The sequence below is a fragment of the Dermacentor andersoni genome, chromosome 5 (assembly GCF_023375885.2).
Source record: "Dermacentor andersoni chromosome 5, qqDerAnde1_hic_scaffold, whole genome shotgun sequence".
Classification (NCBI taxonomy): Eukaryota; Metazoa; Arthropoda; class Arachnida; order Ixodida; family Ixodidae; genus Dermacentor; species Dermacentor andersoni.
Window position 1 is genome coordinate 112,389,124 of NC_092818.1, and position 127,589 is coordinate 112,516,712.

General features: G+C 47.0%; 4 protein-coding genes and 1 long non-coding RNA gene across 6 annotated transcripts in view; 1 reads left to right on the top strand and 4 right to left on the bottom strand.

Annotated features, from left to right (window-relative positions):
* LOC140218401 (uncharacterized) overlaps positions 1-4,823 on the bottom strand; it is a 47,272-nt gene extending 42,449 nt beyond the window's left edge. Inside the window, exons 1-2 of the mRNA XM_072288118.1 lie at positions 4,168-4,823; positions 2,392-2,574 (exon numbers count right to left, since the gene is read on the bottom strand). Of these exons, the coding sequence (XP_072144219.1) occupies positions 2,392-2,574; positions 4,168-4,222 (238 nt within the window). The 5' untranslated portion in view covers positions 4,223-4,823. The remainder of the gene's footprint in view (positions 1-2,391; positions 2,575-4,167) is intronic.
* The window catches only part of LOC140218506 (uncharacterized), a 276,906-nt gene extending 260,790 nt beyond the window's left edge, over positions 1-16,116 (top strand). Inside the window, exon 3 of the long non-coding RNA XR_011894786.1 lies at positions 15,658-16,116. This is a non-coding gene — a long non-coding RNA (uncharacterized lncRNA). The remainder of the gene's footprint in view (positions 1-15,657) is intronic.
* Positions 16,117-16,297: 181 nt separating this feature from the next.
* Positions 16,298-36,864, bottom strand: LOC126531053 (sarcoplasmic calcium-binding proteins I, III, and IV-like). Of its 2 annotated transcripts, none has more exons than XM_050178433.2 (7): positions 36,757-36,864; positions 28,510-28,873; positions 25,994-26,046; positions 20,812-20,949; positions 17,912-18,023; positions 17,445-17,542; positions 16,298-16,691 (listed from the first exon to the last, which is right to left on the bottom strand). In XM_050178433.2, exons 2-7 carry the CDS (start codon positions 28,604-28,606, stop codon positions 16,572-16,574), a joined length of 618 nt encoding a protein of 205 aa, XP_050034390.1. In that variant the 5' UTR covers positions 28,607-28,873; positions 36,757-36,864; the 3' UTR covers positions 16,298-16,571. The 2 variants fall into 2 exon arrangements, with proteins under 2 accessions (XP_050034390.1, XP_050034391.1); XM_050178434.3 differs by lacking the exon at positions 36,757-36,864 and adding an exon at positions 31,529-31,678.
* A 26,473-nt stretch (positions 36,865-63,337) lies between these two features.
* LOC126532045 (phospholipid-transporting ATPase ABCA3-like) lies at positions 63,338-76,270 on the bottom strand. Its single transcript, XM_055070942.1, has 5 exons — positions 76,189-76,270; positions 74,247-74,441; positions 70,295-70,416; positions 67,955-68,128; positions 63,338-64,087 (listed from the first exon to the last, which is right to left on the bottom strand). Exons 2-5 carry the CDS (start codon positions 74,394-74,396, stop codon positions 63,679-63,681), a joined length of 855 nt encoding a protein of 284 aa, XP_054926917.1. The 5' UTR covers positions 74,397-74,441; positions 76,189-76,270; the 3' UTR covers positions 63,338-63,678.
* A 3,268-nt stretch (positions 76,271-79,538) lies between these two features.
* On the bottom strand, positions 79,539-109,550 carry LOC126532046 (phospholipid-transporting ATPase ABCA3-like). Its single transcript, XM_072288347.1, has 18 exons — positions 109,545-109,550; positions 105,850-106,092; positions 104,770-105,057; positions 104,093-104,324; positions 103,157-103,345; positions 100,238-100,419; positions 99,128-99,250; positions 98,558-98,672; positions 97,815-97,969; positions 97,175-97,330; positions 94,784-95,254; positions 90,937-91,113; positions 89,030-89,365; positions 86,982-87,179; positions 84,816-85,122; positions 83,402-83,527; positions 81,255-81,512; positions 79,539-79,768 (listed from the first exon to the last, which is right to left on the bottom strand). Exons 1-18 carry the CDS (start codon positions 109,548-109,550, stop codon positions 79,539-79,541), a joined length of 3,792 nt encoding a protein of 1,263 aa, XP_072144448.1.
* Between the last annotated feature and the right edge of the window lie 18,039 nt (positions 109,551-127,589).

The window sequence follows — 127,589 nt, forward strand, 5'->3', positions numbered from 1 at the left end:
GTCATTAGAGCGAAATCACAATCCTGAATGTCAACTTGACCCGTTTTCGTCGAGTTCAGGTAAACCCCTTGTGTGAGCGCTTTGCGATGCCGTACGTGAGGAGAAAGTGTTTATTATGATTGCTTTACCTGATTTGTCGTTATACATAACTCTCTTAGTGGTGCAGAAGTTGCTGTGTTCCACTTAATACGTTTGCCGAGTACTGAAACATACACATTTACTGCGCTTATTAGAATTATTTTTTTTTAACCGTAGGTGTTAGTCCAGAAGCTTTGTCCTTGTGAGCTAACTACGGGCAAGCCTCAACTTTAGAGTAATAGTTGGAAGTCGGGCTTGCTGGGCACATATGGAGGCTTAGGCTCTTCTGGGATGTGCAGTACCATCTCAGGAAATATCCCCATTCTATATGATTTCACTGACGGATAAACGTGTCTTCCAGATATGGTGTATTACTAAACCTGCTCTGCGTCAAATGGATCTACTTTATACTCGCTTAAGTAACCCCGATGGCGTCGACAGAGTTTCCCTTACCTCCTCGTCCATCCTTTTGTGTTGCTGTTAAAATCCACCGTTTGTCTGCACAACACATTACAGGGCTGTCCTAGCTCTGGTTGTTCCTTTTAGCCTTAACAAGAACAACTAGCGGCGTTTGTTTCCTAGTCTTACTACTGCATGGACTCGTTAGAAAGGAGATCAATCACTGTGTTAAAATAAAATAACGTTCCGGCATCTATATGGATTTCTTGTTCATAAAAAAAAAGTCGCAGTTTCGGCCGAAAGGCAAAGCATCGCTTTCGACAGCGAAGTAGTAGACAGTTATACGAAGTAAGGATGGTAGCTTTATCGGCCGTGTAAACTTGGACACATTCGCTTACTCATTGAAGTAACAAGCATGGTGTCAGCACCCACAGGCAAACATGAACACATCACACTCGATGACCGCGGACACTCACTGTCAAAACGCTGCCGTGAGCAAGCGCGGGAGCAGCAGCGAGTGAAGTCACCTTTGTGCCTTCAACACAAACAGCGGGGAGAAAACAGCACGCGCAAAGCAAAGGTATGAGCCGTCTGCAGATCGCTTTCAAGATACGGCGCGCGTGACCGCGCGCCGCCGCGCTAAGTGCACAGTTGCTGGCGGAGTTGAAGCTGCCCCCCTCCCCTCCCTCCGGCGCTGCTTCCCCACTTTCCTCCGTTTCGCGCGCGAGATTGAGCCGCGATCGTCAGTTACCCTTGACTCCGGTCGCGAAAGACGCTGCCGGAGACTAACGCCGCCCCCTCCCTCCCGGTCATCCCCCCACGGCCTTTCACGCGACGGATGAGGGCGCGTTTGCTCTCCGCCTTTCTCCCTCGCGCGCGCCGGATTGAGCCGTGACCGTTGGCTCACCTCGAGTGCTTTCACTCGCAAATACAGCATACGGCGCGCGACGACGGTCTTATCGCCGTTGGACTTTATGCGGAACATCACGGCGACGGCGACAACAAAAATCTGCCTGGAGTCTCTATTGCAATAACATAATGGCGGCTGAAGAAGACAGTTCTTAAAAACAGTAAGTGATGAGGCATTCTTTAGAGTGACCCAGGAAAGATTCCAGATGCCAGTCTTTTCGTATCGAATATACTTGCAGTGTATTCAGACTATATTAGTCTAGAATCCCACGACACTATTCAGCTGAGCTCCATTTAGTCTTCTTTCATTGTCACAAAAGTAGAGATATCTGTTTATGATGTGAAGTCGGGGGCATTACACTCGGATGATTTGCGTGATTACTTTCTTTCTTTATAGCGACACTTTAGTACATTGCATTCAAGTGAAAAATGTCCTTTTTTATGCATACGCGTGATGTGTAATGTTTGTTGTGTATAGAGCCTTCTGTGTATATGTAATGTCAGTGCTACTGCCATGTAAGGGACCCTGGGCCTCCGTCAAGCTGCTGCGACAGCTTTTTGCCCAGGTGACCCTCTAGTTCCTTTTCATTCTGGTACATAAAATTGATTGATTAATTGATTGGCTGATTGATTTATTGGATTGATTGATTGAAATACGGAGCCTTGCACTTCATCGGGTTCTCGCCGACATATGTAACCTATTACTTAGGTGACTGCAAACTTCTACTGAATCTGTTTGTCGTGGTGCGCTCGATGAATGCGCGTTCTGAAGCTGTAACGTACTTTGACCAAATCCATCGCATTATCAAGAAAAGCTCAGGCTTTGAACCACAGAGGGAGCGGTCCGATTGACGCCCATGCAAACAAAATGTCACAAGGCAGCCTTACGGCACTGAAGAGTCATTTACACATGAAATTGTTTCTTCCGCGTGACAAAGGGCTGATGACATTTAGAGTATGATGGCTGGAGTGGTTCCTGGGGCTCTTCAAACATATAGTTTCAACCGCAGGCGCGGATGCATTCCTCGTACGAGACGAATCGGTTTTCGTTTCCCTGGCATCCACCGTAGACGAACGAGCGGCATGTTCCGGAAGAGCTGTCGTAGTAGAACGATGGGAAGTAGGCGAGGCAGAGACCCGTACGAGGGGGAAGGTAGCACAGGTTTGGTTTGCCTTGTGCACTGGCGTCTGGAAGAAGGGTAGAAAAGAAAGAAAGACTTGGTTACCATGACATTTTGTCGTTGTTTTGCTGCGTGACGGCAAGACGGGAGTGATCAACTATAGTCGGAACACGGAATGTCAACGGCTGGAGTGAACGTTTCGTCAAGGGGACTTGGGTTTTGTCAGCGTAAGAAGAGAAAGTTTTCGTGAGAGTCATATCCCATCACGAAGAGAGGCGCCCTTATCGAAAGTTTGGCTCCAGCTGTAGACATACCTAGTTCAGCCATTACTGACTACTTCGAGTCCCCATATTCCTGTGAAAACATGTCTGGAAACATGGCAGGCTATTTAAAGCCAGGTATTCCTAAGGCTAGTCGCAAACATCTCAGAGCCCGTTTCATGGCGCCATCGAAATGTAACGTTGTTTGGCTATTCATTTGTGCAATGTTTAATGGAAGAAAAATACCACTTTCTGAAGGAAAAGCTTCATGCCCTACATATCGAAGTACTGAAGTGATCTCGACTTCCTCGCGCCTCAGTGCAGATTATGCGCAACGACTTTGACGTTTCTGGCTCACTAAACTGTTTCAGCAATTGTCAATAGCTGAAAGCACTTGTAGGAGCACTTGCAGCCGATGACTCTAGCGATAGAACAATCTATATCTCAAATTTTTGTCCCTAGTCAGCTGTCCAAAGTGTGCTCTGTTCCAGCATCTACAGCAGATGCTCATACGCTGCTCTGCTTAGAAACGAGAACTACACGACACAGCATTCTAAGAGCAACCGTCCTACAAGTTAATCAAACTGAGAAATATATGCGCTGCGTTATAGATGGTAACTTCTATTACAACGAAGCTGTTAAGGGCACGTTCCCCACTATCGTGTTCGCGTGTGAAAAAAAAAAAATTCCTGATGATAGTGCAATGCCGGGCTGACCCACGGCGGTGGTGCAGTTCTTCATTAAGGATCCCACATACACAGCTTCTCTGGTCATCCTACTTCACAGCGTGGAAGGGCACTGAGTTCTTTATCTAGATTTTTACATCAGAAGGACCTGCAGACTTTCGTTCAGTTACCTTCACGCCTCGCTGCGACTTCTTTGTTGAAGAAATCAAGGGATAAATACTATTAAATAGTAATTATTCCTACAGAGAGACGATCCAGATTGATTGTTCTGTATAATTTTTAAGCCTTATGTCATCTCCCTGTTGCGTCGACTATACCGACGTCTTCATGTTGGCCGCACAATCCTCTAGCAGTAATAGTACAGGTAAAGGATGCATAATATAGCTTGGTGATATTTAGCCACCACTTGACAGGATCTTTTTACTCAGGATAACAAGGCACCACGAAATTAACCGTTTGCGTGACATTCTTTACTGAGAGAAAGAGAAAAAAAAAAGAAAGGCAAGACACGAACAAATCGCATACTGGACTCATCTTCGTACGAAGGCACCGCAGAGTATAAAGAAAAGGGAAAAAAATAGAGTATACTTAAAACAACTAAAACGGAGATTACTTCACCAGGAAATAATACGACGCAGGATTGAAGCATAACCAGCACATAGCAAATACACTCTGTGTATTGTAACCGTAATTGATTTCAAAAGCACAGCTCACCCTGGAAGAATATGGCCAGAAGAAGCACGGCCGCCAAAGCAGACACTCGAAGCATCGTTGACACGTGAGATTTCCGCGCGGTCGTCCTTGAAGAGATTCACTCCAGGCTGGGCGGCGCCGTTTAAATATATTTGGCGACCTCCATCCTGCCGAGCAACGCCGCTCGGGGTTCCGGTTTCCTCAGGACGCCACGGCGCACGTGTCGGAGGGTGCGCAGGCGTCGCTGTCCGCGCTCTGGCGGCTCTGCGTGGTGTTACGCACGGGGCAGGAAATGTGTCCGCAAAAGGAAAGAGATTGCCTGTTCATTGGGGTTACGTATACGTGGGCCCGATACTAGAAGAGCGTTAGAATGGGTAGTTGGGCGTGTATTCTAATACACCTGGTGGATCTCGTAGGGCGCAGAGAAGGAAATAAGCGATGTGTAAAAGCAATAAAAGTACATCCCGAAACTTTCAGAAAAAAAAAAAAGACGGGTTGTGTCCACATCGCCCGACGTCTTGGCCAAATTACGAGTTGAAAATCTGTTCAGCGTTGTCGCCACCTCTGTAGTTTGAAGGAATTGCAAGCGCGTAGGTGTCACTATTCTGGCACGTATCGCTTCGAGCTCCACGCTCGTACTTGAGCCCAAGCCAACATTCGGCGCGCCCGAGCGTGTCAGCGGCGCGGGCAATGGTTCAGCCCGCGCTTTCGCCTTTGTAAACACTCTCTTTCAAGGCAAATATTTTCTTGGTGGCGGGCGATGTTCCGCCTCCTTCTGGCACGCCCCCCGCATCATTCTTGCTCGTCGGCCCTCGTCACGCTTCGTGGAAGCGCGAGCCATACATGTCCAGCGACGAGGGGAAATACCGGGTTGGTACTTTTGCGCCCCGCTAAATTTAGACTACTTGAGATTTGCTTTTCTACTCGCTTGAAGTATAGCCGCCAGTGGTGAATCGTACTCCTCCGCGCTGTGCAATTGCGTGCAATCATTATTAGAGGAAAATCAAACGCAGTAATCTTTCTTTCTTTCTTTTATTGGGATCATGACTTGCCATAAGGCATAATGTATGGTGTGTACTATATGCGTAGTGTAATACCTGCGTTGGGTAGGAATTCAACCAGTGTTCCGTGGTATCTGTTGTGGGGTACGAAGCGATCATAGCTGGTCGTGGCATTGTAATGTGGGCCAGCTTGCAGTATAGAAGACGGGAACGTTCAACTCACACGCCGGAACAGGTTCATGCTAAAAAGTATGCGCTTGTTTCAGTCAATGGATGGGGACAGTATGGACATGTTGCACCCAGTGGAAGAATGCGGCCAGTTCCATGCAGACATGGTAGCTAATGTAAGGACCATCCTGGCACGAAGCCTCCTAGGCCCAACTTCCTCCTTTATAGTTAGGTGTAAACAACAGCTTTTAGGAGCATGACACCAGACACAGCAGAAAAACCACAGCGTGCCGTCCTGTGGTTATCTTGCTGTGTCCTGTGTCGCGCTGTTTAAAGCTGTTGCTTACAAGATGTACCAACCAGTCCAAGTGAACACGCTCTTAGCCTACTTGGGTCACGGGTGACGGGAGGGGGGGGGGGGAGGGGGGAGGTTGACAGACATATAGTGGGTAAACAGCGTTTGTGTCCCGCCGGACGAAATTTTATGGGCGAGGAGAGGAGGTGAGGAGCGGAGGGGACGGGGGAGATTGACGGAAGACCTTGAAGTAGGAGGTATGTGTGCCTACTGGTCAGCAGCAATGTTTGGAAGGTTCGAAGCATCACCTTGAATCTTTTTTAACTTGACAAATGTTCCTATATTGCAATTCAAGGTGTGTATCGTCTCACAGATATCGCCTTGCGAACGTTCTTGAATTTTTTTGATGACCGCTAAGGAGTCAGTGAAAGTATTCAAGTGTCTGAGTGTAGGCAGCCTAGAGGTAGCATCCTGCATAGCGTCGTGGTTGGCTTGAAGTTTCGTTAATAAAACACTGACTTCCACAGATATGTAACGCTCGTAAGCCGTGATAAAATCATGCGTAGGGCTAAGAAAAACCGCAACCATTCCACTCTGTGAATTTGCGCTACCAGTGGAGCTGTAAAAAAGGCAACTCACACCACTGAGTGCAAAAGGTTACCTATATAGAGGCTTTTCCCTTCAGGGTCCGTAGAATACTCTGCGAAGACGCACAATCGCTACTAATAGCGGCTAAGCCTGTCGAGGTGTCCAAATTGAAACGCGCCAAGCGTTTCAATATGCTGGCTGCCCCGCAATAAATTCATAAGGGTGGTCTACCGGGCTTGTCGATGCGTACGTCCGAGGCATGCTCTCTGCCTCCGGACACGGACGCATTCGAATGCAAGTGTCGAGCTCTGCAAGGGTGGATTCAGCGGCCACGTCTGGCCGTAGTAACGGGTATTCTGACGCCCCCCTCACCCCCGGGTTATCGACCTGTACTCCCGATTTTGCCATCAGGTGAAATTATGAACGAGTGTTTGTTGTTACACTGTGACGTAGCCGGGAGACCATACCGCCTCGAATATTTCCGCGGTCAGCTGCAAGAGCTCGGTTTACTGAAAGACGTGACCAGTATAGGGCCCTTCCAAATGACGCATGTGTGGCTGATCGAGCTACGAACGCCAGAGGTAAAGGAAGTGCTGGTTAACACGGGTGGCCTGGAGGTGAAGGGGCGTGATTGCGTCATCATTGACCCTGTACAGCTAGACGTCACAGTCAAGGTGCACTAGGTTCCATTGCGCGTTACCGAGGAAGCATTGAAGAGAAGGCTTTCGGTTACTATGGCAAAGTGTAAAAAGTACGAAAAGGGGCTTGGAAGGTGAGAGGTTTCGAGCAAGCCGAGTCCACCACGCCTATTGCGCGGGTGATGCTCCGACAAGGCTTAACACCGGACGCGCTGCCCCATTTGTTCAAGATTTTTGGTGGCTCAGTGCTCGTCGTCTAACCCAGGGAGCTCCAATTTGCTTTTGTTGTCGACGCAAAGGGCACGTTAGATGAAACTGCAATGTACCAAGGTGTTCTCACTGCCAGGAATTCGACCATGAAGCACAAAATTGCGTGCGTACATGTGCGAGAGTTGCTGCCAGCAGGCAACCTGATGACGTGGGTCTCGAATTGACGGAGGAGGAGGTAACGGAGAAGCTGACAGCGTCTTTGGAAACGCAGGTTGAACAGGTTGGAAGCGACGCGAAAAAAGAAAATGGACAGCATGACATGAAAGCAGAGACAAAGAAGGATGAATGAAGACGAGAAGACACCGCCTGTACCCGAAGAAGTGGATTATGTGTGTGACGCCTTGAACGTGGAGATGGACGCAGAGCCAGAGACTACATATGAGACGCCGGATGAAAAGGCCACTAAGGAGCCGGCCACACCTCCCAAGCGGCACCGAAGTGATGCTGCAGATGAAGAGACCCCAGCGAACAATCTTCAACGATTGGAGCCGCAGCGGATGGCTATCCGGTCGTGACCCGGGTCAAGAAAGGAAAGTACGCCCCAACGCAAAGGTTAGCTCGCTCACCCGAGAAGGGTAGGCGACGCAGTGACCAACGCGAACAACGTCTCGGGTGCCCGTTCAACCTGTGTTCCGAGAAGGACGCTCGGTTTGTGAAAGTTGTTAATTGATGGGGCCCTCACCGGTGTATTACTCTTGCCGCCAATGTCGTCTTCGTTTTTTCGCTGTGCAATAAAGAACTACAAAGCATAACTCCCTTCGGCTTCGCTTCTCGAATGCACCCCCGCGTGTTCTGTTCCTTTCTTCTTTCCGCTTTCTGGAGAAAATGGAAGGAATAGCGTCCGGCTTTAGCCGCTGCCTTATTGGTGAAATGCTCGTCTGATAGTCACTGTCCCCGAAGTGTCCGGAGGACAAAGTGTCTGCTCGCGACGAGTGACCAGCACGAATTCGTATCCTTCGAAGCGTCGGCTCTGCCGGAAAGGTACGACACGGCTTGCCTCTCCCGACAATACTTTTCCCCCACTCTTGCGCGCAGCAGCGTAGAGTCATTCTCCTCCGCTGTGCCAGGTGCTTCACCCATCACATTACATAGCAGCACACAACACAAACGGCGATTTTTAAGGCTTGTGCGCATGCTGCGGTTGCGAAAAGAAGTATGCGGTCGCGAGCAACTGCGCATTTGAGACGTCGTTCGCTGCAGTCCGGCGCCGTCCATGCGGGTGGAGAGACGCGGGCGATGGCTGGCTCGCCGGTATCCGGCACAGACAACGCCCCAAGAACGTCGCTTCTTCTATAGTTTACGGCATTTTGTGAAAAATGCATGAAATTTATTTTTTTCCGCTAGTCTATGCCTAAAAACAAAGTTGTGCCAACCAATTTCAGCACCCAATCTTTTAGGCTAAAAATCTCGGCCGCAAATGTTCGCTATCTCTTTAAAAAAGGTTCGGGCATAGTGGGAGAAACAGTTACAAGTTGTCAGCGTGGACGATTCGTGCTGTGCAATTTTGTATATTGCAACATGAAATTTCGGATATTATGTGTGTACGCACCAACAGAAGTGAATGACTGGCTAAGCTTCTTTCAAGAAGTATCGCAGTACATGAAAACAGACAGATGTTTGATAGTGTTAGGAGATTTCAATTGTGTTTTGAACTCGGACGATCGTTGCAGTGACGGATACTGGGCTGATAGGAGCGTTGTGTTCCACAGGGAGGCCATTGGAAGAGCTCTGTTGGAGGTCATTGAAAATTACGCGAATGGACGCAATAATCCGCATTATAGTCATTTTTAAGGCAATAATCATGCAAGGTTAGACAGAGCCTATGTTTCGCCAGAAATTGCCACACTGTGGGATGATAACCTCATTATTTAGTAGCGTTCACAATGGTGAAAAAAGGTCACCCTAAAACTTGAATCAAAGTGGGAAACATGAAAATTAAACGCGAAACTCTTAAAGGAAGATCAATTTCTAAAAAAAGTGTACGTATAGAAATCGCTGTTACTGTGAAATAGTTACCGTGAAAGAGGATGGGGTAAGAACTGGGAGAGGTTTAAAGAAGCCGCAAAAATGAACGCCATAGAGCAAGCGTATATATATGGAAATACGTTTTAAAGAGCGCCAGGAAGAAAATAACAGAAAAAAGAAATGCTGCAATAATTGGTGGATGCTGAAATCGCAACGCGAGACACCTTTATGGAAGAAATAAGAGAAACAAAAAATAAAATTGAGGCTATAGCCAAGGAAATATGCCGTGGCGCACTTGTTCGCGCACGAACGGAAAAGATCGTGCTTGATGAAATGCCAAGAAAGCGTGCTTTGGGAACTGGGAAAAAAGTATGCGAGGAGAAACGAAATGTTTGAGATTGAATACAAAGGGAAATATCTAGAGATGCAGAAGAAATTAATTACACCTTTAAGGAATATTACAGAGAACTCCTGTAGTGTAGAATACCCAGCAAGCCTGGCTACTAGGGCCATTTTCTTACCACTCTATTTAGGTTAGACGCCAAAGAAAAAAAAAAGATTATCAGTAGATATGACAGCAAGGGAAATTGAAATGACCATTAAAGACCTTAAGCCTGAAAAATCGCGTGGATGGGACGGCTTAACTGCAGCTTTTTACAAGGCCGCCTGCTCGCAGGTAGCCATCGTATTACAACGTGTTTTAGGGAGGCGTATCAAGCAGGTCGTCTGCCACCGTATTTTAAAAGCAAGTATGAAGTCTTAATACCAAAAAGGCGATGGCCCGAATAAATTTAACAAAGTCACGGGCTACAGGCTTAGCACGCTGACAAACGTAGATTATAAAGTTTTAATGAAGATATTTGCGCGGAGACTACAAGGGACTATTTGTGCTTTAGTAGGACCACATCAGGCCTGCGGGATAAGAAGTAGGTCTACATTTACTAATATCCGCGTGACTCACAGCATACTTGAATATAGTGACTCAGATTTTACGAAAGTCACCATGTTACAAATTGATTTAGAAAAGGCATTCGACAGAGTGTGTCACACTCTCCTGTTTTCAATTCCTGATTACGTAGGAGCTGGATCATTGATAACCGAGGGAGTTAAAATGGCATATAAAAATTAGAAGAACGTTTAAGCTTCGCCTTTATGAGTGGAACGCGATGTCATTCAAAGATCCCTGACTGCTTCTCACGCTTCCCGGCAGTTGAAGCGTATGCAACCGTAATGTTTACCAGGAAATGCTGGCGGCGAACGCTATATGGAGAGTGTTCGAACTGCTATTACAAATATGCGTGAGTTTTGCCACATGACAAGCAGTAATATAAACCTGATTAAGTGTGTCGTTTTGTGCCAAGGCCGGTGGCTAACAACAGCGCGTGTTTTTGGAGGCATGCAGTGAACACTAACGCCTAGGATTTATCTTGATGTACCGTTAGCCACTCAGCGGGACACCAAAGATTTATGGAATGGAAAAGTGCATGAATTGAAAGCTGAAGTGATATGTGAAAGATACGTGGGCGGGCGTGACCTCTGAGTATACGCACGTGCGGCCATTTGCAGAATCCTGTTGGTAAGCAAGCTGCGGTATCTCATTCAAGTCCAGAGCTGTCCCCGATCAAATTTTCAGAAATTCCATAAAGCATTCGCTATGTTTGTGTGGCCGTCGAATTATGAAGGAAGAAGCAGTAACAACTTGTTTCGCAAGTTAGGTCAGGGGGGCTTGTCATTACCAATCTTATTCTTAAAGAAACTGGTTTCTAGATTTTTGTTCTTGCGAGACACGACAAGTCCTTTCTTGCGAGCAGCTGTTCAAGTCCGATTCAGCAATGTTTTACCTAACTTAGTTGTCTACGCAACGAATACGCAACGAATTAAGTTCTACGTGAAGTGGTCGTGGCATTCAGATTTTTCGCCACAACTTTTCTATGGAATATTTGGCTACTCTGACATCTAAGCGGATAATCTCGGATATATTAGACCTTATTTTCCCAGAACCATTGTATCGATTATTGTACCGCGAAGGCCAGAGGAAACGTGCTAAAACGTGTGGAACGAATGTTTGTACCAGGCGGAGTGAAATCATTGTTGTTTAAATTACATAGGAATGCCTTGCCTGTATATACACGGCTATATGAAGAAGCGGCATAGTTACCGTGGTGTATGAACTGTTTATTTTGCAAGAAATCAGAATCTATAGACAACGTGTTTCTAGACTGTCGGAGTGCAATCTTATTCTGGAATATTATGCAAAGAACTACAAAAAGAATTACCGTTAACACCACCGGGTATTCGTTACTTTGCTACAGGGAAAGACAGTATACCTGATGACGTTCATCTTCCTTGGCCTTCACAGCATCTGGAGGAACCGCATGGCTGTAAGAAGTTCTGTTATAAATTCGAGACTAGTAAACTCTTACTCTACCGAAAATGTGAGAAAACTGCGTGAAGTGTTTCAGAAATTAGGTTATGACGATGCACTGTTGTTATTGATGGATGCTGTTGTCAAAATTAAAGTTTTGTCATCTCAACCGCAAGCTCAAATCGCAGCGCTGGGAAAGGGAGCATTGCTAGCTGATAGCAGCAATTTGTATTGATGTACTTGCCGAATACCTAGAAATTTTGTTTTAAATGCGGCAGTGGCGTAATGGTTTTAATGTCGGGCTTCTGTGCTAGAGGTCCTGTGTTCGAATCCTGCCGGTGGATGATTTTAATCATGTTTATTTAATTATTTCTTACAGAGTACTTTATTGAAAATCACGGATTTCACCAAGTCGAGGAGACGTTTAAAGTGAGAAGGATGAAGTTTAGGAAAATCCGTGTACTTCTCATAATTCCCGTGCATGCTGTATTTTCTGATAGGTTCATCTGTGACACACTGTACCTGTACCTGATGTATGTTTCTACCTATGTTATTTTGTATTTTTTTCTACGTGTTACGTCACGATTTCTTCGTACGCGCCCCCTCCCCTCTTTCTAAATTTTTTAATGAGTATATAGGCATTTGTTCCTGAGCATCTCTGAAATGTTACAGCGCTGTGCTTCCGTTAACGGGAACGCTCCTGTGTTAGCCTCATGTTAGCCTTGCAGTACTGATAAATACTTAAGGCAAGTCACCTCTGCAAGCTGGCACATTAACATGATCTGTCGTAGTGACCATTCGTAGCAATGAAAAAAAAAAAAAACTCGTAAGCGAGACATTCTGCTTCCCAAAAGTGGCTGAACAAGAAATCCACTGCTGGAAGCCAAGCCATACAAAATCCTGACCAAGACAATTCCCCTTGCCGTAACATTAGCTCGACCAGGCTCGACTGAAGATTCTCTTGCTCGGCCACTTTTGATCACTTTAAACTTTCGTCTTCCTGTGAACCCTTGTTTTGATAGCCTCTATAAAGTAGCAGATATACAGAGATGCTTATCGCAGCTCTACGTGAAAGAAATGATACTTTGCTGTCGGCAATGTCGTTATTTTTTATTACATTTGTATGATACCAAAACAAATCTTGAAACTTGAAGTCTAGTCTCGGTTTACAACATTTCTGACTGTGCCACTTAGGCGTTACACGAGGTGTTTATAACGAAAATTATTTGTCAAGCGTTTTTGCAGATGGTTTGCTGTACACAAGCGCACGGGTGAATAGCCTCGACGTTTTGTCACGAAAGAAACTGATGAATTTTTTTTTGCATTCGCCCGAAAGCAATCACAATAAAGAAAAAAAAGGGAAGCGCTTGCTGTTCAGTATTGCCTTGCCGTGTGACACAGGCAACGCTAAAACCACACAAACCCGCTTTCAGCGAGCAAACTGTGCAGCTCTTTCATTTATAATATGTCGCTCAATCATTAGGTTCGCGGAAGTGTTGCTTGCAGGTCTCGGCTTGCAGGTTTGTAGAGCCTGCTTATGAACTCAGGCCCTGATTATTTTTCTTCTTATTTTCGCCCGACCTTTTTACGCACAGAAATGAGGGAGCACAGATACCGAGAATCCACCGCAGCTGTCGTTGATTAATGTTTGTGAAAGCCTGCTAAATCCGGGCTTATGGTTCGTAGGCGTACGAAGGTAAACGGGCGCCTGCCGACGCAACGGGAACTGCATTAATCACCGCCACGAAGGACGCGGGAGCCGCTTTCGTCGTGAGCCGCAGTCCTCGTGTTTAAAAAAAAAGAAAAGAATAATCAACTCAGAGAGGCAAGAAATCTCGTTAATTTCGACCCACCTCGCGCATGTGCATCAACGGCTTTTTGGTGGCCAATGCTTCAGAAGGGGCCTTTTGAATGATGTGGTGCAGTACTCAATATCCAAGCTGCATGGTTGTAAACGAGTAGGCATAGTACACCACCGATTATAGTGTACCCGATCACTCAATTTGTAGTTCAAAGTCATGTTTCAGCGCTGTTTCTTCTTTTCTTTATTAAGCAGATCTTTCGGCCCGATTTCCCATCTCTGCATCTACCTAATGTTTATCGGTAGTCATTTCTTGGCGCCCTACTGAACGGCACTAAAGGTCTGAATACTAAATTGCAGCTCACGGTAAGTAGAATCGGTAATGTGCAGGCCAAAAGAACTGACCACAACAGTTCACAGTCCTCTAAATTTCCAGCGGCCGCTTAGACCAGGTAACTTTTGAAAACTTGGTCCCATCTATGAACCTTTCCTTCAGAGGATATTTACGTCAGCCCAGTAGAGACAGTCAATATATTTTTTTCTGCATGGACGGAATGTGACTGCGGCGTCGCCACATCTCCCTGACGTCATGCATTACAGTCTGCCTCTAACAGGACGTGAAGGAATTATATACTGTATTGGCACTATCGGCTGGTCGCGCACAAATAGTTTGGATACAGCTTTTAAGCTTTACGCCATGAGTAAACTGATTTCAACTTCGAGAATAAAGCTTCATTATACGTGCTGGAGCAATAATGAATCTCGTATAACGAAACTTAGCTGCTGCTCGCACTACCATGGTAGCAAAGTCGTAGCGCTGGCCACAGTTGCGTTGTCCAAGTTCGACCACAAATATTCGCACTTGGATTGAACAGCGCCGAACACACCAACTTACCTATGCGTAATATTCATAGCGGCTTGAGAGCGCGATTCGCCTTTCCCTGGTTTCATTGCTCACTGTAAGACCAAAGTTCAGCTCGACTAGCAAATGGTGCAAAAGCTGTTTTTCGTTAGCCAAAACAGATGTTTCCGTACCCTTGAACAGCAGATTTCTAACCTTTATATGTTAAAAGCAATCGGACTAGTGAAAAAACAAAACAAAGAAACAAAGAAACAAATGAGTAAGCGAGGAATCAAGAGAAGCGAAAAAAAAGCAAGAAAAATAGACGTTACCTTTTTAAAGCATGTCATCCTGTTTTGAACGGCGTCTGCACCTCGGCTCTCAGTGCTATGAATGCTGCTCGTTTGCACAACAGCGTGCTATTTACAAATGGCAATAAACTAGACAGCGTGGTAATTTGCTGCGCAACTCGCACTGAGAAAAGGACGTACATCGCTAGCATTCGGCGGCCAAGCGCTTCCATCCATCTCCCCGTAAGCGCACGCTCCATTGCCGGAAGTTTCAAAAAATGACCACGCAAAAAAAAAAAATGAATTCTTTGTACCTCACAACGGACACGTCGAAATTTGAGTAGGTCGCACGACCGGCTCTCATTGTAACTGAGCCGACTCTCGCCGTGCGCGCCGCTAATGCCTTCGCAGCACGCGAACATTGGTGGTGACGGATCAGACCCCGTCGGTGGCACTGGTTCCGCTGCCGAAAGAACGCAGTTCGTGTTTCTACACTCTGGGCGCACTTGTGCCAACAGCTTTGGACAGGGTCTTCTCAGCCTGAGCCCGCGCGTTTCGTGTTGTAGTACGGGGTGGCACATCAAGTATCCCCCTGTTAAGAAGTGCCCGAAGTACCCGCGATGCTGCGCTCGGCTGCCTTGGTTGTCTTGCTCGTGCTTGCGGCTGGAATAGCTCGTGAGTCGTACTGGCATTGTTTACTCGATACGCGCTCGCGATTCTCCTTCGCTAGTGTAAACAACGTGTCCCCAGTACTTGAGCGTAATTTGCTTTTACGAGCCTTTTTGCTATTTGTACAGGCCTCGCTGACCGGCCGTGCGCTAAATGATTCGCTGCGCAGAAAAACGCAATGTTTGCTCTGCATGGACCACTTGCGCGTGGCATCGAACGAAATGTAGTATCACGTAATGGCACATGTAATCGAATCTTAGAGTGGTAGTTGTGCTATTTGATATTATGCATGTTATCCTGCGCAGTTTTGAGAGCTTTTGTAAAATTTCAAAACACATGTGGTAAGCTACCACTGAATGAGCAACGCTTGCTGCTGATATTTTGAATATCTCTTTGTGCTCTTACGCTGCAGGCCCTTATGGGTTCTGGGGCGTATTTATGTGGCTGATGATTCATGTTTACTTATACACGTTACGCTTTGTGTGACAGCGTAAACTTTGCTCATTTGACATAATATCAAATCGGCAGTCTCGACTAGCACGTGTCGGTGTTATTTTTTCCCGCACTTGTTTATCTATGCGAGAATCACACGCTCCCTTACCCTGGTCCTTCCTTTGCAGTCACCGGCGCCCAAAGGAGGCGAAGGCTCTGCTCTCTGCCCCCCAGTTCGGGAAACTGCTACGAACATTATGCGCTCTACTTCTACGACAGTTTGTTCGGCAGGTGCCGAAGATTTGTGTACGGAGGGTGTGGTGGAAACGCGAACAGATTTCGAACACTGCGCGAGTGCATGCGCGTATGCGAGGAGGCTGGCACACAAAACGACAAGGTGTAGTCGTATTCCATCTCCGGGACGATCGCGACGGCGTCTTTCAAATGCACAACCTAATTATGTTTGCAAGGATTAAAAAGCACTAGGGCAACTTCTGACAGCTGCTACGGAGTGTATACTTTTATACATTGGTGCGTGGTGTAGTTGTCAGTTTTTCAGGGTGCCAAGTGGCTCCTTGTAAGTTTAAGGCGCGCTGCTTATGCTACTTTTACAACTTTTTACAACCGGATACGAGTGCTCATTAAAATACCCACTCAATTCAACAATACCAGCCAAAGTTCGGCAGTGACATATAGCCTCCCTTCCAACACATACTGCATAAGAATATATTACATGTTTCAGCATTTAAATGTGTTGTCCCTTCTGTTTTTCGCAAAGTCCCTAGTGCGACTTATTATTTATAATAAAGGAGTAAGGCACAAGCAACGTCAATTCAGCCATATATAGGGCCTTTAAAACATTTATTTTCTTATAAAACACGGAAACGTCGGTTTTCTGCGGCGTAGGGTGGTAGACCACAACACGTCCGGTGGTAGACGAGATGATAAATACATTGATCCACCTGAATGTGCACGAAGTTTGCGCACGGCGAGCGAGAAGAATAATACTGTCGCTGTCCAGGGTTACGTTCGACGACGCAACCTCGGCGGCATTCGAAGGCACCACATCGGCGTGCGAGTGGACACTGAGCTGTAACTAGAGTCAATGGCGAAAATCGAGCCTTCCTGTGATGAAGTTACCGAGCGCGCACTCATCTTCCGAAGTCAGGTACTCTTCAGCAAGCTCGCAGAAGTAGTTGTAGTCCAACTTCCTTGTGTCGTTCTAAAGAATGGGAGGAAAAGTTGCAGAAACGTGAGAAGGGGAGGGGGGGGGGGGTCTGTTCGCGCTGCAAGTGATGAGAAATGAAAGAGCAAATATTGGAATCCATCTGCACTACAGCGCGAAGTTAAAGAGGGAACCCAGATGGAAATCCATATGGAAATCTATGTCAGTTTCTTATGCAGATTCATGCTGCGGTGCAGGTGGATGACAATTTTTTTCCGTTCGTAGAAGGTTATCCACCATGCGATTTCTGCAGAATTCGTTAGCCCTAGCAAGTGGTCAATGACTGATGCACAAGAAAATTGAACCAACATGGTCTATTGTTTTTTTTATCATTACACAACCATACCAAGCAGCACAAGAACGGCATGTGCGATTATAGTCAAAGATAACCATTCGGTAAGTGTAACTATAGCGTGCGGCACGTACTTGCAGTAAACATTAAGCTACCAAAACATGTTTTGTTATGCAAGCCCAATAACATGCTAGTACCCGTATATGGTGCAGACATGTTCAGAGTTGAATCATTAACATGTATCACGTGTGCGCGTATCTTTTCTGCTCGCAAGCGATATTGTATACAGAAAATAGCTATATATTTCATATAATGTTCAAGGAATATGATCTGGAAGAAAAATATTCTGAGAACTCGTTGGCTGTAGCAATTCCTTCCAGTATTTACCTTACAATAAATGTGATACGGTTTTATTAGCGAAGCACGAAGAAGCGTATGTTTAAAGAGAAAGAACGAACCTCAGTCATAATTAGATAACATTGTCTGGACTGCCTCTGAGGTATACCAAAGTCCTCCAGTACATAGCTAAATTCGTCGCAGTCTATTACGCCATCCCCTGCAAGAGAACATAATGAAATAAATTAGGATATTAGTGGATATATCTCCTTCTCTAACAGACACAAAAAAACAAACAAACAAGTTAACACAGACACGACTGTAGCCTTGGTGTGGCACATTATGTAAACGAGCTGAGCACGTATTCTTCGATTCTTCGGCTGCACGCTAAGGCAACCTCAGGTCAGACTCCAGTTCATGGAAATCTCGTTCGAATTTTTTTTAGGTAGTGGTAGAAGACAAGGCAAGGCAAGGGGCTCAGAGTAAGGTCCCAAGCTCGCTTGCAGCGCTCTTTTCAAAGCCTTAATGTATAAACCAGAGGACTTCAATGCAAACATTGATGGACAGTTGAAAACAGAGTGACGCTCACCTGTCCTGTCGTACATGTTGAAACGGAACCACAGGTACGCGACAAGCCATTTTGGTGCACCTTCCTCCTGGTCCTGGCTTTCTAGCTTTGTGCGTCGTTCCCAAAGTTGTATCTGGAAGGGGAGACAGGCAGATCCTAGCCGTGAAGACGAGTGCTGCTTTAATATACTCGCGAACTTGCCATTAGCTCGTGACGGAAGAGTCACGGCTGCAGTTATTGCAGCTATTAAAAAAAAGTGTTTTGAGGTGCAGAATAGTTAATTTTTGTACTGTAGCACTTATCAGGGCAAAATTAAAGAACTTTATTCGTGACGTTTTCCGTGAAGTAGGAGTTCGGTCTTAAAGTGAAGTAAGTATCTTAGACATTGTACAAAGGGTGTCCACATACAATACCTATAATCCTTCTAATTAAAAGAAATTATCTGTACAAAAGAATTGCGAACGAAGAACGCGATGAAAATTCGCCTCTTGATGAAGAGAGAAATAACAAAAAGCGTTTTGTAACAACTGGCAACAAGAATGAAAATCGGCTATTGAAATGGCATGAAACGTGAGACTGGAACTAAATATTTCCACAGAATTGCCTGTCTTGTTGGGAAATTGATTCGGACTTTCAGACTGACCCCCAGCACCGGTCATTCCAGGCGAGCAGCATCACAACAGCCGTCTTACCCTTTCACTCCCCTCCTCCCCCCCTTCCGGTCTGAGAAGTGTCTCCCCACCTTCCGCACTCTCCCCTCCTTTTTTTACAAAAGACTCTTTTAAAGCTGCACACCGCCACCCCCGAAGAATAACCCCTGAAGAAGGAGCCGAATGGGCTCCGAAATGTCGGGCTAATAAAATTCACTTATTTGATTGGAGGGAGTCTGAAAGTCCTAACGTGAGATGGATATTAAGAAATGAGAACGAAAAAGTGAACGAGTGTTGGGCATTAAACGCATTACTGGAGCCATAACTAGTATAACGCCAGAAATTGTGAGAAACTTGATTATATTTTCGAAGAGAAAAAGCGAACTCGCTCGCTTAGTCAATTTACGTAGGCAAGTTTGTTATGCGCAACTAAGGCTTTTTTCATATTTCGTTATCGATGAAGTTATATTTTTTGCTGTTACCTTAACTGTACGCTGATTTAAGGCGTCGTATGTTACACGTTGGAGAACTTGCCCTTGCGCACGTGGCTGAAATCGCTGCGTAGACCGTATTTCTATATCTAGTCCAGCCGTGACCTAAGCGTACAATGTTCAGTAAAATAAGAGTCAGCACGCATTTACTTGGGCTTTTCTGGAAGTTCTTTAAAATATGTAACACGTTCTTCGGTGTGAGTGCTTCGAAGCTGTTTACTGCATTAAGCGAGAGGCTACTCCAAATAAAGATCATTGCGAAGACGCACTGCGGGCGCTTCAAACTGAGATTAGCCTTGTGAGATGTGCATAACCTTACTGGGCCCTAATGATTTCGCGACATAAATTGATCAGGAGGGTGATACGGATACTTTGCATAAAACAACCTCCTGTGTCATTTTTTTGGGAGAAAACTGCCTTCAATATTGTTTCTTTATGTCGGCGCACATGAATCGCAAGGAATCGGGCGAAATTGTTGGTAGCCGGTGTCGGTCTGCCTGATCCAGGACTCTACAACCAGGACGACCATACATGTCCGCTGCAAGCTTGCCGTTTGTCTTTCGCCGTCCGTCTAACATGCCCGTATTTTAAAAATACTAAAAAAATGTTAACTTTGTAGAGGACAAGTTTATGGCTCTGTCCCTCAGCCTTTTTAACAGGTATACACGTACAATTGTGCAAGTTGCACGTTATAGAAAGTTGAAAACAAACAAAGCTAACATATCACTCTACAGTTTACTCGTATATCTGAACTCAGCATGTAAACGTTGAAAAATAAAAGATAAAAATTACAGGAACCGCTGTTGTTTGACATGAAGCATAGAATGTCACTGTTTCTGAATTTCATGTACGAGAAATGTGACCTACGTTATTCGGCCATAACAGTACACATGGAATTATACTAGTAAAATTATTAACATTCGTCAACATGGCAAGCTGTGAGAGATCGTTCGCAGCTGTCAGAACATTTTAGGTAGGCGCCCTTTCCGTGTACAAAAAGGTGCTTGAACTCCGGTCATGCCGCAACAAATAGAGGTTGGCTCCTAAAGGTCTACGGGATTTTCTCGCGGACAGTTTCGTCAGTTTCTTGTGAAAAGCGGTTTATGTGCATTTCTAGTTTTCTTGTTCCCATAACTTACTTGCTCGTGCTTCTTTTGGTATTGTAATGTTACACTTTTTTTTGTTGTCTCTAGATTCTCCACAATGTACGAACTTGCTTTGTTTAATGTATTCTTGTTTCGTATAGACTGTTTACAGTACTGTTCTTTCGTTACCTTTCTTTCTTTTTTTTTGTTGTTTTTCTTAGCTAAGATTTTGGGATAGCTGGCACTTTCTGTGGTCGATTTTTCATATTTCACCGCTAATGAAGGAAAAGAATAGTAGTCCTCAAGATCGCACGCGTTTTCGTGCCAGTGTTAACTCACCCTTAAAGTCACGGTACTACATGTGTTCCGCTAAATACATCAATAAATATGTCTATACTCTCTCTCTCTCTCTCTCTCTCTCTATATATATATATATATATATATATATATATATATTTGAAACAAGGCTTCCTGAAAACTGTATGTGACGAGCAGTAGTAGTAGAACAAGGAATGTCACTTTAGGCTAACGTTTCGACAAGGTGACTTGTCTTCGTCAGGGCGATGACAATTTTTTTCAACGTAGGTTTCTTCGTACATATGTGCGTGTATGTATATATCGGTTCAACGATTTCCTCAATTCTGATGACTCGTTTTATAGCTCAGGAGCGGTTATGTTTGGTTAGCCTAGCCTACCCATTCTTCAGAGGTGATCCTTTCGTCTGAGTCGCAGTCAGCATCTTGTCTAAGCAGCGTCCATATCTCGTCGAAGAGCTCCTTTGTCTTGTCGAACTTTGGACATCCCTCCTTCCAGCCATTCAACCTGCAGATATGCTTCGAATAAAAAAAGATATACACGCCGGTTAGAGAGGAGTAGCACATCATTTGATCCATGCAAGACGACTTTCTTGGATAATGCGTCTTGGTTTCAGAAGAAAATATTAATGGAATTTTGTCTACTAATGTCACTTGAAACTTTTTAATCACTTGAAACTCTAGAACCTAGAGCGCAAATGCATGAATACACACAGCTGGTAACATAAGGGGAAGTCAGCAATATTTAAGGTTAGGTCCATTCTGCACACTAAGATTAACTGAGGTAAAGTACATGTCTCCTGTAGGGCAACGACTTCTCTATGTTGAAGCACAGGCTGACCGCACTTTACGTAATGTCATTTATATGTGCACTTAAAATTATCGGCATAACGTTTTTCTAATAGAACGAGCCAGGGTCTCGAAGTCTCAAACGCGTTACGCTATTGTATACCCACGTTCTACGCTCAATTTAGATTTTCAGGGCCCTCCATTGATATTGCCTCAGAAGCGTCTGGTCATTTAATTGACAAGCAATTTAATGTTATTCGGAAAGCCGGGTGCTACGCATGGCGTTCCGGTTTATTCGTAAATACTTCCAAAAAATATCTAGTTTCTATTTGGCTTAATTGGGGGATCCAAGTGTTGCTGGGACGTGCTGCCCGTGTCGAGAATACTAATGGTATTTGGAAAGTGACAAACTAAGGATTTATCTTATTTTTATGCGATAAATCGTTGTTATAGAGCCTGTTGAGACGTTTGTATGTATGCCGCGAAGTCTACATTTGTGCGACCGGAAACAACGTATCCCGTTTGAGTTATGCTTAATGTACCGGTTGTCCCATGTAACTTGATCCAAACCTTAAATACATACAAATGCGACGTAGTTGGACAGAACCAAGGTAATGTTGTTTGCTCGCGCTTGGAGATACTCAGATGATTTCTTGCATTCGGCCTAATTACATAATTAGTATAAATTAATCAATGAAGTTGTCAAGTACTATGGTTACCTGAAAACTGCCAATGAAAACATGAAAAACTTGCGATACAGCTTTCTATTGTTCCATACGTGCTACATAAAAGTGTTTTTCCAAGCGTGAACGAAGCCCGCAAATAGACGAAAAGTTGGCGCGTGACTGGCTGCTCGAGGCCCTCTGAGTGTATTCGCGTGCTTCTTTCATGCTCGGAAACACACGCACTGAGGCACAGAAAGCCGTATCGGGAGTGCTTCATGTTGCTACACAATTTTATGATTGGCGCTTTTCATCTAACTATAATATTTGAGCAGTCGGCTAACTAATGAAGTCTGATTATGTAATAAGGCGGAATGGAAAACAAACAACAACAATCAAGAGCCATTCCAATCTGTGAGGGGACCAGCAAAGCTGCTTAGCGCACGACACAGAGGTGACACATAATTTTGAACAAAGGTACAAACATATTTATTGTCCTAATCTGTGGTCATCGCGACAATATGGGTACGCACACACATTCGCGTACCACCTATGTTATTAAATGTATCCGTCACGTAAACACAGTGACTCATGCCCCCATAAACGCGGCCTCATCATTACGAGGACAGAAGTGAAAATTTATGCTGGAATGATGAGCGTCAAGGGAGCCAGCTGTGGAATAAGACGACGGCGACGAACGCACGAGCAGTGGCACGAGCGCGTTCCCGCGCTTGGCGCCGAGAAATTTTTTTACAGCGATGCTGTTTATGGCTAGGATGTGGAAAAGAAATGTGACCGCGAGATGTTGACAAAAACAAATCTTCATGTGGGCCGATCCTTGTGATAGTACAGAAAGGGTCCAAACTCAATCGCACATACCCCTCCGGGCTCGGGGACCTGTGACGCGCCCTTGAACTAGCCTTGTCACACGTGGGACCCACGTGTCGAAACGTCAGGGTATACGTATAAAGTAAAAAAAAAGAAAAGTAAAGTAGTAAGGAATAGAAAAATGAAAATAAAGAGAATAAAAAAATAGCAAATAAAATAAAAATTACAATAAAAGGAAAGAAAGAACGAAGTTATGCGGTTGACAAAAACAATGCGCCGGAGCGATGAACGTTGTTGACCAAACGCTAGTCTATGACGACGCTTATCGAAACGTCAGTGTATATGTGTAAAAAAAAAAATTACGAGTAAGAAATAAAAAAAAGATAGAATACGGAAATAAAATGATAACCTTATAAAAAATAAAAAATAAATAATAATAATAATGATAATAAAATAAACAAGTCGAAACAAACAACGAAGTTATGTGTTTGTGCCTATATTCAGCCAATATAGCATAAACTGTTTTTAACAGGAGTAATCTAGTAAATATAGTATAGTAAAGTAAATATAGTACAAATATAGTAAATATAGCATAATCTAATTTTAACAGGAGGTCCCGATACAGTCTGACTATAGGACCTCCTTATGTATACTACGCACATGTAATCGGTATTTTTACTAATAAATAAATTATGAATTATGAATCTCCATATAGAGCTTAATATAGCTATTGAGCAATACAGCTTCGCTGGTCTTCCATCTTCACATAGTGGAAGGGCTCTGAATTTTTTAACAGCACTTTTTGTAAAAAGTTGTATTAAACACGTTTCCAAAAAGATCTGTTCTTACTCTTGTGCCTAAGATTTCTTTGGGTCCCAGCTGTGACAAGGGTAGTTCAAGATAGTGTTACAGGTCACCAAGCCCACAGGGGTATGTGCCATTGTGTTTGGACCATTTTTGCACTATCACCTTGGCCCAGATAATGATAGTTTTTGCCCACAAATGGACAAATACCCTAGGCATATACAGCTTCGCTGTAAAAAAAAAAGTAATCTGTATCTCCAAGCGACGGCAAACGTTACCAAGGTTCTGTCCAGCTACATGGCATTTGCGCATCTTTAAATCTTGCTTCAAGTCACGTGGGACGCCCTATATGCGTAGTCAGTCGATGCTAAGAAGGCATCGTTTCAATATTTAATTAACGTAAATGACAATTTATCGTTTCATGGTGTTATGCATTTCTCTGTTGTAGATTGAAGTTTCACTTGCAAGCAACCACATGCGAATGTCATATAGATGGACACTCCATGCTAGGAGGTGTTTTTCGAGGCCCTTTCTATGAGTAATATACGTACAAATCGAAATAGCGGCCGTTTCAGATTATTCTACTTGTAAAATCTCTTTTATGCAAATCTTTTAAGAGTATCGCAGCTACAAGAACAGAATCAGCAGCAATTGCCCTTTAGCGTTACTTCCAGTCAAGAACATGTTAGATCAGGCTTGCCAAGACTGTGAGCACGAACGTATGACGTTGATTGGATGCATCAATTTCAACGTAATGAACCTCGAGTTACTGTGCTGCAATACCAAATGCTTTGTGATCCATTTTTTGAACAGTTCACGCACAATTGAGGGGACATTTCGTACAGGAAACCATGCTCACATAATTAATATTACACGTTCAGGAAATGACGGAACATGGGCTTGACGGGCGCAGATAAGTACGAAAACTTACCGGAAACCTTCACAGCGCAACATATAAAAGTGACGTATTTAGGTCGAAGCAAATGATTTTAGAACGTCAACCTATGAAACATTGCATTGCATTTTGACCTACTTCAACCTACACTCTCTTCATATGCCCTATCACGTTGAAAGAGCATATAAATTACTCTGCCGGAGGGATACATTTCTACAGCTGCTGCTACTCCATCGGTGCCTGGCGCTTATGTGCGGGCGAATATCTTGTGCGCCTATTACTTCTTTTCTCTTTCGGTTGTCATTTTTGTAAAGTTGAATTCTGTTTCACCTGTTTTACAAGGTATTGAAGTAGAAGATGCTTGGTCTAAAAGAAGAGTCCGTGTCATAGTTTCGGGAATTAGGTTCAAGTGGAGTTCGAAAGCATTCGCGGTCATTTCCATCTGAATATAATGGGAAGGTAGTTCCATAGGCAATGAATGTAAATAATAATAAAAAAAGCCAGTTGTATATCGTTTGAAAAATTACTTGAATTCATGAAAGCATGTCTGCCAGAATTCACAAAGCCACATGAACACCGAGACTTCATGCGTAGTTGATAGCAGCCTTACTCAGAGAACGTGACAGACGGTATAAGAACCAACGCGTCTGCCAATCCTGCGTCATGTTGCGGGAAGCCAATAGTGCGCAACACACTGCAAGCTGTTTCCGACTTACACAAGTGGGTGGGGAAATCGTGGCGCACTTTTTTAGGAGTAAAACATTCGGGTAACCAAGTAAGAACGCTGCCTCTTCCTATTCTAGGACACAGTTCAGTAGGTTAAGTCTCGCTCAACCTATTTGAGGTGCAGCTTTTTTGTCTGAGGCCCTTTCCCATTGTCAGACATTGTTAGAAATGAAGGATTTACGCTGTTAACTTTCCGAGCCCGTGCTAGGAGGAATGCTTGCTTCAAACATTGTCCCCGAGATCGGGCAGCGCGCGAAGACGGCATGCGCGACCCGATCTCAGAAGCCATGCTTCAGGTCAGGCAAAAAGTGCTAATATGAAGAGACGCTGGCTTATAAGAGTATTTATTCTCTCGCGACTGGCTCGCCAGTTGCCTGTGTTATCATTTTGTTTTCTCCCGCGCGCGTCGGCTTGTGCGAAAGCTCTAGGCTGTGATCTTATTATTCTCACCGGAGAAGTCCATTTACGAACAATAAGTAAAACATACAAACAAACGAGAGAGTTGATCTTTAGAAGTACTTGGCCTTTGATGGAGAGGACACCAAAGAACAATAAAGATGCTCTGCAAGTTATTCTAACGTCTTGAGAGTATGTGCCATTGTACCTGTTACGGAAGGTTGGTTCTCACTGGCGCAAGAGCTGTTTTTGAGTTCTTGGAAAACAAAGTGTTGTTAACTCCGGTAACACAAAAAAGTCGTCGTATAGTTTATGTGGTGCATCTTAAAGACCTTGTACATCACCCCAACTCGTACTGTGACAGAGGGGCCAGAGCAATGCTCTTGTTTTGAACTTCTCTCATTTTAAAGTAATATAGGCACTTGTATAAAGGAAATCATACAGGTTATAAGTTATGACGTACCAGCCTGGCTTGGTTGAAATCGTCGATGGTTATGACGCCGTCTTTGTTAAGGTCTGAAAAGAAGACAGTTTGCCCGCACATTATACGAGAACGACGACTTGCACGCTCTCAGTTTTGAACTAACCGGTAGAACTAAGCCCAGAGGAACATGCCCAAGACATTACAATTACATTACAGTGCAGGCAATTCTAATGTGCTTAACTGAAGCTCTCTTTCTGCGAACGAGCGAAACGGTTTTTGACGGAAATTTTTTATCTGCATGACGTTGATTCCTTGAATATATCAGAACACTTAGATGTTCGGAAGGAACAGCGCAAAAAACTGGACAAGCGAGATGCAAAGCCACACGCACTGTGCGCTGTGCGTGTGTGTTAGCAAACAGCGCGATAGGCGGGACTCGTTTGTCTCGTCTTTCGCACGATTCCCTAGAAAAAAAAAATATGTTGCCGCATACGTACACAACTAGCTCGAATTCCAAACGTTCCAGCATAGCACGCTTCCAATGTACAAGTTATCAACAGTGGTCGAACGAGCAATGTCTCAAATTGGAGCGTACGATTCGACAAGGGAACTAGTGTAAGACAAGTTATCTTGTCAAAATGCTGGCTCGAATGTGAGACGTCCCTTGTTCGACCACCGTTATTCACTTCAAGTCTCCACCTCCCTGAGAACGTCTGTATTGTTCGAAGTTGTATTTTGTGTGGCTACATTTCGACACACTAATTTATCACGTCCGCAACGGCACGTTGTATTATCGGCAAGCCTAGCGAAGTATATTCTCGGCGCGTCTTGGAATAAATAATGCGACATTCTTCGCATACAAATGATGGAATAGGGACGTGCGCAATAACCCGATTGTTGCGCACTTTCGGCGTTCCTTTTTCCAAAGTTATGGCATGACAGTTGTCACAAGGATTTTTTTTTTTGCGTAGTCTGGTCGAATATCTCGCCGGAAGTCGCTGTAGCTGAGAGCGCGCAAGCTGCATATGACCTATAGGCACTGAACCAGCGTCAGTGGCAGCTCGGTAAGAAATTAACAGACAATAACAGACAAGAACGAAAGTTGCCAATAGGAGCTTTTTTTTTGTTTGTTTGTCGTTTGCGTCTTCGTGTATAAGCGACATGGCGCAATAAGGTACGATTCCTGTCCCAAAAGCAAGTGACCCGCCGTGGCTCTTTTGTCAATGAATCAGACCGAATTTTAGGCGAGCTCCTACTGCCGGAGGGAAGGGACATTTGTTAAAAAAAAAAAAAAAGAACTGGCAACGGTCGCGTATATCTTTCTTCAATGTAGTGATCTCGGTTTCACGGAGATAATAATTTCCTGTTATGGGGTGCACAAGGCAAACAAAACGAAAGCCTATAGACGGAAACAAGATATTATACATGGATGGTGCGCCGAAAGATACGAGTTTTGACACGTGACAGTCGCATGCTACTGCAAAGTCTGAGCGAATCATGAGATGACAAGCACCTTGGCTACACGAAATAACAATGCAAAGCCTCAAATATGCGCAAAACAACATCCATGTTACAACCATGAACACTGCCCACCTGCACTCAAATTAGAATGGTAACTACATGAGACGCACGATTTTTCAATTGGGAGAAACGTCAAGTCAAGAAAATATGCGTGTCTAGCGAGCATATTCTACAAAATTTGGACCCGCGAGTGTTTCACTCAACAACTCACACCTTCCTTCACACTATGGTGCTTGGAAATACACGGCGTCTTTATTGGTACTACTCGCTAACGTTTCTTCACCAGTTATGGTTGCTCAGTGGCTATGGTGTTGGGCTGCTGAGCACGAGGTCGCGAGGTCAAATCCCGGCCACGGCGGCCGCATTTCGATGGGGCGAAATGCTAAAACACCCATGTACTTAGAATTAGGTGCACGTTGAAGAACCCCAGGTGGTCGAAATCTCCGGAGTCCTCCACTACGGCGTGCCTCATAATCAGGAAGTGGTTTTGGCACGTAAAATCCCATAAATAATTAATTGAATTAACGTTGCTTCAATCAATCAACCTTATGCAAGTGCGCAGAACGAGCCTTGTTGTTTCTGTATTGACATATTATCGAATGCACCAGCCCAGTAAATGAAAAAATATACTTTGTGCTATATATATTTACGAAGTGAACGACAAAAAGAAAAAGAAAAGGAACAACACAAAGCTGAGTAGCACGGCTTTAGTTTAAAGCAAGCAGGTGTATACAACTGACACATATAGCCTTGGAACACAATAAACTAAACGAAACAAATAGAATGCCTAATAGGAGTGAACTTTACTACTATTAAATATTCTCATTGAAGGTATTGACTGTTAAGGCGTGTAGAGTTTATGAACTTTGGACAAGATTAGTGATTCTGATATCGACACGTCGAAGATATATTTACGCTCAAATTTGTTACTTTGTGGTTAGCACCGATCGCTGGCTACTAAAACAGTCCGGTGCAGAAAATCATGGGTTGGTGAACGTAGTGGATATATAAAGAAAGAAAAGCAACGTTCTTACCGTAGAAAGTGTTGAACTCGCAGAGGAGCTTCTTGCGTCGAAAACATGACACCTTGGGCTGCTTTGAACCGTGAACTTTTTGGAGGACTTGACCCATCGCAAGCTCCTCGTCGCACAGCTTGGCTCACACAGCAAGAGAAGCTGCCAGCTCCAACCGTTAGCGCACCGCGGCTGTCATACGGGCACCCGGCGGGCCGAACGGGCGTCGGCCACACTTTAGCGAGCCGCGAAAACTGCGACGACCAGTCGTGCGACGCTGAATTCCCGGTCAACGCAGGCGTCGCTGTCCGTCTGCTGCGAAGCTCGCCCGCAAGCCGCCTCGCTCACGACGCGTGGCGTGTCATGGCGGCAGGACGTAGCAGCGCTGCAATGGAATGTCAGGTGCGTCTGTAGTGCTTGGTGTTTGTCTCCCCTCCTTCGCTGTTGTGTTTCGTCAAGCTAGCGCTACTTAAGACCACGCTTAAGGTCAAAAGGGGGCGACTGAAGGTATTTTTACGCGAAAGGACTTTCGGGGGCTCATCTCACAAGTGCGAGATTCCAGACGGACACAAAGCGAGAATGGGAATCGCGGTTGGTTGATGCCGGTAATTGACGCAGCGAAACGCGGTGGCATATAGGAAACTTGCGCGTCTCGAACATACGCAGGTTTTGTGTCTCCGCGCATGTAGGCGTGTTCAGTGTCCCGTCATGCATCGCAGCTGCGAGTTAGCCTTTATCGATCGGTCAAACACTCCTGGCAGTTTGCCAAGACCAGCAGAAATGGCAAGCGTGTTTAGAAGGGGCAAAAAAAAGAAGGTTGACTGGCCGCAGCGTCTTCGCGAATGAGATACGAAAGAGAGAGCGGGAACTTACGAAAAGATGTGCAGAACTGTGTAGTGCAGAATGTGTGCGTGCTGTGTATAGGGCGGTGATGGCTAGAAAAAGTGTGACCTGCAGAAATTCACAAAGCATAAATAACTGTCGCCATTTAGAGCGCCTTTTCAATTCTTCACGGAGACTCACTTAGAAATCAAGCGTACGTACACGCCGTACTTAGTGAAAGGGGTTGCATGGTTTGTACAAATGTGTCTTTTCATAGACATTATTTTTTCCAGGCAACGTTTGATAATATTGCGCCAGTCATGGTGCATGCAGAAGTAGGAGGCGTGATCACTATCATTTGCGCGCTAGTTGGCTGGAGCAATGTTTTTTTTTTTTTTTTTGCAGTAGGTGATGACGTCACGGACGACTTCTCGGGTGCTTTTGTCACCGGCTTGTGCATATCGTTGCATTGGTAAGTAGATGCCACCAAGTGTTTTGGCTTTCATTCAGACCAATCAGCGACTTAAACGTCGAAAATGTTATGCAGGTGACCGAACTCGACTTTTATGACGCGTTTTAGCGCTGAACAAGGTGTCCTGCTTCTCTTATAATCGGTGACTACCACATGTATGCCTGGACTATGTCTTCAGGGAACACGTGACAGCACGTGATGCACAAGCAACGGTGTGCCACGATGCGGCCGGCCTTTCAAAACTTGCAGTTTCAGTTCTTCGACAGCGTTTTACGAAGTAGGAAAGACATCTGTGGAAGCATAATGTCCTTATATCTGCACCCGACACGTTGTGTTACACCATGTCGTAGTTTGCAGCTTGCTCCTACAGCTGTTTTCCATGTTTAAATCCTACAGGACGCGGCGCATTTTTTTTAAATGCATGAATGTATTAAAAGAAGTGCCAAAGAAGATTGGCGAGGTGTTTGACACTACTTGTCCTTGAGATGCCGTGGTAACCGCATGCGTTGAGCTGATCTAATCGAAAGCCAGAAATTTGCGGAGCTGCTAACCAGAATTGTGGCCTAGGCTAACGTAGTCTAACCTGATACCACTGCCCGCATTTTCGGTTCTGACGTTACCTTCCTCAGTGATTGGAGGCTATGAGCAGCACTTATGAGCTATGGTCGTAATAACGAAGGTTTTTGTTCGCAGTAATTGCGTATACTTCGCTGTACTACAATTTATCGGCATTCTTACGAATTTGTGCATGAATCTTGTTTTGAACTTGTGTTCAAGAAATTAATTAAACGCTGTATGAGGGTCAAATGGTCAGCGATAGCTAAATGATTGAGAAGCACTTTAAAGCCCGGGGGTACTAATATTCGGATTGCAATGGCATAGGCACCTCCACATGCCTTATTTAGATTTATATATGTTTACATTTGTAGTAAGCAATAATCATGGCACAACGAGGCAATCACATCACTACTTGCAGTAATATAAGGACTGTGAGATCCACCCTAACCCGTAAGTCAAGCTCACGAGGCTTTCTGTTCGCCGAAAAGGAAGTCTCAGTGGGGGACCACCTAATCTTGTGATTGCGATAGTGGGCTTTGTCATGCGCGCCTTTCCGCCTACTGTAAAAACCAATTAATTTGCAATTATCCTATGACTTGACCCTGGGGCTGTCACGACACCGAAAGTAGCACAGTCACGTGGCGGCATCTACGCGCGCTGAGTGTAGTGCTGTTCGTGTTCACATAGTCAAAGGCATGGTTGGATGAGCAGTAAAATGGTTAATTAAACTAGCTTGTATGACTGTATTTACGGTCTATGTAGTTTAATACTGGTCGCCAGTGAGGCTGGAGTGCCGTGGCCGCGACTTCCTCAATGTCGTGTTTCAGTATGGTTCAGACTGAGAGTGTATAATTATTTTCTCTAGCTGGCTGAGGCCAATAGAATCCGAAAGAATGAAAAAGACAGCAACAAAGTTGTTGCACATAGAAAAAAAGAATAAAAATAAAAAGCTAGAAGAAGGGGATGCGAGCAGAGCATAAACAATCAATGTAGCGTCCTGAAGTATATAGCAAATAAATGAATGCAGAAGAAAGAAAAAAGCGTTATCGGTAAGCGCCACTCGGATGAAAACAGAGGAAAAGGCGTGGAATCATGACAGGAAACAACGGAGACGTCCGCTTGCATACGCCGCTATAGCGCGTGCCCAACGCAGCTGAGGCTGCGTGAAACAACCGAACTAGCACTTACAGTTGCGGCCAGCAGCAAAAGGGAGCGCAGGACCAGCGAGCATCCACCTGCGGCTCTTCGAAAATTGGGGCACTAGCGGTGCGGCCACGGACCCTACACAGTCACCCTGCTCTCAGCCGAGGGTCTCGGGGCCTCAGCGTGGTGACAGGCTGAGTGACGGCGCCGCTCACAGATGAACGGTCGGCCGCGAACGAATGGGCGGAGAAAGGCAGACGTCGAGTGCGCAAGCGGAAACGGGCTCTATTATTCTTTATTTTTTTTTCTTTTTTGCTTGGGCGGCGATTGCTCTTTTTGGCTGAGGCGTCACGCGGCACTTGTGCCGTTCACGGAGCTACGATAAGGCATTCTCGGCGTTCGTTAGCGCAGAATGTATACGCCAGCAGGGCTGCCTTTCCCACTGCGACGTGGGCAGGATGGAGAAGCTGGAAGTTTTTCAGATTTAAGCCCAAGTCAAAGAATCCACGAATGAGCCAAACAAATCCACGCCCAGTGAGCGAGCGAGCGAACGAACGAACGAACAACTGAATGAACGCTTCAATCAATCAATCAATCAATCAATCAATCAATCAATCAATCAATCAATCAATCAATCAATCAATCAATCAATCAATCAATCAATCAATCAATCAATCAATCAATCAATCAATCAAGCGGCTGCTGTCCGTGAAGCGTGCATGATAATTCAAGGGCAGGGGTGGGCCGATTTACCTCAACCTTACGTACGTATTTCGGCCGTAACCCGATAGTGCTGCCGGGCTGTACAATTTCCGTGCGGAAATCGTGGCAGAAGGAGGTTTCAACTGACAACCACAGGGCAGTCGTGGCTCTGGGCTGACCATATTAATCGCAGGACGTAAAATAGATGTGCGCTCCAGCACCACAGAGAAATTACTGTCGAAGTGCCGCACGAACTTGCTTTAATTATTGGGAACGCCTCGAGAAACGCGAATAACGCACTGTAGATAGTACTATAGTCCTGTATTAGCTATGGCAAACAATGTTGCATCAGCGTCTCAAATAATCGATAAGTGGACCAGCAAGGCTAACGCTGAGAATCGCTCGAGGCAATAAGTGATATATGTGTGTCGATTCAAGGCGCCTTTCACGTGTTTCCAATGGCGATGCTCTGGCAACAACACACAAAAAGGAAAGAGAGAGCAAACAGGACACAACTATAGCGCTCATACTAAGGTGCATATGCGTTGTACGCGTGTGTGTAGGCGGACGCACGTAGTCGTTTTTCCGCACGCAACAACGCACGCAGACGTTCACTATTGTCATCGTGCATTGCCACGTCGCTCACTGCCTGTCACTGCACAAATATTATTTTAGTGCCGTGCTAGTCGGTGCTAAGATTACGTCATAGACGGATGGTTGCCTAACACCAAACAGGTTCGAAAGACCGCGTCGCTGATAGCACGTTTTGGTCATGAATTACTCTTGAAAAATGCTACAGGAAATTTTTTGCCGCAACCATAGATGTAACTGCCGCATTTCTAAATCGACTGCTGCAGTAACATAAAAAATTTTACACTAAAATCTGTTATGAGCTCTTGCCTCGTTCGAATGTGTGCACACATGCAACTCACTCCAGTGCTCATGATTGTGCCTATCAGAGGTTCATCAAATGTTATACTTAAGAGTTGCGTGCTGCTTGTGTCCTTTGAATAAGGGATGGTATCTACGAAACATGCGCATGCTAAACGGGAGACGTAGGCGAAGAATTTATCTGCAGCGTGAATTGCCAGTACGGGTCACTCAACCTGGCTAATCATAGCACAGTTATTGGAGATATTGCTCAAATATGTGATGCTACACAAGCCCCATAGGCCATACGAGTTCACTATTGTAAGCTATGCAGAGGTACAAATGTAACAGATAAAAAGACGGAGAAATATTACGTCTGGTAGCCGAGGTATGCAGCATGTCAACACACACACACACACACACACACACACACACACACACACACACACACACACACACACACACACACACACACACACACACACACACACACACACACACACACACACACACACACACACACACACACACACACACACACACACACACACACACACACACACACACACACACACACACACACACACACACACACACACACACACACACACACACACACACACACACACACACACACACACACACACACACACACGCGCGCGCGCGCGCGCGTAGAGAGAGAGAGAGAGAGACTGTGGACATTTTCGTCTGCGCTTCTCCTTTAGAGGCCAATATCGCATTGGAAAATTATTTGTTAAACATGTACGAACACAGCAATGTGACCATTTGACATTTATTGCCACCATTTGACGCTTGCGTTTACTTCACACAACTAGAGCTATTCGAGCAATATTGTCCCTTTACAACTTCTAGAGCTGCCATCCTTTTTCACATGGTGTGCAATAGTTAACAGAAAGCTTGCATTGTTAGGGTCTTCAATAAAGCAGTTTTAATGCAGATGTGTCAATTTGAAATGTTCGTCAAGTATGCAGCAGCAAGTTCCTACTTTTACTCGTACTGTGTATTTTTATTCTATGTATGTTTGTTTGAGCCAGCCCATCATTGTTTTGTACTGTTAGCTTGAGCAAGGAGTAGCGGACACCATCCACGATGCCATTCTTTCTTACGCGCACACGTAACAAATATTAAAAAAAAATGGCGCTTAGTCAGCAGAGGCTCTAAAACAGATGCTAGTGCTAAAAATCAGGATAGGTCACCCGGATCTCGGAGGCGTGTAAATCAATCACTGACGCTGACATACGAGCTAGCAAACACCGCTGAAGCACTTCGCTGTGCAATGCCTATGCACTCCGCGCAACACTGCGTGTCACTGCGCGTGATGAAGTCTTGTTGTGTTGCCCCTATTGTGCTTTATATAGCAGAGGGTCAGTTCACATCGTTTTATCGATGGCATACTTGCAAAAGCGAAATCACAATGGCCTCAGGCATGAGGCATCAGAAGCTTCAAAGCAATAACCAAATGCACGAAACAAATGCTGCCCGCCTCCATGGGCTCCTGCTATTATTTTTCCTAACCTCGAAAGTTCTGCATAAAAAAACACGATCGACAACACTTATGCTTCGTGTACTTGATATAGGATAAACCGTGTCAATGTCGTACAGCTAGCGTATTAGTGCAGATGGATCCCACGTTCATCTTCATCTGCAAAGAGCGAAATGTTTTGAAGTCGTTGCTCCGCACAACTTTTAATAACGTGCGTTGGTGAGCAATGCATTATTAGTGTGGGTAGATACAAGTAAACTTGTGACCATGTCTGATTTGTTAAATATCTACAATTCAGTAATCAATGTTACTAAATTTAGTTACATTAGATGAAGCCAGACAATCTTTTTGGAATGTAGACTAAGTATTAATACTACGAATAGTTGCAGTTGTGAGGTATCTGTAAAAAAAGAAGAAAGAAGAACAGGCAGTGTACTGGCGTTCTACATAGTTTTGCCCCACTGTGGCACAGCGCAATATTTGCGGGGAAAGAATACGTGGAAAGTCATTGAATGTTTCCTTAGGTTTTGGGCGGGATATCTTTTAATCTTGGGGTGGGATAGCTCTAAACTACATTTCAAAACTTACATGTGATCACGCGCAGTTCTTCTGGAGTCAGGGCTCGAATACGCGAAGTGGTTAATACGCTAACGTAACTCCGAAGAACAAGTGCAGGCTAATAGCAACATTGGACATAGTAGCGAATGAAGTCAGTCAATTATAAACGCTTCAAACACACACACACACACACACTCACACACACACACACACACACACACACACACACACACACACACACACACACACACACACACACACACGCACACACACACGCGCACACACACACACACACACACACGCACGCACACACACACACACACACACACACACACACACACACACACACACACACACACACACACACGCACGCACGCACGCACACGCGCACGCGCACGCGCGCACACACACACACACACACACACACACACACACGCACACACGCACACACACACGCACACACACACGCACACACGCGCACACACACACACACACACACGCACACACACACACACACACACACACACACGCACGCACGCACACAAACTTTTGAACTCGTCTCTTGTTACTAAACATCCTGACGAGAAAATTTATAGACATCCAAGCGCATTGCGTCTTTCAGCCATCACACTCTTTGAAGAACGTGCTGTCAACTCTATTACACCAGACGCTGGCGTAACGCGCCTAAATATAAAGAAACGGAGCGTGACTAAGGTAGTGTTACACAACATCGTCACGCGAGAGTGGGCGGTGCTTGGTTCCGAACAGCAGGGAAGCACCTCTGCAGCGAGTTTCACGCGTTTCCCGGATAATTCGTTGCCAAACTACATTTCAAAGTCAGGCTTAGTTTTATTAAAAGCGTCTTCTCTGCATTGTAACATTCGTGTCGCCCCAGTCGTGAAAATATTTGAGTGGATATCGGTTGTTAGATTTATGAAGCTCAGCGTTAGGCTTAGCGACAATGTAAGTTACCGCATCGAGAACCTGCCGCTGGGCGTAATCAACTTATATACATGCGGCGCATTCTGGAGTGAGAACGTCTTGCCCTTACTATACTAATGTATATATATATATATATATATATATATATATATTATTTGCGAAACTAGAAAACTTGACATCTCATTTTTTTTGCTTTCTGTCGTTGCTTCCAATGGGGACCGAATTCAAAGCGTTCAACGATAGTGCACGGAGCAAGCTTCGGTGCGGACACAATAATATAATAAATGCTTCAATAATAATTTACAAACGTGCTACAACTGAACTCCACACACCTGGCTCTCTACCGTTTTCTGGAAGCCGTGATCAATTGGCACCCCTGCACTACAGAAAATAGATTAAAATTTTTCGCCATCGACATTTGAACAGCGCTAACTAAACGTTTAGCTGTAGAGGACTACACATCGTACGGCTTCCTTCGAAGCAGACGCCTCCGGCCGATTCCTCGGACAACAACACCTCGGACGCGGGTTCCGGATACGGCAACCTCGATTACGAGGGAAAATCGACCGGCAAGCTTAGTCCACGTATGCAAATTGGCGCGTCGCGCGCTAAGCGGAGCGCGTGCCCCGCCGCTCGCCGGGCTTACACACACGCTCAGGTAAATGCGCACTCACAAACGCACGAAATGCACACTCACCTGGGAGGCGCGCAGTGAAACTGGAGCGCCCTGGAACAATCTGCGTCGCGAGGAAAGCGAATTTTCTTCTCGCCCCGTCGGGACGCCTTGTCAGTTGCTGGGAGGGGGGGGGGGGGGGGGGGGCTGCGCTGCTTGTTGGAACGCGCGGGGTCGAGCAGCGGGCTCTCGTGCAGGTGCGACGCAGGTGGCCTCTATTTCCAGTTGGCTGCTGCCGACGCGCGGCTTGATTTACGAAGACGCCGCATTCAAGGCGACTCGCCGAACTCTGTGCGGCTTAGAACGAGCGACGCACCCGCTCTCCGAGCCGACAAAACCGCGGCTGCAGGCCAAGGAGAACGAAGAAGAGGACAGGAAATGAGGGGATTTGTGCCGGGGGCCAATTTCTCTCGGTCGAAGTCTCTAGCCTCCTCTCTAACTAATGGCATTAACAATAGGCAGTACACATTAATCGGCAGGTATTGTTGTCGATGTCAGGTGGCAACCGTGGGAGCTGGCCAGGAATTGCATCGAACAAATGGAATATAAATATAAGAAGAGAAGAAAGCAAAGAAACCCGGGCGTGGGTAGGTCGATGCTGTAGCAGCAGTGGAACTTTGTTCGGCACAGTATTTTTCTTCTGTTGTAAGTGCCTATCTAAAAATTACCGGAAAGACTAAATTTGGGAATACAAGATTTAGGTGCCTAAGCCGTGGCCAATATTTTCTTTTTCTGTTCTTATTTACTGCGGTCGGCTGCCTTGTTCTTCAATATTAACCTCGTGTTTTTTCTAGTTGCATTGCCTTATCTTTTTTAATGACTTATCAAATTTTGTTTCACGTTTGCTACTATTTATTATGAATTTTGATTTAGCACGCTATCGGTGGTTCGCATCACATTTAAAAATATTGTCTTTGTTTACGCGGCAGTTAAATAAGGGTGGCTGATTTCGCGACAAGAATACATAGATAATCACGGGGGCTGTAAAAGACCATGCGAAGTTTAAGCGCTATCACTGCAAGTCTACGTTGCGGTCACACCGTGAGACGCTGCCAGGCACAGCTAGTTATCGCTCACGTATACAGAATACACGTCTGCAATGGTGGTCCCCTCAGTGGATGTGACAATCTGTGACTTAGAACGAGGTAGTGGGTCCGATTACCGGTCGCAACAGCTGCACACTAAGTACAGGTCGCGATGTTTGTTGTGGTCGCCTCAAAACTACAGGCCGCAAATAAAGTGGTCCTGAAACACCCCTGGGCCTTCGTGAAAAAATCATGAGCCATTCCACTCTGCGAAGGTGGTTGACCGGCAAAGCTGTTTAGCACACGACACGGAGGCGACACATAATTTTGAACAAAGGTACGAACTCATTTATTGTCTTGATGGTTGGTCATCATTACGAAAGGTACGCACACTCATTTATTGTTTTGACCGGTGGCCATTATTTCGCTCGCAAGTGCAATCCATTCTTTGATGATGTAAATCGATGCACATACGCCGCTGGGTGGTCGGTTGGGCCTTATCGGTGTGGCATCGCAAGGGATATGTCTGCAACACTGAACGCATAAACCGCTCCTTTTTCGGTATCGACACATCCACATTGAAATCAAGCACAACGACAACAGAGGTAGACATCTCAGTCAAGTGTTGCAGCCATGCGTCACCTTTGTCTCAAACGCTCTCTTTTCAAGAGAGGCCTGCTTTTCACTCTCTTCTGGGCGATTTGTTTAGTAATACGGCAGATTCCCATTCAGGACTGCTATTTACCAGTAGCTGACATCAATCAAGCAGGGTGTTTGGTTTGGATCAGTGCCCTTCCTACTGTTACTGTGTACATTTATTGACGCAGTTCAACAGGCTGAAGTAAGCGAAAAATCTGCTTTCGAATTTCGATTATAATCATGCATTTCCGTGAGAAGCTGACTGTCGTCTGCTCACGCTCGTCCGCGGCCGTCCGCGTAGTATTTAAACTTTGGCCACTCGGCTTATCGGTGTCCATGCTATCGGGTCTCGCTAATTTCGACAAGTTTTGAACACTCAAATTCGCCTGGCGCAAGCGCTAGCAATGGCGGCCTCACTCCCGCCTAACGAGACCGAGGAAGACATCGTTTGTCGGAACGCAACCCAGAACATTCTCGTCGTGTCCACGCCGACCGAGAAGAACGCGAACGCATACGCCGGAGTTCACAAGCTTCACCTAAGAGAAGGCGCATACAATGTGGCCGCATACATTGTGGCGCCGGACAACACGTGCAAGGGGGTAATCAGACGAGTGGATCCCGAAATCAACGAGGCCGAGTTTCAGGCAATGATCGTGAACCAAAGAAATCCCAAGGCCTTGGAAGCCAAGCGGATCAAAAACACCTCAACGGTGGTAGTGCTTTTCAATGGCATGAAAGTACCGAACTAGGTCATGTGTGGCGTAAGCCTAATACGCTGCACGCTATACAGGCGGCAGAACGACGTGTGCTACGGGTGCGGTGACTTGGGTCACAGAGTCGACGTCTGTCCAAATCCTGACAAGAAGAGGTGCCGCGGCTGCAGAGCCAACGACCCGGCTGAAGACCACCAGTGCTCGCCCAAGTGTGCCCTCTGCGGGGGCCAACACCCGACGGCGGACAGCAAGTGCAAGCAACGATACCAAATCCCTTACGTCGTGCGGTGCAGGAGGCGCCGACGCAGAAATGCGAAGAAATCGCAGCTGCAAACCCAGCCGCAACAGCTGGAGAGTATATCACGCGATTCCAGCGTGGCAAGCGCCCCCAGAGGGGGACGTTCGACAACGCCGACACTGCAACAGCGCAGCCGATCGAGAGGCCGTTCCCGCTCGAGGGGGCGCTCCCGCTCCCAAGTGCGCATTCAAGAGGGGCCGGCCTGGGCGGACCGGGCCAAGCCAAAGCCGCAGCCGAAATCACAATCAAAGGTAACGTAGGTAGCATTGCCAAAGCATAACAAGGAAGGCCCTAGAATAGCTCAGCTAGCGGAAGAAAACGCGCGCCTCAAGGCGGAGATTCAGCAAATGAGGGCGGATTTCGAATCGTTTCGCAAACAAGGTTCCACTCCCCAGCTAGTCGAACAGCAGCAGCAGCAGGTGCCGCACAGTACACCGACCCCGCAAGGGGTGCAGTCGGTTCGCTCAGTCAAACGCAGGGCCCCTCCCCTGACGGAGGAGGGAAACCCGGCGGAACCAGAGTCCAGTAGGGTCCTATTGGGAATTAAGCAGTCGATTAGCTCTTTTCAGCTAATGGTCCAGCAACTAGCGGAAAGCATGGTAGCGCTCGCGGCAAGAGTGACGCGTATCGAAGCACACATGGCGCCTGCAGGTGCTAAACAAATCCAAGGCATCAATCATGGCGAACAACTCAACTAGAGAGCTGGTGTTGTGGCAGTGGAATTGCGCTAGCTTCAAGAAGCGCAAGGCTCCGCTGCTACAGTTCGTTGCCTCACAGGCGGACAAACCGCACGTCACAATCTTACAAGAAACTTTGGGTAGCGAGGCGACCCTGCCCGGCTGCCGGGTCGCCTCGTCGAAATTCGAACAGGGTAAGCGCGGAGTGGCGACCCTCGTCGCGAACAAATGCTCTTTCCAGGAACGAGATTTGAAATTAAGCAACGCGAAAACGGAGGTAACCGTGATCGAAATCATACCGAACAGTTGGCTGAAAAGCAGCGTATTCGTAGTGAACGTGTACAGCCCGCCCTCTAACCACAGACAGTCGTTCACATCGATAATAACGAAGGCGGCCTCAATGGCCAGGGGGGCCCCGCTAATAGTGGCAGGAGATTTTAACGCGCCCCACGGAGCCTGGGGTTACGCATGGCCAATGCCTAAGGGAGAGCGGCTATTGGAGGCAGTCACTACGTGCTCGCTAGAGCTGGTGACGGACCCCCGCTATTCGACTCGACTAGGCACGTCGGTGGCGCGGGACACGACGCCCGACCTGACTTCCGTCAAGAACGTGCGAGGGGCCGAGTGGCGCAACCTGCACGAGAACCTCGGCAGCGACCACTACATACTGGCGGTCACGATCCCCATCAGGGCGGCACCATTGAGAGAATTTAAGGTCACCGACTGGGACGCCTTCCGCAAAATAAGGAAAGAAGACACAAGCGAATACGCGGATCTAGACAGTCTCTTTAGAAGGCTCAAAGAGGACGTTAGCACCGCGACGAGGGTTGTCCAAACTGAACTGAACATGGAAAGGATGGACGCGAGACTGGCGCACCTATTAGAGACAAAGCATTCCATCACGGCCAGGTGGAAAACGCAAAGACTAAATCGCAGACTGCGAAAGAAAGTAGCGGCACTAAACCGGGAAATCGAAGCGCACTCGATCGAGCTTTCCAAGCAACAGTGGAACGAGGTGTGCGCATCGGTAGACGGACAAATGAGAACCGGGCGCAAATGGAACCTCCTAAAGCAACTGTTAGACGACAGGCAATCCAAAGGCAATCAGAGATTGGCAATCGATAGGATCTTACAAAAGCAAAAGGAGCAGGGCAAAATGGAAAGCGAGTTCCTAAAGGAGCTGGCGGAGACTTATCTCCCACTGGGCCCGTCAGGCGACGGCGACTATCCACAATACGCCGGGGCAGAGGTCGAAGAACTCGACGCGCCCTTCACGGAATCAGAAATTTGGGATGCCTTACAAGGCCTCAACGGACGCTCCGCTACGGGCCCGGACGGGGTCTCGAACAAACTGTTGAGGAACCTAGACGGAAAGTCGGTCGAGAAGCTCACCGAAGAAATCAACAGAGCGTGGGAAACGGGACGAGTACCAGAGGTCTGGAAAGAGGCCTCAGTCATACTAATACCGAAACCCGGTAAACCACTTGCGGCGGAGAACATGCGGCCAATATCGCTAACCTCGTGCGTAGGCAAGACGGCCGAACATGCCATACATAACCAAGTGTCGCGGTACATAGAGAGAGAGGGCCTCTTCCCACATAACATGGTGGGCTTCACGCCGGGCCTCTCCACACAGGACGTAATGTTACTACTCAAGAAGTATATAATTGACGGCATGACCAGATACACACACCTGGACCTAACGAAAGCGTTCGACACGGTCAAACACAGATTTCTAATGGAAACGATCTCGGTAATGGGGCTCGGCCAGAAATTCCACTCCTACATAGGCTCCTTCCTCAGAGACAGGAAAGCCACGATCAAAATAGGACAGGCCACGTCCGATTGGTACACGCTGGGCGCGAGGTGTACCCCGCAAGGGCGGTGCTCTCCCCCCTATTATTCAATCTGGCAATGAAAGGGCTCTCGGACCGGCTGACGAGAGCGACCAACGTCAATCACGCCCTGTACGCAGACGACATTACGGTGTGGTGCCCGGGAGGGTCCGACGCAGAAGTCGAGCGGGCTCTTCAAGAGGCGCTGGACACAACGGAAGAGTACCTGAAGGAAACGGGACTCTGTCTGTCACCCAGCAAATCGGAACTGTTGCTGTACAGGCGCTCGAAACAAGGCATGAGGAATTTGACGCCGATCGATCAAATACCGATCAAATTACACACGAGTGCCGGCCAGCCGATTCCCAGAGTGGACACTATAAGAATCCCGGGGCTGCTAATTGAGGCTAAAGGCGGTAACATGCAAACTGTCATGAAACTCACGTCCAAAACGGAGAACGTGCTCCGGCTGATCCTCAGGGTGACGAACCGCAGGGGAGGTCTCAGTGAGAGCAATCTCATCAGACTTTACCACGCCTTCCTCATGAGTCACGTCAATTACGTAGCCTCAGCGCTAAAATGGACCAAGAGAGACGCGGCCAAGATAGAAACACTGATGCGCAAGAGCATCAAAAGGGTGCTAGGTATTCCGATCACTACAAGCACGGAGCGGCTCGATCGGTTAGCGGTCCAAAATTCACTATCAGAAATCATCGAAGCGCAGACCAAGGCACAGGTCGTGCGGCTGTCGACCACCAGGGCCGGCAGACGCATCCTAGAAGAAGCAGGGATAAATGCAGAGGCAGAGTGCAACGCACGCAAGGTTGCGCTCAGCGCGGCGGTCAGGGGCACTTTCAAGGTAGAACCACTTCCGAGAAACGTCCACCCGCAATTCAACGAGGGGCGCCGAAAGGCGAGGGCCCGAGCCCTGCTGAAATCGACCGCCAACTGCCCGGGACTGGCGGCCCAGTACGGGCGCAGCGACCGGTATACGCGGCCGTCTCGATACGCTGGGATGGTACGATAATTAACGCAGCATTGTCAAGGGGGTAACGTACGAAGTGGTCGGACAGGTGGAAATAGCCATGGCAATGAGGGACTCCGAACGTCCTTACGTCTACACAGATTCGCGATCGGCGGCCAGAGCATTCACCTCGGGCTCGATATCGCGGGAAGCGGCGGCCGTCCTCGGCAGCGAGGGAGCCGCGGGTCATCACATCGTCAAATGGTTTCCAGCCCACATGGGGGCCGACGTGCACCCCGAATTTCCCAACGCCAACGAGCTGGCGCTCGGACGCGCGCGAGGACTCACGCAGCGCGGCCATCGTGGCGAGCGAAGTGGCAGGGAGGGAGGGGAGCACCGAGACCCGCTGGTCACCTTCAACGAAATAACAACGCACTATCAGCTGTCGAGCAGGACCTTCTCGTTCCCCCATGCTAGACTCACTAGACCACAGTCATCGATATTCAGAATGCTTCAGACAGGGTCGTTCCCCTCGAGAGGCAGACTGAGCCGTTATTCACCAGAAGTAGAGCCGCAATGTCCGGATTGTGGCGAATCGTACTGCTCGCTAGCGCACATGCTCTGGCAATGCTCCACGTTAAGCGGCACCGTGTTCACTAAAGAAGACTGGTGGACGCCCTGCGAAGCGACGACCACCAGACCCAGCTCCGGGCCGTCCAGAGGGCTCACGAAAGGGCGGAGGCTCACGGGCTTCCCGTCCCAACGTGGGTGCGGCCCGCGACCCCTGCCGACCACTAAACCAAGAGTGGGTGGGGAGGGGTTCCTCAGGACTCAATAAAGTTATTTCCTCCTCCTCCTTGAACACTCAACTAGCCTATAACCACGCGGAACTTTCGGTCAGACTACACGCACGCTTGCCAGCGCGCGCTTACTCCTGGCCGCTTCTGGTTAGACGCCTTGGCAGACTTCGCTTCGTACTGATAGCGCTTCAAAATGCGCGAGTCTTATGTGTGCTATCTGTTGGTCAAGCTGGTGCAGGGGAAAGCAAGTCCACACCACAGAGCCCGGCCAGACTGGAGCATATGAGCGCGAGCGGTCAATCAAGCCCTGTCCTGCACGAAACACTGCGCATATGCCCTACAGTTGCATGTAGCTGCGGTCTGCTTCGTGATGTAGATGCCGCGGCCGCCGCAAGGTGCCGCGACGAGTCCGCTGACTGAGCGAACGGCGGCTCGCTGAGGACAAGCGCGTTTGGCGCGTCACAGCTAGGCGTCACGATCGGAAGTAATGGCGTCTACGCGACCATCCAAAATCATATTTGAACTGAGAGCCACGGTGACGTTCGGTAGGCAGAGTGTTGTGAGCCCACCCCGCTCCGCCGTAGCCTTCGCAGCGCAAATCAAGACGTACACTGTCACGTCAGGGAACTTCAGCGAAGAGAGAGCTGCGCTTTAGAAGCCGAACTTCATTGAAGTTGAAGTTTCTTCCTTTCTTCTGAGTAAAGACAGAGGACACAAAGCAAATGGTTGTCGCCTTGCTAGCTATCCACGCCCTATATGAAGCTTTGGGTTGAAAGTATAACGACCGCCATCTTGCATGTAGTTAACATTCTCCCACCAGGTGACGCCACTCAGTTATGAATAGCGTAGCGTCATACAATGACCGCACGAGGATGCCAAATATCGAATGAAATAAAAAGTTGCAAAATCGTAGAAGATTACATATTTTGTGAGGTTTCTAAATGGTAAAAAAAAAACAATTTGCCATCTCCGGAGTACAGTAAAATCATGAAAATAACATACTGCGTGAACAGCATAAGAAGAAAGTTGTTAAAGACAAAGAACAAAACAGTTCACCGTACTGTGACTTCGGAGTTACTGAAATACAAGGCTAACGATATGCTGAGTTTCTGGTCTCTATACTGAAATTTGTGATTCAGATGAAGGGATTTAGTGCCAGAGGCGCTAAATAAATTTTTTTTTTGTTTCCCGTAATTGTTCCACAAGCTGCAAAACTGGCACAGTGATGGATGAACAGTCCGGAGATCCGCTGACTGTGGCGTCACCTATATACGGACAACAAAACAAAATATACAGATCGTACTTTTTGAGCGAAACAGCAAGATAGGGATCTCGGCACGCATAGTCAGCAAATTGCAGAAAGTAATATTTTCAATCAGCAGAAATTGCACAAAACAGCGCTAAGCGGAATAAGCAAAAGAACAGCGCTATGCAGACAAGTGCGCAAATTTATTGCTGCAGTACCTGCATCCAGCAGGGATACGCGCGTTTATTTGTCTCCTCTTGCTGTTATTTTTGTACATAAGCTTCGCGGCAAGCCAACTGAATCAAAAAGAAAAAGAATTAACACTTCCTGAAAAGAACCCCGTGCGTATAGGAGAGGAGCTTTTTCTCAGATAGTTACGGTACGTATAGTTACAGGTGTGGCAAAAAACAAGAGAAAAAGGAAAAATGACTAAAAAGAGCAGATATCACTCAGGCGAGGAAAAAAAACAACTCCCATAGAACAATGCAGAATGTAGAATTAAACTGAATGGAAAATAGAAGACAATTCCGTTGTTCTTTTTCATGGGAAAACTACTGGTGATATGCACATGTGCCAATGTAAGACAGGTAGAAAGGTATCAGTGCGGTGTCGTTTGCGAGCCCAAGGTATGCCACCAGAGGATGACGTTAAACTTCCCTTCAACAATGTGCTTCGAAGGACAATCGGGCTACTCACTTTAGGGACAATCATGCGAAGGAAATAAAAGGGAAATGCGTTTCGTGCACCCGCGAAGCGCGACATAACGAGTGAGGTGGGGCAAAAGCACGAACAACGACAACAATTCGTGTGCATTCACCTCGCCCCGCTTAGACGCGGACCATACACCGTCGAGTTCTCCGGCATTGCAGACACAGGTACCAGAAAGGCCGTTGCGCACCCTGGCGTCGTAAAGTGCGCGGGTCATTACAACCAATTAGATCACTCAGCAATGTGGTAGAAAAAAAAATGCAGGCGATCCTAATCTTTGGCTTAGGTGTCTCTTAGTGGCACTCGCACCTCGGCGATGGTGTGCTTTAGATTAACTTTAGGCGAACGCAACACACGAACCGAACTCGGAGGCAACTGTTTCCCATTAATTAGCCGGCTAAGTAGCTTGCCCCTTTCTTGTACGTCACGCTGCTGGTGACGTCATTACTTCCACTTTCTACTTCCGGGTTTCCAGGAATTTCGCCGACGTCGTGGTCACGTGGCGATTCTCTAAAGTCTACGATTCTGTGCTTTGGTGTGCGGTAATAAGTGATTTATAATTGATTCTAATTATTCCAGACACTTCAGTAGCTCAAGTTGTAACCGAACTTATGCTCGGATATATCTATAGACCGTTTTTTCATGGGCGCCACCATATTGCTACACAGTGGCGCCATCTATGGGCAGTCGGCATGCTAGCTTGCGCGAGCTCTCCGTTTTGCATGGCAGATATACGTTCGGCGATAGTCTCTGGTGTTTGTTTTCGCGCTCGCGCGGTCTATTTAGCATGACGTGCGTCTTCTACGCGCTAAACGATTCTGTGAGACGTACTCAAGTGGTTTGAGTCGGTATGGTCGGACTTTCTGCTGGTGTTGAGGCGAACGGAGCACGCCGCGCGATATGTGCGCGCGTATATTTGAGCCTACAATCAGCCTCAGAGGTCAATTGTGTATTTCTGAATGTTCCATTCACTACTGTGACCTTAATGCAGTATTATCCTCTAGTTCTAAGCTGCGGTTTGGGAAAAATGAAACATACGCGACAATCGCAACAGCGTGGGTACCGTTCTGCTACGATAGCAGCTGTGCTGTTATACTTTGACAAGCGTTCAAACTGTTCGCTGCAGGGTACATTGCGTGACTACTTGGTTCCATGGATGAGGTTTCCACCCATGAATAAAATAGTTTTCGCTAGTAATAGCAGCATACCTTACAGTCTAAATTAAGTTCGTCCAAGAAAGCGACCATTTACGAACTGCGCGAGCGTCCTAAGCAGTTGTAGGTGCTGGATTACAGATATCTTTGTTCGATATATAGCGCATGGTCCAAGCATACGGCATCAGCGGTTATATATCTATAAACGTTATGCGGCGTGACTATGCGAGGTCGTATTGCAGCGTTAGCCCATTTTCTCTTGCTTTTTCGAGAAAGAAAACGATAACCAAATTTTTTTTTCGGTTGTGTCAATGCCGTTCTCTACGACGCACTCGCACGTATTACGGAAATTTTGTCCTCAAAAATAGCCATCGCATTCTTTTTACGCGATCACTCTCATTATGGCAGTATACAGGCCAAAAAGGCAATGCCGAAACGCACAGCTTGTAGATGTATCGTGCTGGTTCACCAAACGCATGCAGTGATCGTTGTGTTGAGCAGCGCCATCGGCCTCATGCAGGAAGGCTAGCGTAGACATATAGTAATTTTAAGCCTACTAGACTTTAAATGCTTGAGAGCAATGCCGGTGTATCCCAAATATTTGATAGCGCCTGCCGCTTAGATGTTTCAGGTTGCCTTAGGTTGGCCGTGCACGAGCATGCGCTCTTATTTTTTATGTTTTACTCCCTACGCCAAGCGATCAGACAGTGAGCCGATTTACCATTTAATGCTGGTAATACAGAGACACCGGTTTTCCTTGTTGGATTAAAACCGATATAAGAAAATAGTTCGCAACACATGCACACAACGTGACTGATAATGCGCGTACACCGCGGCTGATTATGCACGTCACATTTTTGCGCCTATACTGTATTTACCGATGCATCGAAAGCCTTCCCTGACGACCTTGTATGAACGGACATGGCGTAAATTTCACAAAGCGCGTTCTAAAACATCTCGAAATCGTTCCGCAGCACGCGACAGCAATACTTTCAAGGAGCGCTGCGCCGGATCGCACGAGCCAGAGAGGAGGAAAGGGTCGCCGCGCGCCCTATCCTCCTCGGCCGATGAAAAGATCTATAATGAAACTCATGAATTTTGTATTGTACAGTTCTTTTTCTATTTTTTCTTATTTATTTTGAATTTCTTCCCCGGTCATCTTAGTTATTTCTACTTAATTAGAATTGTTCCAGACACTTCATTAACTGAAATTGTAGTTAAACTTATCCTATAATATATCTGTAATAAAACTAATAAATGTTGTACTGTTCGATTCTTCTACAATTTTTTTCTGGTTTATCTTGAATTTCGTCCCCCATCGTCTCAGTAATTTCCGATTAATTCTTATTATTCCACACATTTCAGTACGTCATCTCTAACTAAACTTCTGATATATCTACGAGGAAAGGTGAAAGCTTGTACTGGTACTATTCTATTTCTATTTTTTTGTTCAAATTTATTTTGAATTTCCTCCGCGGTCGTCTCAGGAGGTGAACCGGAAGGGCTGCCTAAGAAACAAGAGTGTTACTCGATGCTCGCGCCATTAATAATACATACACTAACAGTGTTACATCATATAACCCAGTAATGTCACCTTAACGCATACCTCTACAGCGTGAATTTTGGAGCTCAAGGAATACAGCAAAAAAAAAAAAAAAAAAAACAGCTTAATTATTTTTTGCTCTTTACAACAATAAATTAATCTTTAGGTAACAAGTTTACGGAGAACACGCTGCAATGCTTTCCGCAGAAATATAGCCTTCTCACACATTGAGAGTGCGACTTTAATAAAAATAGTTCATCGCACAAACTTTTGCACAACAACTTGCGGTAAAGGAGTCTAGCCAGTCTCCAAAAAGCGCACGACAAAACTTCCTGCTAACCAGTCCGCTCAACTGTAAAGAAGAAAAAAAAAGAACAGAATGTGATGCAGTTTCATCACAGAATGTACCATCATCATCACAGAATGTGATGGTACGATCGTTTGTATTCACCTATTTACAGTGCCACGTTTCGCCATAGTTCGAGGGTCAAAATTGACGCAAGAAACGTCCATGCATAGACATTCTCGTCTTCGAGCATCGAGCCAGCCGGAGCCGCGCGACGACATAGAGGCGACCGCAAAGGACACACCTGAGTCGGCGTTTCGGTGCGGATGTCCAAGCTTTCACCCAAGTTGCTTCGTTCCAGCACTTGCTCGCCTTGCGGTGATGCTTACAGTCACGATGCTTGAGGAGGGTAGAAACACTTGTTGAACAGGTTCGGGCCAGCCGTGACGTTGCTCATCTTGCAGTCGAAAGCGTCCTCAAACTCTCGCATGCTCATCACGGCGGGGTCGATGAGCTCCATCTCCGTGACAGGTTTGCCCAGAAGCACAACTTGGGCGAAGTGCTGCTCCCTGATGCTGGTGCACAGTGTTCGCACGGCCGAGATGAAAAAAAGCTGCTCCGGTGTCATGTGCGCGACGCCCTGGAGCGTCTCATCGTCTTTGCCGTCGACAAAGATCTGGTACGCCTCGTACGCCACCCGGAGCGCGAAGACGTCCGTGACGATGCTCGCACAGTCGGGGTTTGTGTTCGGGTCCAGTCCTTTCTTGAGGTGATCCAGCAGACACTGAGTCTTGTCCTTGAAAGTGGTCTTTTGCTTATCATCCTTTAAGATTCCTTCGGGCGTGTGAAACATCTCGTTGATGAAGTCCCGTGCGACCATGGTTCCGAGACCTCCGAAGGTGAGACCCCAGGGACCCCTGGTGTCGTAGTAAGGCGGCTGCATGGAGCCAGCCGGCACGATGAGCGTGTTGTCGCGAACGTCGTAGAAGCTGGTCTCGCGTGGAGGGCCTACGCGCCGCTCCAGGTCGACTATGCGGGAAGGGAAGATGAACTCTGCCAGCCTTCGGTGCATGTATGGCCTCATCGGTAGTGGAGAGAGGTAATGCTGATATCGATTCCGAGAGGCGCTGAGGTAGCGTTCAAAATACGATCCGTCTGTTCTTACATCTGCATAAAAGGCGTTCAGTGTGGAAAAATTTTTTATCCACTCCGGGTAGCTGACGATGTATTCCATTCTAGAGAATTTGGATTGCACATCCAGAGGGGCCCACTGAAATTCTCTGAGAACGACCTGAAAACCTGTGATGAGAGCAGTCACAGTCCGCACGGCGTGCTCAAAACTGTCCCGAGACAACACTGTCTCAGCGAAGACGCGTCCCACAGCAAAAGGCATGACATTGTTGACGTCTCTGAGACAGCTTCTGTCGTACGGGAACCTTTCTTCCTTGAGCCTCGCCGTCATGAACGACTCTGTCAAGTTTCGGAAGCGAACGCCAGCGTGCCGCATAAAGTGATGAACTACCCGCCACCCTACATAGCTCATCATACGCCGCAGTGTTTGCTGGTCTTCAAAAAGCATGGAGACGCTTTTAAGGTACCGCGCAGAGCGGACGAGGACGGGACTGTTCGGCCCAACATTTGAATTGCCTGAAGCCACAGTGTCTATAAACTGTTCCCAGTTCACACCTTTGCTGTTCAATTCAGCTTTCAAATCCCCGAAAGTCGTCCTCTTAAACCTTTTCTTGCGACATCCTTCGTTGCAACGGTGTGCCATGTTGACTTCAAATGCCATAATGGTTGTGGCCAGCTTCTCTATGTCCTGTCTTTGAGGTCGCACTTCTTTTATGACGTCAGCAATGTATGCTTTGTAGCCGAGCAAAGTGTCGCTTTTATGTTCCGCAAAAGACAGGAGCGTGCCCATTGGCACAACAAAACTAGAGCAGTCAATGGCAAACACTCTAGCATGAGTATTTTCGGGGTCCGGTAGCTTTTTCACAGCCACAACCGCGCCGACACCGGAATCGCGGATAAACTTCGCGAGGCTTACGTACGGACTTGAGAAAGCATTTAAAGGAGCACTTTCTGAGTAGGGCCACGAAGAGAGACCATACTCATTCAATATTCCTATTATTAGGTTTGTATTCTTTGGTTGCTTCTTTGGCTCTTCTAAGCACAGCCTGAAGAGTTCAGTAGCTTTCCTTACGGCCATTGATTCGCTAGCCCTTGCCTGATGGCTGAGTAGGGCGCTTTTCATTTCAGTGTACATGTTGTCAACATGGATGCGCTCGGCGCCAAGGACTATTTTGCGGTAGTTCTGAGGCCCCTCGTGTATCCAACTTTTGCATACGTAGTTGTAGATACTGTCGCAAGGCCTAGCACTTGCATTCAGCACGTAAAAGAGGTGAGTGCCAGCTGCACTGCACTGTACATCCCGACACACATGATCGTATTCCCTCACTTCAGGAGGGGCCGTAGTGCTGGCCATCGAGGCACGTCGTTCGAGATCGTACACGATGAGACCATGGGAGATGACGACGAGTATGAGAGCTGCCACGATATTTGCCACAAGCAGGCCGCAAGGAATCCGATTATTTCTGTGCTCGGCATCTCGATGCGCTTCGTTGTTCAATACGGCGTACATTGAAGGATCATTCCCCAACTTTTCGCTGCCTTTGTGCGGTTTCTCCGGTGGCGGTGGGGCTTTTGGCTGTGGCGGCTTCGGAGGTGGCCGATTTGGCCTGAGTCCACCTGGAGGCACGGGCGGGTGCTTAGGTGGTGGTAATGAGGGCGCTGTCTTCTTTACTGCTGTCGGACCCGACGTTGGAGCAGATGTGGGGCCAGAAGATGCGCCAGACGTTGATCCCGATGTGGGGCCAGACGGGCCTGACGAGGGACTGGTTGGTGAAGCAAAACTGGATTTTCCCTCTCCTTCGGGCTTCTTTCCCTCTGTCAACGGTGCTTGTTGCTTGGGCAGGAGTGGTTGCTTCTCTTCATCTTTTTGAGTTGCAGTTTCTGCTGACGACGAACCGGACTCACTGCTTTCGGAGTCACTGCCAGAGCTAGAACCGGACGAGGATTCCGATGAAGAGGACGCTGTCACTTCTCCAGGTGGCTTTTGCGACGGCTGCCCCGGGGCAGCCGCCTGTGCCGGCACTGCAGGCGCTGGAGCGACTGCTGCTTTTGCCGCCTTATCCTGCGGTTCCGTCTTGTTCTTGGTCGTTCGAGTCGTCGTGGCAGTTGTGGTACCAGTCGTGCTGCTGCTAGTGCCGCTGGTACTGGTGCTGCCACTCGTGCTACTAGAACTAGTTGAACTAGTGGAACTAGTTGTACCACTGCTGCTAGTACCGGTGCTGCTAGAGCCACTAGTCGACGTCTCGCTCTCCGAGCCCTCCGACGAGGAGCCAGTAGTGGTGCCCGTGGTGGTAGCCGAACGACTCTCCTTCTTACCTTCTGAGGATGCTGGTGGTGGTGGCGGCGGCTTCTCTTCAATCGGTACGAAAGGTAGTGGCTCCGGTCGTGGCTGTGGCAGAGCTGCTTCAGGCTGACGTTGCTCTTCCTCTCCGCGCTCGTCCAGAGGCACCAGCATCGTAGACACAGGCGCGGCAGCAGCCTTGGGCGCCTCTTCAGAGTTCCAGCCGCCCTCCAATTGATCTTTCGCGGTGTCCATGTTGTCCCCCGCCACAGGGGGCATGGGCGTGAGCATGTCTTCCTTCTCGGACTTCTCGGGCCCTGGGTCGCCGTAGTCGACGCTGCCGATGCTCTTGCGCGGGTGTTCGCCGAGCGGTGGCTGGCTGCCCAGCTCACCCTCGTTGACGCTGATGGATGGTCTCCGGATGTCGCCATACTCGACCAGCGGTTGCTCCAGCGGCTCGCGGCTCTTGTGCTCTGTTTGGCTGCTCAGTGCACTCGTCGAACCCAGCGACGTGGGTGGAGGCTCGAGCCGGGGCTCGCTCTGGCTCTTATCGTCGAGTGGCACGAATGGCGTCCGCTGCGGCTGCTCCCCGTGCTGATCCGAACTCATGACGAACCACGACGAAGGGCCGCTGGCTCGACTGATTCTTCAGCTCGGCCGCTTGCCGGGCCGGCGCCTGGCCGGGCGCTCGTCTGAAGGACACATGGGCCGCCGCGCACGGGGACGGACAGTATCCTGCCTTCACTGATGCGGCGCTGTCAGCGATCGCCCGCTAAGTGCACTGGGCACAATTTACTTTTTTCCGGCGCGGTTCCATCTTGAAAGAGGCGAAAAAAGGCTTGCTTGGAGCGAGCTCTCGAGCTAGGCTCAACGGGTGGCGCGCAGCGATCTGCGCTCCCTCTGCTTCTTTTCGTCTTCATCGACTTTTGGTAATATTGGGAAGATGCGGATGTAGATCTACATGTGATCGACTGGCACGTACCCACTCTGGGGGACTGGCCAAGAATCGGCTAGGCTACAAAAAGCATGAAATAACAGGTCAACATTTAATAATAGGTAAGTTAGAGATTGGACAGCCTGCTTGATATTATGAAACTGTAAATTCTGCCATTACCATGCAAATAAAACAATACGAATTGAATATTGGTTGAAGAAACGGAGGCTTAAAATTTTGTATTCAGAGTTTAAACCTCATCAATCCTAAAAAAAATTCTTGGATGGCAGCGCTAACATCCTGTCACTATGCTCATGTGCAGAGACACTCGGAAATAGTGCTTTTTGAACAGTTAAATCTGATCCAAGGTGGAGTGGTATTTCTAAGCTTTGTTTCTTTAACCTCGTAAATAATTGACAAGAAATAAAAAAAAAATCTATGGCGTCATCTTTTCGATACATATAACAAATCGGTGAGGGTACCAGACCACCCTTGTATAAATAAAAATTTAGAGAAGGTATACGACAGTGAAGCCTACTAATAATTACTTCAATTTTTCTCGATTGGCATAGATTATATTTCCAGGGGTAAAATAAGTGTTTAAAATCCGAGGAATTGGTTGTAGATGGCGCAGATAATTCTCTCAGCATCATTTGCCTTAGAAATCTTGCAGCTATGATCAAGGCTGCTGTAGGGAGAACTTGAATGGCTGGGCCAGGTTATCGCACTTTCGCCAATGAATCAACTGTTTCATTTAGAGCTAGGCCAGTTTTGCCCAGGTACCCAGGCTAAATGGATATTGCCTAAGTGTGGAGGTACTAAGGATTTGAAGACTCGCAAAACCTGCGATTCATTAGGACAAAGAGTCATTTAGAATGGTTACATAATCTATTGTTGGGATTAATTTACGAAGGGCCAGCACTAGTAATTCATTGGCAATGCAGTAGGATCATATAGTGAGTAGAAATCGCTTAAGCGGAATTTAAAAAAGCCTCCATATTGCAGTTCTTTTTTTAATTTGTATAATGCAAGAAAACTCTCATTAATCGGTACCAAAATTGTCGCTACTCTCCGTAAACAGAAAGAAAATTGTGGTAGAACCCATCTCGCGATGACTGTCGACGGTAACGCCTCGGCATTGAATCAGTATAGCGACAGGGGGAATTGCCACCGTGAAAACGAGGTATGTATGAGACGTGTAATGCAGCGGGATTCTTCTTTCGTGTATCACTAAGAAAACTCGGCGCCCTCTAGCGCCACCACCACGAAGCCTGCGCGTGGCTTCCGAAATGCATGGCGCCTGAGAAACGCGTCACGCGTATACCGTGCTCCTCTCTCACGCATCTTTCTGGACATGCTGCGCCATCAAGTGGTACAGCCTAGAAGTCCGCGCGTGGCCTCGGAGATCAGTGTCTGCCAACGCTGAGTCGTTCACTCACTTGCCTCACACTCAGAAGCACATACTCAGTGACCCAAGTTAGCGAAAGGTTAATTGAAGAGCGACACATATCTAGTGCACTCACGGCGCAGCTCGTTAAAGCGTTGGTATGAAAGGCGTTCATTAAAAAGTGGCGCATACCCAGTGCATTTGTGGTGCAGCTTATAACAGAGAGAGAGAGAGAGAAAGAGAGAGAGAGAAACAAGCTTTAATAGTATGCTGGAGATGTTAGCCTGGCAGCGCCTTCGTGGTGCACAACGCACCGGTGGTGCTTTGCCATGGGGTGACAACGTGCCGTAGGGCCAAGCTCGAGTCCCGTTGAAGGTGCAGTGACGCCTTCAGAATACAACAGAATGGTTTGCAGCAATTCCTGGGAATCACGCCATGGCTTGACATACAGGTCATGGCATTCATGTCAATCATTTCATGATATGCATGACATGACATGTCATTAACGCCACACATGTATGCCCTGACACGCATATACAAAATCATAATCATCATCAGCCTGTTTTCACGTCCACCGCAGTTACAATTACCCCTGTCTTGCGCTGGCCAATGCCAATTTGCGCCTGCAAATTTCTGAGTTGCGTTATCCCACTCAGTTTTCTGCCGTACTCGGCTCCGCTTCCCTTCCCTTGGCACCGATTCTTTAACTATAGTGGTCCGACAGTTATCTACCCTACACGTCACATAGCCCGCCCAGCTCCATTTTTTTCCTATTAACGTCAGCTAGAATACCGGCTATCCCCGTTCGCTCTCTGATTCAAACAGCTCTCTTCCTGTCTCTTAACATTACGCCTAATATTTTTGTACCATCGCCCTTTGCTTGGTACTTGTTTTCGAACTTTTTTGATAGCCTCTAAGTTTCTGACCCATGTGTTAGCACCGGCATAATGCAGTGATTGTACACTCTTCGTTTCAACGACAGTGGTAAGCTACCCGTCAGGACTTGGTAAGGCCTGACGTATGCACTCCAACCAATTTTTATTCTTCTGTAAATTTTGTTCACGTGACCAGGGTGCTCTGTGAGTAATTCACCTAAATAAACGTACTCCTCTACATACTCTAGAGGCCGGCTGGCTAGCTTGAATTCTTTTTCCCTTGCCAGGTTATTGAACATTATCTTTGTCATGTGCATATTATAGAACCCCAATCTTAAACTTCTTCGGTTAAGGTCCTCAATCATTTGTTGTAATTCGTCCCCTGTGTTTCTGAACAGGACAATGTCATCTGCAAACAGAATGTTCGTGAGATATTCACCGTTCATCCTCCCTCCTAAGCCTTCCCAGTCTAAAAGCTTGAACACTTCTAAGCCTCCAGTGAATAGCATCGGATAGGCTGTGTCTCCTTGTCTGAACCCTTTCTTGATAGACAGGAGGAAATAACTTTATTGTGTCCTGAGGAACACCTCCCCACCCACTCTTGGTTTAGTGGCCGGCAGGGAACTTTCTTCTTGTCTTGTGGAGAAACGAGGTAGCTATGAAATCTTTGTAGATATTTCCAAAGATATTATTCACGTATGCCTCCTGTACATACTTTGATTACGCAATGCCTCTCTGACTGGTGGTATCTACACCGTGGTATCTATTTACACCGCTGCAGGTGTAAACACTACCGAGGGTGAGCTTTGCGTTGCGTCACAAAAATAAAGTATTTCTTTAAATATCGGTTGGCAGTCCCTTTAGGACATACCACGTGGATGACCTCAGGCGTGCGCGGCGCCGGTACAGTTGCGAAATGCCGTTGGGCACGACCTCATAGCCCAGTGCGCCGGATGATGCAAGGTCCGAAATGGCGTCGCAAAGTTTCTCACCAAGTCATAGTCGGTGTATCGGAGCTGGAGAAAGCTATAGCTTTAAGAAGCGTCCCTCTATTATTAGGTAGAGCATCCGGCCACTGCGCGGAGGGCCTTTGGTTCGAATCTCACCACCAAATGCCTTTTCCGGGAGAGGCCGCGAACGAGGGCAGACAGGAGCTTAACTAACTACATCAAAGTGACTAATACGAGTCAAATAATTATTCCTATAAAAAAATTCGAGCATGTCCTGTGGGGCTGCACCTCTGCCCAAGAGGAAATGATGAGGTTCATTAGGGCGCAGGACCAGGCCTCTCAAATCCTGGCAGTCCAGAGGGCTCGCGAGAGGGCCGTCAGGTTTCACTTGATGGTCTCCGAGTGGGCCTAGCCAGGTGAGGTTGAGTTTGCTCGCGTCCATTATGGACCAAATGAAGTTGTTTCACTCACTCACTCACTATCAAAAATTATTAGAAGCCACTTCATGATCATTACGGAATGCTAAACACTAAAACGTTTTTCTGTAGCCATTTCGGCAGTGATTCAAGATTGGCTACAGTTCGTCCTTTTGAGAAAAGGCTCTCTCTTTGTCCGCAACTACTCTTCGTTGGAAGATTTTTTAAAATAAAATGGCGAGTTACATAGCGGCACAAAATCGCTCAAAATTATTATGTACATGCTGCGTAAATGATAGATTGCTGATGGAACAAGATATGTTGATACCGGGCCATATTGTCGTTGAGAACCTATAGTGTGTATACATTTTCCTGCATCGACATGATGAACACTTACTTGCTGAAGGTGTGCAGCTCTCCGAACTTCAGACGAAGCAAATACCACCCTTAACGGTTCTCGTAATCTTAATACGTCTAAGCAAAAAAATAAATATGAGAACACTGCACTGAAATTTTTAGAACCTGCGACTCATGTGTGCCCTGCAGCGAAAGCCGTTAACCGAATGCGCTGGAAAACTGAGACAACTGAAAGAAGCCCCCAATGGAAAAAAAAAAAGTACCACCTAGAATAAACACACACACGTTCCAAAACAAGCTACAAATTCATAAACGTAACAAATTCGCCCTTCAGGAAAAGGAATGACATCGAAGAAGAAGATTGAAAGTGCCTCTTTTATTCGTGAACATTCTCTTTTTTTTTTTTACTTTACTTGTGGAAGACCACTGAAGAGCGGGCGAGTGCTTGCGTCGTCTGTCGAACGAGGAACCCGAAACACGCGTGTGGATTTGCCATCTCTGCTTTCTTCGTGCTCCTCACTCTTTGATGCTACAGCGTCTTAAGCTCCCGGCAGAACCTCCAGGGAAATTCCTTACTCTAGGCGAAGAAAGAAAAACAAAACCTATACGATGGCATCTTGGCAGCAAGGTGGCACCCATGCTCTTAGGCGTCGCCTGGAGGCTGCAACGCACACTTTGGCGGTGACGGGGAAACACACGTAGGAACAAAGTTCCCCTTTGTCCCTGTGTCTTCCAGCCTTGCGGCCCGCACAGCACTCCGGACACGGTAGCGCATTCCGAGCCGTATCGAAATTTCTAACATGGATACGTTTAAGGTACTGCTACGTTTCCTGCGATTCACTTCCCGCCGCGGCGGCTTAGAAGTTATGGCATTCTGCTGCTAAGTACGAGGTCGCGGGTTCAATTCTTAGCTGTAGTAGCTGCAGCCATCCACTATGCCATCAAACACAGTCCACTATCTAGATTCGGGTAATTCGGAGGTCCGCCCTACGTGTACGTGATTGGCTGCGTTCGAAATGCGGTTGCTCTTTCTACCCTGGCTTTTCTTTCTCACATCTGTACAATTTCACGTTCACATGCGCTAGCGTAGGGTAACCGATGGGACGCTACTCTCGCTAACCCCTCTCTAATATTTCGTTTCCTCTTGTAATGTGTACTGCGAAAATCATTAGTTTCGTGAGCAGAGTTTGATACACACGCCTTGATGCCCGAACAACCGACAATGAAATGTGGCGCAATAGCGGATGTCTCAGTTTCAGTTGTTCTACGAGCGTTCGCGCCCGTGGCGTCCGGGTCCGTCACACTGGTAGCGACTCAATGGCTACTCAAGTTCTGCGTGTTAACATACGTCGTTCAGACTCTGCGGTGTCGCAAGCAGGCTCACTGCTAGCAAAGTCTGGTCTTTAATTAATGTACGTGAATAGTAAGGGAAGTTGCAGGTCGAGCAGTGCCACAGTGGTGCAAGTTATCGAACTTCAGGAGCGACATATTAATCCGGAGCCCCTTACTGAGCTTTTATAGTTCCTGCTTTGGTGGTATAGAATGGTGTGATTCACTAAAATTTGTTTCTGTGTGATCTGGTTGAACAATAAGGACCGGAGTTCATGTGGTCCTGCAGACCGAAAAGAAAATCATAAGCCCTTCTACCTTGTGAAGGGCTGTGTCAACAACAACAACAACAACAACAACAACAACAACAACAACAACAACAACAACAACAACAACAACAACAACAACAACAACAACAACAACAACAACAACAACAACAACAACAATTATTATTATTATTATTATTATTATTATTATTATTATTATTATTGGACGCAGACAACGATAACATCTTTTGACTGTGGAATGACTTATTCTTTTATGAAGTAGTGACGTGTACAAGTACCGCCGCATGGCAGACGGGAATTCCACAATATTTACAACTTCACTGTGAGTTACACAATTAAGGAAAGTAGGTGAAACTCGGCGTAATGTTAGAGTCATCTTAGGGGCTAATTTTCGTTTAATTTGTTTCGGGGCAGTTTTGATAAAACAAGAGTTACAACTGTTTCCTGTAACCGTACTCCCTCCGTAGCCGGCCATGTATCGACAGCAGACGGGAATTCTGTAACGTTTATAACTTCACTGTGAACTAACTAATTATGACAAGTAAGTGAAACTCGGCGTAATGACAGAGTCGTCTTAGCGGCCAATTTCACCAAATTTTTTTGCCAATGTACCTACATTAAATTGAGAGCTACAGAGCATTCGTGAGAAATTGGAGAGAGAGCGAAAGAGAGTGAACTTTATTGAGCACTAGCAGTTCAGTCGGCTGGGCCCAGGCCTCCCACGATGGGACGTCGAGGTCTTGCCTCTTCGCCGCTTTGTAGGCCTGCTGGGTCGCCCAGAGTTGGTCGTCGAGATGGGAGCTGCGCAGGGCGGCGTGCCATCTCGACGAGAAGGTCACGGGATTAAGGTCTGGATATTGATGTTTGCACTCCCATAGCATGTGGTGGAGTGTTGCTGATTCAGTTTTACAGACCTTGCACGTCTGGCTCGGGTAGATGTCGGGGTATATGGTGTGATAGCGTGTGAGGGAGGGGTATGTATTCGTCTGTAACAGGCGAAGGATGGTTGCCTGTGCTCCGTTTAACTTGCGCTGAGGGGTGGGGAAGGTTCTTCTTGCGAGGTAAAATGACTTCACACGGTCGTTGTACATTGTAAGGCGGTCGCGTCCTGCGGGTTCACCTGCACCGTCTCCGGCACGGTTGACTAGTCCTCGTGCTACGGAGTGTGTAACCTCGTTGAGGTTGGTGAGGTGCGGGTGGACAACGCCGGCATGTGCTGGGATCCAGACGAGGGCGATTTGATTTTCAGGCGAATGCGGGGCTTGTTATAAGATACGGAGTGATTGCTGAGAAATACGACCCTTGATGTAGTTGTTAATTGCTGCGCAAGAATCGCTCAGTATGGTGTGACAGGCTGGGTCAAGAGTGGCCAGAGCGATGGCCACTTCCTCGGCCGTCTCGGCATTTTGGGTAACGATGCTGGCAGCGTGTCGGAGCAAGCCGCCTGCTGTGGTAACCGCCGCAAAGCGCCGTCCATCTTGGTACTGAGCTGCGTCGACGAAGGTGACGCCCGCGGTGTTGGCATAAGCTTTGATGAGGGAGGTAGCGGAATAGGGTCGGCGTGTATCCATTGCTGAATGTCGCGTGGTATTGGGCGTTTGTTTCCATGTTGATGGTGGTAGGTGATATCAAGCTTGGTTAGAATGCTGCGGCCCGTTTCCGTGAGGGTAAGCCGCCTAGTTGAGATCGACGTTGGGCTTCGATTAACTAGTCTAGCGTGTTGTGGATACCTAATTGTAGTAGAACTTCTGTGCTGGTGCGATTGGGTAGTTTTAAGGCCTGCTTATAGGCTCCTCCTCTGATGATGAGAAATTGGAGACGAAATGTTTTTCGTTTCGACGCGACGCGTAGACGGACGGACATCGACCACCACCGGAGGTTAGGTATGTACAGCTTCGGTGTAAAAAAATTATCCGCGTCTTCAGGGAGGCGAGCGCCATATGCAAGGCTGGTGTGTTGGTGCTTGAAGAAGGTATTGTTATCCCGGACAGCATTATCGGCGTCCGATATACAGAGCCCGAATGAACTCTTGGCTTGAAGTAGACGCATAGCTAAGAAAAGCTACAGGTGAAAACCATGAAACGCGCTTTTTAAGAGTTGATGCTTTCGGTAGGACGGTAATAAAGGTTGGGTCTGCCATGTTCCAAGATTCTACAAGGTCGGTGGTGTCCCTTTTCAACGAAAACAACCTTCATCTTCTTCAGTATGACAAGCAAGGACGCTTTGTGCTTTTCTGGTAGTTCGGGTACATACTTAATGGCCCATGCCTGCTTGGTATGACAGAAGCCAGGCCATACCTAGTCGCTAGGGGACGGGCTAGGGGAATATTTGTCCCCTCCCCATTTCAAAGGAGATTCCAATAAACCACATCATCATCATCATTATGGTGGCATGTTCAGCGAAAAGGTGCGTCGGGCGACAAATAACTTTGTCCAGTTGAAGGAAAAGACATCAAAAAGTCAAGAGAAGCTTTAGCGCTGTTCAAGTATCTTAAACTATCATAATTAGGAAAACCAACAAACAAATGCACATGTGGATCACTAAGAGTATTCTTTAACAGCGAAGTTTCGCAAGGAAGGAACCCCATCCCGCGTCATCATAAATGAAAGAGTATCTTGGCAACAACTTGTTAGCGAATATTTTTCAAAGCATCCGAATACGTTGCAGGTTGGGCGTCAACTCTGTTCCTTTCTGCTACTCTCTTCATATATATTTCCTTCCTTGACGCGCTATTATGCGTTCATTTCGGTGCCATTATTAAAGCGAAAGCCTTTAGTGCCTTATGAGTCGAAAATCCGTTGTCCGGCGTTATCGCACCAAAATTCAATGGCAGCAAAATTGATGGTACCACGTCCGACCATTCGTGGGAGTCGAAACCATGACCTTTGGTGTTAATTAAAGCCAGTTAATGAAGGCACAGTTAAGATAGATTTAATTATGGCACTCGAACTCACGACCTGTGGTGGGAGAAAACAAGTAATAAGAAATAACAACGCATTCGAATGAGAATGTCAAGTAATTTAATGAATGTCTCGTGAGTGCGCAGCCTTTCGCCTTTATGCTCTTTAGCGTATGCTAAATTGATTGTCAACTTTTGGTGTGTAATTACATAGATGCCACTAGAATATTCATAGTTCCAACATGGCAAATACTGGAATGTTAATCCTGCGATTAACTTTTATTGAACATGAGCAAAACGCTAAGTGTTATCACCGCTATCATTCACAATTGACAGCATTCTGCCACCGTACTTTCATTCTGCCTTATGAAAAGAGCCGGCGAATAACGAAGAAACATTCGTGCGATGACTGACGCGCGTACGGGCGTGTTCAAACAGTTTCTACGAAACGTCGATTGTCCGAGCGCGTCTACAAGTCAAACACGGCGTGGTTTGAGTCCGAGCTCGAAAAATCTAGAGCAGCACTCCATGACGCAATCAGAGTGCTCAGGCAGCAATAAGTTACTGCGGGAGGCTTCAGCGCCAACGACAACCACGCGAAATAGTCGTGTCCGTATGGCTGGTGCAACGTCCTTCACTTTAAACTTCCGAATAAAACGCTTTTAAAACTTAGGCACTCTTGATGAGGGATCGAAGAAGTGAACAGAACGATGAAAACGAATACAAACATGAAAAACAAAAGGAATACAACATCGAACTGCTATGAGCATCGTTATAACAATACACGCAGTATATACAATTCTATGTACAACAATTACGACGTTATATATTATACACAGCATATGTACAGCGTATGTACAGCAACGTACAGTGGTCCGTATGCTGGTAGAATTGGCAACCAAATGCACCACACAGCGCAGCACAATACGCCACTGGCCAAGGACGTTTACTAGTGCCGTGAAGCTCGCCCGACGATCAGGAGGTCGAGGCGAAGGCCTTGGTAAAATTGATCTGCTTGCGGGCGTAGCTGACGAAGATCTGCTCCAAGGTGGTGTCGCACACGTGGAACTCCTTGAAGCGGTATTTCTTCTGTATGACCGCCATCTTGGAAAACATCTCGCTCCAGGTGGTGTACGTTGTGGCGATCCGGTATTCCAGCACGCCCTGTGGGCCAGCGACAAGGCGGTGTTATCCCCGTATCGCTGTCCGAATGTCAGAAATTGAATTATCGAGTCGGTGAAGTCGACCCAGTGAGTTTGTGAGAATGGTCGAACTGTGGGAGCGAATATGAATGAGTGGGTTGGTGATAGAGTGAGTGAGCGAGTGATTCAGAAAGAGAGAGCGATACTGTTGCGTATACGCAGCGTTATACGTACCTGCACACGGTGACGGCCCACTCTTGCCCCAGTATATATACGTAAATTAATGCGGAAACTAAATTTGGAGGACTCGTGCTGGTATGGCGTAGCTTCTTTTGTAGCTCTTGCAGTCGCACAGCTAATATACCTTACGGTTGTGTTAGGAAGAGTTGCACGTTAAAAAGGACGAACACAGGAAAAAACGAAGCATACGGAAAGCGCGCTGACTATCTACTGGTTCTATTCATTCCGGAGCTGCATATATAGGCAGCGTTCAGAAGTGCCAAAAAAAGTAAGTGGGAGGAAGGGGAGATCGCATATCAAGCCTGCCTCAAGCGAATAAAAGCTGCGCAGAATTTTTGTTTCCATGGAAGCATGCGGAAAACAATTGCGAGTTCTCTATACCACCGCAACACTGGTTTAAGTTCGTTAAAGGACAATTGCAACAAAATTTCGGGTGGCGTAAGAAGCCTAGTTTCATACGATGTAGGCATACAACAGCTTCCGCGCAAAACTTACCTTTGAAATTCGTGTGGGTGCATCACGAAAAGCTCGCTAATGCAAAAGTTTCCGATACCGGAATTAGAAAAAGAACGAAATAAACGCCGCCATTACCACTTATAGTCTACTTAGGTGCTGTATTATAAGGCTGCTAATAAAAAAAATTAGACAGTTACCAGCCATGCAGCTTTGCGAAGGTTTATTGAGTAGTATAAGCCGTACTTTCCATCGTCTGTAGGTGGCAGCCATATTTTCACTGGGATTGCATGATTAGGCGGAACGAACAGTCTTATAATAGCCCCCAGCTTGTTTTTATCGCGTACTTGCCACCAGTGTTTGCTCGTCACCAGCTGTCACGTCATCAAACTCACAGTCCTTGCGCGAGTCGCGCTAACAGATGATGACTGGCCTCGAGATAGGGTGCGCTTGCTCTGAACGCGGGCGCGAGAGTAAAAAAAAAAAAAAAAAAAAACCAGATTAGCCAAAGTGAAGTTTCGTTGTAGTTGTCCTTTTTTGAGTCTACAGTGAAGAAAGCTTGCCTGGAAGGAGTGGTCGAGCTGGCAGCTGTGGAAGTCAGCCATCATGTCCTGCGTCAGGTCTTCTCGGTACTCGGAGTCCTCGAAGGTGTCCTGGCGCAGCTTGATGGTGATTGTGTAGCCACGGCCGAACTTGCTCTTCAGCTCGTCCACCGTGCCGATGCACTCCAGCTGGCCCGCGAGCAGAATGGCGATGCGGTCACACAGTACCTCGCACTGCTGCATGCTGGGGGGAGTAACGGAGAAACACCTTTCATTACCCGTATATTCTGGTATTATTAAAGAAAAGAAAATAATATTAAATCATACATACAATCGACGTAGGACATGCAGAGAAGTGAATTTTTAGCAGAGTGCATTTGGAGGCAACGGCTTCCGTATTTTTTAAGAGCCAATTCAGGGGGCATTCGTTGCCGTAATAGCCTGTGCACGCTTATGAAACTTAACGCGAGATACTTGAAACGCTCAAATTTGGACGGCTTCATTTTATTGAGGACCGCCAGGAAATAGATTAGGAGATGATGCTCTTAGGAATACGGCCCGATAAACGGCGGGATATACTCTGTTGTATAAATTGGCGCACCAGGTGTATGACTCTTCCAGCAAGGCTGCTGGCTAATTTGCACTCAAGTTAGCAAGGGGTAGCATTTCGCAGTGAATTTGGCTTAATAGGTCGTTTTCAGGCATTACTAACAAGTGTTGTTCGCAGCAAATTCAAAGCCGGTGTCGTCTGTGGATACGCTACTCAAACCATGGGTGCCATTCCGGACATCGCCAGATTCCGCCATTATGTGAAATAATGTAAGGGTGGCGTTTTGAGCCAAGCCGAGGTGCTGTAGCAGCCTTCTGCGTCAATCAGCTGGGAAGATTGGCGAATTGCATGATGTGGCAGAATTTTACAATGTCCAGCATAGTATCCCAAGTCGATTCGACCATATCGGAATGGTACTGCCATCCTTCACGTCTACAATGACGGAGTTTTCGCCCAAGCAACGACAGATGGCGCCGTCGTTCTGTTGCAGATAGAGTCACTGGAAAAAGTTTCAGAGTACCGCAAAGGTCGGGATTTGACTGGCAACACTGAGCGGCCACCGCCATATACCTTCCAAGCCGGCTGCGTCGCGGGAAAGCCACCGTGTTGGAAGAGCTTGATATTCGGTGACACATCGGGTTGAGTGTTTACGGACGTAGAAATACTTTGTGCCCGGAGATAATGGTTGCTAAGAACGATAATAAAATGTTATTTTGTGCGAAGTAATGCAGCCGGTGGTTGTTTTGCACGCCGATCGTGTTTACTGCTGGAACTGTGCTACGATTGTGGGCAACAGCTTAGCGCTGCTATCGGGAGCTTATGCACGCGTTTTTTTTTCCTTCCGCGGAGCCAGCTACGAAGGTAACATTTCGTCACTGAGCCGGAATGAGGCAAGCTTGTGCTTTTGGGCATGAACATCGTGGAGCGCCGTCGGCTTATATTGAATGTTTCCAAGCAGGGCGAAACTAACACCTGATAGTGTCACAGGCACGTACGTTCATTGTATAATTTCACAAGCTAAATCGGATACATTTAATTTAGCTTGTAAACGGATACCGCGCGTCCTCGATTCTGCCGGGCGACTTCGTCCGCCGTATACGCACGACACACTGCGACTGCCGTGTGCGCACCGGTGTTTGGCCGTGATCGTAAGACGATCTGTGCACAGCAGGCGTAAAAATCAACTTCGATGACCATTTTGCGCACTAAATCTTGTGGAAGGCCAATATGAGCCATTTGCGTAATTACAGCAACGTATATGTACTTCTGTACACTGATAATGAGCGAGAGTTTGCTACATTGCGATTTATGAACGCGGCTGTCTAGTGCGTTCATGAGCGGCTACTCTTCTCAACTTATTTATGACTGTTTTCTTAGACTGCCAAGATTTGCTGCCTGTGTAAAAAAAAAAAAAAAAAAAAAAAAAAAAACAGGAACGCCCGCTGGTGACGCAGCACTTTTTTTTTTTTTCTAAGTTATATAGGCGATGCATAAAATTCTTGTGCTTTTAGAGCGGTTTATGTAACATGCATAGTGACAGAGTGAAACTAAAGCTTCTGGGTGTTCTGTTGTTTTGTATTTCTTGTTATGCATCAAGCACAACATTATTTGGGTATGCACCGTAGCATTTCAACATAAAACATGATACGTATGCTGACTTCAGTTCATTGCATGTGCTCGGCTTACAAGCTCAAAATTTGAAGCATGTGTTGCGAATATCACCTGGCCATTGGTTTCAAGCTCGAACTGCGTATGTATAAATGAGCAAAGGAGAAGTGGAAGAAAGGAAGTACCATGGGCCTCGTATTGGACCATGTTTTTATTGACTGCGATCGTCACGATCTGCGAAAAACAAGTGCCATATGGGTCGAGTGACTCGAGGCGAGAGCGCGCTCACGTGCGCGGAGAAATCATGCGAGTACCTGGTGCACGCGAGGACGCGGAATTCTCGCGCGACAAGTGTGCCTCCCGTGTGTGTTGAGCAACAAACGCGTACACGTGTGCCCACGTCAAGCCTGCAAGACGCGAACGATCCCCGCAATGAACTCCTATTTTCGTAGCATCGCTAACACCGCGTGCACTTCGCTTAAATATCTTTTAAAACAGTGCCGAAAAGCCCAATCAAGGTGTACTTATACCTCGCAGACGCGGGTGTATTTTGTAGGCTTGAAGTTCTCCCGGCCGATTCTGTTTAACCACGCAGAACGACGCTATCGGTCATTTTTCCCAGTCGGAATCTAGAAAAAATGGCTTTCCAGACTCAGGTTGGTTGCTGCATCCGAAGGCGCAGCAGCCAGGCATGATTTCCTTGCAGTCGAATGCGAGGGCAACAATCGGAACACAAAATACGTAGGGAACCTGCGCTGCCTGCGCTCTAACTCAGCAGGCCCGCCCGGCGCTTGGAAGGTATATGGCACCCCAAAGTCACGTGGTACGGTTGGGCTAATGAGCGCGTCGGAGGCGCGGGGAAAACGAATGCGGTACTCTCAAATTTTTCCCAGTGACTCTAGTTGCAGACGTTGCAGGGAACGTCCATCTTTCAGAAGCACTGCGATTGAAAGCAGATGAAAGCTATTACCGCGCGCAGCAGTCGAGATAAGCACGATACGTTTAGAGCATTGCTGAAAAAAAAATGGGGAAGAGATCGATAGGCCCGGATTTGTTACAGTCATATAGGTAACAGTGCAAGGTAGATGTAGAAGTTTTAAGGAAGAGGGGAAATATTAAGGAGAGATAGGCAACGTGCTAGACCGATAAATACATTACTATTTGTCACCACCCCATTTCGAAGGGGATGCCAATAAGTCATAATCATCATTATCATCATTAACAGCAGCTTTAGAATCGAAATTTTGAGTTGCTAGTTCGGAATTATTGTGGACAAAACAGACAGGGCATGGGGGGGAGGGGTGTTTAAGCAATGCCATGAAACGCGGTAATAAACTAAACTCACTGGAAATTGCTACTGCCTTTTATCTAAAATTTTACCGTGAAGGCGCCACTGGTTTACCTATATTTGGTCGTTCTATTTATGCAACAGTCAGTATATAGCAAAAATCTTGCGACACATACAAATGCTAGCTAGTCTACACTTTAGCGTATAGGCTGGACTGCAAATAGGCTTGCACTATAAATTTGTACTATAAAGCTTGTACCATGATGTGTTTTTTCCCGTCTGTTTGTTTTTCCCCACACAAAAATTGTTGCAGCGTTCCTTCCTGTCTCTGTTTTTCCTGCCCCAAAAATTGTTGCGCTTTACCTACGTTATTCCCGATAAATTTCGAAAACGTTCTAAGACTATCGACTGCAAGGTATTTCTATCACTTGGTGTAACAGGTGGACTAAAGGAACTAATTAGGTTTAACATTGGCTTCAAATCGCGGAGCAAGGGGTGATCGACGTTGTTAATTGCGAAATAGCGAAATATGTATTTATGGGTTAAGAAAAGAGAACACCAATGAAAATATACACAGGCAGTACAGTTCACTCTCATTTTAGTTGAGTTGGCCAGCTAAGTCGCCATTGCTCGTGAACTGGGCGCCACAGTAACACTGAACCAACCTGTTTGAGGTGAGCAGTATGGCGCAGTCTGTCATCTGGCGGACGATGCTGAGACTACGCCGTATCTGCGCCTTCGCAGCGACATCCACACCAGTGCTCGGCTCGTCCAAGAGAACGACGCTGGGCCGGCCCGCGATGGCCAGCGCTATGCAGAGCTTACGTTTGTCACCGGGTCTGCAAAATACAAAGTTAGTATGCAATTCGCATACACCATCTGTGTAATTCAATGCCTGCCCAGATGCAATAAAAACTCATGAAGAACATTATGGCTATAGGCAGAATTAAGATCTTGAGCTGGAAAAACAAAAGGATACGGCCTCTACGAGCCGATGTGGGGACTGAGAATTCGTTTAACGAAACAGAAAACAACCCGCCGTCGTTGTTCAGTGGCTAGGCCATGGTGTTGGACTGTTGAGCACGAGGTAGTGGGATCGAATCCCGGGCACGGCGGCCGCATTTAGATGGGGGAGAAATGCGAAAACACCCGTGTAGTTGGATTTAGGTGCAAGTTAGAGAACCCCAGGTGGTCGAAATTTCCGGAGTCCTCCATTACGGCATGCTTCATAATTAGAAAGTGGTTTTGGCACGTAAAACTCCATAATTTTTTTTAATAGAAAATATTTATTCAGATGCGGTATAGTTAGTGCGGTGTCCACTCGTCGGCGGACACGTCATCACGCGAACTGCGCTTGTAGCGGGAAAGAAATAGCGTCCAGAGAGAGTGGTATACGTCACGGTGGCGTGCATGAGCCATCCAGGGCGGGAAAGTGTGTACGGTCCGCTCGTCTTTGATCCATGATTCTGGTAAGTCGAACAGGTGTGCTAAGGGCATACGTCTTTGGCCGGCTGCCCTTGATGATAGCACGCTAGGTATCATGAATGGCCGGCGTCTGTCTCTACGAGCTGCTGTAGCATGCATATACCTTTATGAATTAGGATTAATTAGTGGTAGCGACGAATGTTCCAACAGCAGTGGCTCCATGCCGGGACAGATATACCAGTGTAATATTTAACCCAGAGCAGAGATGGACACGCTGCCCCATGTATAGTGTCGAGAGTTCACTGGTTCCGCTGAAATATGGAATACTCGCCGAAAGGAGCGGCAAAAAAAAAAAAAGAAAAAAAAATGGGGGGGGGGGGGGGGGGGGCGGGGCTACGGGCCAAAATCGCGATCTCGTTATGAGGCACGCCGTATAATGGGGGACTCCGTAAATAAGAAAGAAATTATATATATATATATATATATATATATATATATTCACAGCCAAGCAAGAATAATTCCCACTTCCAAAATGACATATCTAGCGATGGGTTAAAAAGCATTCGACGCCGTAAGCTTCCCTAGCAAAGTAATTGAGCCTACCACCTTAGAAGGCCACCTACATACCGCTTGTTTCTTCCAAGCACTCACTGCTTAAATAAAAACCACTGGCAAATTTACTTCAGGCGTAACGTCGACGTGGCGTCATCATGTTTATCGCTTTACTCCAGGTACCCACTTTGTGTTCCCCGCCAAGAAAGGAATTTCGTGATGCTTTCGTGAATTTCCTGACACATTAGCAGCCTCAATCTTGATTGACTCGTGGGGTTTAACGCCCAAACGCAACAACTGGCCTGCAAGAGGAGCCGTGGTGGAAGGCGCGGGATTAATTTCGATCACCCGAGCTGTTTTGACGTGCGCTTGAAATATAAGTACACGAACCTCATTGCATTTCGCACCCATCGAAATGCAGCCTTTGCGGTCGGGATTCGAACCCGCGGCAGCGTGCTCGGCAACAGAATGCGATATAGAACACTACGCCATCACGGCGGGTAGCTTCAAGCCTGAAGTCGATGCGGACAACGCTATGTGCTAAATGGACGTGTCAGCGCCATACCTAATCATGTTCTAGATATGATACATGCTTGAGTGGATAAACGAACCAAAAAATAAAAAAATCCTGAAGCAAGGGCAAGAATGTTCACAGTATGGCACTGGACTATTTTTTACAACCGCAATACGAGAAAATATGTGTGCCCGCGTCAGTTACGCATGCAGTTGTAAATCTAAGCATCAATAAAATTCTAGTATCTCTACAGTCATATTTACCTCTTGCTGAGAAAATGCGTTGACGAACAAGTTCTTGTTCTATCTAAAATTTCTCTATCTTACGGCACGCTAGAGCATTAGCTTTATATTGATTGATACAGGTTGATTCATTACTTTCCTGTCTCTCAGTGTTCCTTCATTTATTATATATTTTTTTTATAATGTACCATGCCATTCGTCGAGTCCTGTACTTTGTTACTTGCTGTGCGCTTGGCCCACAGAGCTCAGTTAAGTCGCGAAAAAGCACGCACGTGTAGCTGCTGGTGATGTCGTTGGCCACGGTGGTCAGCTCCATGATGCGCAGCAGGTTCATCACTATCTCCGTCGTGTCGTTTAGCCGGAAGCCCCGAAGCACGCAGAAGAGCTCGATTATCTGCATCCGCACATTCGATGGTGATTGGTCACCGTCATTGCAAAGAAACAATGGCAGAAGAAGCAGGGACGCGAAGAAAAGCAAGACACAGAAGTTTCGTACCAGCATAGAAAGATGACAGTGCCGTAGCACATTTGGCCAACTGTCCGTTATCACACACCTTTGGATTTAATCTACTGCCCTCCTGGTAATGGGTTTAATTTGCGTTTCGTTTCTGCTATCCGTTTTCGTCATGACATTTTTTATCGCGGGAACGAAACGTTTGTTTTGTCACGGGCTTGTAACGCATTTAGTGAAATTTACGCTCACGAGGAGTAAACTGTACTAGCATTCTAAATAATCTATTAAGAGAACCTACGAGAAGTCTCACATGACTGCATTAATAAAAGAGCCTCAACGTTTTCGCTATGAGCGAGAACAATGTTTCGAAGTAACTCACTGCAAGAAAAGAATAAATCTTACACACGCTATCCATCATTTTCTGGATAGCTGAAGCGTATGTTATCACAAGAAATATTTCAAATATTCCTGCTGGTAACCACGTTTTACTAGAAGACTAAGCGTCGATCGTCTTCCCAGCCGATGCGTTCTGTAACACGCACTTTCGACTGACTGTAACAGCCACTTTGGCCAATGTTAAGCAATCACAGTTCCATAGGCAGAATACTCGAGGAACACGTGTCCAGCGTGGTCGTGCAGTGAACGCCAGAACAATCGGTAATGCATCCACTTATACAAACAAACATTCTGTTCCGTTCACAGTAGCGACAAAGTGTGCGTGCTGTGATGCAACGCCACAGAAAAAAAGATGTTGTAACGGATCGGTGGCGCCATCTGTCTATCGCGGAACGCGCTGTTCACCCCAGCAGCGTCAGATGGCGCCATCACATTGGTTTAAGCCGAATTCACTTTCTTTGGCAGCTAATTCAGCTATAACAGCGCAGTTAAGCACCGCAGTTCCGCAGCAGTTCAGCTGACGCGCACTTCAGCTTCATTGTGAACGAAAGAGGCGGATAAAATTCGCAAACGTGGTGTCGAATTTAACACATGGTCATGATCATGCACACCTCGCGCCCCTACGTTATGTAAAATTCAGCATATTGCCCGGTGAAAAGCAACTTATGATCTCATAAGCCTTATTCTGCAATTACCAGCAACATATACCACCATCTTATGGGCGCCTTGCGCTGGAGTTTGAGGTATAGTAGCGGCGCCTGGTGGCGGCGCGCGAAACGTTGTATGGGTAGTACCAGCTTGGGTAGTATTGAGCCCTGGCTATGGCGAAGCACGTTTCCAGCCTGAGTTTTGAGTCGATTCGCACTTTTTTCTGCCCTGTTGCGAGTGCGAAATGGCTCGTCACTTCTCACAGACCACGCTGCGAGCTAGCCGCAGCCTATAGTTTAACGAAAACGAACTCTCTGTGAGACGTAATATGCTGGAAGCAGAAGGAATCGGCGACGCCGGTCCGGAGAGACCTAGCTCAGCCTCGAAAAAGCGCCACCGTCGTTACTTCTACGTCGTGGGCTGCCATGAACAAGAAGGCCTGAATCCCAACATCAGATTCTACCGTTTTCTTCAAGGCCTCACGAAGCGAAGAGTCGGGCGCGCTGTAGCTGCAGTTCGTCGCACTGGGTAAGCGAAACTTCGCGCCATGCTGACTGTGTCGCCTGTCTTGAAGCTTGCTTGATTATCTGCGTTCTAAAATTCGGTCTTTTGCACTTCGGTCTTTTGCAAGTCCCGACGGCAGACCGACATAGCAGCAGGCATGGCTAGTGATTCACGATTCGAGACCCGGCCACAGCCACAATTAACAATTCGACCGGTGCGAAGTGGTGAAGTGACCAGGTGTGTGCAAATGAGCACAGATGGTCGGTCTGATTCGGTGACAATTCACGACCCCACTACGAGCAACACAGGTTAGAGAGTTAAATGTGCTCATTCTTGCCCTCAAGCCAGCATGTTGAGGCAGCGCAGCAAGGTAGTATTGATTGCAGCACATCGATGTTCGAGCGCTGTCATTAAAAGCTACATCAATTAAGCGAGCAGCGCACGAGCTCGCGCTGCAGCGCGATTCGCGCACGTACGTTACTGCTAGCTCATGTGCATTGCATCAGTTATTTATCAGTTGCTAATGGGACAGATGGCCGCTACTACATTGCAGGCATAACTACTTGTCTAGCGGCATACAGTCAACAAAGATTGCAGGAGGCCCGCCGTTTCGCGGCATGTCGAAAGACTGCTGCCGTCACGGCGCGTACCGTCGTGAGCTCGAGCAGTTCCGTACACATGATATCTGCTTATCGCTGTTGTGAATTCATTTATATCAAGCATTTCTTCGTGTTTGTACTCCTGAATCTAACAGCGTGCAAACCTTACCTGAAGTTCAACTTCGTACGCGACTCGCTTCACTTGCGATTGACACCGCGCTAAAACTTCGCCGCTTATTTCTTGAACGGCGTATGCGTATTCGGCGTTGCATAATTTATTGCCGTTACGCAGCGTGCCACCCCTGAAAAAATATTCTGCGCCCGATATTCCCTGCAAGCCGTGGTACAACAAAACCGAAAGGGGTGGGTCCATATTGTAAACGTGCTTTCCGAAGCAGACGACCGAGCTTGGTACTACCCAGTACAGGGCGGAGGGCGCTTTTTAGCACCATTTTCGCAGCGCCCCCTGGGCAATGCAAGAGCCCCATTGCTACTATTCGACCGCTCTCCGAGCACAACGTGGAAGAAGTCCCCTTAGAGTAGCGAATATTCATTTAGCTGCGGTGTTTGTCCCGTTCAAAGTTTTGTATTTAGTGACACGCGTACTACGTCAGAGTGTTGCGATTTATGTGTTCACTGCGAACTATGGGTCAGCACAAGTTATCTTTGAATGTAAAAAGCTCACTACTTTAATTAAAAAATCAAGAAAATTAAGGAACACTGAGCGAAAAGCGTACAACAAAACTCAATCTAAAAAAATTTACCGCCTTCTCACCGAAGCTGGGACAAGTCGCAAAGAGATCTCTGAGCTGCCGATGAGACCGTCCATCAAGGTAAGTGGCTAGCTATAGATGGCGTCCTGCTACCGAGCCCGACATTGCTGGTTCCATTCTCGGTCGCTTCAGCCGCAATCGGGCGGGTCTGGAATGCAAGAACTCTAGCGTGTTGAAATATACGCGCCCAAGTGGTTGACATTATTCTGTTTTAGGTTATTCCTCCTTCCATCGCCTATGCTCTCTTATAGAGGAGCTTCATGTTTGTAAAGGAGAAACTTATCACGTCGCTTGAGCGCAGGCGCTTGGACAGTATAAAAGATACACACGTTTTGCTATTTCTCGTCCAACCAATTCCAAATGCAAATTCGTGGCCCGTAAAAATTGGAGGCTTTGGTGGTTTTTCCTATGCGACAATAAAAACGCGAGACCAATTGAATCACCCGCTCCTGCCAGAACCTGCAGGTTCGCTGAAGGCATCGGTATACCGCCATCTCTGTGACGTCATGGCGTGGAGCAACTCTATAGACCGTGTGTGGTTTTGGGTGTTAAATAAGCAACCATGAATAAATTAATGAACACGGCTAATGCCAACCTTCATCATTCACGCCAACGGAGTGCATATCTGCGCAACTTTCCCACGTGCCGCATTTCCTTGCGCTGCTTTTCTTAAGTGTCGTTGTACGCATTACCCGTTACAGCCACATTATATCCCTAACTTCGTGTAGCATTGTCAACTGATTTCACCGTAGATTTGGCGCTGTTTGGCCAGAACTGACCCTTGCGACATAACCGCCCAATAATCACGAACATCAGCACATTTTGCTGACTGGGTTACGCCCTACCGCACCTCTCGGCCGGTGAGGTGGTCGGGCAGGCCAAGCGTGTCAGGGCAGTAGCCGATCTTGGAGGCGTACACCCTGGGTGTGCGTGACAGCGACAACGACCCCAGGTAGACATCGCCCGACGAGCTCTCGGAGAGGCCAGTCAGCAGCTGCATCAGCTCCGTCTTCCCCGCCCCGGTAACGCCGATGATGCCAAGGCACTGCGATGGCGAGGCGTTGGCTAGCTCATCTGTTGACTTTCAGTCTATCCATGGGTGCCTTTTCTGTGCACTATGGAGTATTGTCATCGATAGAATTTAGGACGAATGTAACTTAATGGTTAACTTTCTTTTTACTTGTTGGTACGTAGGTTTCTTTTGACTTGTTGGAGCGCATTTCGTTTTTTTTGTGTTTTCGTTTGCTAGTGGCTCGCTGTTATCTTCTTCAGGGGTACCTGAAAGGCTTTAAAAATTAGCTCAATACTATATAAGAGGCCTACGATTTAGGCTTTGTGATCTTCTACACCTCACATACTTACGAGTAGCGTTAAGAGCAAAAATATAAGCTAAACGAGAAAAGAAAGATCGAGAAGGAAAATATTTCCTCAGAACACGTCTCGCGAGGACTGACGGCGGTAATGCGATTAACACCGAAGCAATGTCCCGACACAACGCATTGCCACCGCCGAAACGCGCCCTGTGTGATGGATATACTCCCAAACGAGAGCCCTCTCTCGCGCTTCCTTATTAGAGTGCCTGCAGGCTCTTTCGAGCAGATGAGCATTCAGGCAGCCTATTCCCCATGGACACACTGTACCATCTAGCGGCACCATCGGGGAGTCTGCGCGAAAGACTTTTGCGTGGCCTCCAATATAGCACCGGTGGCGAGCGCTGCCTGTGAGCCGTGTACTAAAGTTGGGTTCCTCTTTAGCGCTTCCCTGTCGACACGCTGCGCCATCTGGCGTTCTGATGAAACTCATGACGTTCCCGTCATGATAAGCCGTTATCGCTCTTTAGTGCCTTATCCACCCTCGTCGAACCCTTACCAACCGTGATCAGCCGTACTCCGGCGGCTCCTGCGTATGGTGCGGCCAGGCGGGCCCTATCTTGAAAGCGATCTGCGATGGGGACAGAGGGCGCCGAGTGCTGATAACCTCGCGTGCGCTGTGTTCTCACCGCTTAGTTCACGTTGCAGCGGGAGACAGCACGAAGGTCAATTCGTTTGCTGCTGTAGGCCCAAGGTTGAAGCGATGGTCTTACATGACGGACGGACATACGGGTTTTCTCGTTGGTTATACAAAGAAATGCTTACGCATTTCAAAAGGTTTGTATTTAAATTTGACTTTGGCAAGCTACCTAGCGCGTAACAGCAGTTAAGGTAGAGCTGTGCTGCATCACGTTGCTTTTTTGTTCCATGGCAGGGTTGGAGCAGTTCTTCGGTAGATATATATGGCCCTGTCTGTATATTTTTTTAAAGTTAAGTCTGGGGTTTTACGACCCAAAACTACGATACGATTATGAGGTCATAGTGGGGTTCTCCGGAAATTTTGACGAACTGCAGACCTTTAACGTGCTCCAATGCACATCACACAGGCGGTTTTGCATGTCGCCTCCATCGAAATGCGGCCGCCGCGGCCGGCATTTGATCTCGCGACCTTGTGCTTAGCAGCGCAATGCCATAGCCGCTAAGGCACCACGGCGGGTGGCCTTGTCAGTACAGTCGGGATGATTAGTGGTATTTCTGGAGTTTCCCAGACAAATTAGGAGAGTCGGCAGGTATGCAGCCTTCACATACGAGAACCACCTTGGCCTAATCATTGCAGCAGCAGTCTGTGAAATGGGGCAACAAAAGGCGTTCAACCCGCGTGCATGTTTGGAATCGCGTGCGAATGCTCGCGATTCCAAATTTTGAAATACACTGCGGTGATGCGAGAAATTTATGTTCCCTAATACGCGCAGGCACGCATACCTGGCCGGTCTTGAGGGTGAAGCTCACATTGTTGACGCCGAGGCAAAGGCCGAAGGACTTGGTGAGTTTGCTCACCACGAGCGCATACTCTGGTGGAATGGGTCCACAGCGCAACTTCTCAACAACCTCGGCCTCGCGGGCGACACCCGAGTCGAGCGGTGACGTCGCCAGCCGTGGGCCCTCCTGGCACTCTGGGGACGAGCCCCTGCTATCGCTCCTCTGGAACTGAATAGTCGTGTACCAGAAAGGCGGTTCAGCCGCATATGATTCTGAAATTGCCTTTACGGACAGCGTAGCCACAAGTGCATCTAAGCAAGCCAACTAGTTATGTCAATACAGCTGCAGTTAAAACTCGATGCAACGAAACCTGATTTTACGAAGTTCCCGATATAACGAAGAAATTTCCATTCCCCGGCAAGTACCAATAAGGTTCAACGTTTCATCAACCCAAATTAACAAAACTAGCTTGCATTAAACCCGATTTAACGAAGCTTTTCCATAAATAAATGCGTAAAAAAAAACTAAGCGCTTTTCCACACTTTGAAGAAGGATGACCAGTGAAGCTGTGTATGTGGGCCCCTTAATGGCGAACTGCACCTCCATCGCAGGTCGGCCCACCATTGCATTATCTTCGGGATCGGCCCAGGTATGGGGAATGCTTAATGCCTGCTTCACCTCCACCGCGGGTCGGCCCAGCACTGCACTATCTTCGGTATGAGCCCACGTATGGAGAGAGAGAGAGAGAGAGAGAAAGAGGGAGAGAGAGAGAGAGCAAATGATAAACGAAAGGTAGGGAGGTTAACCAGGACTGAGTCTGGTTGGCTACCCTACACTGGGGAAAGAGAAAGGGGACGAAAAGATTAAAAGAAGAAGAGAAATTCCATTGGAGATATCATTCGATCACTCAGTCCGGATCACAGACGCTGGCTCAATCCGGTAGCTTTCAAATATCGCAGCAGCGCTTTTGTGGCCTTATGTAGCTGCGATATGCGAAGCCATGGTCCCAAGATCTTGTTCAAGGTGGACGGCTTTCTATCTAGCTGATTGAGAGCTGTGCAGAGGTTATGGCTTTCGTTTTCAAAAGATGGGCAGTAGCACAGTAGATGTCCTATAGTTTCCTCGACACCGCAGGCTTTGCACTCGGCGCTATCAGCCATTGCAATCAAAAAAGTATATGCATTGGTGAATGCGAGGCCCAAGCGTAAGCGGGACAGCACTGTTTCCTCATTACGCGGAAGCCCTGGTAACAGCCGCAGTTGCATAGATAGATCGAGGGAATGCAATCGATGTTGAGTGAATTCAGGTGTGTGCCACTTCTCCAATGTCATACGGTGCGCTAGCTTGCTTAAGTGTTGGGCTGCGTCAGTCCGCGATAAAAATACAGAAACAAGGGTTGCTCCTTCGTGTGCTCTCCTAGCAGCTTCGTCAGCGAGGTCGTTGCCAGAGATACCGCAATGGCCAGGCAGCCACTGAAACGCGACGTCGTGTCCTCTCGTGCTCATATGATGGTGCATTTCTCGTATCTCGATACGAGTTGTTCACAGGACCCGCGACGAAGAGATGACATGTGCGGCCGCGTTCGAATCGCAGAATATTGCCCACCGATTAGCCGGTTGGTTGTTAATATAATCAACGGCACCTCGGAGGGAAACAAGCTCCGAACCGGTCGATGTTGTCAAGTGAGAAATCTTGTATCGTATTGTATCGTATGTGGAGATGGTCTAAGTGGAAGAACCATCCGTATATATGTGGACTCGGTCAAAGTAGAAAGTGTGCAAACAATCCAGAGCTGCTTGCTTCAAGGCCAAGGTAGGCAGCTCGGTCTTCTTTCTTATCCTTGGAACCGTAAGACGCACTTGAAGTTGTTTTAAGCACCACAAAGCTGAGGTTGAACGTGCTGAGGGTGTGAAGCCCAATGGTAAGGAGGCACGATGGATGCTGGCCTCGTTGGAGAAGGACGCCTGTGGTCGTCCTGGCAGGCAGACAAAAGAGCTTGACTGCATCCGTGAAACACGTATGGAGAGTTTTGTGTCCACACGGACATGATCCTGGGTGAACTAGCCTTTAACAGCTTGGCTATAACTCGCTGTAACTGTAACTCGCTTTCGCGCGGTAGCTGCGAGGGGCGCCAACGAGCCAGCTGTGGAAGACGACGACGCTGGAGCAAATCTTGATGATTCTATTTTTGTGTTAGCACACGGACACGATCCTGGGGGAACCAGCCTTTAACTTCGCTGTAAAAGTTGTGATTTCTTTCTAATTTTGACGCAGACGGGTTTTTCTTCCTATCGTTCGCTCTTAACATTCTCGCGTTAAAGCATCTTTGGAACCCTAGTCGTGGCCCTAGCTTTATTTTTACGAGGCGGCGCGCCGTGCCCATGCACGGAACAACGGACTCGGCAGTCTCTAGCGTTCTTACGTACCAGATGGCGCTAGGGGCGGTGGTAGTTTCTTACACGCGCATGCGTGGGTTAGCGGGAAATACAAGGCCGCGGTACTGTTTGGGTGTCGCTACGTTACAATTTCAGATATCGAAGGACCGAAAAATTTCTTACTCAAATTTCCGAACTTCCCGTTTCAACGAGATAATTCGAGCGTGTTCATCACTTCGACAAATCGATCGAGTTTCAACTGTATTTCTTCAGTTCCACTTGGTTCGCAAACCTGCTGTTGGATCACGCAAATGAATGATACTACACGTACGACGCTGTAAACTTAAGAATGACGAGATGTATTGAAAGCCTCAGACACAGCATTACCTGCTGTAACGAGCTGAAAGCAAGATTCTTCATTTAATCAGTCATTGCTTCTCGAAATCGGGACAAAGTAGAGAAGGTTGTGGAGACGTTGAGGGGATAACTGTTGTGTGGTGCCATTGAGGGGAGGTGATGAATAGCTTTTAAATGTGAGAAGATGGTAGAGGGATTCGCCTGCCACAGGTAGTGTAACCCTCTCTCTCATGAATGAATGTGTAAAAAGCAAGGCGCAATAGACCACAACAATAACACTAACGACAGGACCGTCACCGGTCTTGTTGTTTGTGTCCTTCTGGCCTGGTCAATTGCGCCTTGCTTTTTACACGTTCCAGCATGAACCAACTAGCCCAAGCAAAAGTTTTACCTCTCTCTCAAGGCGGACACCTCGAACAGCCTTTCGCAAAAGGAAGCCATCAGCATACTGCGCTTCCAAGTGGTCTCATTTTAGAAAGCTGGCAAGCATCAGTGATGCTTAGCCCATTTTATATAACGCGAACTCGCACATTGGCCATGTCATGGTTGATGCCCCTTACCAATGCAGCAGTGCAAGCCTACCCTCATATACATGCCCGTATATACAGAAATACAGCTTAGTTAGAAGAACCAGCTGGCAAAGGAGGACGCATAGCTTACCGTCCCGCGTAACTTCCTGCGGATCCTGGCGTACGCGGTGGCGTCCATGACCACCACAAAAGCTAGCAGCACGACGGCCTCGACCAGCATAACGAACACGTCGATCATTACGGCGCTCGACAGCTCGTACGGCTCCACCATGGCTTGGCGGGTGTGCTCGGTGGTGTCGTTTACGTTGCGGGATGGTAGCCCTGAGTTGCATTTGACAGAACGAATAAATACGACAGTCACTTGAAAGAAAAAGCTAACACATCCGGGGAATCACTGAGCTCCCTCACTTGCCTGCTGTACATTTGCGATTGAAAGCTGTTTATGGTCGCCAAATCATCAGAAATAGATCGTACAGTTCGATATGATGAGTCAATTAAAAAAAAAAAGAGATGTTGCTAGAACGGTTGGTACTGTTCAGTCCTAACCTATTCGTCTGTCTCGTTTTCAAGACTGTCGAAAACATACAAAATTGTGTACGTGAACTTGAACCTTTACAGCGGAGGCTGCTTATCAATGCAACTTTGTGCTGATTTCTGATCATGTGAGTTAGCTGGGATAATGTGAACGACAGAGCGTTAGAAAAATAAGTAGAAATAGAAGCATTTATTGACTGACAAAAATAATTCGACGACGTTAGGTAACTCAGTGGTCACTAAAGTAAGCTACAATGGCGGCCTAGTCGCGGACTATAAGTCCACAAATCAACAATATTTTCTCAAGCTCGAAAGTAGCCTTTTAGGAACTGTTCAGTATGCTTGTAGAAGTGCTATTGTTGGATAGTGCAAAACTCACTTTGGCGTCCTCCTGGTGGATAGGACACGCACAAAAGTTAGCGTAATAGCAAACGAACAAGATCACATATAAATGGCAAGGAACCATTCACATAATATATAATTAGGTGTTACTTATACACAGCCTGTGTAAGATTATTTTCGGAAGATACATCACGACAACAGCATGCAAAATTTCAAATCAGGTGGCGCCCGATCCTCATCGCATGCATGCAGCTACTAGCTTTCAAATTGTGACTTAGATTGTGACATTAGTATTGTCAAAATAGAAGAAAGTGTATCTGTGTGAAGTGAGGGAAGCCGGCCACGTGGTAGAGGCAGAGAGTGGAGGAGAGAGCTTAAAAATAGCGCATGTGTATATATATTTTTGTATATATACACCCGAAGAGGCACCACGAAGTGTGTCGAATAAGCTCCTGAGCAGCACTTTGCAATATGGAGAACGCAGTTTAAATAATCAATCCGGTGCCTCAAAGAGGTGGGGCGTGATGCTAACGCACTTCACTCGCATGTACGGCTAAAGTGCCACTGAATTTTTGAAAGCTTACTGGAGATGTCGACTATAGCCCCGAAACTTATACTTTTCTGACAACCTATTCGCTCATGCTATCAGAAAAGAAATGGATTAGTGGACAGCCATCACGTTTTCTCTGTGAAGCAAGAGGTTGCGGATACAATTATCGACCGCGGCACGCTCGCGTTGTCGCGCGAGTTTAAAGAGGGGCGAAAATAGAGACAAAAAGAAAAGTGTTACCATCCCCTGTGCTCTCAAGAACATCGGGCGATGAAACCATATGTGGAAGTTTACGTCGCAGCCAATGCGTAGCCACATGTAAGCCTAACTACGCGCGAATCACGCTGACAGACGAATAGCTGTGCGCATGCTGCGCCATACCTCTGCAGCAGTACTTGAGCGAGATGGTGTGTTCGAGCTCGATGCTCTTGCAAGCGGTGGCGAGGATCTCTTCGGTGGCCTGGCAGATTTGGTTCTCGTGCTGCAGGCGCTGCAGCTGCGATAGGCCGCGCGTGAGCGTAAATGTTGGCACGCTGCGAAGCAGGATGTCCAGCGCCTGCGGCACCAACGAGAGCAGTCGCGACTCGGCCACGGTGTGCGTGAAGTGGATGATGACCGTCTCCAGGGCACCCAGCAGCCCTGCGAAAATATGACATGAGCTCACGTACCTAGTAGGTGCACAGATCATTGTCGCTGTGGCAGGAACTCACCGTAATTATGATACAGAGAAGAGCGGGCAAGAGCCATGCATGACTTCTCATGCGGGTTGGTAATGATTGCACAATGCGCGTTTTCCGTATGATGGTCTACATGAGGGGTTGAGTGGGAAGCTCAATGCGAAACGAGTCAGCCCTAATTGTTGCGCTACTGAATATGACCGCCACTTATTGACGCTTATACCTACCTTAACGTACGATGCTCACAAGCGCTTTATAGAGCCGGATGCCATTGACTATTCGTTAACTTTTCGCTAAAGAATCCGGCAGCTGCTATGAAAAGAACGTGAGAAACAACAGGATCGCATGACCAGGCAACTTGTTCTAGGTAACTTGAATCGAGACAGCAAATGAGTGCGCATCCTGGTTCCTGCGGCGTGTATTTATCTTTTGTGCTACTGGAGTGAACGCACATACTTTTACGAGATTCAGTTGAGATCAGACGTAGTAAAAGCTTTGTGCACTGTTCGCTAGGAATGAACTCATAGTGCCACGAAGTCGGAATGAATTAGCTATGAAGCGGGTGACTGTTGCTTCGATCGGTGCCGTCATGCTAGGAGCGCGTGGGTTAGACTTGCGGGACAGCGAACGTTAAAAGAACGTTCAAAGTATTAAGTATGAAGTATGAAGAAAGGTGCATAAGTTTTCTGTGCAGAAGCAGGGATGCAACGAGGGATTTGCCTAAAGCTGTACGTATCTATAAAAAAAATTATTTATTAGCTATTCAATGGCAAACGCGAGAGAAATGCGTCCTTGCGTTGCACTTCTAAGGTCCTGGTTGTAGGATTTAAACCACGTGAACCACATTGGAAAGTGCTGTATAGGAGCTCACTCAACACTCGTCCTGCCTCTTCGAGGAGCGAAGTGCCAGTGACGATAGTCCGGAGCAGATCACCGTCAGTGGGACTATATATATATATATATATAGTCCCACTGACGGTGATATATATATATATATATATATATATATATATATATATATATATATATATATATATATATATATATATATATATACACACACCATTCTGAGCTCTCCCACTCCCTTTTTAACTCTGCCACGTGACTGGCGTCTCACACCTCACGCACATACACATTTTTCTTTTCACTTTTACACTCCTAATGCTAACGCATTAAAAGCATTCAACAATGCCTCTTATTGAACTCGTGGTTCGTGCTTTGTTTGGGCGGCCTTGAATCGCACTCGCTGCATGTGTGCCTGGGAAGGCGAGAAGGAATAAAAAGCAGAAACAGAGCAGGCAGCTACAGCTGCATGAAAAGGCAGTACGTGGGCAGTCGCGGTGCTGCAAGAAATTATTTGCACGGACTATAAGGCGGAAAGTGTGAGCGAACAGCTTTAATCTTGCGGAAGACTACCTCAGCCATTGCACGTACGAAGAGTATGTAGACATTGAGGGTGGGCTTGGTGAGACGAAATTTTTCAACTTCATAGAAAATATTTCAGATGTGGAAAGATGCTTACAAAGCTCCGAGGTGGTTACCACATGAAATACCAGATTATGCATCCCAAAGAAATGCACTTTCGCTAATGAGCTACATTGCTGTGGGAATTTGATATCTCCCAATAAGAAGACGTGGAATTACATATATCTAAATGGTGCAAGTACTCAGTGCCTAGAGGTCGATTTTATGACATTATGACAGTTTACATTTTGCTTGCGCGAGTTTCCTCTTGACGTCTCAGTGACAACAAACGTGGACAGTAGGTAGGCGTATCTCTACTTGTATGTGTACACAGAACATTGGCGCCGTGCAGTAACACGAGGGACGACCATTAAGGAGTAAACGTACCGATAAAGAAGAGGAACATGACCATGATGGAGAGGGCGAACGAGCTGTCGCGGAATAGGGTGGACGCCACGTAGCAGAAAGGCACCATGGAGAGGCCGTGCGCCATGAAGAGTAGAGCCAGCATCGCTGCAAGGCAGCGGCAGACTCTCATTGGGACTGCGCGAAGGTTCACATGTGAGAGACTGCGCCAATATATTGTGACGCCCTTATTCGACCATATATAACTCTAGCCAAAGCATCAAGCATTACCCTGAAACTGATGAATATACGCGAGGCAACTGTGCCAAAATACTCCAAGGAGCATTTAATTTCAGAGATGTTAACCGTTACATGCTACAGACGTGTTATGTCCAAACAACTCAGTCCAGGTCACTCTTAGGAGGCACATAGCGCTGGCGACACCAGCATTGCCACTTGGCTTAGCGTCAAACCAAGGCAAGGGCCCATTGACCTACGACGCATACCAGGTTTTGTATGCGGTAGGGTCTCTGCCAAGGCCACTTGTTCACATTTTTGAATTAATCGCTGACTTGAATCTATGTTGCGAGTTTCTTTAAAAAACGTAGCACATGGTTCCATATGTGTAGCGTCTGCCAAAAAGAATTTCAACGTTTTACTTATATACTAATAGGGAAATTGGTTTTGGGTCGGAGCTTAAATGTTCGCCTTAACTCCTGTAATCCTCCTCGTGCCTGCAGAGGGCTTGACTGAAATTAAATCGTGCCGATTCATTGGTTGAAAAATTCTTCGGGTATTAATGCCTGAAAGCCCGATAGACGCTGTGATGGACAGTGCAGAATGAACTTTGTCCATTTAGGCTTCTTAAAAGTCCGCTAAAATATTTGATTTCCGCTCCTTTATAATGCGGCCACGACACTCTAAGAAGAAGCATGAAACTCGCGCTCAGCAGCAGGACGTTATAGCCACTGGGGAACTCCGGAGTACCTAGCCGCCGGGATTAGGCAGTGGACCTGCGACTTGTGTCAAATTGTAGGGGCATATTCGGAGCGGTTAATCAACTGCGCGCGCAAGTACGGCTTCCAAGTGTAGAGAAACGCGTCAACATTCGTGGTTCCTACAAAGCCCTCCTCCGTCGCAGCAACCATGGCAGAGAGCACATAATCTGAATTAGTACAGAGGCTACTCAGTATCGTTTAATTCCGACCCACGGCAGTGATATTGCTTGAGATATCTCGGCTTCTCCTTGAGGGATCTCGGCTCGACAAGTGCTCCCGATGTGCCACTGTAATACGAAGCCGGCCCTCCCAGTCTACCAGTGGCACAGGCCCTCTCCAGAAAAAGGACATCGAATGTTGCTCCTGAACGCTCCGAATCTGCCACAGAAGAATTCACCCCGAGACGCTCCAGGGCGATTAGAGGAAACTTTGACGACAGCGAGGATGGCTCTTCTCACCTATGTATTCGGCTTTCTGGAAGTATCTGTGGCTGAAGCAGATGGTGGGCACGAAGATCACGGCACAGGAGGCGGCAAGCAGGGTGTCAAAGATGAAGTTGCTGAGCCAGTAGACGGCGCCGGACACGCCTGTCATCATCTGCAGGTGCTTGAACTTGGAGCAGCGCTCGGCGACGGGGTACACCACGAAGCTGGCCGCGTGGAAGCACAGCGCCAGTGGCGTGAATGTGCCCATGAGCACTTCGACGAGGAGCGTGTCGGCGCTGAGTGGTAGGCCGGCGAAGAAAATCTTGCTCTGCAGCAGCACCTGCATGCAGGTAGCGTTGCCAGCCATTTCAACGCAGATGCAGGGGTGAAGGTGTGGAGCGATAAATATTCGAAACTTGTGGCTCTCGCACATTGCAGGGCAAGTTCCTGCTTCGGTTTGCTATGTGGCACTTGGCAGATCCCACACAGGGAGCGCGAATATTCTACTACAGAGATGTGCTTTGCAAATAACAAAGCAACAAACAATCATGCAAACAAACATAAGTACTCTAGTCAACGTGTGAAAACAAAGTCGAGGTCTGCGCTGAATATAACTAAATTCTGGGGTGGTCACGGGCCAAACCACGATTTGATAATGAGGCACGCAGTAGTGGGGGACTCCGGATTAATTTTAACCACCAAGGGATCTTTAACGTGCCCCCGATGCGCAGGACACGGGCCGTTTTGCATTGTTTTACACACAATTGTGTATCTCGCGCAATCGGAGCTAAATTTAGGCTCTCGCTCGGCGTTCAGAGAAGGCATAGCTCGGCAGTTCATTTGCCAATCCGAGCGGGAGTGGTCGCGTCTGAGGGAGAGCTCACCCATTAATGTTAGATATGATCCATCAAATTCAAGTCTGGGCACATTAGGAGTTATAAGAGTTACAAGTATGCAAATTGTTGAAGAAATTTGATGGTTGCTCGGCTATGGCACCTCGGCCTTCGGCCCGTAGGGTCCAGAAATGGGGCTTGAAGAGACTCGAGCGGCCAGGCGGAGGGATGCCTATTCGCTCCCACCACGTCTGACCACCGCGGACCCAATATGTACCAGAAAGGCGGTGAGCACGATTACGAGATTACACCGTAGGAGCCCCGCTAGCTGTATCGTAATTTAAGCATTTAAGCGTGCTAATGTGTGAATAAATGTCCCTTGTATATTTGTTTGCGTTATTTCTGTACCTATAGTGCGTTTACGTGCTCGGCAGAACGCGCAAGACGTTCCGCGTACCCCACTGCGATACAGTATTTATATCATTATTCATCAGATTTTTTTTTTATGGGCTTTTCACCTAACTTGTACTATGCTTTAAAAAAGAAAGAAAAATACTAGTAGATAATCCTGTACAACTGTTGGAAGCCCACTTATTCCCGAAACAATTACCTCAATATTTGAATTATTGAAATACTATTATTATATTATTATAAAAATTATTGAAATATTATTGAAAGCTTACATTATTGACTACAATGCATAAACTAATCGCAATACAATATATACTCTCAGAGAATAGGGACGACTGTGAATTTGCTCATGGTGTAAATTACATGTTATGTGCCCTTTTATATCTCTTTAAAGCTTCACACTTACTATATGAAGTATGAAAAACTACAACCTACGAGTGACAGCGAAGAACATTAAGGGCGGACCTTACCCTATCGTTTAAGTTTAGCTACCTGCTGGTGGTAATTTTTTACATGTCGCATAACTGTGTACTCTAGTGAACCTATCGCGAGTAGTGCTGCCTTACTAACAAATAATTTCATTATTCGCTGTACCACCATCGTACATTCTATTCTACTACCAACCAAACAACTGCGGCACACGCAACACTGGTCGCCAAACCCGACAAACGTCCTGGCTCTTCGTGAATGTTGCCAGTCTGGGTGCGAATTCACAAATCCTTTCACTCGGGAGCAGTGTTTACCATTGGCCGGACGCCATCGCTAATCTCTGACGTCACGACTGACCGGTGTCTGCCATCGCCAGTTCTGGCGCAAGAACTTCGATTTTTCTCCTGAATGCGGGTCCTGAGGCTTGCACTTACCGCTATTCCCATAGCGAGAACCGCGCTACCTCTCACTGAATTCTACGGGGACCGCGCCCACAAGATCCTGCCCTGTTGGCAACCCTGTGTACCTGCAAATCCTGCTTCTCGCTGTCACCATTGTCGCCGCTGCCTTGGCGCTCAGCGGCCGTCTCGTTGCCGTACGGGTGGTTGTAGAGGAGGAAGCGCGCCGTCGGCCTCCGCGTGATGTTGCGCAGGAGCGCCGAGTGGTACAGGTTGACGATGAGTGGCGCTGCGTGCGGGCACTGGCCGTTGAACCACAGCACGGGCTGGCGACAAAGACGGAACGGCAGTCGAGCTCACTCCGCAGCTGTCACGATCGCTCTCCATTAACTATACTACTCGAATATTGCTGCCGCTCGAAGTGCCTCCCGCTAATTGTGAACTTCATGAGGCAGCTAGTGTGTGCTCGCTGTTCACTTATTAAACCACGGGGGCAGAAGCGCAAAGGCAAGCAAGGATTGTTGACCGCCAAGTCAGCCACGTAAGCGCGGAAGAAGGCGGTGAAGAAACTAGCGTCCGTGCGCGCCGAAACACGGCGACATTGCGACCGCGGTGGGTGCGATGTTTTCGGACCGAAGCGTCGGGTCTGCTTATAGCCCTTCCCTGCTTTGTTCGCGAAATTTGCGGAAAGGGTGTGCGTTATAGCATTCATGACTGGCAGATCTCGACAAGCACGCACTTCAGTATAGTGAGAAATCGGACTAGTTGGCATCCGTTCATCTTCGAGATGAACGAGCGCGATATGAAGAAACGCACGTTCAGTTCTTGGAATCAGGGGTTTGCTTTCGGTGTATACTTCGTCACTTATCGCTACTTGCGTTTGCTCAACTGTACTTGAACAACACTTCGTAGAAAATTTCTGGCCCGCTAACTATCTACAAATGCCGACGACCCCTATACAAAACTACGTTTCTCTAAATAACGAAGAGATTAAACTGACAAGCGTCTTCTAAGTCTCCGACTATGCAGGCTGTCAGCCATTCAATGTGGCACAAAGGTCATGCGAGGCGCAAGCCTGGAATTTATCATGTTTGCGAGAGGCTTAGTTGAACACGGGATAATCCTACGTCCATAAGTGCTCTCGGAGTGATTCGATGTGCTAGCGGGCTAAACAGCAAAACGGGTGCTTTGATAAAACATATACCTATTTTTTTCTGGCTATATTCCGCTGTATATACAAGCTTATAAGGATAAATTTCGCTGGCTGCTGATTACGTATGTGTGCGGACCGTACATGATTTTATATTCAAAATAGGACGTGCGTTAGACAGAACCAAGGCCAGACTGCGCCTGCAATTTTTTTCTAGGCTAAACCACTCAGTGAAATCAGCTCCGCAATCATTGTCGCGGCGCGCGAGCATTGCGGCCAGCTCATACTGGCACCTCGTTTCAAGATGAGCAACGGATTTATACGTGACCTCATATATGCGCAAAACATAACTGATCATGACACTGAAAAGATACTGAAAAGACAAAGGGCTTTCACTGCATTGTTCAAGCTCAGTGTAGCCGAGCATTTATAAAAACTAAAGATCCTGCAGGTGATGAAGACAGTGAGGAGCCGTACGTCAAATCTGACATGCTTACCTTTTGATCTGACTGCCCCTACTAGATGGATTTTTACGGCTACTAGAATGGACTCCTGCGTGCTGTCTAATGAAGGACTCACGCCTTTATTGGTGGACACTAAGTTTTCCGCTTACCTAGCGCGCACTATTTGAAGACAAGTCACATGTAGAACCCATTCTCAGTTGAAGTTTGTCCTTGCGGACCTTACATAATTTGTGTACTATAGTAGGGTAAATACGGTAATAGATGGAGCTCCCCGTAAAACGTCTGCCCCCCCCCCCCCCCTTACCCCCCTCATGATTCTCAGTTGGCTTTAACGTGAACGGTGAACTCAGAGCTTAGTACAAGAGCGTTTTATCCTATTGGAACATGGTCGCTTTGGACAGTAGTCAAACCCTCGACGCCGTCGTCAGCAGAATAAACCAGCCATAAGGCACCACGGCTAGTCAGCAAGCAGCTAGCAAAAATGCTCTAATACGACGTATAAGAGAAAGCGTCGTGCTTTCCATTAATAACGCGCGTAAATAGTCAGCGATAAGGTACAAACCGTAGCGTTTTCTATGAGGACGGTGCCAAAGAGCATACGGTAGTTGTAAGACATCGGGTATTCGACGGCGTACTCTAGGAGGTGCGTGTTGGTGCGCTCGGCGCCGACGTCGACAAGATGGACTTCCTCTTCGGCGAAAATTTTCACGAGGTGGCGTACCACGGGGTCGGCGCTACTATTGGAGGTGACGAAGCCCAGCGCCGGAACGTGCAGATGCCGGACGGAATAAAACAGACGGTCCTTGTAGAAGTTGGCCGACACGATCTTATCCTCGGTGAACAGGTGTTGCAAATAGGTTGCCATCAGAAGCACGCACACGGGAACCACCCAACGGACCTGCGCCAAGGCCCAGTATACTTTAGCGCTAGAGTGTTCGTCACTTGTCAAACGCGTAGTCAAAAACTGTGTGCTAAAGGAGAATGAAATCTGGTGGGGATGGGTAGGCTAACTGGATCGCGTACGCGTTATAAAGGGATGAGAGAGAGAGAGAGAGATTGTGAAGATGAAAATGCACCATTTTGTGAAGCCCTTTATGAAGCACGGCTCAGCGCCTTTGTGAAAGTATGTGGTATAGATAACTAGGAGAAAAAAAAGAGAAGGTGTCGCCGTGGCAGGAACCACGGCTGACAGCGGCAGGTAGGCGGCGCAGTTACAGGTTAGATATCAGCCCTGTGTACACATACGAATGTGTTTGAAGATAAGAACATAAGAATGTGTTTGAAGGCGGAGCTCGGGTGCCGATCGGAGAACAGAAGGGGCACCGCAGAGGAACAAAATGCCCAGCAAGAAAATTAGAAAGGGGCAGGGAGGGGAGGAGGTGGAAGGGTCAAGACGTGTAGTTTGTGAACAATAATTTGCCGAAGTCTAAGGGCATCATCTAAGGCACTAGTCTAAGACACTATCAGGCGCTCTGTTAATGTAAGGCGATAAATCAACTGCTTTGAGCGCCAAGAAAATAAATTTATTTCTCGGTTATGAAATCCACGCATATAATGCGTTGTAATGAGCGACTGTGGTTCCACTGTGCTTGATGTGACTGGTGGGCGTATTCTGGTAATTTTCTCACTAAAGAACGCCTTACGTAAAAGAAATGATGCGTAGTGCTCTGAGAGCTGACAAAAAATACCCCGATTTCCTTATACGAAACCTATCCGATGAAGTGAGACCGAAGCTTTAGAGAGCCCGAACCTACCGTGCTATCTTATTCACTCTTTTGGTCATCAGATGCCTCACCGACAGCGCATCTCAAGAGGAGGAGAGAGCGTTCGGAAGCGAGTTACGTTTTTTCGTCAGTGAGTACCGAACCGAGCTGAACCGTCCATGGTTATACGCGCATTGCAAGACGGGTTGTTTGACTGAACCTTCACTCATTCTGACGCGTTGATGATGTGTCGTGTTTTATGGCGCAAGGGCCAGGTTTGGCCAAAGAGCGCCAGGCCAATGGTAATGAGATCAAAATGAAGCGATAAATTCCGAGCAATGGATGTGACAGGGCTGTAAAGGGGCCTAAAAGATGGTCACTGTAAAGATGGTCACTGTGTGAGAGCTACATGTAATAAAACTATGACAATGACTATGAAGCATGCCAAGGACACGAAAGATGCATGGTGAAAGGATTACAATGCGCTAAAATTGGTCATTGGATAAAAATTCGAAAAAGCACTACTGTCCTAACAGAGCCCTTGACGCTCTGTTACGGTCCTTGACGCTATGCCTTTGACGTGTTGGAACACCGCGACACGACGTTCACTCCGCTTGATGGAATAGCGTTCCATGAGCCTGGCATATAAAAATAGCACCGTCTATATCCTAAACGTGATTAAGCCGGGTTTATGCAAGCGAGTTACCTTCTGGCCAATAGAGACATGCCTGACACGCGAGGGAGACTATGGGTGTGGTCAACGTACAACGGGTGGGTGCCAGTCCCGGAGCCAGATGTAGAAGCGCTTCTTGAGTAGCCATGCCAGTTGTCGCGGGCACGTCCTCCTGCCAGGAGCGCCGATGGGCTTGTACACGCAGTCGTGGTCGCTCGGACGCGGAGATTCAGTATCGACACCCGTGTGGAAGCTCGGGTCGTGGGTCACCTAAAAATAACCATCGGCGGTAGTGGCATGGTTGTAAGATCCAATTCGGATTGTTGCAAATAACAGCACCACGGAGAGCCCCTAGTTTTTTTATACCTTTCATGGACTATAGTGGACTGAGTGCGCAACACCTCAACTTAAAAAGAAATTACTTTTCGCTCCTCAAATAAAAAAAAAAGCATTTCGAAAGAGACATCATCATTATCAGCCTGGTTACGCCCACTGCAGGGCAAAGGCCTCTCCCATACTTCTCCAACTACCCCGGTCATGTACTAATTGTGGCCATGTAGTCCCTGCAAACTTCTCAATCTCATCCGCCCACCTAACTTTCTGCCGCCCCCTGCTACGCTTCCCTTCCCTTGGAATCCAGTCCGTAACCCTTAATGACCATCGGTTATCTTCCCTCCTCATTACATGTCCTACCCATGCTCATTTCTTTTTCTTGATTTCAACTAAGATGTCATTAACTCGCGTTTGTTCCCTCACCCAATCTGCTCTTTTCTTATTCCTTAACGTTACACCCATCATTCTTTTTTCCATAGCTCGTTGCGTCGTCCTCAATTTAAGTAGAACCCTTTCGTAAGCCTCCAGGTTTCTGCCCCATACGTGAGTACTGGTAAGACGCAGCTGTTATACACTTTTCTCTTAAAGGATAATGGCAATCTGATGTTCATGATCTGATAATGCCTGCCAAACGCACCCCAGCCCATCCTTATTCTTCTGATTATTTCAGTCTCATGATCCGGATCCGTGGTCACTACCTGCCGAAAGTAGATGTATTCCCTTACCACTTCCAGTGCCTCGCTACCTATTGTAAACTGCTGTTCTCTGCCGAGACTGTTAAACATTACTTTAGTTTTATGCAGAATAATTTTTAGACCCACCCATCTGCTTTGCCTCTCCAGGTCAGTGAGCATGCATTGCAATTGGTCCCTTGAGTTACTAAGCAAGGCACTATCATCAGCGAATCGCAAGTTACAAAGTCGAGTCGAAAAAGTCGCTAGTCAAAAAAGACAGTGAGGATCAAATCATTTCATATTTATTTTGCTTAGCATTTAATTAGGAAATCATTTTGATAGAAAGCATTTTAATAGAAACAACAGCATGCGCGTAGGTACGTATGCGCATACTGCCTCTGAAACCACGATGCGTTCAAGGCGTCCGTCGTACTCGCTAGTACAGTCAGCAACTCCGCTTAACAACTCCGCTCCGCTCAGTATAATTTATGTGCGCCCGCGCGCTTGTGTGCGTGCGTGCGTGTGTATGTGCGTGTACTCGTGCTTCGACTCTCTGTACACTCACAAAATTTCGCCGTATATCGATTCCACCTCGCTGGGTTTGCTGCGATTCTCCCAAGTCACGTTTTCGCCGTTTCCGTGAAAGAAGAAGAAAGCATGAAATGAGGAGATTGGCACTTTCGCTCGAAGGCCGAAGCACTGACTGCGACAGCGAGGGTTTAGCGTTGCGCTTGAGCTGCTCTGACGGTATTCCAAATATACGTGGGTCCGACAAAAGCCAATGTGACGTTCACTGGCGCGCCAGAACTTATGGGACTCTTAAATGCTTTAACACGCCCTGTGCGGCCTGTAATGACATTTCACAGGTGCCACTACGCTGCCCGTCAAGAGCCACGCGAGTAAAATTACATCACTTTCCGATTTCAGCACTGATATTGTTTCGAACTTTTAACATGTAACACCCTGACAAGATGTAAGATAAAAGGCATGCAGTGTTATTGCTGTGTGTCATGACATTTGTTTTTGGGCTGCCATTCTCAAAATTTTTAGGAATAATTTGGTCAAAAACGAAATACCTGGGGCGCTATAACGTAAAACTATTCCAAACCTTTCCATTCCAATTCTGTAATCAGCCCTCCGCGATTGGTCCAAAACTTTTTTGGACCACACCCACTTCACCTGTCTGTCACGCGACGTCACGAAAACCGCGATAGCTCCCCATATGATATAACGTCCACACACTGATTATGCATGATTTGACTGAAAAAAAGAAAACTAGTTTTTTTTTCTGATTCGACGCCTTTTCGCCATTAGCCCCGGCTATAGGTCAAAAGCTTTCGGGCTGCACCCACTTCACTTGCCTGTCACGCGACGTCACAAAACCTCAAATACTTACCGGGTCAAAGTGACGTGCATGCATTAAATATGCATTATTATGCCGAACAAAACTGAATTTTCCTCTGAATAGCCGCAGGCTGCCCCGTTCCGAAAGGAATAAAAGATGGCTGCCGCCGATCGCTCAGGCGCTGGGTACTTACGCCTGCCGGAGAGCATGGATTTATTTGCGTATAATAAAGCTTTTTGCGTGGCCGTGTAACGTTTTCGAGTACTTTCGGCACATTTACGACCTCATTCTGCCAATTCTTTTTTTGCTGAGGATTCATTTTAGCGTAATTCTTAAGCTTCCGTTGCATGCCGCGGCTATTTTCGACCAGCCACCGCAAGCTAAGTAAGGGAAAGTGGGCGAATCGCAGACGCCGGCCCCACCTTCTTCATCCGGTTATCGACTTTCAGTGCAGTGGCTCGGCCCTATTGAATCCCTCTCCACTTGAGCGTGCTCCTCGCCTCTTGTCAGCCAATTAGATAAGACAAGTGGCTCAGTGTAGGCAATGCTATTCGTTTTTCAAGCAAACGAAAGTGACCTCTTATGAACGAGGAGAGCGCTTGATTGGTCTGTTCAGAACTCTGCGGGTGACCGCCCGGTTCTTGCGTCGGTGGTTACGCACATTTGACGTCAGGAGATTAAAATAAAAACATATTGGAATAGGTTTACGTTATAGGGCTCTCGTATGAGCAACTTTAGTGATTCAATAGTGAAGCAATAGAACCTGCATATACAGCATAGATAAGCATACATGTACCTAAATATATATATTGAGCCTCACGGCAACACCAAACCGTGACGACGACGGCGAAAACTTGACTGGAGTGTCCACATAATTGCTATCGCAAGAAAACGCAACACAGGCGTTTCTCGAACAAGGCTATTTTGATTAAACTGGGGATACAAAATCTAGCACAATTGTTTTGGAAGAAGGTACGAGATGGTTGAGCTCGGTGTCCAGTGCGTTTGGCGTCGAATGACACCGATACCAGAAAAACTTAAAGTAGGATGCCATTGTCATGGTAAAAACCAAGATTGCTTGCTAGAGGGCGTCGAACGAGTGCTGGACGTTCTACTAGTTCTATGCCACCGTTCCATACTCAGAACAAAACTAAGTCAACTTGAAAATATCGTCAATAATCTTAAGATGGTCTCATTCTCTCGGGGACGTGCTCAATGAGGAATAAATTCAAGTTGCGACAAAGGAATCACTATAGCAAGTGCCCGTGTGTAAAATGTAAGCGAAAGACCCACCGTCAGGAGTGAAATAGTGTAATCGCGAGGACAGCGAGCAAGACGAAACAACGCGAGTTCTTTGGTTTCTGTGGATTTTGGTATTTTATCCTTTACATTGCTACACCGATTGGATGGCACATCTGCACATTCTGGAACGAATTCACAAACCTTTTTGTCCGCAAGTGCTGTTTGCCATTGGACAGCGGCCTTCGCTAATAATGTGTTCAGCCTCATGATTGTGTATATTTTTCTCTCACGAACAATCCTTGCGTAAAAATTTTTTTTTTCTGAATACGGACCCCGAAGAACGCACCTTGTCCAGAACCTCCTCGAGCGACGACATTGCGACGCTCATTGAGCCTATCTTGAGGTTCTCCCGCTCGCGGTCCAGTTCCTTGAACATGGCCGTCAGGCGTCGGCTGCCCGGGTTGACCCCGACCGCGTACTGGACCTCGAAGTTCGAGTCCTGCTTGAGGACCGCGTGCGGGATGTGGCGCCTAAACAGTGCCCCAATGGCGGCCGCGTCGCACCCGGGCTCCTTCGCGATGCGGATGCTGTAACCGGCGCGGAAGCGCTCCCGCAGGAAGTCCGGCGAGCCGCAGCACCACAGCAGCCCCTTGTTCATGATCGCGATCTTGTCGGCCAGCACGTCGGCCTCGTGCAGGTTCTGCGTGGTCAGCAGGATGCAGCAGTGGCGCCTCGCCTTGAGCAGCAGTTCCCACACTTCGCGCTGACTGCGCGGGTCCATGGTGCACGTCGGCTCGTCGAAGACCATGATCTTGCACTGAAACGGTCCCCCGCGAAATCTTCCGTTATAGGCTCAGTTTCCTGTCGCGCAATTGCGAGGCCGAATGCCAGCCGCATACACGCCTACAGATTTTAATTTGTCGATCGCTAACAGCGCCTCGCGTGAGCCTTGTTTAACTTTCTTCTCGACTAGCCGGAAAGTAATGGAAAAGCAAAATTTATATGGAAGCTTTTATTGGGCGCTCGTGTAAGAAACCAGGGGGTTCAGAGTAAATCCTGGGCCCTCTAATACGGCGGCAAAGGAGCGCATTTCTACAAAAAGTAGACAACTAAGTTCACCGACAAAATCAAAGATCGAATAATATTTGACGCCTCGAAACGCATACGGTTTTTTTTTGTTCACGATACCTCCTTCTGAAACCTATACGCGTTTCTTGCTCACAATGCATCCACAAGGGACGTTGAACAAAACAGCCGTATGGCTGCCGAAACATCAAGTAATATTAGAACGAAAGCTGTACTGCGTTATGTCTGCTAAGGTCATTCATCGCGTCGCAGTGACCTTGAGCCGCCGGAGCGCAATAGTGGCTGGTGTGACGCCACGCCTGGTGATCCGCTGCGGAGAGGCGTCGCAGCTGCGCTCGCTCGGAGCCTCGCCCCTGCGGTACCACGCAAAACCAAGCCAAACAGACCTTCCGCTCGTGATAACTAGGTTTACAAGAGTTAAACCTCAACCAATTTTGTTTATTTTGCCAGTGACCATAATTTCTCCCTTATTCCAACGTGCTACACCCGGCCAAACACGTTTTTGTTTACTCTTGACGAGAAGCAGTCCTCGATTAAGACGTTACATGCACAATGGCAGCTAAAATCAGGTTTGTTTATAGTCTGCGCCGTACTAAAGCCACTGTTGTAGTACGCACGTAAAGGACGCTGTGCACCGTGGTAGTGACAACACTTCGTCAAATGCCAAAGTAGTGATGATACGTCTATACTGCAGCTGAACATTCATGTCCCAATGCACGAGAGGAATTGTACATTCCAATTCGATTCTAGCATTTTATCGTGTGCACAGTTGTGTCCTGTGACAGCAGGATGACAAACTGATGCTAATGACGCAATTACATGCGCTGCCCATTATGTGCGTTTGGTGTCTCCTCGCACTTTTTTCACCATCGCACAAGAAATGCCACAATATGTCCACTACTTTAACCTTTCACCGATTACAATTTTCGGTTTCGCTAGAAAGTTGCGCGTGCTGACTTTGGTGGGCAGTAGAAGAAATGCCAGGTACGTGGTGAATTTTACTGCTTAGACCTCATACTGTGCTGAAGCTTAAAAGTGACCCATTTTTGCTTTCGAGCTGCATATATCAGTATATTCTGCGCAAGATCTAAATAATACCTTGCCATTTCAGGGTAATATAGCTTTTGTGACCTTGCGGCCAAATCGCTACTTTAGTTTCGGCACAATGAACTATAGAGGAATCTTTTGTTCAAGGCATTCACAATGAAGTGGACAACACAATGCATTATGCTTTTTTTTCCCCCAATATAGCCGAAGGTTTCGAATTCCCTCAATATGCGGGCACTTATGGTGCTGCGCGTCCAGTTATGGGGTTTTACATGCCAAAACCACGTTCTGATTATGAGGCACGCCGTAGTGGAGGACTCCGGAAATTTCGACCACCTGGGGTTCTTTAACGTGCACCTAAACCTAAGTACACGGGTGTTTTCGCATTTCGCCCCCACCGAAATGCGGCCGCCGTGGCCGGGATTCGATCCCGCGACCTCGTGCTCAGCAGCCTAACACCATAGCCACTGAGAAACCACGGCGGGTCTGCTGCGCGTCTACACGGTTTCAAGAGTTCAAACACGTTTTTATGTGCGGGATTAGAAATAAATAGCTGAACACCAACCTGCTGTAAGATTACTTTCTCCGGGGCTTTCGGGCTCACCTTAGACGCAACCAGGAGAGCAATGGCTACGCACAGCAGTCGCTTCATTCCGTCCGACATGGTCGAGGGCCGGTAGCTCATGTACGAGGACATCTGGATGTCCGTGAGCAGCAGGTTGATCTCCGATCGAATCTTGCTCATGGCCAGTCCCTTCAGCTGCAGCACGGCGTACGTCGGGACACAGTGTATACGACCAGGTATTGACAACAGGAACAAGTTGAAGCGCACTTCAGCCGATAACACTGCTCCCACGAGGAACTTGTGTTCTTTTCCCGCCGAGAAAAGGCGTGAGCGTAGAATTCGTTATCGAGCGACGACATCACAGGCGCGATGGAGGTGTTACCGGTGTTGGACATTTTTGCTTTGTTGGTCGTGCGCTCAGTGTACGAGATAGACCTTTCCGCAAAGAATAGCCTAAAACTGTGTTATAGACCGCAGAATAGATATTTCTCGTTCGATATGGCGTTACGAATCAAACAAAGCAAAAAAAGAAAGAAGAAGAAGAAATTACTAAATACGATACTGTCGGCGCTCTATATAGCGCAACACAAAACACATTGGCTTGAACCTCCCCTTCTTTCTCGTCTCGCGGCACGTCATGCCGTGCTACCGGAGCAGACCACTGCATGGAGGCCCTCACCATGGCAAAAAAGAGCAGGTGCTCCTCGACGGTAAGCTCGTCGAAGAGCACGTTGTCGGCGGGACAGTACGCGATGCGCTCCCGGGCCTCCTCCGTGTGCAGCACCACGTCGTAGTTGTCCACAATTATCTGGCCACTCGATGGATGCACTAGGCCTGCGCCGATAGGTTCGCGAGCTTCATTAGTAACGCTTCTGTGAGAAGTCAATTACAAGACGACTCTAAGGCCTGATCCACACAGATGTGATCCGCGCTTTCCCGTTACCGTCACAGCGCCAGTATCCACCAGGAGAGGGCACTTCTTCGTCTGTTTTCCTTCTAAAACGGGACGCCGGCGACGTTGGCCGATGATCCTAACGTCGCCTGCGGCCCCTTTTTCAAGAGAAACCGGCGAGGAAATGCTCAGTCTTGATAGACCGCGTTGCCATGACGGTGACGGGGCGGGGCAGATGAAACGTGTGTTCTACCTAAAAAAAAAGTCGCAACTTTTTCACGTCCCCGTGGCAGTAACGTCCCCGTCGCAGATGGCTTTCAAAACAAAGCGGCCCGGGTGGGCGCGCGCGGCTGCCCGGAGTACCCGCTTGCACCTGAGTACGCGCTTGTCTCGCTGCTATTATTGGCTCTCACCGGCTGTTGAAAAGGCCGTAAACAGAGTCGCGAGACACGTTATGGTGTGAGGTCTCCGCAGCCATTCCTGGAATCATTTGGCTCAGCGATAACGAAGCAGCAGTGAAAGGAACTTGCCTGTCACCATCTTGATCATAGTTGATTTACCGGAGCCACCTGGACCGAGAAGCACGGTGATTTGGTGGCGGAAGATTTTCAGGTTGATGTGTTGCAACAGAAAGTTGCGATAGAACTGCAAGAGATTGCGGATAGGTATAAGTAAACGGATAAGTACATATAATTTTATATAGGTAACCACACTAGACAACAGTCACCGGTGCTTTCCTATTTTACAACGACGACGACAGCTTGCCTGGCTTTTGAGCAACTCATGTGACCCGAGATTGTACGTGCAAGTGAAGCGCCTAGGAAAACTTGCACAATTTTGGCCGTTCGTGCGAGTCCTTAGCGTCGATGTCTGTGGCGCAAGACATGAGGCACCAGGGTGACCCGAAACACATCAGAAATAAGCCGAAGGATCCCGCAGTGCAATCATCTCCTTCAGAAGCAAGCGCGATTTTCGCAGTTGCTCCATCGATGCTTTGCTGTATGCCTGGCTTTAAGTCGTGTCGTACCGTTCACGCACAACGGCGAATAGACGCGCACTTGGTAAACGCCTAGCGCAATTAACAGCAGGCTATTTCGTACCTTCTTAAGACTGGTGACTTGTATGGCAGGAGTGAGATCTTGTGGGTCTGACTCGAACAATGTTGGGTCCGCGTTTAGCCGGCCCTTGACATTCTTCGTGGGCTGAGGGATCCAGTAGCTCTTCTGTGGACGCAGTAAGGAAGCAACAGCACAAAAAATTGGAGAAGAGCATTAGTGCGCATTTCCGGCTACCGCATGCACGCCGATTTCAGGTGTGGCGACGCATAAACGTGGTCGGGGTATTCTTGTGCAACATACTGTGTTACGTCATGAAGAAAATCGTTAGTATACAGCAATGCTGCTGTCTTTCTTAATGTGCTGCCAATATTGGGATGAAGCTATCTCATTTCACTCTTAATACGCCGTTTTAGACGCGCCATGGGCAGTAGCTTTGGTTTGGGCACAGTGAAGCGTCATCCCCGTAAAGGCAGGGTAATACAAGAGATGGTGCTGACCATTTCTTAAAGAAAGCTTTCGTTCCTAAGAATTTATCGATATTGCTAAAAAACAAATACAAACTGATAAATGTTTCCTGATTCACACGAGTGAGGCATTAGATTTGGCAAAACTGACCAAATTTGGAGTAAAAATATTTACTGTACCGAAACCATGGCTGCGCAGAATATGGCATCCTGCGCACTAGGGACTCCTTTTTCTTGTTTCTTGTTAGCAGTTAGGGCATACTCTTCTCGTTATTTTCTTAGGGTAGCTGCGCTGGCTATTCTGTTGCGAAGGCATGTTGTCCGATAAGCGCATGCAGAATAATAAGATTGGCTCTTCTGAACGATACCGATTACTCATAAAAGCCTCGTGTAACCCTTAGCGACGGCTTCTGGTAAGCCTGCACGCCATACGAGACCCTCTGATCCCTCTGCAATGTGTGACCAGTACAATTATCTATGCGTTAATCTGTTGAATGTGGGCATTATAAGGCCCACTAATTTTCTTCAGTTTGCGTTAAAATAATGAGCAAACTGTAAGCGTGATACGTTTAGCGTTCAGCGCCGTAGTCGAGTAACTGATAGCGATGAAGAATGCCGGAGAGACAAAGCCACGAAGCCATGGGCGTCGTCGTCGGTTCTGCGTCGTTATGGTGTGCGATGTGCGTACCAGGAAAGGAAACCAAGGTGGCTTGTGGATACCCGGACCCCAGGGTATGATGTTGTCCATGTACCATATGAGGAACACCATCAGGAAGCATGTGCACACGTTCACCATCAGCAGGTGCGACAGACTCACGTTGTCCAACGTAGACGCTGCGTCATCCATGTTGCTCCAGTTTACACCACCACCTGTTGGCCGAAATTTTACCTTTAAGCAATTGTAGGGAAATTTGCAATTGGAACCCCCATATAGAATCTTTTGCACTATAGCTACTGCAATATAGAATAGCAAAAAAAGATGGAGTTATTTGAAATCTCTTAAGGAAAACGTTCAAAGCGTTTCAAGACGCTCTTGGGGTAGTTGGGTTTGATGTCATGCTGCTGCCCTACTTTTCCCTGGTTTCACTTGCTGTAAGAATTGGTGTAGACTAGTCTGTTTAAAAGAAGAGAATTGACATTGCGCAATATGCCTTGGCATCGTGCCTTAGCGTTTCGGTTTTGACGATGTTTTCACATTATTCAACTAGTCTCGCATTCTTTGTTCAGAATGCACGGCATATTGAAGGGAGATTTTCTATGTCAATCCAGTGATAAACTCCGTTCTCGCTGAAGTCTTGCGCTTGCTTTCTTGATTCGTCTGTCTGTCTATGTTTATTCGGAAAATATCCCACTTTATTACCCGATGAAATGCAGCGTATATGTCTGAAGAAATTTTTTGAAGTTCATGGTGCTAAAATCTGGAAGTACAGACTACCCTGATTTCTAACTTAAATCCCATTGTAAGGCGCTTCCTTGTATTGGTTACAACTTCTTCACGAAGGTTAAACAAACTCGGGAACTTTAACAAGTAAATTTGCAATGTCAAAGGGAGCGATTCCATTAACAGCAACATTTCAAAAGTAGACACACAGACGGTCGTATTTATGAGTCTTGACTTCGTATTCTTTGTATTATATATTTTGCAATCCAGTTATGTACACGTTCGACGTACACGCTGCACTAGACCTTTGAAATCTGCTATGTTCACCATAATAAATTTTGTCTTTGTATGACACGAATTCACCGTTGAGACTTGAAGACATTTTTACGGCACACCACACGCTAGGTTTGTGAACTCTTGAGATCTTTAGTCCAAAGGAAATTTCAGATCATATGAAACGCTGAAAGGCAATCGTTAATATTCGTAAATGTAACTTATTTCGCCTGTAGAAATTTAAAGCTGACGCTGGGTAGAAATAAAATTCAATTTCGTCTTGAAATAAAGAGCATCAGAAAACTAAGTGCGTGAAGGCAACAAGCATAAAGCTACGTAATTGCGAATAAAGAAAGTATTTGCAGGAACGGTGTCCACCATTTTGTGAGTGCAAAGTGAATAAATTAGCCTACGCTGTTCGCGTGATACGAAAGCATTAATTTGTGGGCAAGATTTTTGCATGATTCCCGTAAAATAAGCATCACTTTTATCTAAATGACAGCTTAGTAAATTAAGACTGATCTTTCTTTTAATCATTGCCCGAGGGGTGTGGTGGTTTATAGAATTTTAGTTCTCCCTATTTTGAAGGGAGTAAGAGGCTAAATCTAGATCATATTTCGATGCGGAACGATACACCTTCAATTTTTCATTTGAATACAAAGCTCTAACAGCAGTCATCTGATGAAAACGTCCCTCTTATCCCTACGTAAATAAATAGGTAAATAGAAGGCAATACGCCTTTTCTTTAATTCCAAGCGCTATAAATAGATTGTAAGCACTTGCCTGCCTGCACGTATATATCGCTAGGAAATAGCTACCTCAGCTTCTTAATGGGCAGCTATGGAATATTTGAGGTGGAACCAAACTTCCATGATGGAATGCGTCCCTCGTCCGCTCCTATTCGGCTTTTGGTGAGCGCCTGTCGCAAGTGTGCCGCCAAAAATCGAACTGGTGCATGGAGCCTTCGCGCGATGGCGGCACTTGTCCGCTTGACAGCGTCTTCGAACTTCCAAGTTTCTCGTCACAGTTTTGCAGGAACGCCATGCAGAAAAGCCTCGCCGCCGTGGAAACGAGGACGTCTCTATCTTCACTCCTTGTCGCTTTAGAAGAGGAAGAACTAATTTATTTTATCTATAAACATACTCTAAGTGGGTGACAAGAATATACCAAAGGAGGCCTTCGCGAATTGCACAGCTAAGAGCCACGGGCAATGAGGATGTGCTCGTGCCACCTGCTACTGATGCTATACCTCGCTTACTCAAGCAAGCTTCACCCAATTTAGATTTCATGATTGCATTGGATGTGCGCTATTGCGTCATGCCTGTATTCGGAAAGACGCAAGTATTTGACAGTTTCAAAAAGTGAAATCTCGACATGAGTATGAATCGAGTGGCAAGGATTTTCTGATTAGCACTCGAAATTATAAACATTCGCAGACCCCTATTATTCATTTAAACCGCATTGAAGAGTGAAGTGATGACTTGCAAAGCTGTGCAATATTGTGCACGCCTATAACACAAGCAGTTCGGCAATCGTGATAAGTAATGCACCGCAATAAAGAAACTTCGGCCTAGATTCGAAAACGTTCTAGTACGCTAGAATGAGCACCGAGCAATAGTTGTACCTTAAGCCGCAATCGAGTCATCAACCATTAATAGCAAAAATACATTTAAAAAAAAAACGGCTCCGCGTTTATAGCTTTGATTGGTCCAAAGCTGGCAATCCTGTCTTATCGGGAAACTTTTGAGGTGTTCGGTGCCTCGGTTTTCACTGAAGCTCCTGCCTATAAATAATTCAATAAGTTAAGGAGCTGAACGCGCACCACCTCGCAAAAGCTACTTATACCAAGAAAAGACAAGGCCAGCGATTGTTGGCTTAGGTTAACCAACTAGCTCAACAATGTATTCTTGTGAGACCAGTTTCGCCGCCTAAAAAGTTGTTCATTGATCTTACGGAATCTCTCGAAGCGCTCGATGACCATGAAGGCCCAGTGCAAGCCCATGCCGGGCGACATTGATGTAATTATCTTGGAGACGCGGCTACGCAGGTAGTAGCCACGGCCGAGTGGGTTCTGCAGCATCAGGTACGGAAAGGCGATGCTGCAAATCCAGTATATCATCGAGAAGATGATCGAGAGTCGGCCTGCGTGGGGAATACAAGAGACCGCACTTCATAATGCTGAACGATCTTAATGCGATACTCTAAAGGAAATGGCTAACGGAAATTACTAAGCTGTTACAGTCAACAGAGATGAGAGATGGTGCAATTTCACTGAACGAAGAAATTTAGCTTGCGAGGAAGCAACGTAAAAGATGGAAGGCTGGCAACGGCACAACCTTCCCCTCGCCGAATGTGGTGCATGCAATGACATTTGACATGGTGCAGTCTGGCATCACTCAATAGTGTAATGAGGGCAATTGTACGGGAGTGACGATAACTGCCGATGGCGAGTTGCTCTTCCGATAAAAGTATTGCGAATAAGGATCAGGAGACTTATGTGGTAGTAGAGAAAGATTTCCGATTTATTTCGAGTTGACTTTCGCACATAGTTATTGTATCACATATGTACTAAAAAGATAGTCGGAGATTGAAGCCACAAGAAAGTCGAATTTTTTCATGACCATAAGATAAGCATTTTTCTAGTCAGGTCATTCAATTTTTAAGTGCATCTGTGAACTTCTACTCTTCTGTTACTTTCGCGGCTTAGAAGCCAATCGAAACTTCACAGGAGCTTTTGTGGCTCATACCAAACGCGTATAGCCTTAGTCAATCTCTCTCAATAAGCACTTGCCGGTTGTGGTAATTAAGTAGCCTCTGGTATATCAGAAACGCGATAGATCAATTCATGGGCTGAATGATCTCTATAGGTTCTCTGGTTAGTCGACTCACTGCTGGTGAGCAAGACCGAGACGAACATGGCGTGCAGGATGGTGAGGCTGTTGAAGGCGATGAGCACCACGAAGATGAGCAGCGGGTCCGAGTAGCTGAGCGCTGGCTCCGAGCCGAACACAAAGAGAAAGAGCATGCAGACGCAGCTGAGCAGTAGTGTGGTGAACGACGCGCTCAGGAAGTGGCTGCCCCAGTAGACGAGCTCACTAGTGCCGGCAATGCTCAGCAGCTCCTGCATCGGCAACGCATGGTTGGACATGCTCAGAACCGGATCAGAGGCTCATGAGGAGTCGTCCAACAACTAAAGACTCACGTCGTCCTCAAGATTGGGTATAAGCGCACACAGGCGTTTACACACAATGTGCTTCTTGGGAACATGACGTAACATGGAGCACAAAACAATGGACAGAAGACTAAGAGGACAAACGTAAGAGCCTGTCTTATGGGGGCTAGTGTTTAAAAGCCAAGTAACATCAGGTAATAGCAACAACTCGCTGAATAGCAAAGAGATTTACGTGGGCGAGTTGTTTCAGCATCTTCAATCTTTTCAAACGCAGCCCATATTAGCACCTATTTTACGCCATGCTTGACTTGAAAATGTTTAATTGGCTGAGCTCTCGATTCTGGATTTGGGAAACTTTCACAGCTAGCACGTCGGACTACACTGTTAGGCGTACCCGCATTCCGGAGCACTTCTCAGCAGTGATCTTGGCGACGACCGAGGCGAATGGGAGCAGGAAACCGATGCCGAAGTGGAACACCAGGCGGCTGTAGGTGCTGTTGAAGCCCTCGTGAAAGAACGCTGGATAAGGAAAGCGTTGTAGCTGCAATTGGTCCGGCTCAGCCGTTGCCTCGCCGAACATGGCCACCAAAATTTGGTGCAGCATGTGGTGCTCCAGAGAGTACTGCAGGGGCAGTAAGGCATTCATCTCGCCCGTGGAGAGCACGCTCAGCGGACCGGGTGTCTGAGGAAGGATTGAATGAACAAACACAACTCTTAACGCTTCCCGCTATGCCAGGGGATGTTTTAGTACGCCGCAGTTCAGTAAAGCTATAAAGATGACTGTTAACCCGACTAACTTTTGGTTGCAGCAGGATGTCTACGAATCACATACTAAGCTCCACAAACGCGCCTTCTTCTGAAAGGAAGTCCTACTGACCCATGTTCAACTGCTGTTCGCACGGAACCCTTCTCCACTTAAGTACTCAAGGTTCTCACTTGCGTGCTTGCTACTGTGGAACAATCACCTAATAGCTACTGCAGGCGCTTGGCAAACATCGTGCTGACTGAGAAGTCAGTGCAAGCGAAAGCAGGTCACAGGCAGAGCAGGCAGCGGCCTATTGCGCGGCCACTGTGTCATCTTATTGCTGCACCTTGTTTCGGCGTAGTTGTTCGGTTAAGTTGCCGCATAGTGGCTCACATGACAGTGCTGCTCTTATGCTATTCGTTGGTCAGGCTAGCCTCTTGTGAAGGCTATTCGCGCCCCGTCGTCAGTCAGGCCAGCGTTTATGAGAAATCTTTCCTGGAACAGGCCATGGTTGCGGTAACACTAAAGGAAAGGCTATATTTAGTGCTCCATGGAAATTACTGCAGCACGAATCTAAATTCGGGCCTCATTTGCTAATAGTTGCTGAATAGCTCTCCTGTCAAAGATTATGCTCCGTTTTACTTTCGTAATCTAAGTTCAGAAAAATAAAGTAAAAAAAAACGTACGGGTCTCTAATTCTCATTTATGCTCTCCACCATACGTGCGTACCTCCAGTTCTTTCCAATATCGCACTTGTATGTCGAATTTGACGCCATGCATGCGGACGCGGTACCGAATCTTGTCTGGCAGGTTGTGCACGTCGCTAAGGTCCTCTTCGAAGACGACGCCCACTACGGAGCCGTAGGGATCGTAGCCGCTCTCCAGGCGATCGTCTAGTTCGCCCGCCGTTGTCACCGCCTCGGCTGACGGGATGGACAGGTCTTCGCGAACCTTGCGTATCACCTGCGTCCGCTACGTGTGAGGACTCTGTGACGGGATACTGCACTTCCATGTCACCACCAGGATTTATTTTCCTTTAGTGATTCAAGATAAACCCATCATATTTACGCCATTGGCACGAAGGCACGACAACATTGAGTAATGTTTGGATCCTTGCCCGCCATTTTCCCAAAGCAAGGCACTTGGAAACATGCACATGTTATTATATGCACGCGTTACCAAACGTACGGGCTTCCGCTAATACCATCGTTCTGGTAACTGCCTTGCAGAAAGGTGCCACGTGGAAGACGCCACGCCACCATTGCGAGAGAAGCCTTAGCTTGCACAAAAGTTTAGCTGTTTGACAGCAAAGTAGGTAAGATTGGCGCGATACCTAATCAGCCGCGCATGGCCGCCAGCGTCCTCTAAAATCTTTTTAGCCAGCGAACCACTATAGACGGGTAGCTTTCCAGAGTGCGAGGTTCCACTCAATTTCGCAATAATCTAAGAGTTGAGTTGAAGGTGCAGAAACCTGCAGCGTATCGCAAGAAATGTAAAAATAAAGAACAGATGGTTATTGTCGGCGATGGGCTGCTGTCGTTAACATTCTTTTTTTTAACGCAGGGTGTAGTTTGCGTCAAATGCTTATGGACTACGGTACTGGAAAAAAGTAATTTCTAAGAAGTTTGAGGTCGTAGCCAGTAAAACCGTATCATGCGATGTTGTCCTTACGCACTAGCAAAAGCTGGAAATATGAATATCAGGTTGTGGGCCCGAGACTCGGAAATATTGAGCTATTTATCCGATCACATACTCTGTGACTCTACGTGCCATTATGCAAACATGTTCCTCCGCACTGAGATATTGTCTACTTGGTCACTATAAATTTTTGAGGCCTCATGACTTCAGGTCTGACGCATTGTTACTCAGAAATTGAGAGCTGAGGCCTCTCATATGGCTTCGGCTACATACCGAATGAGTACAGGCCTTACCATCTTTAAGTTTGACTTTATTCGCCACATATACACATAAGTTGTTTGGACAGAAAACGCGGCATTACTGCAGCTTGACTAGTCCCACGTCCCTGGTTCCCTATGACAGCAGGAGAGCAAGAGGAAATTATGCATCAGGGGAATGACACAATATATATGCTCTACATGTGAAAAAAGTGTTTAATAAACTAAGGACACTACATATTTAACACAGTATGCTCAAGATGTAATTGTTAGAATTAGTGCAGTGTGGTCGACAAGCAATAGCTTAACGTTTGAAAACCATAGTACCGGCGCGGCCGTGGAACATACCAGAACTCTGAGAGTGGGTTGAAGTGAGGAGGAGGATTGTGCTCCAATTTAGACACACTGCGCATGTAACGTCCATTTCTCACTGTTTCAGATCTGAAGGACAGTATTAATTGGTATTCATATGTGTTCATATGAATTTGATTACTTTAGTCTTGACCAATATTTACGAAGTTTATACATTATAGGCATGTCTGCAGTAGAGCGCGGGGCCTTTTTTTTGTAATACAACCAGAATATTTATCGACTGTTTGGTTTGGTTGCGTCAAGTTAATCACCCCAAGTTCGCGTTCTATGAGTTTCAGGGCTGAAGAAAACGATAATGAATGTATAAAAGGTGCACGTTGTCATAATAAACCTAAATTTGCTATCCGCACAGATCTGGACACTTGCTTTAATTAACATTTATTTCAGCTTTACTGGAATCCAGAGGGCGATGATATTGCGTGAGTGGTGTTCCTGTACCGGGCGTACGGGAACACTTGACGTCGATGTGCAGTATCGAAACAAACTGCATTTAATCAGGGTTCACGAATCTTAAGCATACTGCTTGGATGAGAGCACTGGCGGAAACACGATCGAAGCCAAACGCACCGGCCGAACACGTGATCAGCACGTCAGAGCACGCGGTAGTGTTTAGTTCTCCCACTCTGCAGGCCGAATTACAGCCGGACAGCCGAACAAGTGTGTACCGATTGAAAACTAACGGAAAGTAAACATTATACTGAGCCTCAGAATAACGTGCTGGGCCGATACGGCCAGGAACAAGGACAAGATAATGGTTTCAGGGAGAGTTCGCTTGGTTACTCTGTCTGCGAGACGTAACGCTCTCTCGTAGTTTGTTTCCTACGTGGTATACACCAGAATTTATAGCACCTAAAGACGGCTGCCATGTTTTTTATTGTGATGATGGTGGTGTTTTGAGCTCTGCCTGGGGACTGTGGGAACGGCTCTGGCTACGACGGGCCACAGCCTGTTTGCGGTTGTCAGTCGCCTGCAATGACGAGCCATTTTGTCTTCTCTGGAGGCCGTTGTGCTTTATACCACAGGCTTAGAAGTGAGGTTAGGTTAGGTTAGATGTTAGATTAGATTAGATGTTAAGTTAAATGTTAGTTTACTGAAAATCCCCTGCTTCAACGGAGCTGCAATGTCTTCTGATTCACTGCACTTGCAATGTCGTGTAGTTGCTCAAGATTTTCTCGATGATATCTGCGCATTATAACATTGTTGGGCCTGAGGCAGTGTAAGAATGAACTGGATGACACCTGGTACTCCTTATTTTGTTTTTTAAAAGGAAAGTAGCATGTTTGTGCCGCGAGCTACTGCCATACCGGGTGCAGAATTGTTTACCTTGCTTTGTCACTGTGGTGAGCTCTTAGCATACCGCGACCTAGATGAGCACAATAAAGTGATTTTCTATGTCTTTGCACAATGCATGCAACACACTGCAGGGAAAGGTCGAGCAAGTACGAACGGCATGGTCTCTAAGTTCTGTTGACACTGACAATCAACGCATTCAGCAACATAACCAATTATTGGGCCATTGCAGTGTGCACGAGATAAAAGCATTACACATTTTTCTCTTATATACCTCGCTTGGGCTGCTATAGTTAAGGCTCTTTTCTACCGTCCCATTCAATAGAAAACAGGTAATAATTTGCATCCATGTACTGCTGAAGTGGGAACCAGCTCTGTTACAAACCGAACATTCTTCGCGCGTAGCTGAGTGTGAGCATCGAACAATTATAACAGTTCAAGCAGCTTGACACGGCACGCAAAGAAAAGTGACGCATTTAGGCATGCACAACACTGTTTCTGTGGAAGCTAGTCATATGCTGCTTTATTTTTTCGTGGTCACGACTACTTGAGTGTGGCTGATTTATCTGTGAAAAAAAATTAAAGACGCTTGTGAAATCTGAGGAAACAGCGGAGCTATGGTTCTCCTGTGTTTCCCTTGCGATTTTCTTTTGTGTATCTGTTCTTTTCTTATGATTATCTGTTTCTTTTCTATTAATTTGTTATGATTATCTATTGTGTTATTCAGTAATTGTAGGATTATTCGCTCTTTGACGGCGCTAGCGTTCCTGGGCGAGCGCGCACTGATGTTCTAGCGGTTCCGCCTCCGCTGTTTCTGGAGCGGGTACAGGCTGCAGTTCACCGGCGAGCGCAATGGTCCGACCCAACCGTCATGCCGCGAAATCCATGCCGCGAAATGCCGTCAGATGGACGCTCTCTCTTTTATATACTCATTTCTTCTCCCCCTTCTTCTCTACCGCCACCTGACGCACGCTGATTGGCTCACTCAGAGCAGCGCACCCTCTCGCGGAAGCTCGCTGTGGCGGTGGCGCCATCTGTTGGCCCAGTGGGGAACCTTCTCCTGGCGTGACAGACGCGCGCACTGACAACAACCACGGTCAACGCACATTGTGAGCCACGAAACAGCTCCGCTTTTTAAACACAGGACACTAAAACCACTAACTTTCGTGTAGTCTTGTTACGGTGACCGTAACGGAACAATGGCTGCGCAAGTTACGAATTAGACGCGCGCACCCGATCAATTTCTACTCATCTTTTATTGGTATACGAAACGCGATTGTAGGTACGGGCGTGACCTCTCTGGGGTTTCCGTCAAGAAAGTGAATAGCGAAGGTTCAAAATAAGACCGCCGAACGACCATAAACGGCACCGTTAACCCAATGCCGCAGCGTATGAAGGTAGGACACACACTAGCGCGTGGTTTACGGCAGCAAAACGAATTCCAACCCGAGCAAACATACGTGGTACGAAAGCTTTCCGTGAGAAGCCCAATGCCGAATGGTGTTTTTCAGGCGTCGCGGAAAACTCGTACGGCGAGTACACACAACACAAGCTTCTCGTGTCTGCATGTGCTGTATGTACGTCGCAGGGCCCTTCCGTGAGCCGCGTACTCTTTCGCTTGATGTTGGTGCAGCCAACGGCGGTACGGTGCCACCGGCAGAAAGACCTTAGTTAATCCCCGCTGCTCAGAATATGCGGAAAACATACAACACGGCAGGTGCAGAGGGACCAGTATAAAAACACAACAGGCGAACACACACCGCAAGTAGAGCCATTATTTCCGTCTGCCGCGGTCTCTGCTAGAAGGCAGCACCAGGCGTAGAGAGTGATGGCGCAGCTGACACTCGCGCTACGAGGCTATACACAGCGGGTCTATGCACCCACCTCGGCGAGAAGTTCCACGTCCGGCGTGTAGAGTATCTTGGTGGCCGTGTGCTCCCAAAGCTGGAGCGGCTGGGTGCGCCCGTAGAGCGTCAATCCCACGGGGTCCCCGAAGCTCAGCTCCAGGTTGTCCTTGCCGATGCCGTACATGGCGATGACGGTGAACGCTACCTCTAGCAAGGTCCACACCACGTGACGTCGGATTTGGTTGATGTAGACATCTTTCCATAGGATGATGTACAACTGGCGTATAGAGCTGCCCATTTCTGGCACACGCAGATTCAGCGCACGGGACAAGAATGTCGACGCTGCGTGTGGGAGAGAAAGAAATAGAGCAAACATTCCGATGCCTTTGTCAAGCTGCAACTTAACCGTACCTTTCGGTCATCAGGGCAGTGAGCATTGTGAATTCGGACATTTTGAACTCGGAGTCAAAGACACGCATGGCATTGGGAACTGCGAGGGAACAATTTCGCATACGTCTGGGCTCGTTACCTAAATAGGCTTACTGCTGGGGCAACTGGCGGGACCACTTCTGTGGTTGCACCTTCGACTTGCGAGCTTCGTGCCAGTGGACCATTGGTCCTGCGATATTCCCTCCCACCATGTCATTTGTGGTATGCATTGCGTTGCCCCAGACACAACATGGAGGCTCTTCAAATAGACAAAACACGACTGAACTGCGGTCATTGCCTTTAAAGCGTGATACAAACGTGAAATTATTGTACTCATGTACTTATGCTAAATTGCGGTGTAAAAGACCTGTAACAAGACGAAAAAAGTAAACGTCTGTTTAAGCAAAACACCACCTGCAACCTAGCGTTTACTTATGCCTGATGACTTTAGTGTTATTACGTTATTACGTGCGAAGTAAACAATCAAAATTGGGGAAACCTGCGAGACCTAGCGTCAGTCATGAGGTCTGCAATGAACCTAGCGGTTGCCCGGAGTCTTAGGACTCGGGCCCTAATGCTATTTATAAATGATGTGCATGAATACAATGGCTTATAAAGATGATTACACCGGCTAATTGTTTAACATTTATCATGTTGCATACATTAACTTATGACTTACACTGCGCAGACGACTCGTGCTCCTTAGAGTCGCCGGCTTTCACAGATGGGTTGGCGGCGTTGTTCTCGGCTTGCAGTTGCTTCTTTGGCCGAGACCTCTTCCACTTCTTGATTTTGATGTGTATCTTCTTTAGCTTGCTTTGACCCTTGCCTTTCTCAGCTTTGGAAAAAGCAGCTTTCTTCGAGTGGTGCTTTTTTACCTTATCGGCGTGCTTCGGAGCCTTCGATGGTGCTGACGGTGGTACCAACGGCTGCGATACGGGGGAATACGCGTGCGATTCGTGAGGAACCGGCTTTAGTGACAAAGGCACTGCCAGGAGAGCCTCAAGTTCACGGAAGGACTCCGACCCTCCCAGTGGACCCGGCGCACGGTGGGGTGAAATAGAGATGCATTCTCGTGGAACTCGTTGCCTTGATTCTACTCGAAGCTCACCTGTACCTGCCGGAGATGCTGTTAACCCTAGTGTCCGAGGTTCTGCGGACTCCTGCTGAAGCGGGAAGTCTTCTATTGACGGCTGGAAAGGAGCCGTGGAGGAGCCCTCGTTCGTCGGAAAGGTCTCTGCCGATGCCAGGGGGCAGAAAGCGTAGCGCGCTTTCTCCAAGCGCGATAGCGCGAGCTCGCTAATTTAGAGATGCGCTTTTGCTTAGACGGCGTGCTTGCAGAAGACTTTCGTGCACTAACGGGCTCATGATGTTTTGAGAAGTCCTTCTCTGGAGAACGTTCCGAAAACAAAGACGCCTCGTGCTCACAAGCGATGGATGCAACTTTGGTTAGAAGCTGCCCGGAGTCAGCGTCCAAACGTATTTCACCTTGTGCTGCATCTTGCTCGGCGGTGGTACAGTTTAAGGAGAGGTTCGAGATGGCCGGGAGAAAAACCGCGGTCCGGGCCGTCCGGCTCTTGGGCGTCTCGGCTCCCGGATTGGTGGACTTCACGAAGGCCGTCCACCTTACACGCTGCACTTTAATCTTCGCGTACCTCTGTCTCTGATGCAACTGCCGTCCTTGTTCAGTGGTGGTCTACGCCTCGCACTAGCATTGATCCAGGTGTAGACAGTTTGAAGCGAATAGGATGCGGGCAGGGAGCACGGCGGGTCTCCTCAATCTGCGGTCTCAGAGTGAGCCAACTTGCTCGGCGACAAACGCTCGTGGCCTTGTCTTCATGCTGGAAGTTTCCAAAAGCGAATCTGTGATATCTGACAAAGTCTTCAGCGCTTCCGACACTCAAAGGTGTCAGAGATCGATCTGCACTGTGGATGGACCAACGCTAGCTTTGCCTCTGCAGGGCTAGTTCCACGAGCTCGCGTTCGATCGGGCCTGCAGGCGCTCCCTCGAGATTTGTCGCGCTCACTCGTTGATGATGATGATCATGATTACCCTAAAGTTTTTCGCACAAAACCACTCCCGGGGATTGGCCAATGGTCGGGTAGATTTTACATATGTTAAGTGAGTAAATTTAGAAATCGATAATCTTGATAAATAACTAAAGCAAGTAAAATCAAAGACGATTCTGTAAACAGTCAATATAATAGGACATAGAAAAATAAAGAAAATGTACATATATACTTATAAATGATGCTGAAAGGCAAGAATTGAATAAATAATACAATAACAATGAAATCCGTTTGATTAAACAATGAATTTCTATATGGTGATGCTTACATTCCTGTGTGAGTGCGCAAGCACAGAAGCACCGAAAGACAGACGCGCCGAGAGTTCAATGGCAGGCCGAGCTGTCGCACTGTAATTAACAACGTCCTTTTACTCAGGGAGGATAAACGGCGGCAGTCTAGTAAGTAATGATCCATTTTTTCATATGTATTGCAGAAATGGCACAGAGGAGAAATTGTCAGACCAGACCGGTGCACGTGTAAATTTAAGGGTAAATAACTGACATCGTGGTCTTGTTAATGTCACTTATGTCTGCCTTGTTTTGCAAAATTTCCTGCTGTAAGAGAATTGTCAATGATGGCGAAACGTCTTTTCTTCTTCTTAGACTCATTTCTAAATCTCATTGCAAGTTTATGATTTTCTGACCACGCCTCCCTATCTAGTCTCTTACGCCGACCCAGTCTACCAAGTTGTTTACCGGCTTGGGCCACTACGTATGTGCTGCTGGTCGAGGTGCCGTCGTGGTCGTTTCACTAGTGTCATTCCAGCTTCGTGATCTTACTCTCCAATGTTGTCACCGTCATGCTTTCTACTTCGACACAGTGTTCCAAGTTGTCTCATAGCTTGTGCCACTAAATATGTGTTCAGGGTCATGATGCTGCCGTGATCATTGTACCGTTGTCATTCCGGCTTTGTCGACCGTCTGTCGTCATGCCGTCGTTACCTTGCCATTGAAGTCGCACAGTCATCGTCATGTCGCCGTCGTCACGCCATCATTTTGTCATGGTCATGGCTACAGTAACGTCTTCATATTGCCGTCATGCCGTCGTCGTCACACCTCCTTCATCGTTCCATCGACATAGATGTTTTTTGTCATTGTATTGCAATCTTACTATTGTCACTCAATCATGACGCCCTGGTCATGACGTCATCATCAGACAGTTACTATCTTGCCTCCATTATCAGACCATCGTCGTAATACCGTCGCGGTCGGGCCATCATAGTCCATCCAGCTTCGTCGTCCGACTCTCGTCATGCCGTCATCGTCTACAGGTTTTGTGATAAAGTCATCGTCATGCCATTGGCATCACACACTCGTCTTCATCCCGTTGTCCTCATGCGAGTGTCATGCCATCGTCTTCATTGCATAGTCGTCATACAGTAGCTGCCATCCATTCGTTCTCATACCTTCATCGGGATGTCGTCGCTGTCGTTCTACCATCATCATTGTAACTTCGATATCCGACTCTCGTCAAGCTGTCGTCGTCATACCGTTGTTGTCATGCCATCGTCATTACTCTATCATTTCGCCCTCATCATCGCTGCAGTATCGTTATTCCATTGTCCTCATTCCGTCGCTGTCATACCACCTTCGTCGATCCATCGACGCCATTACTTGTTCGTCGTTCTACGCAATCATGCTGTCGCCATTAAATTGTGGTTATGCCACCGTTGCTATGCCATCGGCGCCATTCGTCGTCGTCACATAGCCGCAGTTATGCATCCGTTGTCATATCGTCGTCGTCACTTCATCTTGGTTGGGCCATCGTCGCCATTTCTGCTTCTTCATCCGGTTGTCACCACACCGTCGTAGTCATTTCATTGTTCTCATGTTGTCGTCGTCGCGTTGTCGTCGTTACACCATCGTCATAATTTAAAAATCGACATCTCATTGTTTCCAAGCCGTCGCCGTTGTACCTAGTTCATTTGTCATTACATCGATATCATTCTTTCTTCGTCATTCCATCGTCACTGTGTCGGCGTCGTGCAGTCGTCGTCATGCGTCCATTTTCATGGGTGACCTTGGCAAGCCAGTGCCATACCAAAGTGGGACGATATCGGAGTATGTGGCATATGCTCGAAGCAACGAAATTCACCACAACACGTGTTAAATAAACTTTACTTCACGAATATAGGGTCTGTCGTTAAAATACTCGGCTGCTTTTCGCGTTACCTTCAACAGCCATCGTTCGATGAGTTTTGCCGCCTTTTTTGAAGGCAAAATCCTTTCTAGGCTCATGGTGAAGTTTGTGTCAGCAGACCTGACCACCGGAGTGTCAGCCGAAACGTCATCACGCCATATGAAGACAGATTAAAGACAGTTTAAAGAATGAAAAATGATTGATAGTGACAGCTAACGAATGATAACGTTATAATAGAGATTGGTAGCGGTTAATAATGACTAGTAATGACTAATAATGACTACTACTTGTAATGACTACTAATGGCTCCAAAGTGACCAATATGTCTAACGACGACTTGTAACGACCACAATTGATTAGAAATGACTAGAAGTGTCTAGTAATGAGTAGTAATGACTAAAATGACTAATAATGACTACTAAATGACCAATATTTCTAATGACGGCTTGTAATGACTATAATAGATTACAATTGACTAAGCATGCTTACTAGTGACCAGTAATGACTAATAATGACTGAAATGACTTGTAAGGACTACTGATGACTATGATATGACAAACAAGTCTGGCAATGGCTTGTAATAATCACAGTTGATTACAAATGACTAAAGATGCTTAGTAGTGAGTAGTAGTGACTAATAATGACTGAAATGACTTGTAATGACTAGTAATCCCTACGAAATGACAAACATGTCTGACAATGGCTTGTAATAATCACAATTGATTACAAATGACTAAAGATGCTTAGTAATGAGTAGTAATGACTAATAATGACTGAAGTGACTTGTAATGACTAGTAATCCCTACGAAATGACCAACATGTCTGACGACGGCTTGTAATGACCACAATTGATTACAAATGACTAAAGATGCTTAGTAGTGAGCAGTAATCACTAATAATGACTAAAATGACTTGTAGTGACTAGTAATGTCTACGAAATGACCAATATGTCTAACGACGGCTTGTAATGCCCACAATTGATTACAAATGACTAAATATGCTTAGTATAGTGAGCAGTAATGAGTAAAAGAAAGAAGAAAAAGGGAAGAGCCAAAAAGAAAGAAGTAACTGATAAGAGGAAGAAGAGTAGGCTTTCGCCGTTCACCTCTTAAGAGAGATCTTGAGACCCTGTAATTTTTTCGAACCACTTTTCAGTGTTTGCACCGAAGGGTGAGTTAGCCTATAATGCTAACTGTCTTGATGATGCTTGACACAACTGTCCTCGTAGATAAACGGTGCAGTATGCATATACGGAGTTTGCACTGCTAATTTAACCCTGTCAGTCGCTATTATCAGCTTTGTTGGGCAACAACCGCGATTTCCCGCGAGCACTAAAACGCAAGCTTTTCTTGCTTCAAAAATACATCCTTGTGATTCCTGAAAGATAAGACATGAACCATCCACATTTCTTATATTGTTTTCGTTCTAACGTACTTTATTCTACCTCCGTACAGTATGCTTGCACTATAGTAAATAATCATATTATTAATCACCAAATAGTGCTGCTAAGTCACCACCAGGATGATTTGCGCAAACACATGGCGTAGCTTCACAGGGATTCTTGCGTTCTTGCATTTTTCTTTGTTTCAGTATAGCTTTGGCAAAGTTGCTGGACATGTTCGAAGTGGTAGAGCCATCGCTTTCTCGCGTTGGCGGGCTTTTTAACCGTTTACGTTAGGTCTGTGCTCAGGTGCCACGGAAAATTTGTTATTCTGAATGACACATCTGCCAGTTTAGCGTATCTTTAGTATTGCGTTTTGTGCATCTTTGAATATAAATAAAGAACAAGCAGTTTCTTTCTGCTGACATTCAGGAGTGATTCAGTAACAAAATGAAGTCATAGATACCAACGTTCTGTGGCGAGACGTTTGAGAATTGCCAAGCGTAGCCCACAGAATCAAAGATTGAAGAAACAGAGCTGCAACGCAATTTTTCCTTTATTCATTAGATCACTGGAGATGACGGCACTTCGTTCACATTAACGCAAGGTTCTTTTGTTTTTGCAGGTGCTGACGATAATTGCGAAGATATTGTAAATAAAGAAAAAGAAAAGCAAGAAATACAAAAGAATACACGAGAACGAGTAAGGTTATCTGAGTTCTTGGAGCGGTTGTTCACCCCATATCATTTTTAGGAGCAGCCTTCTCTACTTTCCTTGTATGTTCTGCACACAGAAGTACTTCACTTGCGGCGAAGCGCCCATTTAGCTGTCAAAGTTAACAGATTTCAAAAGACAACTCGGAAATGCATGGGACTTCTTAAACATTTATGACCTAAAATTGAGAAGATATTTGTGCACCTGGTTCGAATACGTATCTCCCGATTAGGCGTTGGCTACGTGGCTGAATATTTCTGGCGCCTAAAGCAAGAAACCGAGTGTTGAGGAATCCAGTCGTGTGGACACAGTGAATCCGGTAAAAGGCGTGATAAGTCAGTGAACGAGCAAAAGTTAGAAACGATGGTTTCGAGCTAGCAGCGTCTTCACGTTAGCGAGGAAAGGGAAATCCTCCGACTGCGTGCTTCTATCCTCAAAGGCGTTGACACGGGCATGGCTGGGCCAACTTCTGGAGAGTGCGCGGGCTCACGTTGAAGTGCCGTCTTCTCGTGGTCTTTTTTTCTCTTCATTTTCTTAACTTTGCATTTCTTCGTACTACACGAAAGGCTTCCACCTATCGTGCTTTTAGCGCAGACTTGCTGTGTTCTTGCGGAACTCTTCTTTTTGTCGCTTCTTTTTTTAAGCTACGCGTAGAACAAGGCTGGGTGAGCGGATTTTAGTACGCCGAACGAGGCCCCTTCGCCATCCACTGCGCGTATCCCCACGCGGAGGATTTCTTTGCGAGACGTTATTCGATTCGACCCGCGTTCACACATGCGTGCGAAACAGGTGTACTAGCAGCTACAACGTTCTAAAGGAGAATCTGCTTTGTCACACGGAAATGTGGGAAAGGCGACGAGTACACAAACGAAGCTTGACAGAAGGGTGCACTCGAAGCAAATCAAGAATACAAGCACGTTACCCGCCTCTCGCGCGGGGCTGTCGCAGTGGAGCCGACGGCTGTCCATAGTGGGGAAGACAATATAAGGCCGCGTCCTTTTTCCAAAAAGCACTTACGTGAACAGGGAGGACGTTGCAGCGGACGCGTTTGTGCTCATGAAAATCTTCGTCTTTTTGCTCCGAGGACTTGTTTGTCTCTGTTCTTCTCTTCAGGAAAGGTGGGCCTGCTGATTCAGGCTCTACGGCTTCTGCACTACGCTTGTTTGGTCCCGATGAATCCTATTCCTAGAGCTGTTTCTCTATTTAAGTATGTATGCGTACTGAAATCTGTCATGACCTATAGTACAACGCCCTTGTACTGTGTTACCTGCCGAATGATGTGAGCTAAATCAAAAGCTAAAGGTAGTAAATTTAACTGTATTCTGCTAGACCGCCAGAAATAATGTCTGAATACAATAGAAGTTCGCAGATTGCACGGCAGAAGTGGCGCAAGTAGACTTCGGTGAGGCCTCGTAAGTATTGCTTTCAGCAATAGCGATATTATGCAGGGCGTGTTGTACTCCTTTAGTGATATTTGTGTGTATGTGTGATGGGGGCGGGATACAACGTATACTGCGCTACATTTAAATAGTTGATCAAACCGTGTGCAGAACTTCTTATTTGCAGAAGTAGCAACCGCACATTTCTCAGTGCCTTCCGAAATTGTTTGTCGAAATGTGCGTGACATGCCACAGCACATGTTTGCCCAATATTTACGAGCTAATGCATACACTACGCGAGTAATAATAAAGCAAATACTGTGAAATAATTGGTTTTCAGTTTTTAACGTTTCAAGCCAACGCTGAGTCTGTGAGAGAGGCTGTAGTGGGGATCATACCCAGGAAATTTGAGCATTGGCCATGCGGTCACCTGTCGCACTTCACTGCAATGTATCAGCGTAACTCATTGGCAAGTCTTTTTAAAAATTATATATCAAAACGCCGCCTGAATTTCGACAACTGTCAGTTAGCAATGTCGAGAGCATACGCCCAGTTTTCGTAACTTTCTGGCTGCGTTACGAATAAGGGCGATGAATAAGCACGTTATCAAAGGGGACGTACCTTCTCGACGTTGCTAAGTGAAAGTTGCTGAAATTCCGGCTGCCCTCTGAAATACACGCATTTTTTTGAAGACGCTGGAATACAGTTACATTGGTGCACTGTGGTGAAGTTCGACAGATAAACGAGTAGCAGTGTCTAAAACGCCTCAATGTGAGCGCTCTGCACTCAATTTGTTACTGCCTGTACACGCAAGGAGATACCAAGGCAAGGCTGACGAGTGAAATCGTGAATAATACACTCCTTTATTATTATTTTCCCCTTCCTCCTGTCTGTCTTTAACACTGGGCGAGGGTGTTGTTCCTCTTCTTCTGTGCCGGTTTTTTATGCTGGCTGCTGCAGAAATCGCAAGATATTGAAAATCAACTCAAGCTTAGCCTGATTGACGTACTTTTCACAATTTAGTATAGGAGCAATAGTCTAAACGTGTAATTATTTTATATGAAACTGGGACTTTGAAGTGGCCAATACTAATCTGTAGCAGCCATAGCTTGATATACAATCATGATCGAACTTCAGCGCTCAATAAAGGCAGTATCAAAGCGGAGTGTCCTGGAAGTGCAGGAAATTCAGCATCCCTATTACGTGCGACAGAAACGATCCGCGACTAAGTATGCGACAAAGTGTAGAACATGAACACCTGCATAGCATTTCAATGACCGCTTCCCAAAAGCTTCGCTTCACGTAGCTTCCAATATGTGCTTTGGATCTACATAATATTTTTCCATAATCTATACGATATGCATAAGGTAGAAAAATTGCACATTAACGAGGTGATTCTTTGAAGAGCGGGCGATGTCGCCAATTTCTGCATTTTTTTTTCTTTATATACAAAGAAGAGAGCCGAAAGGAGGCGCCACACGAAACACTTCCAACAATTGCGTCGCTCATTGTTCAAAAAGAAATCGTGAACACGGGAACGCGTGGTTGGCGCGATGAGCATTCTCTAGCGGCGGCGGCGGTGCGGCAGGCGAAGTAGCGCACGCACAGTGGGTCCGAAGCCCACACCAGCGCTTTGTTTCCGCGCTCACCGCAAGACTGGTCTTGCCGGAATTCCGCTTTCCACCTCACCATTTTCGTCATAGCCTCCTCCGCTTTCCGCCTCCTGGCTGAGCTGCAGCCTGTACTCCACTTTCCTTCTCGCGTCTTTCATCCCCCCGCTGCGCTCCGCGTTCGCTTTCATCATTCGCTGTGCTAGTTCGGTTACGCCAACGCCGACCGCTCGTCGCAGGAACGAGCACCCAAGAGCTGCGCTCTAAAAACAACTTTTGTTTAAGTATGTCCTCTGAAACGACTGTGCCAGACGCGTCATGGGGTTCGAAGCTCACACTTCTGGAGCTCACACATTAGGTCAGAAGCTGGAAACGTGTGCAACGAAGGCGCATCCATTTTCCGAGGCAGCCAAGAGCGACGACGGCATGTTTTCTGGAATCGCCAATGTTTTGAATAACAAAAAAGTAAGGAAAAGCCAACTAAGGAGCTGTCGGGTGCAGGGGCCAGTGTACATGATTAATAGTTTTGCGCTGTCACAGCGTTTCCACTAGCCATCACCAAAGGTGTTACCGTCATTTACCCGCCCGGTGATTGATCATCCGCGGCATATAAAAGCGACGAGTGCACGAACTCCAGTCACTCTGTTCGCATCGCCAGACCGAGCTGCAGGCGCATATAATGTTCTGCATTTGCACGGGAAAGGTCGAGCACCTTTGACACCGGAGATCATCAGCCACCCAATCGGCATAGCGTAGGCACTCCTTTAGCAAAACGTAAATTTTACAGATTGCGCCGAAAGCCCACCCATCATGGAGTCAACGACTCGAGCAGCTGATATCCGTCGGTACGGAACAAAGATTAAGCGCATTGCACGCGCGCCAAGTGGCAACAGTGCTTTCTGCGGACGACCACGCGAGATGTGGATGGCGCCACACGTGCGTCTCCCGCAAATGTTATACGCATTAAGCGCTGAACAACTTTCCAGTCTTGGCGTACCCAAGTACGAATTGAAACGTGAACTAGTCGGGAGCAAAGAGCATGCTTTGCTGCGTTTCCGGCTTCTTCCGTGCTTCTAACAGCCGCGAGTTTCAGGCTACTGAATGTAACAATTGAGCCTGCGCGCAATACCTACAAAACCGGCCACGGATAGGTTGCACATCGCACTCATGCATGTACTTGCGCCGTAGTGGGTGTTCTGAGTACTTCTTCACTGTTCGCGTTTCATTTTATGCCGATGGTAAATGAAACTGGAAACTGGCATGAGCTGCGCTTATGACTGCACCAAAAAAGCGCCATGTTGCACGCCTTGAACGCAAATTTGCAGTGAAGCTGTACATGGCTAGGATCCCATCTATTTTTCGTGTTTGTGCGTCAACAATAAAGAAATGGTAAGCGTGGGCCGATCCCGGCGATTATGCAATACCGACCCGACCCGCGGCGGAGGTGAAGCAGGCTTCAAGTACTCCGTCCTTAACAACAACAACAACAACAACAACAACAACAACAACAACAACAACAACAACAACAACAACAAATGAAATAAAAATATCAAGACGCATTGTTTTAAGTCGTTGGGCATACAGGAATCGTTTGTGTATAGCCCATGGACTCACGAGCAGGAGGCATTGCCATATACGCAGAGGATGAAATGTATGTACAACCATACGCTCTTGACTCGCAAGAGGACAATGCCACCGACTGTGGGGATGTCTTGGCCGTACAAACGCGAGACGGGATTGTCATATCCACTGTGTCTATATCTCCAGCGATACCCAAGCGTGACATCGAGAAGTTCATGACCACCCACTTCTTCATGGACTAGCTGTGATGATACAACCCAATGGATGATCACTGGAGGGACCATGGAATGCGAAGGCTGTGGGATCGTTCCCCACCTGCGGCAAGTTGTTTTTTCATCCACTTTCATTTCCATTAGTTTGTCGTTTCTTTATTTCATTTATTAGGCACAAGTAATTTCCCCTACGTTGTCCTTTGTGTCAGTGTTTGTTGTCTTCTTATGATACCAGTCCAAGTCACTCAACTACTCAACAACGGTCGTATATCGATTTCTTTGGCCAACACTCTGTCTAAGGTTGTAACCGAACCAATCAGTGTCTATCACAGTAATCGCTAAACTATCGTCATGGCTATTGCCCAGTGTCCCATTACCTTGTCCCATTCCCTTATCTATTCCCTTGTCTAACCTTGTGTTACGGGCAACAGGTTCATTGATCATCCGCCTTCGCAGAGTGGAATGTGTCCCCAATTTTTGTCATTCCCTGTTTTGTTTCTGTCTATAATTTTTCGAAATTTACTGCCCTAAATTTTGTTTACCTTATAATTTCTTTAGATCTGTATGCCAGAACAGCAACCACAAATTATCTGCCAAGAACATACTGGCATCGACGATGCCTGTCGTCGATGCCATTGAGGTATTGAGGTATGTATTGAGCGAAACGCATGTTCTTAATTATTGTGGCTCATTGCTTGTTGCAGACGCCACACCATATTCAAAAGCTCACATACTTTCCCATGGGCTGCGTTTTCTCTGACGAGCTTTCACGTGCTTCATCGAGGTGTGAGAGAACTCTAAAACATATAAATAGATATAAAACCAGCAGCTACTCCCACACGAAGTGATTGCCAGCCCTCTATTATTTTTCACAGTGCGACAAGAGAACTTGTCTACGTTGGTACCGCTTCCAAGTCACAGCTCTGCTACGGCGTTTATGTGGTCACGCAGTGGTCTAAAGCGTTAGGAACTAATTATACGAGCGAATGTACTGGCTGCAGCTCAAGGAAAAAGGATGCGCGTTTCGCAGCATCAACTGTTTCGGAAGCAACAAGCGATACGCGAAGCCTTCCCTGCGTTGCGCCAACAGTTCTTTTTGTCCTCAGTTGAGGTGAGTACGTTGAACCTACGGCGATCGACTTCATCAAGCGATGTTGCAAGCGCAAATTGGTTGCCCGCTGGTGCCGCGCCAGAAATACTGTAAAAGAAAAACAAAAAAGACATATGTATATCAGAAAGAGAGTGACTGGGGTTATCTTGTAACAGATTAGAAAATTAAATCACCCCGTCCAAGTTTTCACAACTTCCGCCTACACGGTGCTGAAGAAAACTGCAACGATTTTTTCGCTCATTACAGTAAACCTTGGTTAAGGAAAGAACGCGAATTGAATTACGAGACGGTGGCCGCATTTATTGGGAACAATGAAAGCGTTCAGGCGTGACGTCCGCGACTTGATGCCTCCGCGCTTATAGTAAGCGCGGTCTATGTCACAAACATGGAGAAGCGGGAACAGTGCGTATGCTCGACGGTTTGCCAAAGTGTGTACAAATGCTACAACTTTGATATCCTTACGAAGTTATTGCAAGCGTGGAATAGAAGATTCGTGTATGGTATTTTCAGGGCCAATGCTCGGGGTGCCTTTGCAAGGGACTTGTGAACGCGTGGACGCGCCGCTATGTTACCAGTGTCCTCCATGCCAATGTAATCGACGTTTAGGACATCAACTATGCAGGGTAAAAAATTGACAGGCACAGAAAAGAGTGTCCGCTCGCAACTATCTAATACCAAGCAGGCGGGCTCAGTTTGATACGAAGGAGCCAGGGCGCGCAGATACATTCGCGCATAGCAGTTGGACAGCCAGTATGAAATTGCAACTGCAATTGGGAGTGGACGCTGTTTTCTGTACCTCTAAATGTTCTCGCCTTATAATTGGCGTCCCAAACCTCGATAAAAGCATGAACCGACTAGCCCAGCAACAAGTAGTGATACCAATCTCACAACTAAGCCGTAAGTTACACTGTAGTATGAGGAAACGCGAAGTACATGAGACAAGTTTCCCTTGTTCTTGAACCCATTGATTTTCATAGCGAGCTTTATGCGTTGAGTAAGCGACTATTTCTCATATAAACAGAGAACCTGCGCATGTCTCATGCAACAGGCTAATCGCTGGCACGATGACACGTGAATCTCAACGCCAATTACAGAAGACTGTTTATATTTTCTTTTGACGCCTGCGTCCTTCAGTCTATGTGGCCTCTGGGCTATTCATATTTGTAGCGTTCTCCCGAACATCCCGGCCTTCTTTGGGAGCCCTGATTTCTGGCATTCTCACCAGCCATCAGCCATCATTGTGTACTTTTTCCTTAAAGTGTCATATGCGTTTCTGCAACGAAGCATTCAACGTTATTAACGGAAAAGCAAAGCAAAGCAAAGAGCAAAGGCAAGAGCATAGCGAAGAGCAAAGCAAAGCAAAGTTCTCTTAAAAGCAGTTGCAGGGCGCAAGTTCAAATACACGCATGCCATTCTCGCGGGGATTCATCCTGCGGCTGATCTCGAGCGGCGAGCCAATTCGTCTGGCTAAGAATCGCATTCGTGTCGTTTATCTCCGCATTTCAAACCCATCATTGGGGTCGGCGCTTCCGCTCTGCACAGCGGAAAAACGTAGAAAACATAATAATGAGGGAGGCAGAAACGGGCCTGTCTATTTCTTTCCGGCATGATATGATTCCCGACAAAACCAGATGTCAGACATCGGGTGCTTCTGCTTGGTTGATCATCAAGATACACAAACACTGCGTGCAGATACCAACACAAGAAAGGCAGACAACATGCCAAATAGTTTTGAAGCGGTGGAGCGAGGTTGACGAAGGGAGAAAAAAGTGTGAGAAAGACAGACTGCAGACGACGCAGAGATGAGTTGGGAGTAGTGAAGCCAGGGAGAAGGAACAACAATGGGAGGAAGCGTCAGAGATGGCGCACGACTTCGCAGAGTGTAAGCAGAAGCGTTGGAATCTGCACATCCGAGACGCAGCAGACCGCGAGTGACAAGATGCAATTCGGTTAGAACTTGGCCGACTCGTCGGAGCAGTGCGCCTTCTTCTGACTCGCTGCCATCCACGTTGCCGCGAGATCCCTCTTTTTTGAAAAGCAGGGTGTGTTAGGGACTAGAGACCATCCGCTGCGTATTCCGCGTTGACAGGAAAATGCGCCTTCAAGACAAGCCCAAGATCGCAACGGCAGCGATTTGTGTATGTTTAGTGGTCTTAGTTCAGCGCCGATGGGTTTGGAGCGAAGTCTCTCTCTTTCTTCGCTCGTTCTTCAGTTGGTATTTGAATGAGCATGGCCTCAAGTCCAGGCTACAACATCGCTTGGCGGGCGCCTCCACGTCCTGACATTCTCATGACGTCTTATAACGTGCAGCACATGCATGCGCGTCACACGAGTGCATAGATAACTGTGCTCTGTTGTTGCCATCTGTTCTTTCAACGTCTTATCACTTCCGAACTCCACTGTACGTCGGAGGTAGTTAATTGGAATCTCTAACGTGTATTTCAAGCAACCCTTGAAAATAAGCTCCCTGGAGATAGAGTAAATAAAGCATAAAAATATTAGGAAGTTTCTGTTCCTTACATGAAAATGCAGCCAGTATTCATAAGAAGGAATTGCAGCAGATACAAAGAGTTCGCGTAATATATACAGCGAAGCTTTGCATGAGTGCATAAAGAGTCGAAACACGAGTAGACGTGGGCGCGCGCACACAAAAACACGAGCGCGGGCTCACACAAATTATTAGAGTTGGTGACTACTAGCGTACGTAGCGCAATTCGAATGAAGTGTGTACGCAGGAAGCGCTTACTTCCTCATTACCGCGCAGCCGCGGATGGTTGGATGGATGTTATGAGCGTCCCGTTTGGAACGGGGCGGTGGGTTGCGCCACCAAGCTCTTGCTATTGTACTGCCTAATGTCCTACCTAGGTTAAACAATAAAAAAGAAGAAAAAAACCCCATGAACTCCCACAACCAAATTTTCTGATCCCCTATTGCGAACTACGCTTTCGTACGTCTCCGTTTTTTGTCGTTTTTTGTCGCGGATGCACGAACGCAAGCCCCATCCGGTGCTGCTGCAAGGAATCCAGCGGCAGGCGCGGAACGCGTGCTCAGCTTTGATTGGTTGACCCATTCGGCAAGGGAGTAACGAGGCAGCTGCCGCCGTCATGTAACCCGGCGAAGTTCGCAAAAAGAAGGCTTTGTTTTTAAAAGAGGCCATGGTGGAAGATGGCACTGCTTAAGTGCGTGTTCAATTGCCTGTTTACACTCACAATATTACTGAGGACCTTGCGCAAACTCTACCGACTCTTAACACGATATATTTTTTTTAATCACAACTAAATGAAAACGGAAAGAAACATTCTGCTGAAACCACAAAAACATTTCAAAGTTGCTGAAGTACTCTTGAGAAAAAAGCATAGTAATAATGCATTTCGAGTGCAGCTTAAAAAAAAAAAAGTTTTGGTGACTTTTAATTAAATTCTGGGGTTTTGTGCGCCAAAGCCGCGATCTGATCGTGAGGCACGCCTTAGTGAGGGGACTCCGGGATAATTTTGACTACCTGGGATTCTTTAACGGGCACCTAAATCTAAGCGCTCGAGCGTTTTTGCGTTTCGCCCTCGTCGAAATGTGGTCGCTGCGGCCGGGATTCGATCCCGTGACCTCGAGCCCCGCAGCGCAACGCGACAACCACATCACTGTCGCGGCGGGTATAAGTTTAGTGAATTGTCGCTTACTTCTAGTTCTCACACGCTAGCCATCAGAACATAATAATTAATGTTAAGTTTTGTGTGATGCTCCATGTTATACATAATAAACTGATGGCTCATTTTGATCGTTTTCTTGGCGGGGACCAATAAATAAAACATTGGACAATATTTTTTTCCCTCTTAATAAACGCACAAAATCGTTCTTGGTTCTCTGGGTCCAAGTTACGCGCACGCGAACAGCAAAAAGCATTGATGACTTACGGTAAGGTCCACTGCGCAAAATAAGTGCGCCAAGGAAATAAACTTGGCGCTGAAGCACCCGAGGACCATAGTCAGGCTATCGGAGAACTCAGCAGTTCTCAGAAGCGCAAGGTGCGGCTTTGTTCTCGGAATTCAAGCTTGAAACACAGTAAGCTGAGCCCATGGCTTGTTATTTCTTTAATTCTCTGTCAGAGGGGGCACTTAAGATCGCTCAAACAAAAAAGAAGCCAAATAAAAAGAAAACGAAAGTGTTTGAGCAAAACGAAAAAAGTAATAAACAAACAAGATATTGTGATAGCGGACCTGGGGAGAAGTTTCGCGCTTGCGTTCATTCGGAAACACTTATCGCAAAGCACGTATTGGCGCAACACCGTAGGCTTGTCACGCTTCGGAAGGAGCAGTACCGAAACGTCGTTTGCTCTCCGCGCGATAAGAAACCTTATTTTGGCGCCACTAAAAGCGGCAGAGAGAAGCCATATAGTGCTCGTGGAGTCTGGACTTCCGAACTGAATGGAAGAATCGATATCGCCC

Bases quoted from the DNA above. Each gene is read 5' to 3' on its own strand.
- LOC126532046 (XM_072288347.1), bottom strand. The intron at 99,251-100,237 runs GTACGCACATCG...CTGCGTCCACAG, and splicing joins CACCTTGGTTTCCTTTCCTG to AAGAGCTACTGGATCCCTCA. The intron at 87,180-89,029 runs GTTTGTACCTTA...CTTTGTCGCCAG, and splicing joins TCCTCATAGAAAACGCTACG to CCCGTGCTGTGGTTCAACGG.
- LOC126532045 (XM_055070942.1), bottom strand. From the start codon at position 74,396: ATGCAGCTGCTGACTGGCCTCTCCGAGAGCTCGTCGGGCGATGTCTAC. The intron at 70,417-74,246 runs GTGCGGTAGGGC...GTGCGGATGCAG, and splicing joins ACCACCTCACCGGCCGAGAG to ATAATCGAGCTCTTCTGCGT. The intron at 68,129-70,294 runs GTGCGTGCTTTT...TGTATTTTGCAG, and splicing joins GACATCACCAGCAGCTACAC to ACCCGGTGACAAACGTAAGC.
- LOC126531053 (XM_050178433.2), bottom strand. From the start codon at position 28,606: ATGGGTCAAGTCCTCCAAAAAGTTCACGGTTCAAAGCAGCCCAAGGTG. The intron at 20,950-25,993 runs GTACGTCATAAC...TTTTATTCGAAG, and splicing joins ATTTCAACCAAGCCAGGCTG to CATATCTGCAGGTTGAATGG. The intron at 16,692-17,444 runs GTTCGTTCTTTC...CCCATTCTTTAG, and splicing joins GTTATCTAATTATGACTGAG to AACGACACAAGGAAGTTGGA.